We start from the raw sequence: 113,927 nt of genomic DNA on the forward strand, positions 1-113,927 counted from the left end.
ATTGGCGATTTTGGTCCGTGAATGTAGACCAAATTAAATAAGGACATGCTGTATTATTTATTTATTTTTTTTTTTACACACAATATTGGCCTGCATTAAAAAAAAAAGCGTATGTCTGAATACACCAACATACTTTAATGGGTCTGTGTGCTGTTCATATTCAGTCAGTAAGAGCAAAGGCTTCTTGCTCTCAGCGCTCCCCGACTTCTGGTTCCTAGTAGCCTGGTCAGGTGCGACCACTGCAGGCCACTGCAAACCATTAGCAAGGGTGCGCTGACAGCGGGAAGCCTTTGGAGGAGGTGAGGGGGAGTGCCACATAGTATGAAATCAGCTGCAGATACCCAGCTGATTCCCAGTCATAATCTGCACCAATCATCCAGATTTTGACTGTTTTTGCATGCGGAAATGCTGCAGAATTTGCAGCTGAAATTTTCACTGTGGGTATTCTGCAGCATTTTCATTACATATAAACATACCATAAGTTAGCTTGAGGTATGCTGCCACATGCAGAGTGGCCTCAATTGTAATAGTATCCCACTAGTAATAGTGTCCCTAATATTGACCCCAATAGTAATAGTGACCCCACAGTGGCCTCAGTACTAATAGTAACCCCCACAGTGGCCTCAGTAGTAATAGTAAGCCCCACAGTGGCCTCAGTAGCAATAGTGACTCCCATAGTGGCTTCAGAAGCAATAGTGACCCCCAAAGTGGCCTCTGTAGAAATAGTGATCCCCACAGTGGCCTCAGTAGTAGTAGTGATCCCCATAGTGGCCTCAGTAGCAATACTGATCCCCTACAGTGGCCTCAGTAGCAATAGTGACCCCCACAGTGGCTCCAGTAGTAATACTATTACTACTGGGGCTGATATAGGGGACACGATTACTAATAGTGTCCCCTATATCAACCCCAGTAGTAATAGTGACCTCACAGTTGCTGCAGTACTAATAGAGCCAACCCTGAAACCCACATACTCACCCTCTCCCTGGTCTTCAGAACGCCGCTGCTCCTCTCCACAGTGCTGCTGCAGGCGGAAGCATGTGCGCCCACAGCAGTGTCTCCTCCATTCTCCTCTCCGCTTGTGGAACCAAAGAGGAGAGGTCAGGGAAGGAGGGTTTCATAGATCCCCGATGCGCACACTGCCCGCAGTGTGTGCATCCAGCCCATTAGTAGCCAACTAGCTTCATTTGCATGTATTTAGAGAACAGCGGGTGGTCTGTTCTCTAAATACATCAGGCTGTGGCAAGTTTATTTGCGCATATAGTTCGAAGCAATGGTGCTAGCTTTGGATAGGATTCCAGGTAAAAGCTGACATGGAAAGTTCAGATTAGCAACAGTTTCCTTTAGCAGAATAATGTAATGGACTCTGAATCCCATAAAGCACATGCCCGCTCGGGTTAAATCCGTCACCCCACGTCATTTAATGTGGCCTGCGATGAGGTATGGACGTAGAAAAACTGGCTCTGACTTTTGCCAAAGGATGCACCTAGTTTTTGGCAGAGGGGGCAGAATCAGCACAGTGGTGTCATCTTGAATTCTGAGCCCCAGCGCACCTCCACACTGCACTGTTCAGCAGCTCACTGGTGGCACAGCTCTGACAGCCCTACCCCGGCACCCTAGCCACCCTCCAAGGTGGAAGCCATGTTAAAGAGTAGTTAAATTTAGGAATCATTCACACAGGCGTATGCAGCTTTGGTCCGTGAAAACGCTGCGTATGGCCGCCTGCAGACGGGCGGGTCGGATCCGGCGGCAAGAATTCTCGCCGCGGGACCCGACCCGAGGGCCTGCAGGGATGAGCGCGTACTCACCCGCGCCCGGCGGCCCCGGCTCTTTCATGTGCCGGCTGCCGGGCAGCCGGCGCATGCGCGGACCGGAGCCGGCGGCCGGGTGAGTGACGTTTCTGTGCGAGGCTCTGCGAGCCCCGCATAAACATAGGACATGCTGCGGTTTGTTTGCCGCGCGAGATTTTGCACGGCCAAACCGCGGCCGTCTGCATAGGAGTGCGTGTTGTAATGCACTCCTATGCAGGCTTTCAGTGGCGGAAATCCCGCGGGAAATCCCGCCGCGGGATTTCCGCCCGTGTGCAGGCGGCCTATTTCATGGACCAAAACTGCACATATTCACTGTGTATTTGTAACTTCTTGCATTTTTTTTGATGGGGGGGGGGGGGGGGGGAATTCACTGTGTTTTTCATGTGTGCAAAAAAACTCCACAAGATCCAATCGCTTTCTACTGCCTTCATGCGTAAATATGCATGTATCCTGCATATTCACTGTACATTTAGGTGATCCCATTGACTTTAATGGGCAATAATATGGGCCAAAATAAGACATGCTGCGATTTATTTTTTTAAAATGCGCATAAAATACACGCATGCAAAATGCATGCCTGAGTACCCCCATGCAAATAATTGTGTTCAAGCTGTCTTTATTATTCGCGTAAAAATCATGCTCATAAAACAGGGCACAAATACGCATATAAGAATGAGCCTTTATAAACGGGCCTTTGAAGACAACCATAAGAGTGAATGCACACAGCTGGGTCAGATCTCACTGTGAGAATTCTTGGAGTGGGATGCGACCCGTGCCCCTGCAGTGTCCCGCGGCTCACCTCCTCCGGCGTCTTCTCTCTGCTCTGTGATGTGCCGGCTGGCGCACAGCTGCACATGCGCAGAGCAGAGCCGGTGCGTCAGTGGTGACGTTTTTGTGCGGGCCTCTGCGAGGCTCGCACAGAAATAGGACATGCCGCAATTTGTTCACCTCGCAGGTTTTCACGAGGTCAAATTGCGGCTGTTTGCATAGGATTGCATAAACCAATGGAATCTTATGGCAGCGTACACAGGAGGAAATTCTTTCAAAATGTATTTATTGGGATTTTCTTGTGCAAATCACATACAATAACTGAACACGACTTGCTTAACAAGGTTATAAAGAGATACATTGCGTTGTAAATTATGATCTATTGACATAACAAAGGAGGAGAGAGACAAGAATTTTGTATATAGCAATGAAAATACTGACCCTGAATTCAGACCTTGTTCAGATTATAACCTTGGCAAGTCGATAATTAGATTCTGACTAAAATAACAGGACAAAGATTAATAAACATGTACTTGTACTATGCGACCTGTGGGCCTGTTTCTCCCTCAAAGACAAAATGTGGGCCTTACTAGAACTAAGTTGTGAGGCCATGAAGAATATTTAGAACATAAACCCCACGACTAATCTGTCTAGGGGGACAAAAGGAGATACAAATACACATGTATGTATATAAATCCCACCTGTCGCATACCACTAAACTCTTTTTAACAGATACCAAATACAATTTAAGGACAAAAGGGAGGAAAAATAAAAGAGGAAAAAAGAGAAAAAGGTAGAAAAAGAGAGGAGGGAAAAGGAAGAAATGAAACTTAGGCAAAAAGAAGACTATACAAAGGGAGGGAAAGGCAGGAATCGATGCTCTCTATCTCGGCCACCACACATATCAAATTGAAATAGGACATTGCCCACTGGGGTCATTGGAGTGCAATGTGTCATCTCCTACATTGAGCCATCGGCAAGCCATTTAAAGAACGTTGCGGATCCCCTAAAGTCTATCCACGCTGTCCAAGTGTTGGAAAAATTGTCGATTGCCTGGTCGACCACCAAGTCGGAGCTCCCAAGCTCTTCCATGTACCTGATAAAGTCTAGGGCTTCTACCCACATAACCCTCGTCAACGCTCCCCTCTGCTTCCAATATTTGGGGAATAGTATGACGCATAGCCATAATAAAATGTCTCTGGAGTTCCTTCTTGGCTTGTAAGATAGAGCCTGGAAACAGAGAGGAGAGCAATCTCGGGGGTGAGGACCAGGGAAGATCTGCACACTGCTCCATATAGCCTGGCGATGTCACCCCAGAGAGGAGCAATTAACGAGCAACTCCACCAGATATGATATATATAGTTCCCACCTCAGAGCGGCACTTCCAACATTCGTTTGGGGTCGTAGGAAAAATTCTGTGGAGTTTATCCAGAGTCCTGTACTATTGCATCACTATTTTGTAGTTTAGTTCCTGTGCTTTGATTGAGATAGACATCTTATGGGAAAGGATGTAGGACTTATTCCAGAGCTCTCCGGGGAAACGTCTCCCGAGCGTCTCCTTCCACTCCGCCTCCCATCTTAAGCGGTCTCCTCCCGTCTCAACATCAATCAGCAACTCGTACAGCAGAGAGATCACATGGGGGGGGGGAGCCGAGGCCACACATAACTATTCGAAAGGCGTAATTTCCGCCTTTAATAGTTTAGGGGCTTTAAGTGACCCTAAGTAGTCTCTCACCTGAAAGTACTGCATCCATGCTCCTGGTTTTAATTCATGTCCTTCGGCCAGGTCCCCCAGAGAGCGCATACCTTGCCAACCCAAAGCATTATGAACACGTGGCGAGGGGCAGTTTGGTAAAAAAGATAGTACCTCTGTTGTCATTGTGGCCGGAATCTGAGGATTTCCGGTCAGAGGGGTCAAGGGTCCAGGACTCATATCACCCGCCTACTCCCAACCAGACGGGCCCAAGCTCGAAGCAGATTCAGGGAAAGGGGTGAAGCTCCCACCCCTCTCCAATCCACCCTGCCTGGGACCCAAAAAGCTCCTCCCAAATTGAACTGATTCTGACTTGTTTCCAATGCCACCCAGGCCTTCTCATTAGCGCAGTGCAAGATATCTAATATACAACTCCCTATTGCTGCTTCATGATAAAGTTCAAGATCCAGTAGGCCTGTACTGCCCGAGTTTTTTGGCCTAGTTAGTGTTTTATAGCTTATTCTGGGGGAGACACCTCTCCAAACAAATCTCACCAAAGTCTTCCGCAATTGAGTGAAGAAGCATCTGGGAAGGTCACAGGGGACTGTCTAAAAAACATATAATATTCTAGGGAGGATATTCATCTTTAGGACATTAATTCTTCCAAACCATGAAAAGTTTATCTTCGACCATCCCTCCAGTTCCTTCTCAAACACGGACAGCAAAGGTCTGAAGTTTAGTTCATAGGACTCGGCTAAGTCTGCTGGGATATGTATACCTAGATATTTTAGGGATTTCTCCCTCCAAAGGAAGGGGAAGGTTTCTCTCAATATATTGACTTCAGGAGTTGGAAGGGAAATATTGAGGATTTCCAATTTTTGAGTATTCATTTTAAAATTACTGAACTTCCCGTATCTGGTCATTTCTGATATAATCCCAGGTAAGGAAATACAGGGATTTGTGACATAGATCAGGAAATCATCCGCAAAGATAAATAACTTATGGTCTCTGCCTCGATCCTCCACCCCGCATACATCCAAGTTCCTTCTCAGGGCCACAGCCATAGGTTCCATTGCCAGAATATATAATATTGGAAAAAGCGGGCAGCCCTGTCTGGTACAGTAAGGCCTCATGTCCACGGGGAAAATCAGATCCGCTGCAGATTCTACATGTAGAATCTGCAGCGGGTCCCTCCTGCCCCGCGGACATGAGGGCTGAAAATAGGAATTTAAAAGCATTTACCTTTCCGTAGCGGACGGCGAAGATCAGCTGTTCCTCACGGCCGGATCTTCATTTTCGGCCGGCGGATGAATTCCTGACGCCGGCGGCACATCGCCGGCACGTCGTCGACGTGCCGCGCGCATGCGCCGGGCACATCCGCCGAGCCGAAGCAAGGGAGATGCGGCCGTGAGGAAGAGCAGAGCTTCGCGGCCCGCTGCGGGTGAGTAAATACTTTTAATTCCTATTTTAGGTCTCCCGCGGATCCGGGACGGCTTCCATAGGCTTCAATAGAAGCCCGCGGGAGCCGTCCCCGCGGGAGACCCGCATGAAAATGGAGCATGGTCCAGATTTTTTCATGCTCCATTTTTTTTTAAATGCCTTTTATTGACGATCCGCGGGTATTTATCTACCCGCTGGTGGTCAATGCATCCCTATGGGGTGCGGATCCGCACGCGGGAGATCCGCTGCGGATTTTAAATCACATTTTGCCCGTGGACATGAGCCCTTATGGATCTCAAATGGGTCTGATAGGAGACCATTGACTCTAATCCGTGCAGACAGGGAACTTTACAAGGCCATTATCCGAGAGACCGCGTTAAACGCTTCCAACAAAAGTTCTGACAGTTGCCCGCCAAGCTTCTTGTAAAACCTCGGCGTGAACCCATCCGGCCCAGGACTCTTCCCTATTTTCAGGTCTTTCAAAACTTGGGATAGCTCCGAGGAAGTGATATCTTCTTCGAGGGTTGCCACCTCGTCCGTCGGGACAGTTTTGACGATGTTTTGCCGCAAATATTGTGCAATATTGTTTTTCAGGTTGGACTCGCTCGATGCCACCGGGCGAGGGATGTTATACAATCTAGTATAGTATGTCCTAAATGCCTCCAGTATTCCTTCTGGGGCATGGGCGACTGTCCCCGTCGGGGGAGTTAATAGAAAGAATATTTGCTTGGGAACGCCGAGGATGTAAGGCTCTCGCCAACCAACTCCCGCTTTTGTTGCTGTACTCATAGCATACTGCCCGAAATCCGTCTCTTATATGTAAAGTATTTTGATCAAGTATAGAGAATATCTCATGTCTAATATTAGTGATTTCTATTGGTAGGGCAACTGACCTTTTTTTTTCTTATTGGCCACCTCTCGCATCTCCAAGGAATGTAAAAGTTGGTTGATCTTAAATGACCGTTATTTCTTGAGTCTCGCGCCATCAGCTATGAACACCCCTTTCAGGACACATTTTAGTGCTTCCACCTTGATTGGCACAGGGGTGGTGTCAGACCCATGAACTTCAAGAAAAACATTGATAGTTTCAGACAGATCGGCCATTCAAGTTGGGTCCCTAAGTAGGTTATCGTTTAGCTTTCAGTTAAAGCCCCTGAATTGACCATATGAAATTGCCCAATGAGCATTTGGGGGAGCCATCTAGCAGTTTATGTGAAACAGAGATGTAGTCTATTCTGCTGTACGAATTGTGGACCTGCGAGTTGTAGGTGTAGTCTTTGGTGGAAGGATGTAAGGTCCTCCATAGATCAACAAGATGAAGACTCACCAACATTTTCCTAAGGGCGCCCACCCACTGGCGATTTTTTTCCCTGCGAAATTCGCAGCATTTTTTTCTCTGCAGGGGTCTATGGGACTTGTAATGTTAAAATCGCGATCGCGCAAAATCGCAATTTACCGCGAAATCGCGATTTTGCGCGATCGCGATTTTAACATTACAAGTCCCATAGACCCCTGCAGAGAAAAAAATGCTGCGAATTTCGCAGGGAAAAAAAATCGCCAGTGGGTGGGCGCCCTTAGCCTACAGACAGCTGAGCGGGATATGGAGGAGCGCCCGAAAGAGGCATCTAGACATGGGTCCAACGCTAGGTTGAAATCGCCTACAGGCGGAAATTCTGCGGGAAATCTTGCCCTGAAATTTCCGCCCGTGTGCATTCACGCTTAATGCTTATATGGCCCTTGGTGAAAATGAGTTTGACCCCCCTGTGATAGATTCTCTTTCAAGATGTTGTAAAGCAAGTGGATTCTAAAGTAGCAAGGAGATTCTTATCCAGACTGTAAAAAAGCAGAGCTAAATCAACTCACCCGAGCAGATGGTCTCTTACACAATCCCAGGCGTCTCACAAGATGGGAGAATTCCTGGAAACTGGAATCTCTGTTCTGCGCTGTACAGCTTTCCAGGAATCCTAAATGACCTTAACTGGAAACCGAGGGATACAGAGTTACAGACCGCTCTCTATCCCAGTGCGACCCAAGTGTCAGTGAGCTGTGATACAACAGTCATAACTTCTGTGTTCAGGATATCAGTGCTTATTGTAGAAGGATTTATATAAGATGAAGTTTGATATTTTTTATAGCATAAGCTTATAAACTTGCAAAAAACTTGAAAAAGTGTAGAACTGATGTATCTAAACATATCGCTGTTTGCTGAGACAATTTATCTAATCATACCTTGTACGATATTGTCCGCTGAGCAGCTGTACTAAGGACTCATTCACACAGGCGTATGTGTACAACGCTGTGAGTCTCCCGCAGCACTGTACGCACTACAGCCCATACGCTCTACCGACAGAGACAGTGTTCGGGTTATGATTAGTACTGCGCATGCCTGGGAATATGGCAGCGTGATTTTTTTTTTATAATTGCTTGCATATGGACAGAGTTTTATACACAGCCCATTCAAGCCTGCATTTGATACGCAGAGGAATAGAGCATGCTGCAATTTATTTCTCCTGCGTATTGATACTCAGTGCCCACATGCAGGTGTAAATAGAAGAATGAAAGTTCATAGACTTTCATTGCCTCCATTCACGGTATGTTATACCCAGGAAATATGCTTGCGTAATATGCGGTGACAATACGTCCGTGTGAATGAGCCCCAAGCCTTTCATGTATGATACTGTCTGCTAAGACAATTTATCTAATCATGGCGTGTACGATATTGTCTGCTGAGCTGCTGTAACTAAGTATGGTTTAAAGGGGTTGTCCCGAGGCAGCAAGTGGGTCTATACACTTCTGCATGGCCATAATAATGCACTTTGTAATGTACATTGTGCATTAATTATGAGCCATACAGAAGTTATAAAAAGTTTTATACTTACCTGCTCCGTTGCTGGCGTCCTCGTCTCCATGGTGCCGACTAATTTTCGCCCTCCGATGGCCAAATTAGCCGCGCTTGCGCAGTCCGGGTCTTCTCCTCTTCTCTATGGGGCTCCGTGTAGCTCCGTGTAGCTCCGCCCCGTCACGTGCCGATTCCAGCCAATCAGGAGGCTGGAATCGGCAATGGACCGCACAGAAGCCCTGCGGTCCATGAAGACAGAGGACCCCGGCGGCCATCTTCAGCAGGTGAGTATGAAGACGCCGGACCGCCGGGATTCAGGTAAGCGCTGTGCGGGTGGTTTTTTTAACCCCTGCATCGGGGTTGTCTCGCGCCGAACGGGGGGGGGGGGGTTTAAAAAAAAAAAAAACCCGTTTCGGCGCGGGACAACCCCTTTAACATCTTTGTTAGAAGCTCTTGTCGGAGGTTCCGCCGCAGATCAGGCTCAAAATACTGGAGGTCTATGGGAAGTGCGTAAATGCGCACTCAATACCCATACAATTGCGCAATATGCTTTGCAATTCTTTGGGGAAAAAATAACACATCTGGAGCTCATTAGGCTAAAGATCATGGCCCTACCTGCACAAAATATGCAAAAAAGCGCATTGTTCACAGCGCAAATGTGCTGCACTTACAGAAGTGTTTTTGCACATACGCCTAAGCCTATCGATAATGTGACACTGCTAAACTGCTGCATCTAATTTGATTACATGTAATACTCTGATAAGTGATACCGTTGTATCTCAGCCTCCCATGTGTCAAAGTATGTGAAATAATGTATACCCAGAAAATTAGTACAAAAATATGAATTGCCCTCTGCTGGTAACTCGTAAATGAAGCATACCTCTGAGAAGGATACATATATATCCTTGTAGGTAGAAAAGAAAACACTGGAATATATACATTTATATAGATATAGTTATGTGCCTTTCTTTTTATATGTATACTAACTTTATTCTCATATGTACTAACTCTATGAAAAACTTAATACTTTGCCTTATACTAGATATTCCAAAGGCCTTGCCAGGCGAAGACAAAATGTATTTTAAACACAGCAAAGAAGAACCAGACACAAGGCCGTGTGCTTGGCTGTTTTTCCAGAGGCGCCGTAGCAAGATAACGACTGTTCAACTACGTACATAACTTTCACTGTCTCAGGCCGGAAATCCGGACTTCCCATATATGGTTATGCGGTGAATTTGAGCCAATGAGCCCATCACCCATTTCTAGTGATGAGACCAAAGGGTATAAGATCTCATGTAATCTGTAATAAAGCGCGCAGCGCAGTCATGTCCCCGTGTGAGGAGCTATACCAGACCTCCGTGTGGTGTCTCTTCTTTACCGCTGGCAGCGGGGCAAGTGGGGTGGGCCTGATTGGTGCTGTACTTAGAAATTTTCCCTGACAATTGGCGCAACCAACTGGGGCGACAAAACCGGAGCCGTGCAGCCCTGTCCACCCGGATCCACGCCACGGGGAAGCCGTCCTGCTGCAAACCGAGCCTGATCAACTCACAGAACTCCAGGTAAGACCAGCACATATTTATGTTGTGTTTTACACTGCGAGTCTTGCAGCAGGAGGGACTATCTGTGTTTTGTGACCGGATGGGTTAAGAGTTCTACACGGTAACTCGTGGGCTTCGGGTTTGCCATCACGGACCACTGACCGTGATATGCGCACCAATCGCTCACCCAGGAACTAGTCTGTAGTCTATTTGTACTTTGAAGTCCGTAGCGTTTTAACGATAGTGAAGGTTGTTTGTTGTATCTGCAGAATTTTTTTTCTCTTTCTTTTCATTTAGTCTCACAAGAGAAGGGACCCTCGGTTGTTTTTCCAGTATATAAGGGGCTAACAATTTGAATTTAAGAGGGATGCATTTTGTGAGACAGGCTTCATAGGAGAAGGGACTCTCGGTTGTTTTGCCTTATATATGGGGCTAACGATTTGATTTCAGAGAGATGCATTCTGTGAGGCTGGTTCCATAGGAGAAGGGACCCTCGGTTGTTTTGCCGGTATATAAGGGGCTGACAATTTGGAAATTAAGAGGGATGCATTCTATGGAGCGTGTTATTATTATCATTGTTGTTCTAATATGCGTAAGACCTTATTAAAGAAGACAGAGCCCCTCAAGGGCTGCCGCCGTGCGGATCAATTGGTGGAGGAGAGACGAGTTCCAATCTGTAAAATGTAAGAAAACTTATGAAAATGTGTGACATCGACCCGCACGGTAGATTACAGCATGGTGACTGGGAGGACGTCTTTAGGACCAACAAGGGCGCCTTGAAAGACCAAGGTTTGCTAGAAAGTGCTGGAGTGAGAAGCAGAGAGACAGTCAGAGAAAGTTAAGTATGTACACATTATTTGTTTAAGAAAGTATCCGTAAGTGAAATATTGGAAAGTACAGTAAGTGATCAAGAGGGTGTCGGGAGAGTGTCTATTGAAGGTTACATTGGCAGTTAGGTAGGGAGAGAAATATGGGGAACAAGCAAAGTCGAGAGGAAAGTTACAAAGCATGTGATTTGTTGGCAGAGAGAGAGGAAAAGGTGTATAATATGTATAATCCATACTAGGTGGATATATATGTGTGTATATATGTATATACTGTATGTGCAAACGGTTAACTGAGCTTGCTTTTAGAGGAGAAGGTTTGTTTACTTAAAGGGGTGGTCTCGCGAAACCAAGTGGGGTTATACACTTCCGTATGGCCATATTAATGCACTTTGTAATGTACATTGTGCATTAAATATGAGCCATACAGAAGTTATTCCACTTACCTGCTCCGTTGCTAGCGTCCTCGTCTCCATGGTTCCGTCTAAATTCGCTGGCAGCTTGCTTTTTTAGACGCGCTTGCGCAGTCCGGTCTTCTGCTCAGCGCGAGCCGCTTCAGTGTGCTCCCCGCTACAGCTCTTCTGCGCATGCGCAGACGAGCTGTCACTGCTCGGGAGCGCGCTGAAGCGGCCATTCTGCACCATCCTCTGTTAGAGGAAGGTGCAGAAACTGGAGCTGCCCAGCGGAGAAGCCCAGCCCAGCCCAGCAGCCCCGAGAAGCGTCCCAGGTAAGTGATGGGTCGGGGGGGGGGCTGCCGCTGCGCCGGGCTGCGCCGGGGGGGGCTGTCGCTGCGCCGGGGGGGCTGTCGCTGCGCCGGGGGGGGCTGCTGCTGTGATGGGGGGGCTGTCGCTAGGCCGGGGGGGCTGTCGCTAGGCCGGGGGGGGCTGCCGCTGTGATGGGGGGGCTGTCGCTAGGCCGGGGGGGGGCTGCCGCTGCGCCGGGCTGCGCCGGGGGGGCTGTCGCTGCGCCGGGGGGGCTGTCGCTAGGCCGGGGGGGGCTGCCGCTGTGATGGGGGGGCTGCCGCTAGGCTCCGGAACCTAGCGCTGGGCTCCGGGGCCTTCACCTGGGCTGAGGGTCTAGCGCTGGGGAGCCGGGGGCTAGCGCCGGTTACCTGCTGTCTGGTCGGCGGCTGCGGGGCGTCTGGTCGGCGGCTGCGATGCGTCCGGTTGCCATGGAGACACAGCTGGCGGCGTCTCGGGAGCGCGCACGTCGGGCTGCAGCGAGCGACGGGGAAAGAGCCGGCGGCCATCTTGAGGAAACTTTTATAAGTTGCTGAAACGCTGGAACGGTAAGTACGAACCAGCTAGAAATGTCATTTACAGGGGGGCTTTGTAATGTATGTTTAATGGGGGGGACTGGGCAAAAAAAAAATTAACTGCTTCCTCGAGACATCTCCTTTAAAGCTGCAGCTTGTGTCTAGTTTTCAAGGTCGGGCGATAGCAAAGCAGAGAGAATGAAGTGCTGACCCTGGAGAATGTCTTTGCTTGCTTAAAATGAATTGAAATGAATTTAATTAATTATACTGTCTTAGTAGGCAGGAAATATAGCAATTTCTAAGGTATATTCTTACTTATACAGGGGTTGAAAATGAAAAACATGTTGCAAGGTCCCAGCATATGTGTTAATTATGAGTTCAAATGCAGGGAATAGTTAAACTAAAACAACTCTATTCAGTCTGTGTTTCATATTCGTAGAGAGATAACAGTTATTTTTGCAAAGGTGGGGGCTTTCAGACTTCACTTTTTGTTCAGGGTCAAATACAGAGAAAGAAAGGCAGGGGGGCTGAAGGATACCCACGCATTCTAAAATACTTCAGCGTTTAATACAGCATATAATAGTTTCAGTAAATAAGAAAGATAGAATGTCTCAGTCACTCAGCAAATTTTTTTTTTCACATAATTTGTCAAAAATAGCGTTCATTCACAATCTCATCTCAATAGAATCATGTACTTTATAACATTATAGCACTCACCTCAATGTTTTTCAACTGATGTATGTTTGTTTGTCAAACTTTTTTTGTCTGTGCATCTGTATGTACTGGGACACCTTCAATGGGGGGTGACAGGGCAGGCTTGAGCGCATGGATGGATGAGAGTTAGTGCCCAGTGTTCAGGCTGTGGTAAATGTAACATGTGTGATGCAGGTATTGACTGGGGATAAAAGTCCCCCCCCCCATGCATAAGACTTTACTTGGTTGAGATGTGGATGCTTAGACTGTTAAGCTTAAATGAAGGTGAAAAAAAGACGCAAGCGACCAGTATAGAAGGGGTGGAGCTAGATGATGTAACGGACGTAATGTTCATCCCTCTTGTCCATAAGGGAGGGGGTGAGAATCTTGAGCAGCTAGTAAAAGTTTTTTTGGTTTTTTTTTCTCTCTCTCAAATTTGATAAGACATTGCAGGCAGGATCAGATTAATAATGAATTTGCTTAAAGGGATATCACATTTCCAATATTAATAGATGTTTGTAGATTATTCTGCCCTGATGTAACTCATGTCTCTGTTATTGGTGCTAACATCTTACAGGCCTTATCTGCATCCATCAAATCTTTTTACAATGTTGTACTAACTTGAACCCGGCTACTATTCTTCCAATTGAGTACCCTGGTTCAAAGGGGGGGGGGGGGGGGGGGAGAAGGCATAGGTGATCTAGGTATTGCAAATCAGCAATTTTTAAAATTTTTTGCAACAAGGTTCTAATCTTTTTGAAATAGAATATCAGCATGATTGTCTAGCATTGATGCAACAAGAAAATTTAAGTTTTAAAAAGTTACTGAAAGCCCTTATTAACAATACATATTTTGAGTTGTTTTTTATAGATGGTACCAGGGGTGATTGACGACTCCACACTGGATATGCAGTGGTCACACAACAAGATGTCCTAAAAGCAGAATGCCTCCACATGTCGCAGTACAAGAAGCGGAACTAAAGGCCCTCGCTGAGGCGTGTAGAGTGGTAGAAGGTAAGACGGCAAACATTTACACTGACTCCCGGTATGCATTTGGCATAGCTCATGATTACGGCCCAACATGGAAGGCCAGACAGTTTTTTACCTTAGCAGGACAGCCAATTAAGAATGATGCAGCGGTGCAGAGCCTCATGGAGGCTCTACTTCTACCTAACAAAGTGGAAAGCTCACACCAATTCCTACACCGGAGAAACAAGAGGCAACGCCATTACAGGCCACACAGCAAAGGCAGCGGCCCTCAAGCCGTGGAAGAAAAGAAGAAGAAGAATTTGACAAAACTTTGGACTTTGATAAAAACTTTGGACTTTGATAATAACTTTGAACTTTGATATGCTAAAGACTTTACAGTTACAAGCCAGCAAGGAAGAAAAGGAAAAATGGACTAAAAAGGGACGGTGTATGGCGAACAGTCAACAGCACTTGCCCACCACGATCCCTGTGCCCCATGATGGCCCAGCTGATGCACGGAAAGACGCACCTCTCAAAGCAGCAATGATGTCGATGCTTGAACGAGGACAGGTGGCTCCTGGGTTTCTGTAGCTGCTGCATCATTTGTCCAATTTTGCATGATCTTTGCCGTAAAGCAACAGGGCAGAAGTAAATTTGCCACATAACACTTGCCTAGGCCACTCTACCCATTTCAGGGATTGCAAATTGGCTACACTCAGCTCCCACTTGTTGGGAAGTATGAATATGTGCTTGTTGTTGTTGATTTCTTTTCAGGTTGGAGACCTACTCTGTTACCAAAGTAAATAAGCAGGTAACCGCACAGAAGCTCATGAATGAGGTAATCCGCAGATACGGGGTACCGGAAGTGATTGAGTCAAACAAAGGTACACACTTCACAGATGAAATAATGCAACACATCATGTCTGTTTAGGTACATTCCAGACTTTTCAGACACCCTACCATCCGCGGAGTAGTAGGAAAGTAGATCCAAAAGCCAATAGAGGAAATGGGCAAATCTTGAATTGAGTGTCTTCTATTAGTTTTTCTTTTTCTCTGGAGGGTACATGCCACAGTAGCTGAGTTTGGGGAATGATTTTCTTGTTAATGTTGTCATAGGTCTCTCCAAGGAATTGTCAATAATGCATTCTGTAGTCTCTGCTTTTCTCCCAGGTCCTACAGATGAGTGTCACAATCTGAAACCAGGTGACAGGGTCTATGTAAAAAAGTTTGAGCGAGAAACCCTGTTTGAATGTCCCTACCAGATGTTGCTCACCACCCCAACTGCAGTCAAGCTCAAAGGAAAGCCCACTTGGATCCACACTTCGCACTGCAAAAACTAATGATCCTGCATATCCTTTACATGCTATAATTTGGTACAATTCCTCTAACACACACCTTTGACTACTGTACACTAGCCCCCTGTTTCAGGGATCAGAACAAATTAATACAATCAAATGTGCAATATGAAGCCTACACTGAGGGTGAGAATCCAACACCGCATCGTGCTAAGAGAGAAGTTGACGCTCCAGGTGGTAACTTTGATCCATATATATATACATAGATGCAATAGGAGTGCCAAGGGGGGTGCCAGATGAATTTAATTCTAGAGATCAGGTTAAAGCAGGTTTTGAGTCCTTATTTGCTATTGTCACTGTTAATAATAATGTAGATTGGATGAATTATATCTATTATAATCAGCAGAGGTTTGTAAACTACATCAGGGATGCTTTACAAGGGTTAGCTGACCAGTTAGGGCCCACTGCATCCATGGCGTTCCAAAATAGAGTGGCCGTGGATATGATTTTAGCAGAAAGAGGTTGGGTATGTAACTTCCTGTACGTGTATTATGTGTATTATCCCTTTGATCAAAAAGAGTATAAGTAAGGGACTGGACAATGTGACACCAACATTTCCCTTGTTTGAAAAAGATGAAGAGCCAGTTCCGATAATGCCAACCACGTACGTTACCAGAAGAATGGAGAAATGTACTAGTACCGCGCCTGCCCCGATCTCCTAAGATGAACTGTCAGTGGACTTCCCATTTGCCTAGGGTTAGTGCAGAAGACCTTAGGTTCGAGTGAGGGCACACCCTGTGGGGTGTTAACTTGTACAGATAGAGGGTATGGATGCCCGGAAATGAGCCCAGGGAATCCATGGCCTCCTTCTGAGGTGAGGTAGGGATCCCCCCTCCTAGGAGTAGGGACTTACGGGCAGTGGGGAAACCCTGACGCAAGGGAGAGGTGACCGAGGGAGAGTGCGAGGCCTGGTGCTTGATCTCCGTATTAAGTTTTTAGGGGGGTTTGAGAAGGATACATATATATCCTTGTAGGTAGAAAAGAAAACACTGGAATATATACATTTATATAGATATAGTTATGTGCCTTTCTTTTTATATGTATACTAACTTTATTCTCATATGTACTAACTCTATGAAAAACTTAATACTTCGCCTTATACCAGATATTCCAAAGGCCTTGCCAGGTGAAGACAAAATGTATTTTAAACACAGCAAAGAAGAACCAGACACAAGGCCGTGTGCTTGGCTGTTTTTCCAGAGGCGCCGTAGCAAGATAACGACTGTTCAACTACGTACATAACTTTCACTGTCTCAGGCCGGAAATCCGGACTTCCCATATATGGTTATGCGGTGAATTTGAGCCAATGAGCCCATCACCCATTTCTAGTGATGAGACCAAAGGGTATAAGATCTCATGTAATCTGTAATAAAGCGTGCAGCGCAGTCATGTCCCCGTGTGAGGAGCTATACCAGACCTCCGTGTGGTGTCTCTTCTTTACCGCCGGCAGCGGGGCAAGTGGGGTGGGCCTGATTGGTGCTGTACTTAGAAATTTTCCCTGACACCTCCCTGAAAAGGAACTTGCTCATCGCTCCAATTATCTACGCTTTGAAAACATCTCTAAAATTACTGTACAACTATTAGTCCCCAGTAGCCATGATTATCTTAGAGAGAGAAGTTTGAAAAACTCCTGTTTCTTATACAAATTATTTGCTAAGTGTATATTGGGCATATCTGCGTCTTGCAGATGTTCTAGTGAATTTGGCACTAAAACAGTCACATGATTCTTATGGTTGACAAGACGATGTCGCATAGGTCATCCAAAAGTGAAATCTTGAGCCTGCATGGTGCAGAACAAAATTAATTCCCTCTGCCCAGAACAGAGCAAACAGACTCTGTATACCAATTCTCTACTATACAAGAGCAAGATTTAGAGTGACCTATGGATGACATATTCAGCATCATCAATGTCAATAAAAGAATGAGGGGCTGCCTCTATACCAATTCACCATGACACTTGCAAGGTCCGGATACATCCAGTGCACGCTTGAGCGTTATTCTGTATATTGCACAGGAGTGTTTCAAACTTCTTTTTCTAAGGTGTGCAGAGCTATTGGAAAATAATAACTTTAGAAAGGGGTTTGCAAAACAAACAGCATGGTGGGAACAATTCACAAGGGCAAAACCTGGTGACATGTTCCCTTGAACATGCCACAGAACAGTGTGGCCTTAGGTTTTATTCAGGGGCACAACAGAGCAAAATGTGAAACATTAAACATTGACCATACAGTGGTAGATAACATCTCTACACTGCAGAAAGTATAAATGAGTACCGCTGCATCCTATAATCACAGGTGACGGTCTCTCTAATAGGAGTCATTCACTTTTACCATCTTTTCCATCTAGCCTAGACCACCATGACAACTTCTCCTAGCCACAAACTGTCTCTGTTAAATTTGAAATGCAGATATATTTGGCTCCTTGCTTTTTCGGTACCTTCCCTACATTTTTCACATTTCTACACAATCTTCCCATCCGTAGTGCCTTAAACGGTAATAGTATCGCCCCTTTTGTGCCCCCTTTATTCCCCACACAGTAAGTACTGCTTTTAGTACCCTATACACAGTAAAAGTGACTCCTTGTCCCCCTGGTTGGTAATAATGCTGTTACGTCCATGTGGCACGCTAAGGCGTTACACCTCCATGTGGACACAAGATTGTGTCCTTTTTAAAACCACAATCACACACATAGTATTGCAAGGACCAATTGCACCTCTCCAGGCTAAGATGGAGAGACTCCTGTTCCTTAATAATCAGGGGAAGTGGGGCACCCCTGCCTAAATATGTGGGGTAATCATCCTGATAAGGTCGGCCCCACTGTCTTCATCTGGAACCTGGCTATCACTGATTAGGAACCGGAGAAGATGCACTAAACACACAGGACACGACACTGTTTACACACACTGAACACAGAACAGGACTGCACATAGAGCACATGTCTGGCCACTTTCCACAGACATACCACACATGTAGCTGTTCACACCTACATACCAGATTGTGCATAGAACAGGTACACCACCCAGAGCTCACATGCATACAGATAGAATACCACAGCCAGTCCAAGTTTCCTCACACCAGGGGAATATAAAGTCAGCCACCATGCTGACATAGGGAACAGTGTCAGGCATCATGTATATGACACACACACATAGGACATCAGACATCTGGGAGCCACACCTGCCCAGGGATAGGGAGAAACCTGCGGGTTGCCTGCACCTGTGTGATCACCGTTCCACACACTACACAATGCATGCACACTAGAACGCAAGGAAAGGAGGGACAGCAGGTGTCCAGACTGTCTTCAGGGAAGGAGAGAGAGAAACACTACAGACAAGCATGCAAACGCCAGTTCTGAGTGGGATTAACAGTGAAGAACTAAAATGACCAGCAATCTCTCACAAGAGTTTGCTGGTATTTATCTGCCGCAGACCAGAGGGATTGGCTGGTGGAGAATACCACACCCAGCCAGCTCAATTAACCCCTACTTGTGAAGCTGTGCCCAAGGTGACCTGGAAAACCACAGGTCCCGAAAGCACAACCTTAACAAATACCCTCTTATGCCCCAGCTCAGTAATAATGTAACAATTCCCCCTTAAGCTGCTCAGTATTTATGGCCCCTTCTATGCCCCTACTCAGTATTTATAGCCCAGTTTATGCCCACTCAGTATTTAAACCCCTCCCTCCTTTTTAGCATAATGATTTTATCCAAGGAAAAGGTTTAGTTACTCCAGCACCATAAAATAAAAAAACCTTTATTGTAGCCTCATAAAGAAGAGGAAAATGTACACAACATTAAATAAAACAAACACATTTCAGCTTAATAAAGCTTTGCAAAATAAGATTATTTACGCCTACTAAGAGCGCCTCTTTCTGGATGCATTATGTCCATTTATTTAACTATCTGCCATTTCATTTTATTATGGTTTTTAATGCTGTGCACATACCAATATAGTTTTTGTATTTATGGTGCTGGACTTCCTAAACCTTTTCTTTCAACTGTACTCTGGATCTGGCTTGGCGTTCCTATCTGTGCACCTTGCTTGGACACTGAATTTTTCCCTTTAGATGGGTAAAATTGGCTTCTACCTCTTTAGGGTTTTTTGCCTTCCTCTGGATCAACATTGGGGGGGTCTTTTTTCGGCCTTACATACTATGTTACTAGGATCACATGTACATTCACTTTGCAGGAAAGCGGTGAGTAGTTACTATGTTTCTTCCCTGTAAACATAATGGCATTATGATGATGATTTGTCCGTTAAGTCATTGCCGACTTCCGGTCACCTTGTGGATCAGCATACGCATGCATTATACTGTAATGGCATCATACTGCAAAATAAAAAAAAAAATACTGCAGAATAAAGGGTTACTTAGAGGACTCCTGGGCTTGATCAGATTGATGTCTATTTTCTCCTCTTCATCCAGGTATTTGCCTAGATTGGACCAACTGCTCTCCAAGCTGGAGAAAGACAGACTGGAAACTGGACCGCAGAGAAACTAGCGGCGCTCTCCTCAATAATGGGATGTTCAGAGGGGAGTAAGAAATCTTACGCTGAAAATCACAGCGCTTGGTTGAAATTTCCTGTTCAGGGACCTGCTAAGTATAGTCAGGGAGCATTGTAATAATGTTATAATAGCAGGTAGGTTCTCCAGTTTTATAGACTTCTTCACCATTGGCATCAGTTTTGGAGGATTAGCCAGACGCTGGAGGATCTTCCTGCCGTACATCCCATCATCATAATTCCATGTAAAATGAACAACTTTTTCAAGGTCTGTAGAAGTATATGAGACATGAAGATACTGATATGATATTGACTTACTTCTATGGCTCTGTCTGTCTTTGGAGAATCTTGGTGACAACCAATTTGGTCACCAGTGTATTTGCCTCACGGTTTGTCACAGTTTCTAAGACTTGTGAATATGACCGTTGACTAATAAAAAACTGCAGCTCTGACATCTTCTCAAGTCTGAAGGATGTTCACTAAGAACCTAAATCAGCCGCTAACCAGAGCTATGATGAATGAGTTGAAGAAGTTGTTGATGTTCTGCACAGCTGTCTAATTTTTTTACTGGTCATTAATATGGCCGTTAAAAACTAATTACGGGCACTGACCTTTAGGTGGAATTACCGGCTGGACCAGTGGTTTACTGGACAGGTGGCAACTCTGTATGTGATGTAATAGACATTATGGAGCACTGTTGTTTCTGTAACATACAATAGGAACCCTTGTAGTATCCCTGTGCAAGTGTATTGTTTGCCATAGCTGTTCCTTCCAATCTTCTTGTTTTTCACACAATTGTCTAATAAAAGGAACCTTGATGGTAATGCAGCGTATCAAAATGTGCTTCAAAGTGGCATTTTTTGGGTGTTTTGTGAGCTTTACCAGAGACAAAACTTGAAACTGGTGGATCCCAATGCCAAATCTGTAACAGGGCCCCCAACGATAATCCATCATTAATAGTACTGGTTTCCTCATATGGAGAAGAGAGACCTTATGATGGCTCCAAGGTCTGTTTGCAACTGTACCCACTGTAGTTAGACCCCTAACCTTCATATTTTGGATGCCAATGGTACGCACTACCCCCAAATAGGAAAAACATTTTCCTACAGCTACATGAACATGAAATGTATTTCTACAGATACCATCAATGAAGCAATTCAAAAGGATGATAATTATAAACATTTCTTTTCCTATATGAGATACCTGTCATCTAGATTCTCATCCAGCTAACAGTAATCTCCCCCAACTCCCCCATAAACATGCACATACGTCCGAGTCTGCTTGTTTGTTTCAGCAGGGAAATAAGCTTCTGCAAAACATTTCTGTCAGCGAGCGACTTATTTCCCATGGGAAGAACAAACATGTTATATTTCAGATTCTTTATCCTCCGGACATCTGCTCTTTAGGGACATGTTGGAGACCCTTATATATGTCTGATCACTGACAGATCCTGCGAAACTCACAGAGTTCAGTTCATCCAACTATAATCTATATATGTCCGGCTTTATGAACTCTGACGTGGGGGTGGGGGCTGGAAGTGACAATGCCAAACAAAACGGTGTCCAGTAGTTGTCAAGATTCCAGATGGACCCTACGTTGGCCATATCTTGCACCAGTTCTATTCTCGGAGCAACAAGATGTGTCACCCCTTGATTCTGTAGCAAGACTTGCAAATATTAGCTATGTGCATATGCTCTACATATACAGAAATGAATCTCAATAAACTGTCAGCTTTAACCGCAGGTTGCAAACCGATGAGATGGGAATCCAGCAGCTTCATTCAGATATTCATAACTATTGCTATCATATAACAAGTAGGGAGCCTTGCAATAAAAACATAAATACAGTTAGAGCTACTAACAATCCAGAGCTATAACTTTTCTCCCTCATCCCTATAAGGTCTTATTCAGACGACTGTATGTTGAATGAATTTGATTTGCAACATGTGGATTTGATGCACATTTCACCCCCTTGTTTGAAAAGGTTACATTTGCACTGAAATTGACATACTACAGATTTACAATTAGCACTACTGATTTTTTTTTACTGCGTGGATGAGATTTCTTGAGATCCATCCTTACTACTGGTACTGGAAAATGCTGTAGATTTTCTGTAGCCAATTTGGCTACAAAAAATTTGCAGCTCGTACAGATGTAGTAAAGTTTACCTTGAGTGATAACTTTCTACAACAAGTTATCTTTTCTTAAGCCATTGAAAAGCTATTGTCATCTTTATCTGAAAGGGGTTTTCCAGGCAATCTCTGTATTGATAATCTAGCCTCCTGTAGCCAGAACTTTAAAGCCAGTTCTATCCTCCATGCCTCACCAAAGGCTGCCTCACCTGATGTCTCCAGCACTAAGTGTCCAGCTACAAGTCTTTAATGCTGTCGAATGATGCAGGTATACAGCGCAGTTCGACAGAGCAGGAGACAGGTAATATCCACAACTGTCCAAAGCCTGGAGGAAAATACTCTCCTCTTTGCACTAATCTCCTTCACTATCCTCTTTTCAAGCCTTAACACTTTCTTCCAACGCCCAGCCCCAACACACTCCATCCACATCAGCCCCTCCCTCCTCTCCTCACCTATGTATGGCTCCCATGCACTGTTCAACTTTCTAAGACGCCTTCAACCCCCCAATACTGCAAAGAAACACCTCAGCCACACACACAAATCCCCTAGCCATGCGCTCACCCTTGCTACCCTGCTACTCCTAGCTGCAGGGGACATATCCCCCAACCCAGGCCCACCCCGTACTGTTCTCTACCAAAATGCCCCCCCTGCCCCATTCAAATGCGCCCTATGGAACTCCCAATCTGTGTGTAACAAACTCCCAACTATCCATGACTTTTTCACCAGTAAACGCTTGAACTTACTTGCCCTCACAGAAACGCGGCGGAGGAGTAGGCATCATCCTCTCCCCAAACTGTACCTTCCAGGTCATTCCCTCAGCTCCCTCGCTTACCTTCCACTCTTTCGAAGTCCACACCCTGCGACTCTTCCACCCACTGCCTCTGCGTGTCACAGTTATTTACTGCCCCCCAGGTCCCGCCCGCCTGTTCCTAGACCACTTTGCTGCCTGGCTCCCCCACTTCCTATCCTGTGAAATCCCAACCCTTATCCTTGGTGACTTCAACATCCCTACTAACGACTCTAGCTCCTCATCTGCCTCCTGGCTTTTAACACTTACCTCCTCCCTTGGCTTATCGCTAATCTCTGACTCCCCCACTCATAGAGATGGTAACACTCTTGATTTAGTTTTCCTCCATCTCTGCTCTGCTTCTCACTTTATCAACTCCCCACTTCCACTCTCAGTTCACAACCTGCTCTCTTTCTCCATCAGGCACCCTAGCATCTCTCCTGACCCTCCTATCTATCGCACCTCTAGGAACCTCCAGTCTGTCCGCACTAAACAGTTTGCCGAAACTATTCAGTCCTCCCTATCGCCTATCTCTCGCCTCCCCTGCCCTAACCTGGCAGCCGAATACTACCACACCACCCTCAGCCGTGCCCTGGATGAAGTGGCACCGCCCGTGACGCGAGCCGTCAAACGCAGACCACGGCAACCCTGGCTCACATCCCAAACGTGCTTCATCCGGCGGTGCTCTAGGTGCGCCGAGCGGCTATGGAGAAAGTCAAAGCTGCCGGCAGACTTCAAATTCATGCTTAAAACTTATAACCTAGCCCTTCACCATGCCAAACAAGTTTATTTCACCTCCCTTGTCTCCTCACTATCCCACAAGCCCAAACAACTCTTTGAGACCTTTCACTCCCTCCTCAGCCCCAAAGAACAGGCCCCTGTGACAGACCTGACTGCTGGAGAACTAGCTGCCTATTTCAAAGAAAAAAAATCGACAACATTCGAAAAGAAATCTCTGAAAGCTGCATGGTTAGCCCAGATCCCAGTTTCATCAGCACTGCACCCAGCACCTACTCACTATCTACTCTAGAACCAACGACAGAGGAAGAAGTCTCCAGGCTCCTTTCCGCTGCCCGCCCCACCACCTGCGCTAGCGACCCTCTCCCCTCTCACCTCCTCTGGTCCCTTTCCCCAGCTCTCATTACTCACCTCACTACAATCTGCAACCTCTCCCTAACCTCTGGCACTTTTCCCTCCTCATTCAAACACTCCATTATATCCCCTCTGCTTAAAAAAACCAACCCTGGACCCAATTGATGCTGCCAACTACTGACCTGTCTCAAAACTCCCTTTCATCTCCAAACTACTGGAACACCTGGTCTACTCCCGCCTTACTCGCTTTCTCTCTGACAACTCACTCCTCGACTCCCTCCAGTCTGGTTTCCGCTCTCTACACTCGACCGAAACTGCCCTTACAAAAGTAACAAATGACCTGATGACTGCAAAGTCGAGAGGTGATTACTCCCTACTAATCCTCCTTGACCTGTCTGCTGCATTTGACACTGTCGACCATAATCTCCTTCTCACTATGCTCGACTCTATTGATCTAAAGGACACTGCTCTCTGCTGGTTCTCCTCCTACCTCTCTGACCGCTCTTTCAGTGTCTCCTTTGCTGGTTCTATCTCTGCTCCACTTCCTCTTGCTGTTGGGGTACCCCAGGGCTCGGTCCTTGGTCCCCTTCTCTACTCTATCTATACTGCCCCAATTGGACAAACCATCCACAAATTTGGCCTCCAATACCATCTCTACGCTGATGACACCCAACTATACACCTCCTCTCGTGAGATCTCTGGACCATTCCTCCAAAATATCACAGACTGTCTGTCCGCTGTCTCTAACACTATGTCCTCCCTTTTTCTCAAACTAAACCTCTCTAAAACTGACCTCCTTGTCTTTCCACCTTCTAACCGACCTCCCCTCAACATCTCCATTCCAGTGTCTGGCACCATCATAAGCCCCAGACGGCATGCCCGATGCCTTGGGGTCACACTGGACTCTGACCTCTCCTTTGCCCCCCATATCCAATCTCTGGCCCAAACATGCCACATGCACCTCAGAAATATTGCTAAAATACGTCCGTTCCTAACCACGGACACGCTAAAGACGCTCGTGGTTGCCCTCATCCACTCCGGGCTTGACTACTGTAACTCGCTACTCATCAGCCTCCCCCGCACTAGACTCGCTCCACTCCAATCCATACTAAATGCAGCAGCTAGACTCATTTTTCTATCCAGTCATTATTTAGACGCCTCTGCATTATGCCAGTCGCTGCATTGGCTGCCCATCCACTGCAGAACTAAATTTAAACTCCTCTACCTCACTCACAAAGCTTTGCATGGCGCTGCACCACCATACATCGCCTCCCTACTGTCAGTACACCACCCAGCCCGCTCACTCCGATCGGCTAACACACTCAGACTAAACACCCCTGTAATACGAACCTCTCATGCTCGCCTACAGGACTTCACCAGAGCAGCACCCATCCTCTGGAATGCTCTACCCCAAGACATCCGGACAATTCCCGATGCACGAAATTTCAGACGTGCCTTAAAAACGCACCTCTTCAGGGAAGCATACCAAATCTCCTGACCTAGTCCCTCGCCCCTCCCTATGGTGCTCCACCCTGTTTGCCTTCTAATAAATGATCTGTACGCGAAATTTCCTATTGCCTGTGTTCCCCAACCCCTGCACCTCCTGTACCACCCCAACCCATTTGTGTCTAACCCAATGTATCTCACATTGTAATTGTTGTATTGTTTTGCATTTATCCATGCCTGAAAGCGCTGCGGAATAAGTTGGCGCTATACAAATAAAGATTATTATTATTATATTATTAGCCTCAAGATAGACCATCAATAATTGATCAACTGGGATCCGCAGCTTGACCTCCTGGCTGATCAGTTGTTCAGGCGCCCACTGACACAGTGTATGGAGTGAAAATGGATAGCTTTAACCCCTGTGAAGTTTCGAGTGCTTGTAATTGCAGGCGCAGATCCTGTTAATGGTAGCCTGTACTGTGTCTATGAAGCAGTAGGCATGAGCTTCCATAAGACAACCTGTATCGTCTGAAGTCCTGGCAAAATGTGACCAGCGTCGCTTTGTGAAGTTATTGTTCCAGCAGTATAATGCAGGATTTGTTCTTTTTTTCAGCTTTGTATGTATGTTTGTGGTGTGTATTTAGGTTTATCAAACGTATTTTTACTTCAGGACTATATGAATACACATCTCAAGACCCAATTATATTATTGCATAAACTTAATGGATTACAAAAAGCCCTCAACATCCTTGTACCTATCAAAATAACTGACATTTCGCAAACCAAATATTGACTCCCTATTCACTAATGCTTGTGTGAGATGAATTAATTAAAATCCTTGACCCAAAAAACGAGTCACTGCTTTTTTTTAATGCACGACGCAGAGAAAAGCTTTGAAGCAAATTGCAAGTCCTGACGAATGAGTCTGAACACACTGGAAATCAGGTCAATAGAAATAAGGACACTCGTGTATTATTAATAGTGCAGCCGGCTGTGAGGGAGCCTGCACAAAGTCTGCAGCGGGGCCGGGGACGGATCAATAATAAGCACAGACTGCCCCCTAGAAGCAGGTTTCACCAATTAAAGGGAACCTGTCACCAGTATTTAGCAAGCTGCAGATTTATATTTCGCTCAGCATATCAATTTCCGCCCAGGTTTTGTGTGGAATTCTTCTGCAGCGTGGGGATGAGATTTTGGAACGCTCATCCACTTTGCTACTACTGTAAATGCTGTGGATTTTCAGTGCGGAGGAACTGCATGGAAAATCTGCCCCAAGTGAACATGCCCCAAGTCTTTCCAACACAATAGCTTTTGCTATTGGTAAGAGCATACCTGAATAATTGCAATTTGAAAATTTCCTGCACCGTACATAAAATAAGCAGAGCGGTCCAGTGGGCATGCCGGTCCGACTCTGCTAGCTGCCTGGTTTTCACAAAAGCCTGCCCGTCTCATCTCCTCTGACATGGATGGCACCGAATGCGCCATCCACACATCGCTGAGAAGTCTTGCGGTAGTCATGAGCTTAGCTACTGGCAAATTCACAGATAAACTTTTCCATTTGTGGGCAAAATCGAAGCCCTTATCTGTGCATGTGCTGGTAACTGAGTTTACGGCGTAGGTGCGAGACTTTGCAGTGGTACATGAACGATGCATAGGGTGTCATTCATGTCAGAGGTGGCGAAAGGGGCAGACTTTTCTGAAAACCAGTTTGCTAGCAGAGTCGGACTGACGCCCAATGGACTGCTCTGTCTATTCTACATACAGCGGCGGAAATTTTAAAAGTGCAATTCAGGTATGCTTTCACCAACAGCAACAGCAGTGTGGGAAAGACTTCTATTTCATAATGGCAGTGCTGTCATTGGGTAAAGACCCATTTACACGCAACGATTATCGCTTAAAATGTGTTCAAATGAACACAAATGTGCGATAATCATTGTGTGTAAACGCGGCCATCGTGCGCTTTTCGTCTGAACGATGATTTTAAGGTGAGTTTAAAATCCATCGTTCAGCCGCAGAGAGATAAAGTATCTTAACAGACCGCATGCTGTGTTCTCTGTGGGAGTCGGTAGATTACATTGTATTCTGAAAAATGCAGCTGTGCAGAGCCCAGCCCACATGCTAGCTCTGCAAACAGCTCCCGGAGGCTCATTTACATGCTAATGAAGATGATAAAATGTTAATGGACATTAGTGTCCATTAACACTTTATGCAAAATGATCGTTAAAACTTTCAATTGTTTGAAAGATTATCTTTGCGTGTAAAAAGGCCTTTACTTTTCTGCGGACAGATTCACTTTAAATTTACATGCAAATTGAGGGAGTATTATTCATGGTGGTAAATTAAGATTAGTTTTTCTGGCATAAGCGAATTGTAATACAATTATAAAAATGCGAGGGTACAAGCTCCTACTTGCAATGTTGTTGAATGCTGGAATAACCCGTATGCTTGCGATCTTTACAAAAAATAAAAGTGCGAGGGACGAAATCGGTCATAAAAAAATAAAAAAAATCACATAATTTGGCACTGACATATTCCACAGTGCCGTATAGTCTCATCACTCACATCAGTCTCCCTCCGTCCATAATTTACAATATAAGGGCTCCTTCAGATCAGTGTAAGTGCAAAAACACTCACGATGGCACGACTTTTTGCGATGCGAAGGTGGCGCTATTGCGTACGTATAGGCGCTTTTTTGCTGTACTTTCTATGTTGCTGGGAACCATTGACATCAGCGTGGGACACACGGGCCGTGATTTAAAAGGTTGTGCAGCCTAGTTAATCCCCAGCGTTTTCGACTTCCCCATGAAATTGTACAGTTCATTGTGGAATTGCGCAGAGATTGGTGCCTATGGTGTGCAAATGAGCACCAAAATAGAGCATGTCGTCTTTTTTTTGCATGAGCGAAATGCACGCGCAAAAGTGAAATTGAACCCATTGAAAACAAGAGATCCCTGCACATACCCAGTGGAGCAAAGAGCAAGCAAGTGTGACCATCTTAGAACATTTACTGAGGTGGACTGAGTATAGAAACAGCAGGTGGCGCTATCTAGCATTAGTCCTGGAATATCTGGGAATAGAAAAATTTTTCTACAGTATCTTCCCTGCAGGATGAACAGAACATGCCTGATTCTTCTCCCATAAAATGCATGGCTATCATCATGCAGCAATGCTACATCGATAGCTGCAGTCTGTAGGTTTCCAGTAAGACATCTGTCAACTCAATAACAGATGTCAGATTAAAGTAACTTCACTGTATATTGCCCAGTAGCATGAAAAAAAAACACATTTTAAAGAATTCCTTGTCTCAGTGGGGCAGAATTTCGATGCATTTCATGTTGTGGTTTGCACAATCTCCACACAATATCTTTGCATACTGTGGCAGAACATTAACATTTCCTCTGATGTTTCAAATTGAAACCTATTTCTCTTCCCCTTTTTTCAAATGATTCAAAGATAATCTGAGTGGTTTCAAAAACATTTACTGTGACACAAAATATAAACCTGAATGTTTACCAATCTGTGCAGAATTCTCCAAATGAAGATGTAACAGAGTTGTTTGTCAGTGCAGCAGAACTGGGTATTTAAAGTGTACTTCTGCCGAAAGAGTAAGTAGTAACTGTAGACTCCCATAACAAAACTTGCTGTAGGACCCCAACCTACCATGACCAGCCTCAGCAGAAAAAGTTCTACCTAAAACACAGGCATGATTGCACACAATGATTTCACAGTACAGGAATAATGCACACAGTGATGTCATAGTACAGTCGGATTCCGACTGCGAGATTTATGCAGCGGGATGCAACCTGTGCCCAGCATTGACCTCCCTCTTACCTGTCCGTTGTCTTCTCTCTCCGCTCTGTGATGTGCCGGATGGCGCACAGCCGTACATACACAGAGCTGAGCCGGCGCGCCAGCGGTGACGTTTCTGTGGGAGCCTCTGCGAGGCCCGCACAGAGATAGGACATGCCGAGATTGTAATACTGCGCGAGTTTTCACGCGGTCTAATCGCAGCTGTCAGCATAGGATTGCATAAACTAATATCCGTCACATGACCAATAACTATGGCAGTCATAGCATGTGCATGACAGTGCCTGACATAAGACACCGAAAACAGATTCAGACACAGTTCCTTCATATCAGTAGGGACACATATATAGGTTTACTCTGGCTGCCATTTATAGGAACACTATGGTTGTCATTTACAGAGGAAAGTGACCCTCATGGCTGGCCTTAACTATGTGCTACCTGTATGATCGTACAGGGCGCCGACCACCAGCTGCTGGGGGGGGGGGGGGAACAAAAGAGGGCTGACCATCCTCTCCTCTTAGGCCGCCTGCAGACAACCGGGTCGGATCCAGCTGTGAAAATTCTCGCAGCGGGACCTAACCCGAACCCCTTCAGAGAGCAGCGCGTACTCACCTCTCCAGCGGCTCTGGCTGCTTGATGTGCCGGCTGCTGGCACATGCGTAGACCGGAGGCGGTGGCCCGGGAGTGAGATTTCTGTGCGGGGCTCTGTGCACAGTAATAGAGCATGCCGCGTTTCGCTTGCCGTGCGAGATTTTGCGCGGAAAAATCGCGGCCGTCTGCCTAGGATTGCATTTGTTAACGCAATCCTATGGCAGCTTCCACAGCCGGAAATTCCGCGGGAAATCCCGCCGCGGAATTTCCGGCCGTCTGCAGGCGGCCGTAGAAGGCAGCTTTCTCTCGTCTCAGCAGTCGGCACCGCAGGACTTGGTTTTCAGTTGAGCTTCCTTCCCCAGGACTCTACAAGGCCTCGTGTCATATACAGCCCTATGATGATAACTGAGTCCTGCTGTGTGAGTGTGCGCAGAGAGGAGAGAGGGCCGATTGAAGGGTAAAGCCCCATTTAGATGGGACGAATGACTATGTAATAGCTGAGATGGCAAGAGCTCCAGCTAGACAAATCAAGATGGCGGCTGAAGCACAGAGGACCTGGCTGCACTGCTCACCCGCTAGATGGGTTATAAAGGGATGTAAGCAGGATGAAATAGAAGCAAGCTGATAGAAATGCCAAGTAAACAAAGACAAGTGGAAAGGTCCAGATTGGCGGTACTTATCTGTCAGGGATCGGTATGGTGTTTAGAACTCCCACTGTGCCCCATCATTTTAACAGATCCCCCTCTGTACTGCCTCATATTAATGGGCCCCCTCTGTTTCCCCTTATATTAAGAGTCCTCCCTCTGTGCCCCCTCATATTAATAGAACCCCACCGTGTCACCTTGTATTAATAAAGCACCTACCCCGCACCTTGTCAAATCAAACTTCCTGATCATCACTAACACTCCTGCATGGCAGCACATAGAGCATAGTCTGACTCCTCCCCCATCTCTGGCACTTTATATAGCATGCGATCTAAGTGTCGGAGATGGGGGAGGAGTCAGAATATACTGTACATGCTACCATGCAATGTGGCTTTCAGGCAGGAATTTTGGAAGTTTCATCTGTTAAAGTGCAAAAGCGACAGTGATGACGGGAAGTGGTGGGATGTTCTGGGAGCGAAGAAGCAGTCAAGACAAACATTGTAGTGTGAGAGTCCTCCCTCGCCCTCGGGGTCCCTATGCAGATGAGCAGACCACTTAGGTGGAATGTCCAGCCCTTCTTGCAAGGTTCTACAATAACCTAAATGGTCACCCTGGAAGATCCAGGAAAACTTACACAAACCATAAACTGCGATAGAACTGGGTCCTTGTCATGGCGGACGGTTACGGTTCCAGACAAATGTCTATATTAAGTTGTCTGCGCAAGTAGGCACAGGGCACATTATGTGATGTCTGCTCCGGCTGTAAAACCACACAACGCCTACATGAGTGCTTTATTTAAGCACCAGTGTCCCTTTTTTTAAATCTTATTTCTGCAGTAAATAACCACTGCTGTGACCTGAACTTCCTTCTATCCAAGAATCGGGGAGTATATTCAGCACACAAGGAGCCGTTCAGATGGAAACAACCTTCCGCCAGTCTCCTGTACGCTGCTTGAATTATCTCTTTCTCAAAGGCAGCTAAATTTACTCCTCAAAGTCACCCCGAAACCACAATGATGCCGATGTATGCTTATGATATCAATGCATGCCCAGGAAATGTAAAACCTATAACCGGCCTGTTCTTCAAGCTAGAATTCTGTTTAGCTGTTATATCTGTGTATGGGAGAGCTGGGTGACTATATGATCACCAAGCTTTCCCAGACTCATGAACAGTAGTTTTGTTAGCCTCTTGGTTATGCCTTCCATGGCAGTGTAGAACAAATTTTGTTTCAAAGTAGTTGTCTAGAAATAGAAAAATTTGGCTATTTCCAATTCTTTTGAAAGATCCTTTATGATTTTGAGAACTAAATAAACAGTTTGTAGCAAAGCTAATAAACCTAATTAAGGTAATACATATAGTTATGGAGGATACTCATGTGGGTGGGTGCACACCTGGGTATGATACAGGATCAGAGTCTCTGGTTAACAACAGAATACCAAATATGTTCAGTCTTTGGGGTTACATAAAGCTACGCAAGTAGTGATCTTTGCCCCTAAAGGTCATAAGCGAAGGCAAGTAGGCCGCACTAGCCATCAAGGCTAAGGCCTTCAATCTAGATCAAATCATAGGTGGCCCAAATAGGTATACAGATGGAGGGGTACGTAGGGTTGATGCACAGCCAGGGGTGTAACTATAGGGGATGCAGCAGATGTGGTTGTGTAGTGGCCTGAAGTGAATGGAAGTTTCCAGAGTGTGTCTGAATGATCTTTGTCTGTATTGTGCCTTTGTAATGTCTTTGTTTTGCTTGTAGCATGAATCAGTATTATATATATTGCATGTCTGCAGCACCACAATGGTTAACTCTCTGGGTATGTCTGGAAATTGTGTCGGTTTGTGTGTATCATTTGTTAGTCACATGACCGTGCTATATAGATGTGTTTGCAATGCTTATGTAAGAGAGTTGAGTTGCAAGGGAGCAGGAGAGAAAGAGTTAGGCCGCCTGTCCACGAGCGGGGCCGATTCTTGCGAGCGGATTCCTGTTGCAGGAGATCATTTAAAGTCACTGCGAGGAACCTATCATTATGATAGGCTCATCGTGGCATGCTGCGATTTTTAGACGCGAGTGGAAAATCGTGATGGATTTCCCGCCTGTATACATCGGGCTGCACTTCCCATGGTTCTCCCATGGAAAGTATTTCAAGCGTGATACGTGTGCGATTTATTGCTATGAACTATCGCCCGTGGACAGCCAGCCTTTAGAGAGCGTGATGGGGAGTTAGAGAGAATTTGCCTGCACACAGACACCATCAGTCTGTGTGTGGAGAAGATGGAGGAGGCCGAGAGATTGCTGGATGTTCTGCCTCCGCGGATAATCTAAGACGTCCTCAGTGCTGATATCGGGTACTGGAAGAGAAGGAGTCGTTTGTATGCAAATGGTCAGTGAGTTCTTGTACGCAAGCCAGTGTTCAGAGCATTGATTCAGGGAGATCAAGCAAAAGACAGAAACTAGTATGTATGCCCCGTATACCCCCACTGCTGCTTTGTCTATTCTACCATTGGATTGTATTCTATGTTGGATTTACTACGTTCAGTAAAGCGGACATCAATGACTCTTCCTGGTGTGTCCAGAAAAGTACTAGTTTGTGTGGGCTCTATTTATTCCAAGGAGGAGCCGCATCAAAGGAAAGGAACGGTGGCATCACCTGTGACAACTAAAGTCTTTCAGGTAACTTTGCCCGGTTACCGTCCCCTTTAATTTCCCGTGACCTCCCCCTGTGGCGGCGTGGACTGGTCCTATGCTACTCAGAACTGGGGAGGGGACGGTAGAGCCACTGTGACAAGTGATCATCTCTACCCACGCGGTCTCCTGGGCTTGGGAATTTGAGCATGGATTTGCTGCTACTATAAATGCAGTGGATTTTCCATGTGGAAAATCTGCATGGAAAATTAGGTGCAAATTCGTTCCACTTGAACATGCCCTGACAAATCAGCTACACGCTGGACACCAGTGTCTCCAGCACGAAGGCCAGGAGTTTGTTGGTCAGTTTACTAAGACTGCCAATTAACAGGCTAATGCTACTCATACCCAGGCATTTTTTACAGCGGGTTCACTTCAGTGAAGCTGATCTGCAATATAAGACACAAGCCATGGACAAGTGTGGCACTGTTTATGGAAGAAGGATTCTGGAAAAGCTGGGAGGAAAGATTAGGCAGCACGTTTTTTAGAGAATGCTGCATTTATGTTCAAACTGCCCTATACCCGTTGCATTTTTCCATTGAAATCCATGGGAGAAAATGCATTTGGAAAGTAAATGATTGCAGTTCTACAAGCAATTTGAGTAATATATATCCCAGACCTGCTGAAGCTGGTATAGCCAATTCTGACAAGGTCATGGAAAAACATGTTATTTCCTTCTGCTTTTTCAGATATGTTAAAAGGATTGTCCAAAATGTCACGGATGGGAGAGGGTAGACCCTGATTGATCCAGCCTCTATCACCGATTTGCCACAGATCGACTATTCTGAGCACTCTCACCGCTATCACCGCTTTTCACAGCAGAGCCTCGATCGATCACTCTAGCAGGATTGCAAGTGTGAAGTCTGTACCCAGCTTTCCAGACTTCTGCACGCATGCAGACTGAAAGCTCAGATCACCCCCTGCTCCATTTTAACGGCCCAGCGCCCTGCAATACACATGCATACTACCACCACCAGCTGTTGAGGGAAGCTGGGACCTAGACTATGAATTGTAAACACTATCTTTGGAGTTTATGGTTCATTTTAAAATGGACAAGGCCTAACTAATTAATTGCAGATTTATTCTAAACAGACTAGCAGAGCAAATATACATTTATACACAAAGGATATACAAAAAGATTGTTCCACGGGAGTATAAGGGTATAAAGTAAAACAAGTAGAAAGATACCAGATTTCGGATATCGGTATCAAGGTTCTGATTGGCAGAGTTCCTGGAAACAAAACAGGATAGTCCATATGCCGCAGCATAACTCCGTGGTCTGACAATCGGGGTCTGTGGAGCCCCAAATTATAAAAGATCCCTCAGAACACTCCATTCCCTCTGAGGTCATTCAGGAGGGTTGGGATGGGGCCATGCATCCGTTGCAGAAAAATTATAATTCCCAATATCTCAGCGGGAGACCCTCCGATTGGGAATATAGACCCGGTATATTTCTGGTCATGATTTTATGTATTCAGCGACATCAAGCATGACGTGTAAATTATAACCAGGTACGGATACGCCATTCGGTGTGTTCTGGTCTTCGGACCTCATTGTGTCAAGATGCGTTTCATTCTGCTGGCATGCCCAATTCCAAAAATATGACTCCTACTGGGATAGGACCTTTGGACGACTAATAACCCTTATTAAAAGATTCTCCATTAATCTGGCTTTGAGTGACATGTAGTCTACGGCAACTACCCAAAGTGTTAAGCCTCACTGCCAGGGGGGGTCAATTAACATCCTTCTGTCACTAGTTAACCTTATTGCCATCGTGATCAAAAGACTTCCTGAGGAAGAACGCATATCAGAGGCCTCTCAGATATGAAAGAGGAAGGGGAGTTTAAAACATTGAATTCATCATTCCCAGTTTCATGAGCGGCAAGTTGTTATAGATAGTTGGGGGAAATTTTTAATCAATATCTCTATATCACACAGAACTTTGTTTTTTTTTTCTCATACTGATGACCTTTCTTCATGATAGGTCATCAATAGATGATTCCCTGTGGTCTGCCGCATGGGGTTCCTAATAATCATTTGATTCCCATCGCCGATGGCAGTATGGACAGTGCAGGAAGTAGAGCTTGCTGTCCATAGTGCAGCAGCCAGGGTTGATATTGCATGGGAAGCTCTAATTGAATTGAATGTGAGCTTCATCTACAATACCAACTTGGGACACTTCACTAAGGACAGCACAATCTGCGTCCTGTGCCTCCTTACTGACTTTGTTGCCAGGAACCCCACTGATCAATTTAAAAAATCTTAAAACTCTTTTAAAGATCCTCTTCCCATATGAATGATCCCAATGCAGCTGAATAGACCCCATTGACTTATAATGTGGTCTGCCAAGACTCAGTTATGCATGCTGTGCCTTCAACAGTGTTAGCAGAGCCTTATGCAGGGCCATAGCTATAGGGGGATGAAAAGAGCAATCACACCTAGCTCATGGCACCCTGCAGTGCAATTGGAAAGTACTAATGGGTACCGATGGCAACTGGAAGCCTGACAAAGACCTCCATGTTTGCCACGTAACTCAGCCTATTAGACCCCACCTCCGGCAGAGTCCAATAGGCTGCTGTCATAGTTTTAGTAGAATACACTACATAAGTAATGCAGTGTACTGTCATAGCGATTGAACGACCACATCTTCAAGTTCCCTTGAAGGACTAAAAAGTAGTCTCAAAAAAGTGCAAAAAAGTTTACATTTAAAAAATAAAAAAAGGCAGTTAAAAAAAAAGTACATTTTTCCCCACAAAAACTCTCTTTAAATAGATAAAATATGAAAAAATAAAAAGCAACATATACGAGTAGGTATTACCGCGTTCGTAACGACGCAGACAATGAAACCATTTAGATATTTATCACGCACGGGGAATACTATTAAAATAATTTTAAAAAGTAATGCCGGAATTGCTATTTTTCTTTTACCTCCCATTAAAAAGCAATAAAAAGCAATCCAAAAGTCACATGTACTTCAAACTGGTACCAATGAAAGTATATAACTGCCTGCAAACAACAAAGCCTCATATAGCTCCACTGCCAGAAGAAATGTCATTGTTCTGGGTCTTACAATGTGGCCAACAGATTCAATGGTTTTACTTTAGAAATGTGTTTTTGTGAAAAAAAATAAATCTATATAAATTTGGTATTGCAGTAATTGTGCCAAATAAGCAACATCAACAGTCTCCATTACGCAAATGACACAACTCTGCTTCCAGAAACAGAAGCTGGTCTGAAACAGCTGATATGTAAGATTAAAACTGAAGGTGAGAAAGTGGCCTCTACCTGAATTTACATTAGAAAAAATTATGACAACTGCAAAAATGCCCAAATTAACCCCTTCCCTCTCCAGGACGTATATTTACGTCCTGGAGCATCAGGGTATGTATGAAGAGAGGTCGCAGGGCGACCTCTCTTCATGCAGTGCGGGCGTCAGCTGTTCGGGGGTCCCGTATGCCCCCACACGCAGTGAGATCGGGGGAGCCGTACAGGTGTCATGGCAGCCAGGGGCCTTCTGAAAGGCCCCAGGGCTGCCTTAGGAGACTGCCTATCAAACCATTCCCTTGGGGTGGCTTGATAGGCTGCCTGTCAAATTGCAGTATGACGTAATGCTATAGCATTTTGTCATACTGCAGGAGCGATCAAAGTATCACATGTTGTAGTCCCCCAGGGGGGCGTAAAGGAAAAGTGAAAAAAAGATCAATAAAGTTTTTTTAATTGTAAAAAAAAAAAAGTTATAAAAGTTTAAATCACCCCCCTTTTGCCATATCTATAAATAAAAAAATCTAAATCATAAAATAAAAATACATATTTGGTATCGCCGCGTCCCTAAAAGTCCGATCTCTTAAAGTAGCGCTTTATTTACCCCACATGGTGAATGTCGTCTGAAAAACAAAAAAAGAACGCCAGAAATGCACTTTCAGTCATCCTGTCTCCCAGAAAAAAAACACAATAAAAAGTGATCAAAAAGTCGTAGGTATTCCGAATTAGTACTAAAGGAAACTTCAGGACATCCTGCAAAAAATGAGCCCTCACTCACCTACGTTGACAAAAAAATTAAAAAGTTATTGCGCGCAGAAGATGACCGCAGAAAATAATTGAAAAAAATTAAATGTCTTTGAAAATAAAATAGTATAGTAAAAAAAAAACTATACAAGTTTGGTATCGTAGTAATCGTACCGACCCATAGAATAAAGTGATCATGTGAAAAACAAGCCCTCACAGAGCTCTGTCCATGGAAAAATAAAAAACTTATAGGACTTTTTTTTTCCAAAAAAAGGGTTTTTATTACGGAAAAGTGGAAAAACCTAGAAAAATATAAAAATTTTGTTATCGTTGTACCGACCCGCAGAAAAAAAATAAATGTATAGCGTCATTTATGCTGCATGATTAACGCTGTAAAAAAAAAAATCTATGGCAGAGATGATGCTTTTTCTCTCCCTGCGATCATAAAAATAATTATAAAAGTTTTAAAATATAGTCTATCTACCCAAAAATGGCACCAATAAAACATACAGTGCACCACGCAAAAAACAAGCCCTTATACGGCCGCGTTGACGGAAAAATAAAAAAAGTTATGGCTTTTAAAAAATGGAGATGAAAATCCGCCAAAAATCGCTGCCTCCTTATGCTCAAAATAGGCCATGTCAGTAAGGGGTTAAACTCCTAATTGTCCTCACTGCTGTATAAGGAGCACGTCACAGGCTCCAGCAATGAAAGGGTTACAGCCACTTCCATCAGCCTTTCCCGCTCTCAGATGGGAGCCGGCTCGCACACAACCATCACTATCGCTTGCACAACCCGACGAGGCCCAGTTGCTATTACGCCCCCTATTGCTACGCCACTGTGTGTCACCTCAGGACCAACACAACCGCGTCAACAAGATTCTGCCTCAACTGCACTGAAGGCAGAAGAAAGGCGGGAACTCATCTCATGAAGAGACAACTCCTGCCAGCCAATCACGTCCCCTTCAACCAGTCAGTCATCCAATCACAAACAAGCGAACTGTAGCTAGCGGAGGGACATACTGGCTTATGATTGGTTGTTGGTTTTGTTGACGTCCTCGATGCTCCGCCCAATGTGTCAGTCAACTTTGAGGGTGTAAGGAAGGGAATCTCCGGGGTGCGACGGGCTCCGCCTCCTTCTTCTGGGCGCCATCCAATGAGCGTGCTGTTAGCTGCCCAGGTTAGGTAGCACTGGTTGGCAGGAGGATGAGTTGCACTGTGCCGTAGTGGTCCGGGGCGGGGGGCTAAGCGGCGCCCGGGGTGAGTGAGGGAGGGAGCGGGCAACGCTGCAGGGCAAACAGTGCAAGATTCCTGGCACGTCCAGTCCCCGTGTGGTTAGTATCTGTACGTCTGACAGGTCATGGAGGGGCCCTCCCGGGAAGGTGACCTGCTCACCGTGACCCATGAGCTCCGGAGCGGTGAGTGCCTCACTCCTATCTAGTGTCCATTGTGAGCAGAGCTGCGGGTACTGAAGTCTTCTGTACACTGTCCCTCTGCAGCACCCCTAGCCCACCCCGACCATGTCAGTTATGTGCAGAACTCCTGACCCCCCCTCAGTGTCACCCTGTGCACCCTTCTCCTGTCACCCTGTGCACCCTACTCCTGTAATCCCCCTCACTGTCACCCTGTGCACCCTACTCCTGTCACCCCCTCACTGTCACCCCATGCACCTTACTCCTGACCCTCCTCCTGTCACCCTGAGCACCCTCCTCCTGTCACCCCCTCAGTGTCACCTCATGCACCTTACTCCTGACACTCCTTCTGTCACCTCGTGCACCCTACTCCTGTCACCCCCTCACTGTCACCCCATGCACCTTACTCCTGACCCTCCTCCTGTCATCCCCTCAGTGTCACCCTGTGCACCCTACTCCTGTCACCACAGGCACCTTACTCCTGACCCTCCTCCTGTCACCCCGTGCACCCTCCTCCTGTCATCCCCTCAGTGTCACCCTGTGCACCCTACTCCTGACCCCCTTCACTTTTAGTGTCACCTGCTGCATAATACTTATGACACCCCGTCTCGGAATGTAACTTAGTTTGCAGTACTCCTGGCCCCCTCTCTGTGTCACCCCCGTGCACAATGCACTTGACACCCCCCCCCTTCAAGTGTCACATGGTGCACAATACATCTGACCCCACCATCGGTGCCTCCTGGTGCACAGTATTCCAGATTCCCTTTCCCACCCCATCTGCATTGTTACCCAGTGCACAGGACCACTGATCCCCATTCTGGCAGTGTCTCCCTGTGCACATTACTCCTGACCTTCCTCCTTAGTGTCACCCCGTGCACAATGCACTACTTTACCCCCCACACACCCCCTTCCTTTTAGTATCACCTGGTGCAAAATACATCTGACACCCCGTCCCAGAGTGTCATCCAGTGCACAGTACCCCTGCCCCTTATGGTGCCACCTGGTGCACAGTATTCCAGATCTTTCTGCAATGTTACCTGGTGCACAGTATTACTAACCCCCACCTGTCACTGTATCACCTCATGCACACTACTTTTGACCCTCCCCTCTTAGTGACACCCTATCAGTCCTCCTGTGCCCCCACCCAGCATTACCCAGTGCGCAGCAACGCTCCTCGGTGTCACCTGCTGCACAGTGATTTTCCCCCTAGTGTCACCCAGTGTACAGTACTCCTCACATTACTCAGTATCACCTGGTGCACAGTACTTGTGTCATCCGGGGCACAGTGCTCCCTTATCCCATGTAAGTGTCACCCCATGTCATCTGATGCCCAGTACTCCTGATTACCTATCTGTGCCCCTCCCCCCATGTCATCTGATGCACAGTGCTCCTGATTCCCTATCTGTGTCACCCCATGCACACATCTGAACCCCCCATGAGTGTCACCCTGCGCACATTACTCCTTACCTTTCTCCTTAGTGTCATACAGTGCACAGTGCTCCTGACCCACCGTCAGTGTCACCTGGTGCACATTGCTCCTGACACCTTTCTCACTGTATCACCCCATGCACACTTCTCCTGCCCCCTAGGGTCACGTAGTGCACTGTGCTCTTAAATTCCCCACTCTCTATCACCGGATGCACAGTGCTCCCGATCCCCCTCAGTGTCACCGGATGCACAGTCCTCCCGATCCCCCTCAGTGTCACCGGATGCACAGTCCTCCCGATCCCCCTCAGTATCACCGGATGCACAGTCCTCCCGATCCCCCTCAGTATCACCGGATGCACAGTCCTCCCGATCCCCCTCAGTATCACCGGATGCACAGTCCTCCCGATCCCCCTCAGTATCACCGGATGCACAGTCCTCCCGATCCCCCTCAGTATCACCGGATGCACAGTCCTCCCGATCCCGCTCAGTATCACCGGATGCACAGTCCTCCCGATCCCCGTCAGTATCACCGGATGCAGAGTACTCCCGATCCCCGTCAGTATCACCGGATGCACAGTCCTCCCGATCCCCGTCAGTATCACCGGATGCACAGTCCTCCCGATCCCCGTCAGTATCACCGGATGCACAGTCCTCCCGATCCCCGTCAGTATCACCGGATGCACAGTCCTCCCGATCCCCGTCAGTATCACCGGATGCACAGTCCTCCCGATCCCCGTCAGTATCACCGGATGCACAGTCCTCCCGATCCCCGTCAGTATCACCGGATGCACAGTACTCCCGATCCCCCTCAGTGTCGCCCGCTGCGCAGTACTCCCGATCCCCCTCAGTGTCGCCCGCTGCGCAGTACTCCAGGTCCCCCTCAGTGTCGCCCGCTGCGCAGTACTCCAGGTCCCCCTCAGTGTCGCCCGCTGCGCAGTACTCCAGGTCCCCCTCAGTGTCGCCCGCTGCACAGTACTCCCGCTTCCCCCCTCAGTGTCGCCCGCTGCACAGTACTCCCGCTTCCCCCCTCAGTGTCGCCCGCTGCACAGTACTCCCGCTTCCCCCCTCAGTGTCGCCCGCTGCACAGTACTCCCGCTTCCCCCCTCAGTGTCGCCCGCTGCACAGTACTCCCGCTTCCCCCCTCAGTGTCGCCCGCTGCACAGTACTCCCGCTTCCCCCCTCAGTGTCGCCCGCTGCACAGTACTCCCGCTTCCCCCCTCAGTGTCGCCCGCTGGACTGTACTCCCGCTTCCCCCCTCAGTGTCGCCCGCTGGACTGTACTCCCGCTTCCCCCCTCAGTGTCGCCCGCTGCACAGTACTCCCGCTTCCCCCCTCAGTGTCGCCCGCTGGACTGTACTCCCGCTTCCCCCCTCAGTGTCGCCCGCTGGACTGTACTCCCGCTTCCCCCCTCAGTGTCGCCCGCTGGACTGTACTCCCGCTTCCCCCCTCAGTGTCGCCCGCTGGACTGTACTCCCGCTTCCCCCCTCAGTGTCGCCCGCTGGACTGTACTCCCGCTTCCCCCCTCAGTGTCGCCCGCTGGACTGTACTCCCGCTTCCCCCCTCAGTGTCGCCCGCTGGACTGTACTCCCGCTTCCCCCCCTCAGTGTCGCCCGCTGGACTGTACTCCCGCTTCCCCCCCTCAGTGTCGCCCGCTGCACAGTACTCCCGCTTCCCCCCTCAGTGTCGCCCGCTGCACAGTACTCCCGCTTCCCCCCTCAGTGTCGCCCGCTGCACAGTACTCCCGCTTCCCCCCTCAGTGTCGCCCGCTGCACAGTACTCCCGCTTCCCCCCTCAGTGTCGCCCGCTGCACAGTACTCCCGCTTCCCCCCTCAGTGTCGCCCGCTGGACTGTACTCCCGCTTCCCCCCTCAGTGTCGCCCGCTGGACTGTACTCCCGCTTCCCCCCTCAGTGTCGCCCGCTGCACAGTACTCCCGCTTCCCCCCTCAGCGTCGCCCGCTGCACAGTACTCCCGCTTCCCCCCTCAGTCTCGCCCGCTGCACAGTACTCCCGGTTCCCCCCTCAGTCTCGCCCGCTGCACAGTACTCCCGGTTCCCCCCCTCTCTCTGTGTCATCCGGTGTCATTCTGACCCCCCTTTCCTGTGAGTATCATCTGATGCATATTTTCTTGCACAATGCCCCCTCCGTACACAGTGTTCCTAACATCTGTCAGACTGTCTTCATGGTACCCAGGTACTCCGGAAATGCCTCTTACCACCTACAATTTCACTACCTTGGGCAGTTCTCCTGACATACTGCTGACCCTCTTGACTGTTACCCATGCACAACACTTGCACACCCCTAACCCCTCACAATACAGGCTGCGTCAGAATGAGTGATGCTAACGTAAAGCGGATTTCTTCATACATGAAGTGATGTACAACAGCCAGAGTGACATGAAAAGATAAAACTCTTCCAGCTGGTCATCCACCTAGGGCTACTTCACACGGGCGAGCGCCATATCGGGCCGCGCTCACCAACATATGATTTTGCTGCGGATGAGATGCGTTTTTCTAACAAAATCACTTTGGTGAAGTAGCGATCATCAGCCGCGGCGGAGAATCACCGAGTTTCTCCCATTGTTTTCAATGGGGAAACCTCGCATCGCACCGTTTGGACGTAGCGCAATGCTGCCGCTGACCCCGTTGAGAAATATCGGCAATGCAATGCGAGAGCACACCCAAAGATGGGACGTGTCATGATTTTGGTCATATAGATGATGATGTGGGAAAACATCGCTCACGCATATGACCCTGTTCAATTCCCCTGCAGCGGAGATGTGTTGCTTTAGGTCGTCTAGGTTCTGCGGCATTGGACATCTGTAAGGTGCAATAAAAACTGGAAGAGTTCCACCTTTTATGTCATTCTGGCTGTTGTATGACCATTTATGTATTAGGAAGTCGGATTTACGTTTGCACCCTTCTGTCTGAATTACCCTGTATATCCTATGCGTAGTACCAGCGATCTCCTCCTGAACATGCTTGTTGTAACCATGTGCAGAGAAACAACCCAGTGGCTGCATGCTCCATACTACTGACATATACATGACTTACCTCTTTGTTACGATCTCGTCATCATTCTGATGGCATGATTGGCAGCTTTCTGACTACCTCTGTACTATCTATCTACGGGTCCTCTAGTATCCCACATAAATTGTACAATGTTTCCCAAACGTCTAGTGCCATCCCAGTGCCCGGTACTGCTGGCATCTCACTGGCCATCCTCTCTATCTCGTACTGTTTTGTATTGCAGCTCAGCAGCGCTGGCATAGTGTAACTTTTGACAACCCCTGCACAATACTACTGACCTCCTGCTACTCTCCTCAGTATCACCATGTATACCACGCAGTAGCACTGCCCGCCACCCTTCAGTGTCATCCTGTGCCCACTTCCTGTACTCTTCTCTCAACTTCTGTGATTCCCCTCCTGCTTCCTCAGTGTCTCCATCCATGCACCGTACTCCTAACTAAGCTCTACTTGCACTTCAATCTTATTGTTTTGCCTCTTACTCTCGCTGTTCACATTATACCCCTGCTGATACACAGTATCACTATATCTTACAGTGGTGTGACTGATCCCTTCCTTACTTATTTACTCTTGATAAAGGCCCCATGTCTTTGTATCTGCAGTGTTGGTCCAGAACATGTCACGCTGACCTGTTCTCTGCACAGTGTCACCCTACACGCCTGCACTCGCCCAGGAGTTACTGATTCCTTATGCACGGTACTACTGTACTGTTAACCTCTTGCATACTCTTATGGCTATTCTATCATTTTGGAATCCCCATCTTCTAGTTCGGCTGCGGCCTCATTACATACAGCAGTCAGTTCAATGTATAACTCTATATTGCAATGCTCCCTCGCCCTCATGGAATACATTTGATGCAGCTCTCCTGGTTGCCTGCCTGCTTCACAGCTCACCTGTGGCGCAGTTTCGCTGATGGCTGAAGTTGATGCCCGATTCGCATTCAGGGCCGCTCTCACCAATGCTGTTTTCACTCTGTGACTTTGTGCGCAGTATTGAGATTTTAGTGGCTCCGAAATGCGTTGTGCATCACCAGTAAAATGATGCTTATTGAGCCTTTTTTTTTTTTGCGCTAGCAGATGCCATCACATATATGGGCACATTAACCCATGATGCAACAAGTGTTGAAATGCTGTTTTCTTCATGAACTGCACCGTTTTGAAGGGGCAGGCATGGCCGTCGACCTCAATATTGATCATATTCTTTATAACCTCAAATGTAGTTTTGATTTTAATCAGTGACATCCTCATTAATCCCTACCTACTTGCGGTTTGGGGATGGGTACAAATTCACCCTGAGCTAATGCATCCCCATTGACCTCAGTGAGAGTGTGCGGTCGCGGTGAGGCCAGTTTCAGACCAGCGTTGAAGCACGTCCTAAGGGCTCAGTCAGACGAGCGGAGGTCCGCATAGAAAAAAACGCACCACACGTGCAGGAAAAAATCCGCATGACCATGTCCATACCCATATGTTTTATCTTTGGCAGGTGCGGATTTTCGCCCGCACACGTGGTGCGGTTTTTTTCCGCATGGAAATACGCACGGTTCTCTGCTCGTCTGACTGAGCCCTTAGTATAGATTTGTATTACGGACATGTTACAGATGCCATTGCCACCATATGTCAGTATTTCATCACTATTTCATCAGTATTTGCCACCATATATTTTCTATTGGGCAAATGCTGCTCTGTAACAAATATAGCCGTGTGACTAGATATATAAATTAATATTAACTTCGTATTACGGGTCGTTTTTACAAAATCGTTTGGTTTTGGTGTGAATTAAAAAATCAAAGCAAGATCTAAAACCGCAAAAAAAGACTTGTAAATCTTGCCTTCATACAAGGACCTATAACAGATGGTAGCTTGTGTTCCTATGTTATGTTAAAAGGAAAACAAAAAACATAATCTTGTATAATGACCCGTTCTGTAACTTTCTAATATGTTTCGTGCTTCAATTTCTCACCATTTTCAAGACCCCCTCTTGCTGTCAGTGAATGGAAGCACATCTATTTCAATCCAAAGGCTGCCTCAACCTATTACTGCTTACCCAGCTGACAGGATGGTTACACTTTAGGAGTCCTGACAACTCTGTGGGAGCTAAACACAGCAGCTGAAATCTTCCTTGGCCCAGACTCGAAGTTGATTCCTGCATTAACACTTAGTAAACTTTTTTTTGTTGGATACACTTGTAATAAACCCACAGCGGAGATCTGTACAAGTTTTCAGTCTCAACATATAAAGGGAGATGTTCCATTCTTTGACAGCAAGCAGTGATTTTGAAAATGCTGAAGAATTGGAAATTTCTACCAGCGCATCAAGTATCGTATGTGCAAGGTACCACAACATTCTCCCGGTGTGGTCTGCCTCCTCTGCGTTGCATGGCATCTGCGGAGGTCCCTGCTGCTCTGTTCACTATGTCCACATATGTCGCCGCAGAGTAATGGGAGATTAAAGCAGCATTTGTTGTCTAAACAGGATCTGTTTTCCTTTTCGAGTCTGTGACTGTCTGGTCTTTTGGAGCATTTCCAGCACCTCACTTAGCGCTATGCTGTAAAGCGAACACATTGACGGCAGGCACGCCGCGTGTGTACACTCAGACGTGTCCCATCTGCCCATCATTTTATCCTCATGTACAGCGGGATCAATAGTTTCTACTAGCCTGCTATATTTTTGTAGGCAGTGGTGGACACCATTGGAAGTCCCCCCCCCCCCCCCCCTCTCCCTACACCCCCCTCATCCCAATAACATTGTCTGCGCTGCATTATGTAGGGTGTGGAAAATGAATACCCATAGTGTTTATAAATAGGGATTGTGTTTTCTCATCTTGAAGAAGGTTTATAATTAGCAGCTTTTGCTCTGTCTTCTTGCAGAAGTGTTGGTTTTCGGAACACAGTGTTTGTGGAGGATTAGGAGTTGGGAATGCTTAGTATTGACATCTGGTGGTCCAACGCTGAGCGATGACTGCACAGCTATGAGTGTTCTGCAACGTTAATACGCAGCCCAATGTCTGCTGCACCTGTCTAGCTTTGGGGGCCGGAATTTAGGTCCTAGAATGCTCCAAAATCCACAGCGGCAAAATTCCACGCCAAAATCCGCAGGTCTAATTGCAGATTTTGATGCGGAATTGCAGGCAGAAATTTTCAATTCCACATCAAAATCCGCAGGTAGCCTGTGGATTTTAGTTTGCCGTCCGTCTTGCATGCCAGTTCCGGCCCCTGTTAAAGGTCCCTTAAAGGGCTCTTTCAGGAGGCACCATGGATCACAGCATTGCTGACTAATGTTTGATTGATTCATCTTAGCAGTTGCATTAAATTTTTTTTTTAAGTCTGTGTCCTCCCCTGTGCCCTCTCCTCTATTAGTTGGACCTTTTGCCTTGTCCATCCTGACTAGGAGTTACTGTTTCGTACTTGGTTAATGAATAGAATTAGAGGGCTTAAGTAAAAACTGACACTTTGGCAGCAATGCTTATATAGCACGGAACTATTCCATAGTGCTGTAGATATCAGAATCTAGTGAAACTTGAGTGACCCCTCTTACCTAAAGGAAAGGAAATCTCCTTATTTACATCTTGAAATTGGAAAACCTGTAGAGAGCTACAGTAATACTTCACACACCTGAGGGTTTGCTACAATAATAATAATAATCTTTATTTGTATAGCGCCAACATATTCCGCAGCGCTTACATAGACAGGGGGGATACAGAAAGACAAAATACAAACATTACAGAACCACGGTTACATATAGTAATCAGTTGATGGAAACAATAGGGGTGAGGGTCCTGCTCCAACGAGCTTACATACTACAAGTAATGGGGTGATACAGAAGGTAAAGGGGCTGGAGATGTGCACGGTATGGCGAGGTGGAGAGTGAGGGATGCCATACACAGACAATGGTCAGACATTTAGCCGTGTGACGGCAGAGACGGTGTGACTGCAGGAGCGGTTTATGATGGCTTGCAGGGATTGCAGTCAGTAGGTCAGGGAGCATGTTATCAGGCGGAGTACAGAGAGGTTTGTTTAGGGAATGCGGTATGCCTCCCTGAAGAGGTACGTTTTTAGAGCACGCCTGAAGTTCTGCGAGTCCTGGATTGCTCGGGTAGCCTTTGGTAGTGCGTTCCAGAGGACCGGTGCTGCTCTAGAGAAGTCTTGGAGGCGGGAATGAGAAGTTCGAATGAAAGGGGCGCTCAGTCTGGTTTCATTAGCAGAGCGGAGAGCCCGGGCTGGTTGATGGATTGAGATGAGGGAGGCGATATAGGGTGGCGCTGCACTGTGGAGGGCTTTGTGGATGAGGGTAGTGAGTTTAAATTGTATTCTGTATTTAACGGGCAGCCAGTGCAGTGACTGGCACAGGGCAGAGGCGTCCGAGTAGCGGCTGGACAGGAAGATGAGCCTGGCTGCCGCATTCAGGATGGACTGGAGAGGGTAGAGTCTGGTGCAGGGGAAGCCGATCAGCAACGAGTTGCAATAATCGAGCCGGGAGTGGATGAGGGCGACATATTGTAGCTAGGGCTCTGATACAACAGAAAATCTATGTCTGTCGGACTTAGTGACTTATAACTGGGCTTGTTGCAGTTCTATTGGGGTTTTCCTTGATTATACAGAAAGGACAGTGCTGTATGCTGAATTCTCTCCATTAAATCTGCCAGAATCTGCAACTAAGGGCCCTTTTACACAGAACGATTCATTCAGATTCTTGCTGGATCACGGGAATCTGAACAATCATTCAGTGTAAATGCTGCCAACCACTGATAATTCGTTTCCTTATCATTCGTCATTCAGTTTCATAAAAATCTAACGATGATTGGCCTTTGTAAACAGGCAGTTGTTCATCAATGAGCGACTGCCTGTTTACTGTGAATGGAGGCGGCAGCCATAGCGATCTCCATCCTGCTCTGCCCCCATTCACTGAGTGATCATCGCACTTGTGTGCAAGCATGGAACGACTGTTGGGTGCTTAAGTGCCCAACAATCATCCCATGTAACAGTACCCTAAGATACCTTTCTCATCTTTGCTGAAGGCTCAGTTTGGAGCCTTCAGCACAAAATCCTTACTACAGCATACTGCGCTATTTTGGCTGTTTTGTCTAAAGCTGGATGGACCCCTTAATAGTCAAAGGGGTCCATCTGGCATCGCTCAGGTCTGGTATTTGTGGTGTTCGGCTCCAAGGACAGAACTAAAACCAGAAATAGAGCTGATGCTGGAGCAGAAGTGTGAATGCGTGCCCTAGGGCTGCAGATGTGCACAAAGCATTGGCTACATATGTCAGCAGCTACTGTGTATCCTTGGAGTTGAAATGTATCAGTCTAGTGTCCAGGCTGTTCAGCTCACAGAGGATCGACTAGATGGGATACAAATGCAACAAACACTCATCTATTAGATTTCTGTCGTTGAATGTAAACAAGATTGTTCCCAGTCATTGACAGTAAGCAGAGATGTTGAGCTGTTGCTATATATACACCTAGAACATGTTATTGAAGCACCTTGTTATTCAGGAATGTCACACTGTAAATATGAACAAGTCCGAACACACAGGAACATGTTTAGAAAGTGCTAAAACCTTGTTGTTGTGCTGAAAGGTATCATAGCCTGTATTTACACACATGAATACAAAGTCTACTGCATTATTACTGTACCTATATAGACATACAAAATATACCGTCCCATTAATTTTGCACCTTGTGGAAATCCTACTAACCCAATTTGCAACAAAAACAACATGCATGCTGTAGCAGCAATTAGCCTAACCTCCGTGGATCTGTTCCCTAGGGCAGGTCCTTATCAGCCTATGCATATTGATGCGCTGGAAACTAGATGCCCTGTCGCTAGGTAGTAAGCGGCGAACATAAAGGGTGAATCCAATAATCATGTGCAGGGAAGGAAATGGAAGACTCCTTTATTTAAAAATTGAATCAAAAGAGGTTTCACGCATTTTCTTTTTTTCTTTTTACACTCCACGGCCAGATATTAGCTGTAGCTCAATAGGAAGTTATGAAATACAGTACAGACTTACTTTTTTTTTCTCCAAAGTGTAGCAGGCTCTTGGTCTTGCATTTGTTTTTCATCCATTGACTTCTCTATAGGGGTAAAAAGCCTGAAAAAATGCATGCATGTATAAAAAGAAAAAATGCTTGGAAAAATGCACAGAATTCATGGTATTTTTTTGCAAAAAAAATCCATAAAAAATCAGTGTGAGGAAAGTCTTCCAGGAGGCTTTTCAACATTACCCATCCTTATGACCTGCTATATGTGTGCTGTGTGTGGGGATGTGCCTATAACATTGTAGTCCATTCATTCTGAGATATTGGGGGTCCACAGTGATCACACATTGAGGCTGTATTTATACGGGCAACTTTCATGAGCGAGTTCTGTCTGATTGTGTTTATATGCGTTTATATACACAAGCAATTTTTTCTTTGACCAATGATATGGCAAATAATGGGCAATTTTTCTATGCAGTGTATTGCACTTGCATGCCATGCGATTTGCATGGGAGTGTGATGCATTTTTTTTTACCTTTTAACTACAGGAACCACATTCGATTATTTTTATATATATATATATATATATATATATATATATAAATAATATTTTTTTTATTTTTTTTTTTACTAGGCACGTAAAAAAAGCATGTACTTTTTTAAAATGCCAAAACGCATGTTAACTAGTGCAATGTGAGTCAGATTTTCACTGACCTATATCTCACGCTCCCCATGGAAATACACTCTTAACAGAAACTGATATTGTGCTCTGACAGCAGTGAAGAGCTAGAAGTGTAATAGGAGGCATTGCTCCCATCTATTGCACTTCCAGCCCTGACCGCCGATGGCGATGTCTGATTCCGCTGCACTGCCAGCAGCCTGGAGGATCAGCTGATTGTCAGGGATCCCGAATGGCTGACCCCCACGATCAACAATTGGGTTATCAATAGTGGAAGCCAGAAATACCCCTTTAAACTTTTTGCAATATTTCTAATAATATTCCAGTAATCCAGAATTTTTTATAGCTGAGCACCAACCCGCCCTCTTTATTGAAACTGTGGCGATCAATTGATCACCATGGATCCAGATTCCAAAACCCCAGAAAATGGCCTTTTTCGCCAGGAAATTATTCAGCTTGCAGTGCTCTATCCGGTGAGTGGCAGCCGTGTAATACATAGACAGATGGAGCCTGCTGTGAGTGCGGACCCCCCCTCCATAACCAGCCCCTTTAATTCTTCTGTATATATCAGTAGATGTGCGTATAATATATACAGTACACACAGAGAGTCTGTATTGCAGCAGATGCAGAGAAGTTATATGGACTGAAGCTTTTTTTATCTAATCTGCTGTTTATCTGCCTGCAAAGCCCCAAGCCAAGATTGAATGTGTTCAGGAATTAATCCAGCAGATGTCCCGGAACGTGGATGCTATATTTCACATCATCGCATGTGAACCTTGGCTATGAGGGGCCATGGTTTGTGATTGGGAGGAGGTAGCCACTGCAGGTAATCTATGGCATGCTGTAGTGTTCCCACACGGTGCAGCTCTGGAGCCTTGTCTTGTTCTTGAATCCCACAAACAGGGGCAGAAAATGATGTGTTTTACCAGATGGAGAGGAAGTTTTCATTAGAAAGGATTCTGGTTGAGAACAAATGTATAAAAAGAAGAGGAAACATAAGCGCGTGGCAAGAACCCGGGATGTTCTTTGGTGTACAACAGTAAGAGCTTCTCTTCCTCCTACTTCAGTTCTGAGGCCGTGTAGGCGACACAGTAAATTATCGAGATGTTTGGAGGCAGAAGGAACTATTCAGCAATATTCTGGAGCGAGGGGGAATGTCTGTGCCACTTATCTTCATGACACAGCTGTCATTATGAAGGGGTTTAATGGTGGGACAGAAGGAAGTCACTGCTAGACACAGCTGGAAGCTCCTGGAGCGCAGTGCAAAATCCTGCACCAAGGTCACTCCAACTGTTGTGCTCCTGCGTTGGAGACCCATCAGTGTCAAGGCCCTTTGCAACCCCCTATGGCTATACACTAGTTGTGTCTAAACTACTACCCCCACCATCACCCTACAAAGTAATTCGCTATCTGAGATGGGGATTTTTCATATGTAAATGCTTCATTACTGCACACAGTTTAATTGTTGATTTTGTGCTTTTTTAATCTCACTGTGGTTGTGATGCACATTACATGTACACTTACACCTTGTAATTGGGCCAAAATCACACATGCACTCTATGCTAATGAGCATCCTTTAAAATGATCGCTCTAATCAGACACTAAATGGACCTACATGACAATGCTCACACTTGGGCTGCTTTCACCCAGCCGGGAAAATCATGCAAGATTTGTGCGTTGCGAGAGGCACAAATATGAACCCCATTCTTTTGACTGGAGGTATATATAGGGGAGGGGGGAGGGCGATTCTTTTATATTGCGGCATGTACTATCTTTGCTCATTCCTTGGAACGCATCACCCATTGTTTTTAATAGGGGAGGAAAACACATTGCACTGCATGCGATGCAAGATTTTTGATTGAAAACAATGGGAAATGCTTACCAATCCTCTTATGCGACTGAAACCTGCGCCGGAGGCTTACAGAAGTGATGGAAGGCGTTTTTGACAGAAAAACGCCTCGCATCCACCAGTACATCACACGCGCACAAGCGCAATATTGGGCCGAGTTTCATGGCCCGGTATCGCTCTCGGCCATGTGTAGGTTGCCTAATGGGTTTAGGGAAGCCTGGAATACACCAAGATGGGAACCTTGTGGGCTCTGACTGACTTCGGCCTCATTGAGATGTTAAGAATTTCTTCTGCACGTATTTAGTATGTCTTTTTGAAGTTCCAAGCTGTGTGAACGCAATTTAACAAATCGGAACCATGGGTGCGGATAAAATCAGCTAAGAATTGACATACCGTGCAGATTTTAAACAATATTTTCTTACAGATTTCACTGTGGAGTTCATCCTCTGCAATGCAAAGGGTAAAATTTGCAGCAAATCTCTACAAAAATCCATGGAAAGATCCGGACCACTTGGTGTTGCTAGAGATTTTCTGGAAAATCTACAGTGGTCCTTACCCATCTGCACATACCCATAACCTTCGTTTGGTACAATGGGGTCTGTTTGAACCAGGCACTCTGGAACTGGTAACACACAAGGGTCAACAGTGGAGATCTGGAGTGTAATCTAGAATGTAACTCAAGATCATACAGGATAAGTAATGTAATGTATGTACACAGTGACTCCACCAGCAGAATAGTGAGTGCAGCTCTGGAGTATAATACAGAATGTAACTCAGGATCAGTACAGGATAAGTAATGTAATGTATGTACATAGTGACTCCACCAGCAGAATAGTGAGTACAGCTCTGGAGTATAATACAGGATGTAACTCAGGACCAGTGCAGGATAAGTAATGTAATGTATGTACACAGTGACTCCACCAGCAGAATAGTGAGTGCAGCTCTGGAGTATAATACAGGATGTAACTCGTGATCAGTTCAGGATAAGTAATGTAATGTATGTACACAGTGACTCCACCAGCAGAATAGTGAGTGCAGCTCTCGAGTATAAGGCCTCATGCCCACAGCCGTGGCGGACTCCACTAGCGGAATATCGCAGCGGAGTCCGCTACGGCACCCCCCAAAACCCTCATATTCACGTCCTGGATCCGCCGCGCTGTTCCCGACCCTCGAGACGATGCACATGCGCAGTACAGCGCGTGGCATGCCGTCAGTGCCAGATAACGTGGGCAGGGACGCATTTTCACGCGAAACTTCCGCTGTGCTACAGCGGAAGTATAGCACGACGGCCAGCTTCCATTGACTACAATAGAACCTAATAGCCCTAGGGTAATGCCGCAGATTTCTGCTGCGTAAAACGCGGCAGAAATCCGGCTGTGGGCATTAGCTCTAATACAGGATACAACTTGGGATAAGTAATATATGCACACAGTGGCTCAATGTTTAATGCAGAATAAACTATAAATGGTTTATGATACTCTGAAAAGGCTTACTATGTAGTTTTGCACTATAAGAGGATGAAAGAAATAAAAAATCCTTCATGACATTGTATCACTGCAGCATCCAATTAATGATTAGGACATCATCTATTACTTTAATAGAATTGTGGATCACTTTCTGCTAATTGCTTATTATCCTGTGCTAGAACATACTGTGCTCTTCCCATAATGAAATAGTTACGATGTGGAGAGGTTCTAAAGGGTTTAACCATGTTATGCCCTGAACGCCTTTCTGCTAATGAACATGAAGCAACTATTCTGGTCCTGATCACTGCTTGTCCTAGTAGACGGTAAATAGCCGAATGTAATGAAGTACAATGTATACTTTCAGTCATAACACTGGTTGAAGGGCATAAAGCTGCTTTCACATCTGTGTTGGGGCTTGGTTCAGGGATTCCATCTCTGTGCTCTGTTTTTGGAGGAGAAAAACTGAAATAAAAAGAGAAAAAAATTATTTTTCTTTTTATTTCAATGGGGTCTAAAAAAAAATAAAAAGTAACAAATGGAAAGGCTTCAGTTTGCTTCCATTCCATCAGTTTTCCTTTTTTTACAAAAAAATAATGCTGTAAACTGTGATATTCTCAAAAAAAAGGAAACCTAACGGAATGGAAGCAAACAGCTTAATGCGAAAAGGATTAAATGAGATTTCTAAATCATTATATTCTTCTTTTCTTTTTTTCTTTAACATTTCTTTACATATTACACAGACTTCCAACTGGTTTGGAGTTGGGGCTGTACACTCATTGTTAAACACAGCAAGGAGACGTTGTTAGAATTGAATGAAACTTTCTCTGTGTGATTGTAATATTGATACTGTATAAGTAAGTGATTGCAATATCAGAGCAAGAGGATAACTTATTGTGGAAAACTGAACACTTGAAGGGAAGGTCTAGCTTGGATGCAAGATGCCATACGGACAGTCAAAGACACATATCGCTGTATATTTGCTGTAACTGAGGCTCTAGATCGTGCAAACTCATAGGTTGTCGAAGTTGGCGTCCCAGATGGTCCCATACAGAAGTCAGGCAATGTTGTGGAGGCTCCTGTGACCCCCTTGCTGTGTGCGGCCGAGCATCATCCTGCTGGAAAATGCCTCTGGAAGCCGCCATGAGAGGAACACATGTAGGATGTCTGAACATATTGCTGAGCTGTCATTGTTGCTCGTACCGCTACTATTGCGTCATAGAGGGGTCTAGTGGTCAACAAGCTCTACGCAAGTGGAAAAAGAGGTCCCCTATACACAAGGAGCCTCTGAGAGCCTTTTTATAGGCCTGGAACCACTTTTAGTGTCTCAGGTGGCAAGACCATTCATCTAATCACACCACAACTCTCATCATTTACATATCTATCTAAGATGTAACTGCATGCTGAGTTTTGCAGCAAAATGACAACTTTTTTTTTTTTTTTTTTTGGACAGAGTGTATATATTAATGCAGTCAAACCTCTACTTTTGTTGTCTGCTCCTTTCGCCGATTTTTCTAGCCAGGATTTCACCTCCAGTTTGGCTGGCTGCTTCTAGTTTTGCCAGCGGCCGCTGGTCTATTTAACCTCGCAGGCGGTGTCCCCGTCCCTCTCGCGGCTTTCCAGGTACTCCGGCAGGCTTACGTGTCGGCTTCAGCATTGAAACACCATTCTCTTCTTGATAACGTGGGTTGAACACTCCGCCTCCAGGAAGAGAATGCTGTCACTAGCTCAGGAGCGCCGTGGCTCAGCCAATCACAGTCGGCGCTTGATGAGCCAATCACAGCCATTCAATGATACCATTCTCTACCTGACATCGCTTGAATACCCCGCCTGCAGGATGATGTTTCAGCGCTAAAGCGCCTGGAGATCAGTAAGAGGGACGGGGACGCTGCCTGCAAGGTGAGTAATTTTTTTTCCCAAGTAGTATAAGTAGCTTATATTTTAAGCCCCCCTCCCTGTCTCTCCGAAAATTGGAATGTCTAGAACAAGTTCATTAGATTTACATTGTTTTCCATGGAAAGAATTGCGTCTAGTTTTCATTAGTTTCAAGTTTTGACGATTGCTTTCAGACAGATTGTCAACGAAACTAGAGGTTTGACCATACATGGGTTGTTATGTAACCATTCAGTTACAGACTGGTGTATATGTTACGAAGGTGACTACTATAATGCAGATTGATGAGTTTAGTGTTTGGGTTGTTAGGTGAGTAACAGGTTACATGTTGATGTATAGATTAGTTGACTCTTGGGATATACTTTAATGGGGTTAGTGTTTGGATTCTTAGGTGTCTATTGGAGTACATGTTAAAACTGTACAGCTGCCTATACACATGACGTTGGCTACATCTGATGATTCTGGGTGGAATTGGCCAACTATCTAATGTATATGGGGATGTCCTGACTCTTCCCTGATGGCAGATGTAGAGGAACAAAGGATCAGGCCTAATTGTACTGTTAAGATGTTGCATCTTTTTAATACCTTTTTTTTAAAGTAATCTCTTTGCATTAACATCGGGCTCCATTCCATAACTAATTATCCGTCCTGTTGACTCAGACTCTTAGACTTCAGTAATTACATTTTATTTTAATTAATCCAGTGGTGATTGAACGAGATCAATCTGTTTGATTAGATGTGAGCCTCAGATGGACATATTCTATAGTTTCAGAATCAATATTGGGAGATAAAGATAATATACAGCCACTCTGATGCTTCATTAATTAACTTGGCTCTATTATGACTAATGAATTTTTTGTCATTGTTTCCCCCTTTCCCCATAGCAAATTTGACTGGACATGCGGAGAAGGTTGGAATTGAGAACTTTGAGCTCCTGAAGGTCCTGGGCACAGGAGGTAGGTCACTTTAAGAAAGACCTACTTGGGTTTAAGACATTAAAGAGTACCTGAGTTTTCAACAAAATTTCTAAAATACACCTGATTTTCCTTACCCACTCATTTGCTGCTGTTTCATGTCTATAACTTCTGGTTTTCAGGTGGTCTCCCCCATTTTTCTGCTGTTTGAAATCCACTTTCAAGGACGATGCATGTCACAAGCCTAGAGTTATACCAGTAGTTCACTGCCCTCTACTTCCTTGCCCTTTCTTCCCATGCTTCCTCTTAGTTTGTGGTCCAATCAGTAGTATGGCAGTATGTGAATGCTCGCCCCTCTGCTTTCCTAGTATGATTCAAACATTCAGAGACAGACATATACAGCAGGAGAGGCAGAGACTGTGGAGATCATTATCATAGGGCTTAGCGATTTGGCCTGAAATGACTTTTTTTTTTTTTCCAAAAATGTTTATTTTTATTATTATTATTATTATTATTATTATTTTTATTTTTTTTTTAATCTCAATTTTCTTGTTTATTTACTAAACAAGCTAAAAGATTTCCAACACACATTTCTTTCCATAGAGGAATGGCATACACAGCTATTCCCTAATATATATACTCATTATGGTTTGTTCACATCAGCGTCAGCGGTTCTGTTCTCAAACCTCCTTCACTGATTTCTGCTAGGAAACTGGATGAAATAGCGCAGTAAGCAGCACTATTTTGTTCTGTAAATTCTAGCAAAATGCCGGACTGCTGGCCGGAAAATGAATGGACTCTATTACAGTCAATGGGTGCCCGCTCGGCACCATTCAGTTCCGCTATAGGACAAAACTGTTTAGCAGGTGATTCTGCTTTTCTTCACCCTGACAGGAGCAGGAAAATAGAACTGCCTAATGCGGATGTGAACAGAACTTTATTGGAATTGCATGGGAAGGGTTCTGTAATTGGTACTTAAACCTATCAGCACCTTTTGTTGGGGCTTAAAATAATATGAAATGAATGCTCTCTTTTTTTGGCAGCCCCCGTGCCCACCGCATGGAACCCGGAAGAAGCAGCCGGTAGTCAAGTGCTGTTCATTGTGCCTGTGACTGCTCAGCCAGTCACAGGCTTCAGCGGGATTGTCTCACAGCCAGTGAAGCCTGTGACTTGCTGAGCGGCCACATGCACCAATGAATGGCATGTGACCGCCCACTGCTTATTCTGGGTGGTACCATGTGGCAGGCACCAAGGCTGTGGTACTGGATGGAAAGCTGCTGGAATAGCCACGTCAAATGTGATTTACACTAGTAAAGCAACAGCATTTTTAATGGAAGTATATTACAGAAATGATGAGACTAACACAAGCTAGTAGATAAGCATAAGTTGTCTGAAAAGTTAGTGCCCCTTTTAATTTTTGTGTCATTTGCATGTTTTTTTTGTCTCCAGTTTTCTAGGAAACCATGACCTATGAATGCTTCCTTAGGCCTCATGCATGTGGTTATTTTCTGACACTTTCGTATCAAATTATAAAAGAGCACCTATAGAAGTGCCTGTCACACTTGTGTGGAACCTTATCATGCTTCATCAGCTGCCATATGTATGGAGGTATAGGGAAGATTTCATGGTATGGTGGAAAGTGCCACAGGGGACTCATTGTGCCACCAGGCATTTGTCCTAACATTGGTCAGATTGTAGCTAGAATTTCAAGGTGACCATCTTCTTTATCAAGTAATGTGTAGCGCTAAGTCTTTCCCCCGGCTCTCATCATGACATTTTCGTATAGTTCACACCTCCATATATTGAGTTGGCTTCTTAAGTTCTCTGTGTGGGCGGCACATTCGATTGTTCCTTCAATCAATGACACAGAATATTTATCTGTAAAAATACACCAATGATTTCCCAAAGCTAATATCTATCAAACTGATCAACAGGTTTATGGATTGCAAACCGTTCTGCACTGGAAGGGCTTTTATGTAAATGACCATTTGTCATTATTTAAAGGGACTCTGTCATGAGGTTCATGCTACCTGAACCATGGGCAGCATGACCCTAGGGCAGGTATGCCAATTACCCCCTGTAGCAATTCAGAAAAAACATAAAGTGGTCACCGAAGCTGGTCAGATTACATGCAAGTGGGGAGAGGCAATCATGGCCCGCCTCTGTGACTTGAAGCTTTGATATCGAGTCAAAGTTCAAAGTAAGTTTTTTTCTGAAATGCTGCAGTGTTTCAGAATAAAACCTACATGGGTACAATGGGTATACATGATCTGGGATCATACTGCCTGTGGTTCAGGCACCATGAACCTGATGAAAAATTCTTCAACGTTCTAATAGACTTTGTGTTTCAATTCCTCACCGTTTTCAAGATCACTGCTTGCTGTTAATGAGTCGGGGCATTCTGGTTTATACTTGTAAAAATCCATATAGGGCCTCCTGTCCACGGGCGATATGTCGCAGCGATAATCTGGCCACGGGTAAGGCAGTGAACGCTTCCCATAGACTTAATGGAAAGTGCAGCCCGACGTTCACGAGCAGAGAATCATAGCGATTCTCCGCTCGTAGGATTCAAATCGCGGCATGCTGCGATTTTCCGCGGTGAACCTGTCTATCAGATAGGCTCATCGCGGAGACCTGTCAGTTCTCCCCCGCGGCGGAATATTACTAGCGATATTCCGTAACAGCCGTGGACAGGCAGCCTAGCCCAGATACTACTTACAGGTGTGGTATTACTACATTTGTTTGTCTTCTCTACAACTTCTCAGTCTCACTGTAAATGTTTATATTTACTGATAGTAAACAGATATCTTGAAGATGGTAAGAAATTGAAGCATAAGGTATGAAACCTTACATACAAACTAGTGGTAAAAGCTTTTGTAGTCGAGCACCAATTTTAAAAGGCTGGCCATTCATAGGCTAAATTAATAATGTATTTGCAATGCTCTAATATGTATGCACCAAGAAAGCTACCAGTACATATGCCAAGGGCTCAAAGGTCTTTATTCACCCAACAGAGGCCAAAAGAGTGTCCTATTGGCCTCTGTTGGGCTGGTATACTTTGGCATAGCAGTCTGCTGCGCTATTCCATACTGGGATATTGTGCAAAAAAAAAAGTTTATAGCATGCAGTGTAATTTTTTTTCTTTATTCTAAATGTGGGAGGCTATTGGCGACAGATATCTATTTAGTGGCATCTGTTGGAGGCATCATAATTAGAGATGAGCGAGCCTACTCGGTAAGCAGTTACTCGAGCGAGCATCGCTCTTCTCGAGTAACTGCTTGGTGATCCGAGCAGGCTCGGGTGGGCTGTGGGGGGGACAGGGGGGAGCGGAGCTGAGCGGGGGGAAGAGAGAGAGAGATCTCTCTCACCTCCCCCCCACCCCCCTCTCACCCCCTGCAGCCCACCCGAGCCTGCTCGGATCACTAAGCAATTACTCGAGAAGAGCGATGCTCGCTCGAGTAACTGCCTTACCGAGTAGGCTCGCTAGACAAAAGTTGTGTGAACCTGCAGATTTTGCCGGCACTGCATGACTTTTGTATGTGTAATGGGGTCTCCTGACTTTCTCCTGACAGATGATGAAGGGGAAAGAAGGATTAGGGACATTGATTTTGAACACCCAATCTTTTTGTCGTTTCCCCCCCCCCCCCCTTAAATATAAGCCACCGCCAGAGCTGTCTGGCTGCTTCTTTTTTTCACTGTCTCATGTAAAAACACATAAAAGTGCAGACAAACTGAACTATCATGTGTTGGGGAGAAATTGGAAATGGCTGTCAGCCTAAGGCCACCTGCACATGAATGGATTTGCATTGCGGAATCCACGGTCGGCGTCCGCACTGCGGAATCCACGGGCAGCGTCCGCACTGCGGTTTCACAGCAAATACCGTTTATGGCATATTATGGGAAATCACTTCTTCCTGCACACTCGCAGAAACAAATTGCGATTTGTGCAAGTGGAGAAAAAAAAATCACAGCATGCTCTATTTTCTGTGGTGTCCACTCAGATGGCTTCCATTGGCATTGCAAACAGGTTCTGCATTCTGCGTCATTGCCTAGCAATATCCCACAGAAAATAAACATTTGAAAAAAAAAATCGAGTGCGCATGTCTGACGGTGAGCCGCCGGGTCCATCTGTAGTACAGATGAAGACAACAAAAGACAGGTACGCAGGATCGCCAGTTGGGCACTGCATGGCGCCAGATTCCGCTGCGGTCACCCGCATGAGGAATTCCTCCCGTTTGCGTGTGGGCGTAATGTTCATTTGTCCAATGGCTGTCTGCTATTGAATGGGTATGGGCATTTTCACTAATGTAGCAAAGTTTAACTTGGCTGTAATGATTTTTGCGACACAGCAAAAGCCATAGTAAAGGGGTAAGTAAGTTACCTTATTTGCCTTTTCTATTGGTTTTCAATTGCTGTTGTTGTGCTGAAAATACAGTGGATTTTCAATGGCTTCAGATAAGACAATTTGAGGCAGAAACTATTTTTCAAGTTAAATCTTGCTACATCTGTATATTTGCAGCTTGCATACTAAATTTCATGTAACCTTTAGTGATGGGTGGCTGTTACTTTGAGGCATGTGAAAAAACAGAGCAAACCCCTATATAATAAAAGCTTCCTCTTCTCTTCCCTACACCATGCCTAGCTTATACCTCTGCACTATAGGCATGTGCAATATCAAGAGATGTGCACTGTGTGGCATGTGCAATATAAAAGAGTAAAACAATAAAAGTATGTACGGCAAATGTTCATGAAGTCTTTTGTAGTCCCTAGCCTCTGTAGACATGGATCATGGTGTAAACCGTGTATTATCTGTGCAACACAAAACTAGATGTGTCATTGTGGCTTAGAGTAGAGTAATATGGTGTTACTCAAGTCAACGGGAAGCGGGGGTTGGGGGGGGGGGGGAAATCTTTCCTAAACCGTTAGCAGATTGCCTTGTCATGTAGATCTTTCTTCATCTATTTGTGGCTTTGTTACAGATCTTGTCCAACTAAACACAGGAGCGAGAGTCGTTCAGTGAATGGAGGCGGAGTGCGCCGAGAGCTCTTCTGGACATCCGTTTCCATTTACAGTTTACAGGCAATCATTCAAAGGTTGAACGACTCCTCTTTACACTGAGTGAGAAGTCTCTCGTTATTCGCTTCGTTTCAGTGAGCTGAAACAAAGGGATTAATGACTACAGAGAGATTTCGGCAAATACAGCGCTCCTCCTGCCTCCTGATTCTTTGTGCTATCAGTGTAACCTTTCACCTCGGTACCTGATGCTCTCCAGTGAGTGCAGCACAACTGGTCAGGTGATGCGTTAGTGGTATCACCTGACCAGTGGCGCTGCACTAGCTATAGGCCACCAGCTGTGCTGACAGAGCGAAGTATTGGGAGGTAAGGGGAGCGCTGTATCTGCCGAAATCAGTAGTGGATACACAGCTGATTTGGTGTCAAAACCCGCACCGCTGATGCAGAAATGTTGCAGAATTTTCCAATGCAGAAATTCCGCAGTATTTCCACCCCGTGGGAACAGACCCTTAGATAGGAAGGACAAAAAGATGAAGATCTAGTGAATATTATTATACTTTACAGTTAACTCATTGAAAAACTCTGTATGATTTCCTCTGATGTGGGGCATTGCAGGCTCTATTAGTAGCCTACCATCATGTATCTGTCCCATATGCCTTGCCTCCATCTCTTTGATATCCTGATGGAGCCACTCGCCTTGTTCCTCATTAATGTCACCAAGAATATCTGGAAGTGTCTACGGAGAAAGCGTACTTTTATGCTTATGTTTTGAAGGTTTGTGAGCATGTTTTGCACAGATTCTTTATAATTGACCGCGTTGTGGTTTACCCAAGAAGTTCTTGATAACCATGACATAATTGCATCACAGAGGAGCTTCGGCTCCATCAATTACTTTTGTGAAACTCAAATCGTTTATTGAGTTTACAATTTGAGGACCATCATAGACTCCCGCTGATAGTTTCTTGTAACTCAGTCCAGGGAACAATCTACAAATGTATTTTAAGCAATCACACTCTGTTGAAAGCCTTTGTTCAAAAATCGTAGGTTACACAGAATGCTCTCGTCATTGTGACTGGTAATGAAAAATAATATGACCTCCCCCCCACCTGCTTTTTCTTTGTAGCTTATGGCAAAGTTTTCCTGGTACGCAAAATAAGTGGCCATGACTCCGGGAAGCTTTACGCAATGAAAGTTTTAAAGAAGGCAACTATTATCCAGAAAGCCAAGACGGCAGAACACACACGGACAGAACGTCAGGTGCTGGAACACATACGGCAGTCTCCATTTCTTGTAACGCTGCATTATGCTTTCCAGACGGACACAAAGCTTCATCTCATTTTGGGTAAGAATCATTTATTTATTTATTTTTAATTGGAAAAGGACATAATTGTTTGGTACATTCACATCAGGTGTCTGACCTTTACAGTGTTAAGGATAAAAACCATGTACAAAGCCTTTTACAAGGGCAAATAATCAAGAATTGGTACATTCACCCAATTATCTGCCAGTATGAAGGTGTCGCCAATCACCCAACAAATGAGCAAAAGCTCATTTGTTGAGTGATCGCATTTTTGATGTGGCGCCAAAAATCAGCAGCAGCACATATTCCCATGAACATGATTTACGATCATCCCCCATGCTGTCTGAATCTGCCTTTGTGAAGGCCAGTTAATTGAACGCCGATCCGTTATTTGGCATTTGTTATTATCAAGCCATGTAAAAGAATCTTAAGTGCCTGAATTGTATAACGGATAACACATGGTTCACTGTGCAAGAGGCAAAAATGTTCTTCCTATCTGAAAAATTATGTACAAGATGTTTGGGAACAGTGTGGGCTGTAGTTGTTGTCGCTGAAGAACAGTGAGTGAATTGATAGCATATATAAAGGACATTGACCTGGATAGAAGCTTGTGTCTATACCAGTGAACGCTTGTTGGCAGCCAATATAGCCACCATTGCAGGTGTTGTCACCCAGCTTTCCTGGGGCTTCTACTCCTGGTTATGCCTAGCACAAGGCCTCGGGGATTTTATCATTGCTGTCTTTCGCATTATATCATGTCACTCCCTCAGGTCAGGAACGCTATATTTTCTCCTTAAGGAGAGCACCTAGAAGGTGAGTGAGTGAGGAGGCTTATAAGGCCATGCATGCTCTTCTGGGTAATATGCAAATAAGGGAGATGGAACAATACCTCTGCAGCGCCACCTATTGGAAGGCAGCATTCCTGTAAGTCAATGTTAGACTCTTTATACAAGCCTTGTAACAATAACTGGGAATTGCTAGCCAAGCCAGAAGCCTACTGCATACTAATGAGGGACAAACGCCCTGAAACAGCTTTCTGTGTATGAACTCTGGCTTGGTTTTCAATTCCCAGTCATTGTTACAAGGCTTGTATAATGAGTCTAACATTGACTTGCAGGAATGCTGCCTTCCAATAGGTGGTGCTGCAGAGGTATTGTTGCATCTCCCTTATTTGCATACTCCCTCAGGTATAACATTAGTTAAGTTGTGTTTCCTTGAGGAATCAAGAAATATTTTTAAGAGTTTCCTTATTTGCCTGAGTGAATGACAGTGTTAGGAGGCAGGGTGTGTGGTATCTAGCCATGCTGCTTCTGTATAGCAGATTCATATTGCATACTGAGCACTATTAATATCTCTAATATATACCCTAAGAAGCACAAACTTTTAGCCATTCCAACCACGGAAAAAGTCAAAGATATGGTAGATTCATAAAAGTGTTCCCTGTCCGTGCATCTGACTGTGAGGGCAGTCTTTTGCATACCATAGGAGAGATGAACCTAAAGCGGCAGCTTGTTGGTAAGAGACTTAAGGCCCATTTACACAGAAAGATGATTGCTCAAAATTCGTTCAAAAGATAACTTGAACGGCAGTTTTGAGCGATCATTTTGCATGAAATACTAAGTAGCTACTCAGCTACTTAGTAGCTTATTAGCGTGCAAATAAAGCCTTTTACTGAATGCAGATAACAGCTGGAGGTCTGTTATCTGCATTCAGCTCCATTGTTCTCCAGTGGGATAGTAGCTGAAAGAATACTATGAGCGCTATCCCGCAGAGAACTCAGCATCTGGTCTCCTAAGACCGCACTACGATTTTCAAGCTGGTTTGAAGTCCGTGATTAACGAATAGTGCATGATGGACGTGCGTTTAGATACAGGTAAATTTGCTAATTAGGGCCAGATAAAAATACACAATTGACAAGAGGGGAGCCCAAATATGGACTCGTCCCTCCAATAGATATCTCCTTAAAACAGGGATTCTTTAACACCAAAAATGATACTACACATAGAAGAAGCCCCTTCATCAAAAGGCAGTCACCAGGAATAGTGTCTCCTCAGGGGTACCCAAGCGAAAATCAATTAAGGTGAAAAGGTTGGAGAAAATCTATTATAACCGTAGAGATATCAGATTTTGTATCTCCCAAAGGCCACTGTACTAGATTTCTCTAGATTCTTGGTGGATACCTATGGTGGCTTTTGTTCACTCAGCAGATATAGGGGCATGAAGAATGACGTATTAGGCTTTGGTGCATCCTGCTGCTAGTTATCAGGGCAGTTAGAATTTATCTTACCTTCGATGACCTCTCAGGAAGATAGGCCATTAGATTACTGCATATTTGCTGACTGACAGTAGATTACAGCATATTTGCTGACCGGGACCCCCACAATCAGCTATTTGCCTGGCAAGTGGGCTTGTAAACTTAGCTGATTTCTGCAGGAGGCAGACAGCTCCGTTGTCACTGCAGTGTTAAGGCTTGGTACTACAGGCAAACTTTCCACTAAAAGGAATGGGAAATTTGCCTGCAATACCAAGCCTGGCTATTTCAGTGAGAACAAAGCTATCTGCTTACTCCAGAAACAGCTCAGTGCATGAGCACAATGGCCTGGCAAACAGCTAGTCTGTGGGGATCCCGGGTAGTCAACCTCTGCCAATCTATTATTGATGACCTATCTTAAGGATAGGCGATCAATAGTTTACAACTGGACAAACCCTTTAATTGAATCTGAAAAATACATTATCCCAAATGGTAGTGAATCAAAGTGAACCTTTATAATCCTCTTTTCTTTTTTTATAAGACCACATTAGCTGGAGCTGCTGTTCCTTCAAACCAATTTAACTTTGGGATAGATCCAGGGGCTACACCTTGGGTTCCCTGGTTTTTAGCCTTTAACCCCACCAATTGGGATCTGGTCTTCTCTGCAGGGGATCATAAACCATTACCCCAGAAATAGCCATGGTTAAGGTTTGCCATAATGCTTTACTAGAGGATGCAGACAAAGATGTGGTTGTGTAACAGAGCTGAGGTTAAGACAGGCAGAATAATAAATCTGGCCAAGGGTTGGGGCCAGCAGCAGATAGAATAAATGGGTCAATAAGCAAACCAAGGTCAGGAGCGAAGAAGTCAGGAAAGCTGAGTTGAACAGGCACAGATCAAAACTAGGACAACAGACAGAACACTATAACACCTTGGCATACTAGGAGACTAATTGCTCAGGCAACATTGGGAGATGATAAGCTGAACTGGATGGACATATGTCTTACATACTATGTTACCTGCTAGTGGGGGAGGGTGCCTTAAACAGCCAGTGGCATATCCGCATTGGCTGTGGACAGAAAGGCTGGTTGCATGTGCTGACCCTTTCAGAACCTGACCAGCCACGTATGCACCCTGTGAGGACCAGGGAACTGACAGGATATGTGGCTTGTTCTGCAGACCACATGGGGAAACGCTGCTCTGGGCCCAACGGATGGCAGGTACAGGTAGGGAAAATGATCAGCTATCACCAGCAGCCATAACAACCTTATTATAGGGATATTTTATGTATTTATTTTTTGTATAAAAGTAATTGCAAAGTCTTTTTAGAATGTTGCTCTGGTAGGATGATAGGAAGGAGAGATGTAGGAAGGTGCAATGTGGTGGATATCTTTGTTGGGGGAGTAACAACATAGATTTTAAATGTTATTCTAGGCCTGGACTTGATGCCATCCTATAAATATTTAGCAGCTTGAAAGAACGTAGCAGAGGAGAGAAGTGAAGGCAACCTGGGGCCATATATTCTATTATGGCATATGAATATTAAAGAACAGTATACCGCTCTATGAGCTAGTAAGAAAGTCCAACCTCATGCTCCAGGCCCGTCCATATTTTACACGGTGGGATATTCGTTAAAATCGGTTTTGCAGGACTAAAAAAGATTGTATTGCTGTGAAATAGTGTAAAATAAAAAAAATAAACAGTACTCTCCTATTAAATGACCTGCAGATCCAGCATAGCTGCCCCAATCTTAGAAGCTGCTGCAATCTGACCACAGAAGCCTAAAATAGGCTGTAGCGGTCATGTGAACGAAGAACAGCACATGACCACTCCAGCAGCTTCCAGGATTGGCCATTTAAGAGTTGAGTACCGCTTATGTTTTTATTTTGCACTATTCCCTGCTCATAATTTTTTCTGTAGAGGCCATTCTAGTAGAAAAGTTAGAGTTAAGGTGGGCTTACATGGGACGAATATCGGGAATATCGATACTTGTCCCTGTGTGTCCTCGCTCCCATGCTCCTGCCCAGGAGCTAGTAGTTCTGGCTCCCTAACAGAGCGGCCAGCAGGGGGCGGGGTGGCTACAGGAGATTTTTCTCCTCTCACTCCTCCGCCCGTCTCTATTGAGATAACATAGCGGCTGTTCAGTACTGAACATCTGCTATCTACACTGAACGATGAGCGATCAGCTCATCGTCAATTGTTTACGCAGCATAAATATAAGCCCTACCCCGAAAATAAGCTGTAGCTAAAGGGAAAAAAAAAGTATACATCACCTCTCCCACGCTGTCCGGGGCGCCGCCGCAGCTTCTCCCCAGGTGTCGGTACTGTTTCTTTTCTTCATCTTCTCACCGGAGAATGAAAAATCCCTGCCTCCTGGAAGCGCTGGCTGTGATTGGCTGACGCTTAGCCAATCACAGCCAGTGCTTGAATAGGAACCAGTCACAGCCATTCATAGAGCACTGACTATGATTGGCTAAGCGTCAGCCAATCACAGCCAGCACTTCCAGGAGGCGTGGATTTTTCAATTCCTGGCCAGAAGATGAAGAAGAGAAACAGTGTCGGGACCTGGGGAGAAGTTGCGGCGGAGAGCACTTCTAAGGTGATGTATGTGTTTTTTTTGGGGGGGGGTGGGGGGTTGCTGCAGCTACGGCTTAGATTTGGCTTTGACAGTAGGATTTCCTACTGTCAGAGTTGCATCACACCGCACGAAAATCGTGTTTTCGTGCGATGCATCAGAGAGGAAGGCTCTATAGGGAAACATGGTCTACAAAACCTCACGAGTCGCGGACATATCGCCGGACCCACGAGGTTTTTGTGTCGGGTTCTTGCATTCTACAAAACATCGCATGTGTGAGGGAAGCCATAGGAAAGCATGGGCTTCACATACATGCCATTTGTAGCATTGTAGCAACGTGACTTTGTCGCCCGTGTGAAAGAGGCCTTACACTGATGCATTGTAACAAGCCCTTAGCTGTGTAACTGTTTTCAAAGTCTATATGTAGACAAGTATGTTCCCATTCACTGACAGCAAGCTTAGATTTTGATACTGGTGAGAAATTTAAATACAAGTCTATTAGAAAGTTGCATAGTTTATTGCTCTATAAATAATAATAATAATAATAATAAAGCTTAGTCTACAGAAGTCTTGAATGTCCCTGTTTAATAATCCATGTGGCGGTTTTCCTTTTTTTTTTTTTTTTAGATTACATCAATGGAGGCGAGCTCTTTACCCATTTATCCCAGCGGGAAAAATTCACAGAAAGTGAAGTGCAAATTTATATCGGGGAGATTGTACTAGCTCTTGAGCACCTGCACAAGGTTTGTTTTGCTGCTTTTTCATTCATTAGCACGTTTTGGCACTTGTAAGAGCTGTAGGTGGCTCAGGAGGGAATAGTTGGCTTGGTTGATAAGGTCGCCATAAATTGGCTATGAGAAGGAGCACTCTGATGGGGAGCCTAGTTATAAGTGACTAACAACTGTTTTTATTTTATCAGCTGTTTGTATGACTCTTAGGCCTCCTTCCCACGAACGGATTTCCGCCGCGTAATTCGCGGCGAAAATCCGCTGCGTTGCCCGCAGCTATTAGGTTCTATTGAACCTAATAGCACAATGCTCACGATGCGTAATTCCACCGCGGAATTACGCACCGCGATTTCTCCCGTCCTCACCCGCAGCATGCTCTATTTTCTGCGGGTGAGGACGGGCTGTACGCACTGACGGCTTCCATTGCAGTCAATGGAAGCCGTCCATTCACGCTATCTCCCGCTGTAACCAGCGGGAGATAGCGTGAAAAAACGCTTTCCCGCCCACCGCCGAGCGTCATATGACGCCAAATGACGCGGTCCGGCCGCGTCACGTGACACGGCCGGCCGTGCACGTGACACGGCTGGTGACGCGAGGCGGTGGGCGGTGACGGGCGGTGACGCGGCGGCGGTGGGCGGGGAAGCGATTTCACGCTATCTCCCGCAGGTGAGTATGGGGTCTCTGGGGGGCGCCGTGACGGGCTTCACAGCGTAATATTACGCGGCGGAGCCCGTCACGCTCGTGGGAAGGAGGCCTTAGGCTAGCTAAGAGCTCATAAATAAAAGCACTTTTAAGGGTAATGCCATTTGTAAAATCTCTTGAATGCATTTCAAATAAAACATTAATATTTGCTCATATGGCACATGTCATAGTTGATCACCAGATAAAGAGCTTTTCAGGCAGTTGTTACTGATGACCTAGCCTCGAAATAGGTCATTGATAGCTGATCGGCTTGGGGTCCTCCGCTCGGGACCATGATCAATCTGTTATTTGGATTCATGGTACACAGCCGAAGCAGATAATGGCTGGCACTGGTAATTGCAGGTGCAGCTCTCATTAAAGTCAATGACCACTGCGCCTGCATTTATGAGCCTCTGCCACAGGGATTGCAGGGGTTGGAGCTATCTTCTTCTACTCCATACCCTGTGTGTTGTGAATAACAACTGCATTGAAAACCCCTTTAGGCTGGGTTCACACAGGGCGGATTTGCCGCGGTTTTGCCGCAGCAGATCCGCCCGCGGCCGCTAATCTCGGGATTAGCCAGCCATGTGGACGAGATTTCTCAGAAATCTCGTCCACACGAGACGGCTAATCCGCTGCGGTAAATGCGGTTGAAACCGCGGCTGCGACCGCCGCAGTCGCGGTTTCAAAAGATGCAGCATGTCTATTTACCTTTCCTTTTTTGTTTATTTACGTCGCGGCCGCACTCTACTCTATGGGAGCGCCGGCCGCAACGGAAAAGCATGCGGCCGAGCTGTGGCTTAAACCGCGGCGGTTCTCCCGGTGGAAATCTCGCGGTTTTTGCTGCGGCCAAACCGCGAGATTTCCGACGGGAATTCGCCCTGTGTGAACCCAGCACCTGACTGGATCATTATCCCTGCATCTTGTGGAACCAGAATATGTTCAAAAGAGCGCGTGGAATCGGCACCACAATCCGCACCACAACCCCGATTTCATGCTGTTCATTTCCTGCAGATATTTCACAGCAAATCTGCCCCGAGTGGAGCAATTCATAAAGTCTTCAAATGTGAATGTTTCGGATTCTGCAGCAACATGGGTGTAGAGTAAACAGTTACACTACAGTGATTGGTAGATCTAAACAGGCTGGACTCCAAACTGATACATTTTATGTGCACGGATACAGTGTGACAAACTATCAGAACAGGGGGGAGATTTGTGCTGCTGATGGGTTCTGTTCAAAGAGCATTGTCTAGACTGGATAGAAATGTAATCAACCCTCAGCTGTGGGCGGTTTTATGTATCTGGATGTAAACCAGAATATTTCCATTCAGTGACCATAAGCAGAAATCTTGAAAATGGTAATGAATTGAAACAAAGTATGTTAGAAAGCCGCAGAACTTCTTATTATACAGCTAATAAACCCGAAAGCAGGAGGCAGATTCTGAGCATTGCAAACCAGGGGACCTTTAGAGGCTTACCATGATTAAATATCTTGAATAGAGCTGCTAGAGTTTGGGCAAACTCAGATTTTAATTTTGCCCACATTCATGAAGGATTGGAAATTAGTATATATTTTTTGAACTAAGGTGAGATGCACAGTTTAAATGCAGACTGTACGAAAGTCTCACAGTGTAACACACTAGGGGCGTAGCAGGACAGCTAAGTTATTATCTTTCCTCCTGCAGCCTTTGACACAGTTACATACAAAAGCTTGATTGTGGTTGCCTGCAGAAAGAGAAATTAATATTTACATTGATGTAGTCAGCTCTGAGAGTCTGATATCACAGGCATAGTTGGATACAAGGAGCAGCAAACTGCTGGTGGGTTTTGAGACCCCTTTCTTCCTCCCCAGGATATTTTATCTCATTGCATTTCTTCCTTATGCTGGTTGGATGTATTTTAAGTAATGCACAAAATTAGAGGAATGAAATGTGAAGGAAAGACTCTGCAGGGATGATGAAGGCAGAATTCAGGTCTCATTACAGCTGTAAGGTGCAGCTCAATGTGATGCAAGCTTCCAAAAACATTAAATGTATCTAAATAAGGTTTAAGGTGTACAAGTCCTTTCAGGTGACTTTTTAGAGTAAGCTTTTTATGTGTACATGAGAAATAGCATTATTTCTGGCCACTTTATGACTTGTAGTCTGCATATTTAATTAGTTTCCCCGTTTGCCGTTTGCATCTGTAATTCTGTAAATAAGTTTCCTACATGCTAGCAGGAGGAGACCAGCTGGACTGATATCTTCTATGCACTACACTCAGAAGATTCTACTTCTTTCACTCAAACTTTTTCAAAAGCAGCAGCATAAGAATATTCTACAGCAGTACTGAGCAGTGTAGCTGTGAATACATCACAGGCATAAGATGAAGCATTAGAGTCTTTAGCATCAGCGGCTGTGTGTCTCTTTGCCTCTTTCTTATGCTGCAACTGCTTCCTACTCTTCCCCCTCTCCATAGAACTCTATGGGCAGCATGTAACCTGATCTCTCAGTGAACAGATAGGTTTTTGCCTGTCTCTAGATGGATTTTGTGGTAAATTCAGAAAGATTGATCAGGAAAGGATTTTCTATAATAAGATATTACAAAGCTTCTTGTGTTTGCTTTTAGTATTGCTTTATGCAGAGTTTGTTAATGCAATAATTAAACTGGCAACGTACTTTCATAAGTTCTTCAACTTTCTTGTTCACTTTGGGGTCACATTTGGGGCACATTTACGAATACTGTCTAATAGACCGCTTTTAACCCCTTAAGGACATGACCTATTTTGGACTTAAGGACGCAACGATTTTTGTTGGATTTTAATCTCCATTTTTCAAAAGCCATAACTTTTTTATTTTTCTGTCGACACGGCCGTATGAGGTCTTGTTTTTTGTGTGGCGAACTGTAGTTTTTATCGGTGCCATTTTTGGGTACATAAACGATATTGTAAAAACAAAATTTTTTTTTTTTATGATCCCAAGGAGAGAAAACGCTTAAGTTCTGCTATAGATTTTTGGGGGTTTATTTTAAACCGGTAATTATACAGCATAAATGACACAATTATTTTTTTTCTGCGGGTCGGTACAATCACAAGGATACCAAAATTGTTATATTTTGGGGGGGGAATTTCCACCAAGATGAGCTGTAGTGTTTATTGGTACCATTTTGGGGTACATACGGCTTTTTTGATCACTTTTAATGGTTTTTGGGGAGTAAAATGCTAAAAATTAGCATTTTGCCTCAGTTTTAATCTTTTTACACCTAAAAGCATGTTCATCTTATTGTATGTGTCGTTATGGACACGACGATGCCAAATCTGAGCGGTTTTTTTTTTATCCCCCAAACTTTTTTATGCTAACATGAGAAAAAGCCAAAAAAAGGGTAATTTTACAATTTTATTTTTTGCACATTATTTTGATTTTTTTTTTTTACACCATTTGTGTGCCTCTGGGGGACTTATATCATAGCATGTGAAAGACATTACAGGACCTCTCTCCTGCAATGTCTTATCGCTTATTACAGCAATCATAGGCAATGGTAATACAGGACGCTGGTATCTGGCATCCTGTTGCCATGGCAACCAGCCGGGCTCTCTGCGGTTATATCGCGAGAGCCCAGTAACATCAGAGGGAGCGTGCCCCTTCTGTGAACCTTTCCCATGCCGCGATCTACATAGATCGCGGCAGAGAAGGTGTTAACAGCAGGGGGTGCATCTCCAATGCACCCCTGCTTTTGCAGCTTGAAGCTGGCTATGAGTGAGAGCCGGCTCCTGCTGCCGGATACCGCGAGATCACTTATGATCTCGTGCTATCCACATGACGTAAGGGTACGTCCAGTTACGGGAAGTACCTCGCTTACATGACATACCCTTACTTCATATGGAGGGAAGGGGTTAAATGTGTCAGATTTATCACAGTGACTGCGGAATAATAAATCTGGTATATCTTTAGACTGTCTAGTCTAACCTTATACCACCTATATTTTGGCTTAGTTTGCATCAAAAACTGGGCCAAAAACGGCACCAATTTTTGGCACATAATGTTGTATTTAGGGCACTTCCCCTTTTTATAAAGTGATGCCTTTTTTTTTGGAATCGTAAAGTATCTTAAAAAAAGACATGATCGATGTGGCGCAAAGCATGTAAGGCAGTTTTTTGTCACAATTTGTGCCAGGAAGTTGCAGAATTTCCAATAGTAAATCTGACCCTTTTGCTTTTCATTTTCTTACTGTTGTTGAGATCTATGCTTGCTGTTAGTGAATTGGAAAATTTTTGTTTACATCTAGAGGTTGAAAACTAATAGGCGTGCTATTGCTCAACGCTGAGGGTTTGCTTCAATAGTAACTAGTCTAGATAATAATATGTGAGTTAAACAGCCTGGAATACAGAATGATACAGCTTATGTGCGCTAGTACATTGTAGCAAATGATCAACATAGGAGACGATCTTAATGTAACGTGCATTCTTTTCAAAACTGAGATTCAGCATTCCTTTTAAAGCTTTTCTCTCGATCTCATGAAGACGTGGCATTCCAAATCGTTTTGTTTTTTTTTTCAATTCCTGGAGGACTTATTGCTGTTTACATTCTCGATGCCTGACTTATCCCCAGTTTCTCTCATTCGCTTCCATACAGCTCTCTGTTGTAAACAGTTCTTTCATAGGAATGAAAAATTCTTTTACTTTCTTTGCAGCTGGGGATAATTTATCGAGATATCAAACTTGAAAATATCCTCCTGGACTCCAGCGGCCATGTGGTCCTAACAGACTTTGGCCTTAGTAAAGAGTTTCTGTCGGATGAGGTAAGTAATTTGCACCAACACAAAGGATGGTTAACGAATGTAAAAAAATAAATTGCTGAATGAATTCCCTATTCCCTGCCTGCATGCTCTCGGTATACTTGCATAAACCTATACAGTCATGCACTCCCTCTATCTCCCCCACCAAGTGAATAGAACACAGGGAGTAGGGGCGGGGTTCCAACTTCAGCTTCCCTACTTCTTTCTCTGTCTTTCTGCGACACTGCATGCTGGGAGAGGGAGAAAAAGTGAGGAGACATCTAATTGACTCAAAAACTATGGGCAGACATCACACCGAGAAGAGCCCGCCCATTCAAAGTATACAAGGAAATGTAACACTGCTAGAAGGAAAGAAACCAACCCAAAATACTCAGATTTGGAATATTCTTCCATGTATCTGTTACTACATTGTTAGCAGTTGATGAATCGATACAAAAAAGTTCAGGTTGTTTAATCCTCTGAATCGTAACTGGGATTGTAATAGTTGGTGGTAACCCTTTAAACAGTCAATAGAAATAAATCATAAGTTAGACTAATCAGAATTTAGTGTTGTCTGTTCAACGACAGCCAGAGCCAGTATTGCCAATGGTTTTAAATACAATGGCTAGTATTGCCTTATGCCACAGTATTATGTGAGGTGATGTAAACATAGCAGACAGAAGTCCTGCATTGTACATGATGTATGGAATGAAACTATACCAGTCCTGCATGTTCTGATACAGAGATGCATATGTTGTAATTTACTTCACTGCAGCTAGTCTATGCCAATTACATGCAGGCACAATCTGATAAATATTCTCAGCTTGTGTATGTCTTATATTAGATTGAATGAACCATTTCTTCACTTTTAGAATGAAAGAACCTATTCCTTTTGTGGCACCATAGAATATATGGCACCAGAGATTGTCAGAGGCGGGGATTCTGGACACGACAAGGTATTGAGATCTATACTTTTTTGTATATTGACGTCCTACAAGTCATTCTCAGTAAAGACACTGCTGTTCTCTAGTGACTGGATAGGCTACATTGACAGTGATGTCACTGCTTCTCTCTACTGAATGCATAGCCTGCATTCTTAGTGTAGGATTCACAGCTACACTGCTCAGTACTGCTGTATAAAGTCCTCTAAACTGCTGCTGCTACTGAGAGTGTGCTACAAAGAGATAGGGGAGGAGGATATCTTCTTTTCTGTGTGTGCTGTAAATGGGAGATGATATAACATCTAGTCTCTACACCCATCTAAAAAAATGACTATTAGGGATAGAATCTGCAGAGGGAAGAATTAGTGAAAATCCCATATACAAATTTTGTATAACTGCCAAAAAGAGTGTTATTCCTCATGTATGCACACAATAGTTTATTCTGAAAAGTCACCCGAAAAATTAGGTACACTTTTAGATTTAGTTACGTGAAAACGGAACTAAATATTATTGCTCTCAGTAGGAGAAATCCAATCTTGTAGATATACCGGTCAATGGCTAACAAAAAGAAATAATGTTACAGCAAGCTTTCCAAACTGCTTAGGTTTCTTCATTGGTCTGATGAGGAAACCTAAGTAGTTTTAAAAGCTTCTATAACATTTCTTTTTGTTAGCCATTAAAAAGGCATTTTAATCCTATTTACAAGATTTCGTATTGCTTTACTGAGAGCAACAACGTTTTGTTCTACTGTCTAAATCACGACCATTTTAACTTTTTAAATGTAAAAGCATTATTTTTAAAATACTCAATATTTTCTAAAAAAAAAAATATATAATTTTTTTTGTTCCAGGCTGTCGACTGGTGGAGTTTGGGGGTCTTGATGTATGAACTGCTGACAGGAGCGTCACCATTCACTGTAGATGGAGAGAAAAATTCACAAACTGAAATTTCTAAGTATGTCCCACTATAGTATGGCAAATATGTAAGGAAACAGTAACTATCATAAAAGTAATGACAGATTTGGCCTCTTGTATCTGTTGTTTGTGACATATAGCTCAGTCATCACTAGCATCATCCCTCTCTGACATGCTCTATGCTGCTGGAGAACCCTGCTCCTCTCGCTATGGAAGGTCTGTTTCAGACTACCATATTGTAACACGTCTATAATACACATCTTAGATATGGATGTGTTGCCGATGTGTTGGTTTTATTTCCTACTGATCCATATTTACCCAATAGAAAATAATAGCAATGAGTACAAAAAGTGACAAAAATAGGTCATGCTGTGCTTTTAAAATACTCCCATGAAAAACACAGCCATGTGAATATATATATATTTACACTAGCTCCATATTATGGTCCGCAAAACACAGGCCAAATATGGAGTTACAATACGCTTGTCTGAAACTGGCCTAACTCGTAAGTCTGTTCCATCCCACAAGATCGGCACAGTTGTCTCCTGATATACCTTCTGTGGCCGGAGGACACTGCTCCTTCCATTGTGTCTGTGACTTATAAGATCTGCACTCTCTTGTCTTGAAATGCTCTGAGCTGCTGCAGGCTTCTGTGCAGCAGTCTGTGACCTTCACAATATCTATACACCCTTCTCCAGAAATAATCTGTGCTACTCCTTAACTGTCTTCCATTAGAGAAAAAATGCATGCATAGACAAATCGCCCCACTCATAGAACAGACGTTGTGTTTATACAGGAGAATATTAAAAAGTGACCCGCCCTATCCTCAAGAAATGAGTGAGCTAGTGAAAGATCTTATTAGAAGCCTATTAATGAAAGATCCTAAAAAGCGGCTTGGCTGTGGTCCAGCTGGTTCTGATGAAATAAAGAAGCATCCTTTCTTCCAAGTGAGTAAAGTTTGATATAATGTGTCTATTCTTTGAATGTATATGCCTTTAGTTGCAGTGCAGTCGGAGATTGCCAACCTATATGTTTATACTTTCTCTCTGCATGCCTGCTGCTGTGTGGACTGGTTCTTCTTGGGTGATGTTTTGCCCTTCCTTTGGTGCAGTGTCCTGCTGCCCACTGATACCAGTGCTGTGCTGAATCAGATGTCTCTCACTTTGCTCTGCCTCCCCTCTTACAGCTTGCAGATGAAGGGCGCCTGCACACGAGCGGGAAATAACTAACGCAATCCTATGCAGACGGCCGCGGTTTGGCTGCGCGAAATCTCGCTCCATTTAAGTTTATTGTGAACTAAAATCCAAGTCCTTTTTCATGTCAATTTTAACTTGGTGCTTCCCATTTAGCGTGTAATGGTGACATGTAGTGTTCCTTGCCATGTGCAGAACCTTAAATTTATTAGTGTTAACCCCTTAAGACCACAATCTAGTTTTGTACTTAATGATGCAGTTCCATTTTTTAAATGTGAGGCGTCCCTTTATGTGGGATAAATTTTCAAAATTTTAACTTTTCTGCTTGTAAGACCGTCCTACCACACACAATGGTTAACCCATTAGTGACCACCCCATAGACTTTTTACGTCTTGGTTTGCTGGGCTTTAATCCACAGGGCCGTAAAAACACGCTTCCTCTGGGGATTTAAGCCCTGAGGGCTGTGGACGTGACCGCTCCATGCTGTCGGTTACCAGAGGTAGCCAACAACCTGTAGCTGTCGTGGTAAGCCCCCCTGGTGATGCGTTGCCGGTATCCATTGGATCGCATTAAAGTGAATTCATTAAACTCACAAATCGGATCTGTGAGGGGAGCTGAGAGTACTCACTCCTGTCCTGCGCAATGTTCCGCGGTATTCTGGTCTTCTAGGACCTGACGCTGAGATCTGCGCATGTGCGCCAGACGTCATTACGTCACGCGCAGAAGGCTAGGAGGCCCGGGAAATCTAGAAACGTCCTGCTCCCGGCTAGTAGGAGTAACCGAGAGCAGAGAGATGTCACCGGGAACCACTGTATGCAGTTCCCAGTCACATGATCACTGTTATCCAATGGATAGCAGCGATCATGTAAAAGTTAAAAAAAAGTGTAAGAAAAAAAAAGTTTCTTTCATCTCCCCTCACGGATCATATCCATGATGGGAGAAACTACGTACCTAAGGGCCCCCAGATTTATCTGCGGACCTTACCCCGACTTCTGCGCATGTGCCTATCACCAAAATGGCAGTCACATGCGCAAAAGCTGTGGATTGCCGGGGGAATTTAACCCCTTAGTGACGGAGCTTTTTTGCTTTTTTCCATTTTTGTTTTTTCCTACTCCCTTTTAAAAAATCGTAGCTCCTTAATTTATCCATCGACGTCGCTGTATGTGGGCTTCTTTTTTGCGGGATGAGTTGTATTTTTCTATGGCACTATTTATTGTACCATATAATTTACTGAAAAACTTTTAAAAAATTCTTAGCGGAGAGAAATGGAAAAAAAACGACATTCCACCATCTTTCGGTGCGTCCTGTTTCTACAGCACACAAATTGCAACAAAAACGACCTGATATTTTTATTCTATGGGTCAGTACGATTGCTACGATACCAAACTTGTATAGTATTTTTTTTGCTGTACTACTTTTATTTTATTTTTTTTAAGATATTTAATTTTTTTTCAATTATTTTCTGCGGTCATTTTGTACGCGCAATACCTTTTTTATTTTTCCGTCGACGTAGTTGAGCAAGGGCTCATTTTTTGCGGGATGTCCTGAAGTTTCCGATAGTATCAATTTGGAATATATACGACTTTTTGATCGCTTTTTATTGCGTTTTTTCTGGGAGACAGGGTAACTAAAAAAGTATATTTCTGGCGTTCTTTATTTTTTTTTTCAGACGACGTTCACCGTGCGGGAAAAATAATGCACTACTTTGATAGATCGGACTTTTACGGACGCGACGATATCAAATACATATTTTTATTTTATGACTTTGATTTTTTAATAATGGATATGGCAAAACGGGGGTGATTTAAACTTTTATAACTTTTTTTTTTTTAAAACAATTAAAAAAAACTTTATTGATTATTTTTTTTACATTACTTTGAAGTCCCCCTGGGGGACTTTAACATGCGATGCTTTGATCGCTCCTGCAGTATGACGTCATACTGCTTTTTTACAGGCAGTCTTTCAAGCCACCCTGTGTGGATGGCTTGATAGGCAGTCTGCTAAGGCAGCCCTGGGGCCATTCATTAGGCCCCCGGCTGCCATGACACCTGCACGGCTCCCCCGATCTCACCGCGGGGGGGCCGTGCGGGACCCCCGAACAGCATTCGGGGCATTTAAAGGGTTAGTAGCCGCGATCGGCCGAATGGCCGAGCGCAGCTATTGCTCGCAGGTGTCAGCTGTAATAAACAGCTGACGCCCGCGCTGTATGGAGGGAAATAGCGCCGCTACCTCCCTCCATACACGTCCTGCAACAGCAGGACGTAGTTTTACGATAGGGCCGTCACTAAGGGGTTAAAATCCTTCTGCTCCTGGCTACCAAACGTAGCCGAGAACCTGAAGAGTGTTTATGTAAAAGTTAAAAAAAAGTTAGTTTCAACTCCTGTCACAGATCCGATCAATGAGGGGAGGTGAAATTACTTACCTAAGGCCTCTGGCAATGTCCCCCGATGGTATCTTTATCCTCTGACCTTCCCCCAGCTTCGACAGATGCGCCCGTTGCCAAAATGGCGAGCGCAAGCACCGCAGCTGGGGAGGGCCCAGGAAATTTAAAAACTTCTTGCTCCTGGCTACTAAAGGTAGTAGAGAGCCTGTAGCAGTGAGCGATCTCTGGTCTTGTGATTGCCGTTATCCAATGGATAATGGTGATCCTGTAAAAGTTAAGACAGTTGAAGTTTGATGCTCCATTTGGTCTGGGCCCCGTTGTGCATACAGACAGAAGATTATGGCTACAATGGGTATGTTTCTGAACATGGGACAAACAGGGGTATCCAATTTGGGGTGCAAATTCTCATTTTCATGTGCACTATAGAAAAAAACCGTTTTTAAAATGACATTTGCAAAAATATGAATTTTTTTTTCTCCTCCAAAACTGCATTAACTCCTGAAAAGAAACTGTGGGGCAAAATACTCCTGACACCCATCACTGAATACATTAAGATGTGTATTTTTTTAAATGGGGTCATTTGTGGAAGTATCCATCATTCTGATGCCTATGAGCCTTTGCAATCTTGGCTTGGTGTAGAAAAAAAAAAGTTCCTCAAAATGTTAATTAATTAATGTTAAATTTGTACGTCTCCTAAATGGTTAAAAAAAACTAAATTTCTTTTAAATGTGTGTCAAGAAAAAGTAAACAGATGGAAATCTATATATCGCATCAAAAATTTGCACAGTATGTTTGAGATATTGCAGTTGAAAATGTGAAAAAAAATGATAATTTTCTTTTTTCTTTCAAAATTTTCCCAATTTTGGCACTTTTAATAAATGTACACAAATTCTATTGGTCTATTTGTACCACCTAAATGAAATACAATACGTGGCGAAAAAACATTGTCAGAATCACTTGGATATGCAAAACCTTTACGGAGTTATTCTATGTTAAAGTGACACATGTCAGATTTCCAAAATTTGGCTCCGTCACTAAGGCGCAAACAGGCTTGGTCACTAAGGGGTTAATGCATAATATTTACCATATGTCTACTCTATGTTGGCATAGGCTTCTAAGTATAGTAGTAAGTTTTTTGAGTTTTGAAAAAATCTTTACATTTTTTTGCAAATTTTCAATTTTAATTCATTTTTCTAGTAACACAGCAGGAGTTAAAAGAGAAACAAATTTCAATATTACCCTGAAACTGCAGTTTTTAGAAATCTCCAATATGTGGAGCTATTTTCCAACATGCCGCAAACCCAGGCCATGGAGATGAGGGAGCACTTTGTGGATTTGGAAGCCGTCCTTTTATTCCGATATTTTTTTTTATTTCTTTAGGCGACATTTCAGGTTTGCCTGGTGGAAAGACATAAACTTCCACCAGAGGATCCTATTTTGGAAACTAAACCTCTCAAGAAATTTACCGGTATTTAGAAATGTTGTGACCATTTTGACCTCCACAGGTGTTTTGTGCAATTTATTAGAATTGGGCCGTGAAAGTGAAAATTTACATCTTTTACAGTAATACGTTTTAGCCCCAGATTTTTCACGAGGGGCAACTTTATAAAAACCAACCCACTATTTTCTATATGATTTTTTTCTAAATATGGAAATGTGGTTTTGAGGTGCTGTTTGAGCGCACAACAGGACTCCGAAAGGAAGGAGTGCAGAACCCCAGAGCAACGGAAGCCCCCCAAAAGTGACCTAATTTTAGAAACTACACCTCTCAAGTAATTTATCTGGGGATGTAGTGAGCATTAGGACCTAATGGGGATTTATAGAATTTGTTAACATTTGGGCAATACAGATGAAAAATTTCAGTTTCTCCAATCTCATGCTGCCAAAGTCCCAAATTTCGTAATATCCTCAAAGAGCAATAGGAGAAAAAGCACCCACAATTTGCTATGCAGTTTTCCCTGAGTAAGGTAATACTCCATATGTGGTAGTAAACCACTGTCTGGAAGAATGACAGGGCTGAGGGTTTAGGAGCTAAGCTTTTGAATTATTTCAGATGCCATATCACATTTGCAAAGCCCATGACATGACAGTACAGCTTCACCCCACCCCACCCACTAAAAAACTAAAATAAAAATAAAACATTTTTCAAACTACCCCTTGCCCCTCCCCCCACCCCCAAAGAATTCATCCAGGTGTGTAGTGAACATTTTGGTCCAACCCTTGCTTTGCAGAAATGAATGCACAGCAGGTGGTGCAAAATGAAAACTGCAATGTTGCACACAATGTACGTGCACATTATGTTGTGCCACTGCGAAGAGACAGCTTTCTAATTATTATGCTGTGTTTCCTGATTTTAGACACTCCCTATATGTGACCCTAATCTTTTGCATGGACATATGACAGGACTCAGTTGTGAAAGAGCACCATGCGATTCTTACGTCTAATTTGGTTAATTGCACAGCATTGACCAACAAGTGTAGCAGCTTTAAAGTGACATTATATATACCAACCTGTGTCAAGGGTTTAGGAAAAATCAAGCTATTTGACATCTATCAACTCTTACCACGCCAATCTAGAATTTACCTTCTCATAGAAGCTAGTCCGATTATTCTGGCAGGATTGATTTCTCTTAAACCCATTCTGATATGAAATAATAAGTTTATTTTCCTTGAGGTTCTCCAGGATGGCATCTCTTAGAAAACCTTCAAACCTTTTACCACAATAGAGGTTCACATCACCGGCCTCTAATTTTCAGTATCAATCCCTTTTGAATATTGGCACAAGATTCCTGAAGTGCAAATCCTGTGGAACAGACCCCGTCCCTAAAGAGTCCTTAAATTAGAAATAAGGGTCTATCACATTACTTAATTGCTGCAGCACTTGGGGTTGTATGTATTCTGCACATGATGATTTGACTATTTTTAATCTTTTTAAAGACAGGATTGCCCTTCTTCTTTTATTATACAGTTTTCTTTTACACAATGTGGTCACTCTCAGTTTTTACTCTGCATTGACTGCTTCTGTGTAAATCGAATTTTGTATTTTTCTGACTAAATTAAAGGCGTATTCCCACCTCATACATTTATGATATATACAGGACATGCCATAAATGTCTAAAAGATGCAAGTCCTACCTCTGGGACCCATCCATATCACCGCATATGGGGTCTACAACCCCATCTTGGCTCACAGCCACCGTTGGCTAGGATTACAGAAACAGCCAAACTGTTTGTTGTATGATGTTTGCGTAACTCGTATAAAAGTGATTAGGGCAACACCAAAGAACAGACAATTCAGCTACTTCTGTAACCCCAGCCACCGGTGGCCACAGCATTAGGACCTCTATTACCAATTAGGCAATTATTTATTTGCTGTCCAATATGTTTCAGGCCCTGAATTGGGAGGATTTAGCAGCAAAGAAAGTCCTTGCTCCATTTAAACCCGTCATCAAGGATGAGCTTGATGTGAGGAATTTTGCAGAAGAGTTTACAGAAATGGATCCCACTTACTCTCCAGCGGCTCTCCCCATGAATGCTGACCGAATATTTCAGGTAACGAGCTGCAGAATAAGATGTCTTACACCAGACAATGAGCTAATATCCAGCAGTGCATCTAGGGTTAATATTTTTGATTTGTAGACAAAAAAAGGCTGAAGGATGACATTTATATTTCTTTGGTGCGATTCAGTGTATTATTACAATAGGATTGTAATACAATGTAAATCTGCCGGCTGCACTGATTGCTTCCTAATATGATATCTGCAGATTTTGAAGCCCTTTAATTTTTAGCACTTATATTTAGAATTATCACATGATCTTAGGATGTCCAACGCGCAAGACATCCAGCACCTGGATATAGTTAAATGATGATATAGTAAGTACACAGTAACTCCACCAGCAGAATGGTGAGTGCAGATCTGGAGTAAAATGCAGCATGTAACGCAGGATCAGTACAGGATAAGTAATGTAATGTATGTGCACAGTGACTCCACCAGCAGAATAGTGAGTGCAGCTCTGGGGTATAATACTAGATGTAACTCAGGATCAGTACAGGATAAGTAATGTAATGTATGTACACAGTGACTCCACCAGCAGAATAGTGAGTGCAGATCTGGAGTATAATACAGGATGTAACTCAGGATCAGTATAGGATAAGTAATGTAATGTATGTTCATAGTGACTCCACCAGCAGAATAGTGAGTACAGCTCTGGAGTATAATACAGGATATAACTCAGGATCAGTACAGGATAAGTAATGGTATGTGTGTACACAGTGACTCCACCATCAGAATAGTGAGTGCAGCTCTGCTGATCCTGAGTTACATCCTGTATTATACTTCAGAGCTGCACTCACTATTCTGCAGGTGGAGTCACTGTGTACATACATTACATTACGTATCCTGTGCTGATCCTGAGTTATATCCTGTATTATACTCCACAGGATACTAATGTAATGTATGTACACAGTGAATCCACCTGCAGAATAATGAGTGCAGCTCTGAAGTATAATGCAGGATGTAACTCAGGATCAGTACCAGGATCCGTACAGGATAAGTAATGTAATGTATGTACATAGTGACTCCACCAGCAGAATAGTGAGTGCAGCTCTGGAGTATAATACAGGGTATAACTCGGCATAAGTACAAGTAATGTACGTACAGCAGAATAGGGATTGAAGTTCTAGAGTAGACTGCTGGATAAGTAATGTAATTATTTACAAAGCCCCTCAAGCTGTTATGTAGATTCACTGTGTACATGGACGGTAAAGCTGTGATCGGAAATTATGCTCTGTTTTACCACGTCTGAATGAGGTCCTTATAAATGCTTCCCATGGAGCTCTGATGTCTCTCGGCACTGAGCAATAAAAAGAAGCTCTGCTTCATCTTAATAAGTGTGAGTTATCACTCCAGACACTTCTTTGCTGTGTTATAGTGCAGTTGACAACGACACATTTTGGAATCTTGCACCTTGGCATAGGAACACCAAAGATACCTCGTTTAATTAAACTAAAGCGACATGTTTTTTGCTTTGGATTTCTGCATTTTTAGTGTCTCTGAAGATATCTGAATGTTTTCAAGAGTGCAGGAACAGCTGCAATGTATTTTTATCCTTTTTATTTTTAACGTCTATGCCGTATTTACACATGTGATGATTACATATTCCATTACATGTGATGATTACATATTCCATCTTTATTATGGTCACATTCCCCATATTGTACATGCACTTTATTAATACATAACAGTTACTGCAGTCTCAATATTCTGGCTATAAAGGATTGAATAGAGGTATTTTTTCTTGTTATACGCAGGGTTACTCCTTTGTTGCTCCTTCCATCCTGTTCAAGCCCAATGCTGCCATTGCAGACACTGTTCAGTATCACCTGGGATCGGAGCGTCCAGGAGTCACAAACATAGCAAGGAGTGCTATGATGAAGGTACAAGTGCAGACATCTTTCCACTATCATGCACTTCATCTGCAGGAAAACCTCTTTCTTAAGAGGACCCTTTCACAGAATAGACTAATGAATTAAGAACAATTTTATTAGAAATCTTCCTAAAAACACACACGCATCTATCAGGCACAGTTGCTGCGTGAATAGCGCTCTATTGCCCGAAGCTAGAAGCGCTCCCACAAGGGCCGAACATAAACAAACCTAACACTCAGACATATAGAAGAGAGTATCTCTCATTGGGTCTGTATTGTTTCATGATTAGAACCCAAAACAGATAGTCTTACTCAAAAAAGTGTTTCAGTGCCAGAAACAGTCATTCAATGGTCATGTTTCAGGCTCAGGTTAATAGACTCTAACGAATGATCTTCATGGTCTCCAGATAATAAGCGTATAATTGCTGCAGTTCTGGGAGCCAGAATTAGCTAGTGTAAACAACAGGTATTCATAGGTAGTGTTACAGCATCTAATCTAAGAGTCTCAAGCTCAAATCATAAAAACGCAACGCGTTTCACCGCGATTGGTGCAGATCTTCAAGAGATTAAACAGCTTCTTGGTCTCAGTGGTCTTATGTGGCCACTCTAGCCAAGCTACAGTTTTGATAGTTCCGACTATCAAGAGGAAGTCTGAGAGCATTGCTGCAAGGGATATACCAGTCAGGGAATGGGTTATAAAACCCTTTTATCCCAACTGACTCCTAGGGTGACGTCAAATCGTTATGTTTTCTTGGCAGACTGTTTTTGCAGGGTGGTTTACCACTGCCTTCCCCAGTCATCTTTTACCCCCCAGCTTGCTGGGTAATCATTTTACCGACCTCGGAAGAATGGAAGGCTGAGTCTACCTTGAGCCGGCTACCTGAACCAAGCGGGGATTGAACCTGCAACCTTCAGGTCATGAGTGAGAGCTTAGGACTGCATTTCTGCTGCCCTAAGACTGCGCCATGCACATATACATATGGGCAAATATGCTATTTAGGAGTCTTGGAAACCTATATGACAAGCCCTGCGAAAAGCACCTGGTTTTCCTGGAAGCAGACATAACTAAGTGATGATTGCATTTTAATTCCCTCATCTATCCTATAAGTTTCACACAATCAGTCTACCTCCTTAGGGCATCAGGATGTGCTACTTTGCTCCAGTGTTTCCCCCTACAAATTGTCTTGACTCGTATCTCTTTTTTTTTTTTTTGTGTGGAATAAACCTTCCAATATTTTTTCCTGTTAAGTGCTAACTTGTGAACTGCATGCCGTTCATTTCCTGGCAGGACTCTCCCTTTTATCAGCACTATGAGCTCGATCTCAAGGAGAAGCCATTGGGCGAGGGCAGTTTCTCCATCTGCCGAAAATGTTTGCACAAAAAAACCAACCAGGAGTATGCTGTGAAAATAATCAGTAAACGGTACGTTGCCCAAGTGCTGCAAAGGTCTGTGTGACCAAGGGACATCATAATGGGACTTACAGCCAGGGGTGGGCTACTCAGGGCAGTCTTACTGGCACAATAACTGAGTTTACACAAGGGGGGGGCATAAATCCAATAAACAGTTTATGTGGGTAAAAGAAAATGTGTCCCCAACTGTAAACCTGGCGGGGAAACAAGCATTTAGCATAAAGTACTAAAATACATTGCTACATGAATTACCTTGTACCACTCACCTTATGCTACAGTAACAGCTATTCTGTTTCTGCTGACAACCAGCTTGTACGGTATATCACGATTGAGAGGTTGTTACTGACCTCACTGTATAAGATAATAGTAATGTAATTAATTTGTCATCAGACACACAATACCTTGTAAAAAGAAGGAAATCATTGGCTCACCATACTTCAGCATTATGTGTGGAGTTTTGTGTAGATAATGGGCTTTGCTGGTTGCACAGAGGTTAAACTACGGTATGTGCTCTCAGAGGAAGGTTTGTCTAATTAATAGACAAGTATATAATCTTTCTAGCACTTGTTCTATAGCTACAGATAAAATTAAAATAATTCAGCCCCCATTGCAAACTAGACTTGTCAAATTTTCAAACTTTCAGCTGTTTACAAAAACATTCAAACAAGAACTATTTAAATACCTCAAAATAATATAACAAGTGTTTAATCCAAATTCAACACAAAATGCCACTTTAAGGCCATATCAGTGGGGGTTCTCGTACGAGTGGGGCTTCTGATATCAGTGGGGCTTCTCAGACGAGCGTTTCTAACGCCATGCTAATCGAACGCTGTCTGTTCCATTTTAGTGCGTTTTTAACACACCACATCACCCAGTACTATGATGGGGTGCGCTAAAAATGCAGTTGAATGCATTTACAAACACTGTTTGTAAAAACTTGACATTTTACAGTGTTTTCAAAGACCTGTGTGAGACTGTCCTAAGGCCGAATGCGCACAGATGGATTATCACTGCAGAATTCTCGGTCGGACACCCGCCGCGAATTCCGCAGCAACGTCCCTCCATAGACATGCCATGGTAAACGATTCTCCCCTGCTCGCGAGCCGAAATCAACTGCGATTTTCCGCTCGCGGGGGACAATCGCAACATGTTCTATTTTGTTTGGAAAATCGCACGGATTGCTTCCATTGCAGTTAATGGAAGCCGCCTGTCCCGCAATACTTCCACTGTGAGTGTCATGCGCTGCACTGCGCATGCGAGCTGTCTCACCGCAGATCCAGACAGGCGAGTATAAGGTCTCTGGGGGGCGTCGGGTTTGATTCCGCAGCGAGATTTTGCAGTCGGAATCTGACCCGGCCGTGGGCATCAGGCCTAAGGGTGCATTCCAGCATACCGGTGCCAGCTTGTAACTGATACACCTTTTAGCAGCAGCTGCCAATGAAAGTGCGATCTTGCCAATGAGCTCTTGCTGCTGCTGCTGCCAATGAGCGGAGTCTCAGCTGCAAGCCGTTACCTGTATGTGGGAAGGTAGCCTTGATGGCTACTGCAGTCTCAGAGTTATTCAACACCCTGAATAGAATCAAAGAAAGCATTTTTGGGTATCGCATCAGGCACCTCTGATGCAACTAATAAAAGCCTTCATTAACTACAATGTTGCAGTAAACTGTAATTTACTATGGTGCTTTTGAACTTTTGTGGATTTTCAAAAGTTTTCAGCAGACCAACACACCTTCTCCTACAGTAACAGCTATTACTGTAGACAACCAGCCTCTATACATTTCTAAGGCTGCCTGTCCACGGGCGTTTTTGCAATGCGTTCCCCTGTGACGATAATTCGGCCCCCGAGGAATGCAGTGCATGCTTTCCATAGCGTTGCTATGGAAAGCGCAGCCCCCCTGTCCACGAGCGCAGAATCATAGCGATTCTCCGCGGTGAGCCTATGTGTTAGATAGGCTCACCACGGAGATCCGTAGGCTGGCTCCTGCTCCCAAGCAGCGGCTCTCATGGCAGATCTCCACCGCGGGATATCGCAACTCCCGTGGACAGGCAGCTTAAGAGGTTGTCACAGCCCAAACCCCTCATGAATTTATTTTACAATTTGTCTAGAATTGTATACATTAAAAGTTTAGCCAGTTTGTAAATAAGACATTTCTTATCTTGAATTGGTCTTTACTTACAGTTTATAATCTAATGCATGTACACCGTGACCCCACCCGCAGAATAGTGAGTGCAGCTCTGAAATATGATACGTGCTGCAACTCGGGTGATGGGGTGCATTCACACGAGTGAATTGCGGGCTTTGGTCGTGTACATATGCTGTGCAAGAATACAGTTTTTGTGCGCCATATTTACACGCACCATATACTTAATGCAATATTTTGGCCCAGAAATATGCACAAAGATAGGACGTGCTGAGTTTTTTTGTTTTTGTTTTTTTTTGTTTTTTAATGCAGACTAAATACACTGCGAAAATACACAAATGTGAATTAACCCATTAAAGTCAATAGGTTCTATTCATGGGAATCACACTTGCAAAAAAGTGTGTAAATATGCGATGCATATACACTCATGTGAATGAGCCCTTAGCCTAAGTAATGTCATATATTCATTGGGACTCCAGCAACAGCAGAATTAATAAGACCCTGGTAGAAGATAGAGAAAGCCTTAGGCCTTCTGTCTTTTTACACCTCCGCTAAAAACTCTGCATAAGCCTCCACTTATTTCATTGGGGCTTCTCAGACAAGCGCTTTAGCGCAATGTTTATAACAAACACTGAAACGAGCGCTGTACTATTTTTGGGCGTTCAGTGCGTTTTTGATGCCCTGCACCGCCCATTAAAATGAATGGATGAATGGGGTGCATTACAAACGCTGTATACAGCGTTTTGAATGCTGCTTGCTATACTACCAGAAAGGGGGAAAAATAGTAACATCTTCAGCTTGCTTTGCCTTGGTTGTTACTGCACAAAATATGCAGTAAAATGCAGGCAAACGCCCCAAAAAACGCTACTTTGAAAAATGCAGCATTTTTATAAGCGCTTGTGTGAGCTTGTTACAGCGTTTTTTAATGTACCCATCACTGTTCTGGGTTATTAGGTGCCCTAAAAATGTCCTAAAATGCTTGAAAATAGAGCAGATAGTGCTCAAAAATCCCAGCATTAGAAACGCCATGTTCGAGCACTGGTCTGCAAGGCCCATTGAAATCAATAGCGACATTGTACCGCGGTTAGCATGGCGTTTGGGATGCTGCGCTAATCGCTGTAAAAAGCGGTAAGTGTGAGAGCGGCCATTACTGCTATGACAGCATCCTGGGTTTATTTTTTAGCTCCTCTGTTAAATAGGACAGAGGAGATCTATATTTTCACTTTTATGTCTTTCTGTATTTAGAATGGAGACTAATACCCAGAAAGAAATAACCGCAATGAAGTTGTGTGAGGGGCACCCAAATATAGTGAAGCTGCATGATGTTCACCATGACCAGGTAAGTGAACATTGCCACGTATTGCTACAAAAACCGGAGTAGAAAGAACCATGTTAAATATATAATGAGGAAAACTTCGCCATTCAGTGGAACATAAGCATAAAATTAGTGTCAGATTTTCAGACCTGCACTTCTAGTTGTATCCAAACTGGACAATCCTCTGTGAGCGAAACTCATCAGTAGCACAAATTTCTCCCTGTCCTGATAGTTTGTTACTATGTATCAGTCTAGGGTCCAGTCCATCCATATAGCTTCCAAAAGACTCATATACGGTAACTATATTAAAGCTAGCCAAACTCTCAGCTGTGTAACTTACCATGTCTGCATGGATTTCAAGCTCCTTATTACTTTCACTGATGGGGTTTCTTTTATTTTTCATCTCTGATAACCTGGACAGCTTTTCCCCCCCCCCCCACATTTTTAACATTTTACAAATAAAACCTAAAATACAAAATGAAAAAAAAAATCGTACTAAATCACCCATAGTCGTGTATTTACTGAATGTTGACCCCTGGCACATTGTCAAGAAAAGTTGTATTTTTTATGGAACCGTTTATTTTACTATTTAATGTATTGAATAACTTTTAAAAACATAAGTGCATTAAAACAGAGGCTTACAATCAATAACAATGTAAAAAAAGGATGCACAACTGACCCCCACCTGCATCAGCCAGGATAAGAGCTGGTTCTGAATCTGGGCATTTAATTCCTTAGATGCCACAGGCATCTGAGTGGTTGAACTCCCTCTGCCCGATGATTGCGCCCCATAATTGGCCAAGACAGCTACAATGACCAAGTTGTCTGCTTTCAAGAAATATATAGGGTTTATGAGTGATCTTATATTTAAAAGTGTGTAATACCTGGATTATATACTTTTTTTTTTTTTATTTCCAGCTTAACTCCTTCCCAAGTCGGAAGGAAAAGTATGGAATAGGCTCAGAGGCTGAACCCGCTGTCTTATTCACTTTCATGTAACTTTGTGACAAAACGGAAATATTTTTTTAAAAAATGCCTTAAAACAGAGGTTTGCACTCAAAAGCAATGTAAAAAATTATGCATCCAGGTGTGCAAAGATCATATGTGCCGAAGTCCTCTATTTTAGCACAGAAACCAAAGCCGTGCAATGTTTAGTTGTCATCCACAGTTATGTTAATAACATAAACTGCACAATGGCTACTAAGATACCACATTTTGTGAGTGCACAGCATAATGTGTATAAACCTACAAGTTTATAATTTATACACATAATCATTATAAGGGAAAAATTGTATAAAAGTTAAAATTTGCAACTAAAATGCATACTCATGTATAAGCCCCTTATGGGAAAAAAATATATGCTGTCCAAAACTGCAGGAATGAGCCAACTAATTTATGCATGTAAATGAATTTGGAGTTTATATGATGACTTATACAAACTGTAACACTGTACATTCCTAAACCTGATATGTAATGTGTTAATCTAAGGCCGCTTTCACATGGCTGAAAAAATCGGGCGAGATTTGTGCATTCCGATACAAATCTTGCATACATATGAACCCTATTCTTTTGAATGGAGTCCTGTAGAAAAACTCCTCACATCCGCGTGTGTAGGAAGCCTAAGACTGCATTCTAGCCACTAGGCTTGGCTATCTCTGGCAATTTCATTGAGATGAATGATGCCGAAGCACTCATGCATGACTGCCATTTCATTCATAGGTGGAGACTTGAGACCCCTGCCCCTTCTCATGATCAGAGAGGGATCACACCAATTAGGCCCCCTCTTTCCATCAGACATTTGTCAAGTATTCTGTGGATAACTGATAAATTGCAGTGGTTTGTATGGATTTTCTCATCCCTTCTCTTCTGTACATTTTCTTAGCTTCACACATTTCTTGTGATGGAATTATTGAAAGGAGGAGAATTGTTTGAGCGTATCAAGAAGAAGAAATCTTTCAGCGAGTCTGAAGCCAGCCACATCATGCGCAAACTGGTTTCAGCAGTGAGCCATATGCACGATGTGGGTGTTGTACACAGGGACCTGAAACCAGAGGTACCAGTTTATATACGGAATGACCTGTATGGGACCGAATGTCTCTGCTGATTACTTTTATGTATATCGTTATAGGAGTTGGATCTGTGTTTTGTGATACCGAGCTCCAAGTCTCCTCCAAGATGCGTAATGAAATTCAGTCTGTAGTCAAAGCTAGAGGAATCTCTACCTGACTATATGGGGAGAAGTTGTATATTTGGAGCTGTGTATCAGAAAAAGCGCTTCAGTCACTATTAACCACATTGTGGGGTATTAATGGGTGATAGAAGGAATCACATCCTCCCGTCATCTGCTTACATGCTTCAGTTACTATTCATTGTGGCATGTAAGGGATTAACCTGCCAGAATTTGAGGTTTCTCCTCTCCTGGTGGTTAGAGCAGGAGCCCGGCTGTTAGTAGTTAGCAAAACCACGACCTTAAAAAGATGTATATGCCATTTTAAAGCGCATTAGAGAGGTCAGTAAAAGGTGTATTGTGGTCACTAAAGGGTTAAGATATGTTAATGAACTTAATAATCAACACAGAATTTTGATTCTATTTATAATATGCAGAAAAGCACAAATTTTAAAGTTCTCCAGTTGTATTAAAACTAGAAACTACAACTCCCCAGTGTGCTCTGACAGATTTATAATGTACCACTATTGAACTTTTCATGTTTCCTATTGTTTGATTTGTCTTTTTTTTTAATTTGCCCCCAGAATTTCCTATTCACAGATGAAAGCGACAATTCAGAAATAAAAATAATAGATTTCGGGTTTGCACGGTTAAAACCACCAGATAACCAGCCGCTTAAAACCCCCTGCTTCACTCTACATTACGCCGCACCAGAGCTCTTGAACGCCAATGGTTACGATGAATCATGTGACCTGTGGAGTCTTGGAGTCATTTTAGTAAGTTGAGGGGGGTAGACTGTGATAAACTTGCACGCCAAGTTCATATTAAGGTACAGACTTCTCTGAGCTCTTGAGTTAAACTGTAAAGTTTGATAAAATGCAGCATAAAGCTCTAAGTTTGTAATGTACTCCTTTGTTGAAACTTTATGGTGGGTCCCGTCCAGCAGCACAGTTTTACATTATGGCCGTCAGACTAAATAAGTATGTACTCCCCTTATGTATAGCCGTTTTGAACTCCTTTTTTCCTAAAAAAAAAAAAAAAAAAAAAAGGCCTGACAAATCTGAAGTTTTTGTTAGATAATTTAATTGTAACTTATTCTCAGTATCCGTAAGAGAAACCAAGTAATCTTGTAGATATGATACCTTTTAATGGCTAACAAAAAGTTATGATGTTATAGTGAGCTTTCAAACCTATTTAGGCTTTTTCCTCAGGCTAACTTTAAGTAGTTTTGAAAGCTCGCTATAACATCATGTCTTTTTGTTAGCCATTTAAAGGCATCATATCTACAAGATTACTTGGTTTATCTTACGGAGGACAATCGCATCTTGCTCTTGCTCTACTGGCTAACACGATACCAAACTTTTTTCTTTCTCAGTATACAATGCTGTCGGGTCAGGTGCCTTTCCAGTGTCATGAGAAGACCCTAATGTGCACCAGCGCTGAGGAAATCATGAAGAAAATTAAGCATGGTGACTTCTCTTTTGAAGGAGAAAGCTGGAAAAATGTGTCCCAGGAAGCAAAGGATTTAATACAAGGTACATATCCACCTACATTGTGACCTAGAAGTCAAAGATGCAGAGCTGAACCAGGTATGAATATACATTTAATCAGGATACTGCAGCCTTGATTAAGTAAAGAGCCCCGTCCATTACAGATAGAGCACAGTCCTTGTACCATCTCATTAAGGGCTGCAAGCTGATTGGTCAGACTTTGCTATTACTAACCCTGATCCATTCGTCAAGCGCAAGTCAAAAGGGTGTCCTTTTGGCTTCATTAGACATGTATACTTTGGTATATTGCAACAAAAGTTATGGAATAGCATAGTAGACTATGCTATTCCATAGAATGGTATACAGTAAAAAACACAGTATATATTGCTTATGCACTTGCCAAGCATATGACGTTAGATTAAATTCTTAAATGACATACAAATACAAGCAAAACTGTTATAACTAGAGATGAGCTAGCGTACTCGCTAAGGCAAATTACTCGAGCGAGTATTGCCATTTTCGAGTACAGCGGGGAGGAACACGGGGGAGATCTCTCTCTTCCCCCCCCCCCCCCCCCTCCCCCATGCTCACTCCCGCAACTCACCGCTCACCCCTCCGGCCCCCGAATCCTTTGGCACGAGCCGGCATGTACTCGAAAATGGCAATACTCACTTGCGTAATTTGCCTTAGCGAGTACACTCGCTCATCTCTAGTTATAACATAAAAGGGAGAAAAACAGTAGACCTCATACTTACAATAGTCTTAGTCTTTTTTTTGCTTTCTTGAATTTAGGAGGAACAAGCCAGCCCTTAAAATGTGAACAACTTTCTGTTGTCCAAAACATGTTTTATAGCTCCAGTCTTGAGAGAGACACACATGCATACTGCATGCAAATGTAATTTTTCCCTCGCATCACTTCTGGGATGCAGGGATCCTCCGGCGCGGCTGTCACAGCTGCAGCAGAGGATCGCTGAGTTCTCCCATTTTCACCATATCACATTTGTTACACTCATGTCCAGCAGACATTTGCCATTAGCAATTCTATTGGTTTCACAGGAAACTGGACTGGAAACGCCACTCTTTTAGATTGCCTTTAACCATAGTACACGTATCGCATGTGATCCTTTTGCTATTATTAACGATGACCTATAGGCGCACACACGAGAACTAATGCCCTCATGTGTTTTGGCTGCAGTTTCTGTAGCAGCCTGTTTACACACTGCATTCATCTTTACAGACTGTGTAACTTTACCACAGATTATAGGTATTTCATGCACAGAACAAGACATAACATCATTCCCATCATTTAACTGTTGTGTGTCATTTTCATCAGAATGCAAATCCACAATCAATTTTCAATATTTAGTCCAGAAGACTTTTTAAGTCCATGCTGCACAACCTCAACAGATTTGAGTGGTCTCACCACTCCTAGGACTCTTCTCCTTGTTTGGCAGCATCTCCGGACATACTAACATCGCATCTTGGTCGCAGTTCAGATGACCACACAGCAAGTCTCTGCCCACCATCACCATAAAGACTTTATCAATTTTTCTGGTTTACAACAATTTGCATTTTGGCACCTCCAACACATCTCTCACACTCACCTTTTTAGTAAGCCCCTGCAGGTGAAGCCCAATCAGTCAGCACTAGAGATGAGCGAACGTACTTGTTTAGGGCGTTTGTGCACCGCTTTTTCCGAGTAACCGACTACTCGGGCGAAAAGATTCGGGAGGCGCCGGGGGTGAGTGGGGGGGTTGCAGTGTGGGGGGGGGGGGACAGCTCCCCCCTGTTCCCCACTGCTACCCCCGCTCCACCACGCCGCCCCCCCGAATTTTTTCGGTCGAGTAGTCAGTTACTCAGAAAAAGCGGTGCTCGAGTGCAAAAACGCCCTAAACGAGTAAGATCGCTCATCTCTAGTCAGCACCAAAGTAGAGAACACTGTGCCAACCATTCTGATGAAATGTGACCCCCTAGGATTATATATGGAAGGTCATGTAGGCAGCCTGGTTAGATACGGCAGTGGAGAAGGAGCCATAAGTAGAGGACAGGACTTGTTCTTCCCCTGACCGGAGAGTCCCTCCCCTGCTAGTCAGCATCTATGAGTTGCTGCCCGTATCAGGCCAGCCAAAGTAAAGGCAGGATAGGGAAGGGGAAAGCGGGATCGAGAACAGTAAAAGAAGAGCAGGTGGAGGAATACAGTGGAGAGGGAGCTGAATGTAAGTTTTCTTCGTCTTGTACCCCTTTATATTATTATTTATCTTTGCACCCGGGGCACATCCCCAGATACTGCTCTGCATATTTTAACTTTTTTTTTCTTCTCCCCAGGGCTTCTTACTGTAGATCCAAATAAAAGAATCAAGATGTCTACCCTGAGGTATAACGAATGGCTTCAGAATGGCAGCCAGTTATCCTCCAACCCACTCATGACCCCTGATGTCCTGGGCTCAGCCGGAGCATCGGTGCACACTCATGTGAAAGCCACATTTCATGTAAGATTACATCTAAGGTTACATTATATAGCTAGATGACGGCCATTGTGGATGACAAAATGTTTACAACACAATGTCCTACATCCCATTATGATATGTTGTCTTGTCTGCTCTTTACAACCAGCGTCCTAGTATCAGAACATTGGTGGTATCAAGGGGCAGGTTACGGCAGCTATGGCAGGGCTTAGGATACAGTGGGATTGCAGTATAATAACTAGTACTGTGCAGAAGGCACGGGTCTGGAGGTTTTACTCCAATAATGGTCTCCATTGTTGCTTGCGCTGTGACGGGAGGAAGCGGCAGGTTTGTTGAGCTCTACAGGCCCCTGCCTGCTTATCTCATAAAGCTGCTAAACTTATTTCTCTCCGCAGGCCTTCAACAAGTACAAGCGGGAAGGTTTCCTCCTCCAGAACGTTGATAAGGCCCCCCTGGCCAAGCGCAGGATGATGAAAAAGACCAGCACAAGCACAGAGACCCGAAGCAGCTCCAGCGAGAGTTCCCACTCCTCCCACTCCCATGGTAAAACCTCTCCATCAAAGACTGTGCAGCCAGCCAGCCACAGTGACAGCAATAATCCCGACACTATCTTCCAGTTCACAGACTAGAGATAGCCCAGAAGAGACCAGAACGCGTGGGTTCTGTGCTACAGAACGCCACTTGTGGGCTTGCAAGCAATTAGCCATTCTCTATTCATACGAACCATTTGGTGCTGCAAGGGCTTATGGGAGTGGGGTGGGGGGTGTGGTAACTTTGGCATGGAAGCACTAACTAGTGATGCTGTGAATACCCCCCTTTCCTTTTCTCTCCTGCTCAGGAGTGAGAAGTTTTAAGATCTTGTAAGGGCTGCTGCGGACAATCGCATATCTCGCCTTAATTAACCCCTTGGCTGCTTGGAAGGAAAGCATTTAACTTGAAAGGTTTGACCTGCCCACCAGGAACGTGCTGTCACAGCATTGTGGCTTTTATTTGCGTATGTAATACGGCAGGCCTATGCAACCTTTGGCTCTCCAGCAGTCACCGAGGGCATGCTGAGACTTGTGGTTCTATTACTCACCCTTCCTTAGAGATTTTAGTATGTTGTACTGTGAAAGGTGGTACTCTTTAAATCCTTTGTGCTCAGCCTATCATAGTCCTTGATTTCAAGTAGAGCCCAAACTAACGAGTTTCCAGCACATACCGCTCGTTATCCCGCTCTCCTATTTTAATCAGTTTTCTCTCTTTTTTAATGATTACGAGACTGCACTTGGACATGGTTTAGGTGACTCCTGCAGGCATTAGCTGGGGAGCAATTATTTTTTTAATTGCTTTCTGTGAACTTGCAAGTGAAATTTGAGTTTGGTTTAAGAATCAGGAGTAATGGACGTGAGAAACCCAAATGTTTAGAGGTTTCTGGAAAGGTTCAATTGTTTTTAATGTTCGGAGTGTTTTCCACTGTGAGTTTACTGCACTAGATATGGAAAATCTTATTGTAGGGGTACAGGACGTCGCTCCATCCTGCCTCATTTTTATACATAAATCTGACTTGAAGCTTTTATACTGTAGCGGATGAGGAATTCAGAGTATCGGCTATTCATATATATCGAGCGTTCGGCTCGTGTCCTGTGACCCTCTTTTTGTGTAATTTGTCCCATCGGTATCATGTTTTATGCAATAGATCATGTATTTAAGTCCACCCTTTAGGCTTAGCCTAGAGTTTGCTGTCCTTTCTGTGAGTCCTGGCTTTTTCAGATCCCAGTTGTAGCTTTCTTTGGAAATGCGCTTTTGTAACTCCTACTATAGGGTCTACCCTGCTCTGTTTATTGTAACTTCAGTCTGATTTTGGATATGTTATATTTTAGAAGAAGGAAATGGATTTGGCATACTACCACTTAAGACTTTTTTTATTCTGCTTCTTTATCAAGGCCTTCCTTGAATCACAAAGTAAAACGGGCAAGGTAATTTTAGTTGGCGGTATTGCCACCATTATTGCAAGGGACATAAATGAACAATATGGGCATGTGGCTTGCCGCTTAGAGCTGTTCTCCCATTGAAACCTTTTGGATCATGTGACTGGGAGCACTGGAATCTCTATTCATTTAAAGGCATCTGTTAATATAAGGAACCCGTCAAAAGGCCAGTCTTCTGTAAACAAAGCTCAATCCTTGTATAATGAAAACTTCTGCAACTTTCTAATAGACTCTAGGGCTAATTAACCCTTCCCAATCCAATTTTGGATTCAGGGTTTTCTAAAAGGCTCTCTCTTTTTGCTGTTATACAACGGTGCCATCTGCTGGATAAAGCCAGTGTTTGTGCGCCAGAGAGGCTCCGACAGAGGAGTGGATGGCAATAGACGGTAAGAATACCCAGTCGGACGTCTTCTGACATTGGAGCTGTACAAGCTTCAATCAGAATGTAGGAAGACGTCAGACAGGGGAATGGAATGGGTTAATCATTTGTTTTGTGACTATTTTTGGCATTATTTGTGCCTTTTTAATTCTTTTGCAAGTTTGTGCCTGATTTTTTTTTCCGTATTCTGGCACCTGATTTTGACTCTTTTATGTAATGTCCAGTATTATATTGTTTGTCAGGGAAACATCAATGGTTTAGTTGGAGTATGTTTTTAGGGTATATTTATCATTTGTGACTTTAAAAACACATATATTTTTTGTGCAGGCCCACTTCAGTGCTGTACTTTTTGTGTGCTGATTTATGAAAGACCTAATTGAAGTCTGTTTTTATATAGCAACATAGTATATAAGGCAGAAGAAAGACCATCCAGTTCCCTACAATGTTAATCCAGAAGAAGGCCAAAAACAGCAGTTTTTTTTTCCCTTCGCCACATCAAAATGTGACAAATGTATAAAACTGTTGCATGATATTTGATACATTTGTTGCAGTTGTGTAAAGAAGTGGTGCACAACAAAAATTATTCCTCTTATGAAAAATCAGCCTTGTTGTGTTTCACTTCCTCACCAATGTCAAGAGCTCTGTCTGCTGTCAGTAAATGTGGACATTTTTTCAGACACCTAGGCGTGCTCATACATCTGCAGCTTGAGTCTAGGCAAACTACTGTAGCATTGACCTATAGACTGATTGGTCTTGCGCATGTTGATGTATTGTAAAAAAAATAGCAGTTGCATGAACAAGAAAGCCAGGATGTGTTTTTATTCACTGACCGCAAGTTGAGAAAATAGTAAAGTCAAATTATGTAAGAGTTGCACAACTTTTCACTATGCAAAGATTAAGCATACATTACTGAAGACTAGGCAACCCCTGTAAAGAGTAACTACACTTTCAGCAAACTTTTGATATGTCATAGAAATATGTCAAAAGTCTTGATCAGTGGAGGTCCAGCTGCTGAGATCTCAACTCTGATGGCTGGAATGAGGGGGCTGCAGTGCCGTGCCCCCCTCAGCTGTCTTTGTTGGTTTTTGGCTGAAGACTGCCCGCATATAGGTGCATAGAAAGCTCTATACACCTCTATGAGGCTGCCTGAAGCAGACGAAAATCAGCAAAGATCAATTGAGGGGGCACAGCGCTCAAGTGACTGTTGCAGCCCGCTCATTCCAGTGATCAGTGGGGCATATTGCCAGAATAGACCTGATCCATTGAGTTCTTTGTTACTCCTAAAGTGCTGGTGGCTAGGGTCTTAAAATCTAGCTTGCCCTATATGCAACTAGTGTGCTTTGCTTGTCACTAACCTATCTTGGCAAGTCCGAAAATCCAAGAAGACTCATAAGTCAGCATCTCTGCACCAAGAAAACAGAGTATGCCATGCAGAAGTTCCTTGGGCTTTTTCTGCTTTGGACTGGGTAAATGGACTTGGTGAAGGCTACACCTGCTATTTCATTACACCACACCCTTGTGGGGTATGTAGTAGTTGCACACACCCCAGTGAGCTCTCGTCTCCTGCCGATGACCTAATTTCAAGTCCACTGTCCTAGTAACAGATGCACAGCATGGTAACACTATATGTGCTGGTACCTCCCTTTACTTTATAGAGGGCATCTCATGCAGCAAATCCTAATTCTGCTCAGACGATCGGACCCTCTATAACCCAGTTACAGCGTGATACGAGACTCCTGCTCCATTCCAGCAGTAATTTATATGTGCGATTTTTAACCTTTGTAGTTTTATAAAGATGTGTACAGCAAGAGAACACAAAGAAGATGGGAAGAAAAATCTACTGAACTCTCCTGTTTCTTAGCAAAAGAGTCATCTATTTTTATAGAGCAAAATTTGTAGCTGAGAAATAAGGAATTAAAATATATATAATATATACAATATATGTATTTTACCAGGGTACAAACGATAGGTGGTAGAAAGAGGGTATTCCCTGGGGAACACTGTTTTTGTTAGGACCCCATTCCAGGCATCATGCAGGTCTTTGAGAGGAGTAGGAGGTTCGCTCTGTATTCCATACACTACTTGGAAACTGGATGAGACCTGGAAGTGTATGACAAGTAATGTATTGGACTCTCATTTGCAGACATTGACTTACCTGCAGCCTCTAGGGAACCAAACAGCTGCTTGAAGTGCAGAATAGGTCCTGGCAGGCGTCTTGGAGTTGCATTCAGTTGAGTTGTGCTTTGCCGTTTGACCTTTTTGTCCTGTTTTTACCTTCGGGCTCTTTATTAAAGTTACAGGTTGTCAAACTGCGGCATTGTATGTGATGATTTGCCGCTTCAGCTCAGGGTGTCCCTTATATTGATGATGTATGTTATTAGGGGAAAGGACAGTCAGGCTTATGATGGATCTATAAAGTGATATTCTGTTACCAGCCTTTCGGATGTGAAGAAAAGTGACTTTTTCGTGTTGAGTGAGAATGCAAACTGGAACTCTGCTCCAAAACGTCTTCCTCCTTCCCTCCTCAGGATTAGCGTTTATATTCTATTCTGGTGAAGAGTTGGAATCTATAGAGTTACTTTGTAAATATTTAGCTTCCCTTACCATTCTGGAGTTCCATTACATCTTCTGCTCCAGTCACACTCAGAGCTGGGTTCACTAGTCTGCTACTTACCCTGTCCAGCAAGAACAACTCCTTATTATAATATTGGCTGTGAATGCAGTTTTGAATGTGACTGGAGGATGTTCTTAAAAATATTTAAAGCAAAGCATTTGCAAAGAGACTCATTTTATGTTGAATTATACTGAGAAAAATTGTAACTTATTTGGATTCTTTTTGAAGAATCTGTGTTCTATTTATACAACTTTGGCGTAACGCTCAATGTCTTTTAAAATCTTGCGTCTTGCATTAATAATAGCGTTCGGTACGTTTTTACTCTGATGAATAACCCCTACATCAAAGGGTGTACATGGGGTGCTACTTACAAAAATCTAAAGGGAAGGGCCTCATTATGATGGTTTACAGCACCCTCATGCCAGGACTGCAGGGCTTAGAGCGTCCCACCGCTTAAGGGGAGCATTTTTGATCGCCAAGAAGAGAAGATAGCCACTGATCCCCAGTGCTAGAGCAATGATTTCTGAGTAATCAGCCACTTATTTATGGTGGAGAGAGGGAAGGGGGTGCAGTTAGTGAGCGTTCCTTTTATCTCCGGCTTTACAGAACAGGTTTACCTTGTATCTTACATCTCAATTGTTACATTTTGTCTTATAAGGGACACTTAACACTACTTGAAACAGTCAGTGGATCATTGGTGGTCAAAAGATAGGGAAAGAAAGAGTTTACTGCCTTGGAATTCTTGCGACATTCTTAGAGATACCTTGCTAAATATTTTCAAGGATTGATTAGGATTCTAGGTTTATCAAAGGGACTTTATCATCAGAAAGCAACATATTATATTCACTGTTTTTATATGCAAATTTTTTTTATTTTTTTTTTTGCAACTTGACTGTGAAAAACAATAGTAATGAAATATTGAAGTTCTCATATCAGACAGTAGATGTAAGCAGATGAGATTTTGCTTTAGGTCAGTTTCAGACAAGCATATTGTTACATGACTGTAATATGTATCCTTAATAAGGACGTGGGACAGATGACAGCAACCACATTTTATTGCTATCTGATCTGTATTTGCAGTCATGGCTTTTATTTTCTACTGAGCAAATACTGATCTGTATTTGCCCAGTAGACAATAATATGAATGAATGCAAATATAGAGGCAAAAACAGACAAAAATAGCGAATGCTGTGTTTTTAAAACGTGGTCCTGAAAAACACGGCCGTGTGAGTATAGACCTAAATTTTATATTTGCTCCATATTCTGGTCTGTAAAACATAGACCAAATATGGAGTAAACAATAATCTTATCGGGAAGCTGCCTTAAGAAAAAAACGTTTTCAGCTGCTGTGAAGACTGAATTATCATGATTAGGTGATTAACAGTGACAAGATGGTAGCTCTTAATTGCTTGTACCTAGATCAGTGTATTCCAACCTTTCAGCCCAGTGAAAGAGGCACGAAGACTTCGGAGGTGAGAGGGAGCATGGTATGTTTTAAGTCAGCTGTGGAAGCGCAGCTGATTTCAGAGTCCATATCCACACCAATGGTGCATATTTTGACTCTGTGTCTTTTGCAGAAATGTTGCAGATTTTGCCACGCAAAACATACAGTAAGGGCGCATTCAGTGATCTGAGCTCCTGCCCCCTCTCTGCCGACTCTCCGCCCCTCTGCACTATTTTCAATGAGAGGAGGTGAGACGGAGGCGGGCCTAAGTCCCATGAATTAGCCCCGCCCCCTTCCCACCTCTCCTCATTGAAAATAGTGCAGGGGGGTAGAGAGGGGGCGGGAGCTCAGAGCACTGCTCCCGGCTCTTCCAGCCTCCACCCCCTGCAGAGAGAGACGCCGTATATCGGCCGGTATACGGTCGTCTGAATGCGTCCTAAGGCTGGGTCCCCATGGGGCTGATTTGCTGCGGAATGTCTACCTTTTCTTGTGGGTTTTATCACATATTTTTGTGCGGAATTCATCCCCTCATTGAGAACAGGTGAATTCTGTAGCAGAAGCGGCGATAAAATTGATACACTGAATTAAATTCTGCACTGCGTGTAAAATCCCGCACAGGTTTATGTAGATTTTTTTCACAGCTTGTAGATGAGATTTTCAAAATCTCATCCACTTTAATGTCCACTGTATCTGCCCTGTATGGACCCAGCCTAAAGGGTTCTCCAGGCAGCGTCCGCCAGGATACAGCGGGGTTGGTGAGAAAGCCCTGTGTAGTGTCTGGCACTCGTAATTGCAGGCGCAGCTCTTATTGAAATCAATGGGAGCTGTGCTTGTAATTACAGGCTGGGGTCCTATTGATTCCAATGAGAGCTGCGCCTGCAATTACAAGCAATGGCCACTACATGGGTCAGAGCAGCGCTTTCCCTCTAACCCTGGTTGGTGGTGCCTGGAGAACCCATTTAAAGTTGGCTGAGTTATTCCAAGCCTGGGGGCCACAGTGCCCCAATTGGGAATCACTGACCTAGAAAGTTGCAATATCAGCCGACATATACTGTTAGCCCCAGTCTATTGCTCCCTGTTATCAGACATGTCCGTTATTAGTTATGAGGAGTTGAAATGCAAAGTCAATTAGAAAGTTGCAGAGTTTTATTTACAAAACACAGTTGCAGAATTGTAATATCTTGGGATGGGATGTGGACATGTGTTTTTATTTTGTAGCAGACAGAGGCCTTTTTTTCCTGCAGAAGTGCATGCAGGCATTACAGTCTGTCCCACCATCTACCCCTCCTGTAGCTGTGGCTCCCTGAACTGTTTTTGAGGGCCCTGTCATGACACTATGTATATAATCACTGACCACCCTCTTTACAGTAGAAGAGGCAGCTGGCAACTTCACACTTAACCTTTTCCAATCCACTGTCTGACCTCCTGAAGACATTATAATTTAAGGCTGTACAGCTCCGATGTTGGAGGACATCCGTCGGGGTTCTCTTACTGTATATTGCCAGCCTCCCTGCTGTCGGAGCCTATTTAACGTGTCACCTCATGCAGTACTGGCTTTAGCCAGCAGATAGCGCCATTGTATAACGGCAGAAAAAGAGTAAAATAGTTCGTAAGGCTGAATGAAGACAATGTCCATCTAGTCCAGCCTGTCTAGCCTCCTGTTTTGTTGATCCAGAGGAAGGCAAAAAACCCCAAGAGCAGAAGCAGAGTAAGCCCCTTAGGACAACAAATTTGATTGGAAAGGGTTAATGGTTCATATCGTGGAAGCACTGAGTGACACCACTTCTTATTAGCTTGTGATTTGTCATAAAAACATGGAATCTAAAAACAATGGCTGCGCGTCTGTAAGCTTAAACCCCCAACAGCTCCTATACCAATTCATTTTCAAATGGAGGTCCCCAGAGAGAAATTTAGATAAATTGAGATTTGAGACCTCTGCATTCTTGAGATTGTCATTGTTCATTGTCCCGGCTCATGGACCGCTCTCGTAGTATATCTTTCATGTCTCTATGGCAAGACATAGGGCAAAAAAAGAAGGAAAAAAAATGTTGAAATTCTCTTTAAGGTGCACTCGCATGTCACTGATCTGCTGCAGATTTTGGTGTAGATCTACAGCAGATTCCATCTAGGTTTTTATTTTAATTCAATTGAAAGGGGAAAACCTGCTGCAGATCCACAGCAAATAAGCAACATGTGAACACACCCTTAGGCCCCCTGTCTACGGGCGTTGCGGTAACCGCCGCCCGGGAGCTGGAGCCGCAGACGAATCTCCACCGGTCAGCCTAATCTGATAGATAGGCTGACTGCGGAGAATTGGGGCAATTCGCAGCATGTTGCAAATTGCTGGCCGCGAGCGGAGAATCACAGTAGTTCTCCGCTCGTGGACACGGGCTGGCGCTTTCCATAGCAATGCTATGGAAAGCTTCAGACGGCGTGATTCGCCGGCGATTTACCGCCGGTGAAATCGCTGCTGTGGACAGGGGGCCTTAACCATTCAGCAGAGACCGCCAGCTCATGAACATCTCTAGTAAGATACTCCACACAAAATAGCTGTCTTTGTCGAAAAGTAGCCGTCTGCTATATTCCAGGAGTGGTCATTTAGTGCAAATACAGAAGTATGGTCACACTTTTCAAGTAATCGCTGCCAGGCCTGAGCTCAGCAAGCAATACAATGAATCCTTAGTCTCTGCATCTTCTGTCCGTTGCCTCTTGTCCGTTACTATATTGGTATCTAGGACTCTTCTATTCTTTTGTATGTTTGCTTTGCCGCATGTATGAGATCTGCGTCACCCAGAAAGGGAGGTCATTATTGTTGCAATTTTTTTAATAAGGGAATTTATATGGGGATATTTATTGAGAATGTAAAGATTTTTGGTAAATGATTAACAGATAAAGAGCATTATATGTGAGATGTTTATTCTGTATTTTACACGTGTTCATGTCCCTTTAAGTGAAGGGATTTCTTGAATGAGTTGCATCAACTTGTAAAACCAGAGATTTTAAGAAAAAAAAAAAAGGTGAAGACGACGGCTATTTTAATGATGCATGTTGACTGAAGGGATAGTGGCGGGGAGATCTATGGTACAAACGGATTATATTGTGCAAGGCTTTGTGTGAGCAAATATAATACACATATTAAATCATTGTCATATTGCAAATAAATGTCTTCACGTCTCTTTAGTCTTTACTTTCATATATTTCACAAAAAAAAATATTGCATTACTGCTTTTTTACTGATTTGAGTAATTTTGTTTTCTCTTGATGTGACTGTATTAGCTGTCCTTTGGGAGCAAACAGTGGTTTTGTTCCATTCGACTGTCAGACATCTTTCCACTAACCTAACAGCTAGACTCTAAGTGTGTCACTGTCATACTATGCTAACAGGAAAACCACAATCATTATGAATGCAGCTCTCGCTGTGACTAGAGTATAAAGTGTTACCTCAAGGTCAGTAACTCAAAAGGCTTTTTCGTTGCATCATACCTTATCCAGGTTATGCCCCTTTACCCACAAACATCTTGATAGTAAAATATTGCAAGGTTGGGAAGATCAGGGGAACCTGTGTATGGCCAAAATAAAGGGGAATTGCATAATTTGGTTACCTTTTATGAAGGCAGCATGCAGATCAAAAACAGTCCAGAGATGATGGACACTTGAATGAATGGCTGTGCGAGGTTGGTAGGAGTCTTTACCATCAGCTACCTTCCATTAGATAAAGGAGGGGTTCCATGCAGTGTACTGAGAAGTCTGAGATGAACTGCAGAGATTCTGACCTGCTCTACATGTTGTTACTGGATATTTTTGATAGGGGTGGGGGGCATTGCTGAGACCCCCCTTTGAGTCTGAGAATGGGGATTCTTTGTCCCTCTCTTCTCATTGCACAACCCACACACATAGTGAGGAAAAGCTTGACTGAGTGGAGGCTGAGCATGTGTAAGGGGTTGACAACCAAGGTATGTATAGATGTTTTTGCTGTGTGTACTGAACTGACAGGACCTTCAGAAATCAAGTCACATTACTTTGTTCCCACTGATTTTTGTTGCTATGGACCTGACAGGACCTGAGCTGCACACTGATTGGCTGAAGGGCTTGGTATAAAAGAGAGGTCCTGTCCCTAGGCTCAGTGTGAATCAGCAGTTTCAGAAACAGTGGGAAAGAGAGACCTACAGCTGGACTTCATGAGTGTCCAAGAAGGGAGAGCATTGGGTGATTGACACTGTAGCCTATAGCTGAGCAAGAGGGACCTCTACAGGTGAGAGTTGGCAGTGCAGACTACAGATGGCTGTATATGGACACAAACTGATTTTGTAGGCAAAGCGCACCGTAAAGAAAGACCTGAAGAGTGGAATCCTGGACCCGATCCTGCATAAAGCACAGAGTGACTTACCATAGGTGCATCCGGGTACCTAGTTTTGGCAGCTCCTGGTTGTGAGTAAAATCATTCTGCAATCCCCCAACCTCCTGGATAAAGAGTGACCCCTAAAGAACATTGTTCAATCTCCAGTATTGTGCCTGCATGTTAGTGTGTGGATAAGGACTATCCATAAGGAGATTGTACGAGCTAGGAGATGGGAAGCTCCAGCGGCTACAGAGTGTACCGACAGTTATACTAAAGGAGCTACCCTTCAGTGTGAGTTTGGATTCAGCATGTGTTACTACTCCTGGCCTGGGTGGACTTTATATTTTTCATCATCACTTGATGGTGTGATGTTTGATATATCTTTTATATGTACGGTGATTTCAGCTATAGAAAACTGTTCACATAACTTGTACACTCACAATTACAAACTATTATTGATATTTCTTTGTTAAATTTTCAGTAAAGTACAGTTTTATTATAAACTTGTGTGAAGCCTTTCCATAAAGTGCTTCATATTCCGTACCTGTTACACATGCATTGTGCTGCTTCATTCGTTTCAATGGGACTGCTGGGGATAGCCGAGATCAAGCGCTCTGCGATTTCCAGCAGCCCTATTGGAATAATTGAGCATGCTCATCCACCTCTCCATTTAAGCTTCTCCTCACTGCAGGGGGTGCAGTGAGAAAAGGAAATGGGGACACAAGACCCCCGTTCACAGAATCTGATACCCCAGCGATAAGACCCCCGATCAAAGTTTTGTCACCTGTCCTGTGAATAGGTGATAAAACTTGATGTGGTATATCTGAGTCAGACGCTGGTCCCACAAAATTAGAGATAAGCGAGCATACTCGCTAAGGGCAATTGCTTGATCGAGCATTGCCCTTAGCGAGCACCTGCCCGCTCGGGAGCAAAGATTCAGCTGCCGGCGGCGGGGGAGAGCGAGGAGGAACAGAGGGGAGATCTTTCTCTCCCACTCCCCCCCCCCCCCCCCCGCCCCCGCTCCCCTCTGCTCACTGCCGCAACTCACCTGTCACCCGCATCGGCAGCCAAGCATTTTCTCTCGAGCGGGCAGGTACTCGCTAAGGACAATGCTCGCTCGAGCAATTGCCCTTAGCGAGTATGCTCGCTCATCTCTAATGTTTATAAATGGACCTAGCCACTGTTTTGTGCCTTGCAGGTTTTGGCTTAGGTAGGCTACAGCTTAGAAAGGGTTAAACAGCCCAGTATTCTATTTACACATACCACAGCCAATCAGCATCAGGCTAGTAGGGGAGTCAAATCTATAGAAGTCTAGAAACTCGTCAGCTAGTTGCTGGTTTAGGACCCCATTTACTCACTGCAACAGCCTGCTTTGATTCCTAGCCAAAGGAAAGGGTTTTTGGAGGTCCACTATTGAGTGGTTACTGTACTTGGCCTTGTTAACCTGTCCATGGATCACTCTATGGAGGACTCCAGCTAACACAGGATTAGTAATTGATGGATAAAATGTGCCCAGGAAAAGCTACAGACTCTTAACCCTTTCCAGTCCACTGTCTGATGTCTTAAGACATTATGATTTAAGGCTGTACAGCTCTGATGTTGGAAGACATCCGTTGGGGTTCTCTTACTGTATACTGCCAGCCTCTCTGCTGTTGGAGCCTATCCAACATGTCACCTCATGCAGTATTGGCTTTAGCCAGCATATAGCGCCGTTGTATAACGGGCAGAAAAAGAGTAAGCCCCCCTAGGAAAACCAGGATACAAATTGGATTGGAAAGGGTTAAAGCCATGATGAAACATTCACAATAGGGTTAAAGCCACCGCCATCAGGATGAAAATTGATTGTAAAGAATTGTGCCTCCATCTTAATGGATGCTGTACCATCGAGCTTGCAGAACAAATAAAGATGATTTTAAATTGTTTCCTCCAGTCTCTCCGAACTGATTCTGTTGTACGCACTGCACTACACCATCTACACACCAGGTGGCAGCAGAGACCAGCAGCCCCAGTGCGCCTCGCCATCAGTCCTACATACTCTTTTTATAAAGCTGTGTGTTACTGACTTGGCGAGTGACACACCGTGACAAGTTTAAGGCATACCATCCCTCACGCAGTCAACCCTCCTACTAATCGCTGCAGTCTCCGCGTTGTATATGAGACAACCCCTTTAAGTGGGTATTTCTGATAACTTCATGTTCATAGTAAATAAGCTTTGGACCTATTTTGTGGCAATTACATAAATGGCAATGATGATACATTTTATAATATTTCTTTATAGAAATATAGGGATTGGACCTGTTTTTTTTTCTAATGCAGTGCCATATTGTCTGCTTACCTTTACAGGACTATAGACTTGCCTGACTAGAGGGAGCTCCAGCAGTAATATATAGGGGTCATAGGTCTAACCGGGCCCATAAGCCAGAGGGGCCCAGATGCCCCCCTTGCCACTGTAGCATGATACCCATGGTTGTCATCTCTGAGAACTCTTACCTCCCTACTCCCACTGCAACTTGGGCCATTATCTGGATTCTGGTCATTACATCATCCTGTCTCATGCTGCTAATTTCCGTTCATGTGCAGGAAAAAGTGCTTTTTCATAGCATGCTATGGAAGGTACTTGCTGTAAAATCCAGAGACAGACGCCTGTGCTGGATTCCGCAATGCAAATCTGGTCGTGTGCAGCCACTGTGGTTCAATAAAGATGTAAAGGGGGCAATAAACAAAAAAAGATAGCATTTAAACTAGGGATGAGCGAGTATACTCGCTCGAGTAATGTGCCTTAGCCGAGGATCTCCCTGCTCGTCCCTAAAGATTCAGGGGCCGCCACAGCTGACAGGTGAGTTGCGGGGGAGAGCGGGCAGGAGAGAGGGAGAGAGAGATCTCCCCTCCGTTTCCTCCCTGCTCTCCCCCGCAGCTTCCCTGCCCCGCGACGGCACCCGAATCTTTCGGGACGAGCGGGGAGATACTCGGCTAAGGCACATTACTCGAGCGAGTAGTGCCTTAGCGAGTATACTCGCTCATCCCTAATTTAAACTACTACTAGTAAAACAAGATGGCAGTGAAAAAGCACTACAAACATAAAGAAAAAAATAAATCATGTTAAAAGCAGCGAAGGTGGAGACCGAGACTCACTGCCAGACAGAGCAAAACTACTAATACTTAGAGTTGGCCACTTAATAAATAATGTAGGAAAAATAGTGGAGGGTGATGAGCCAAAAACAAATCTATTAGTTTTTTTGCCAGTGTATTCACTCAGGAAAATAAAATGTCAGGTGAAATGCAGGATAAAGGAAGCTCTCCATTAAATGTCACTAGTCTAACCAGGAGGAAGTGCCAAAGCCGCCTTCAAAAGATATTAAAATAAGCTAATTGCGGGGCCCGATGGCATACACCCCTGAGTTCTAAGGGAATTAAGTAATGTGAGAGACAAACCATGATTTCTTATATTTAGGGACTCTATTGTGATAGGGTCTGTAACACTAGATTTGCACATAGAAAATGTGGTGTCGATATTAAAAAATGGGTCCAAAGTGAACCTGGAAACTACAGACCAGTAAGTCTGACTCCTATTGTGGGTAAAATTTTGGGGGATTTCTAAGAGATGCTATCCTGGAGAGCCTCAATATAATAGCTGTATAACTCCATATCACCATGGGTCTATGAGAGATCGCTCCTGTCAAACCAACCTGATCAGCTTCTACGAGGAGGTAAGCTCTAGACTGGACCGGGGAGAGTCACTGGATCTTATGTATCTGGACTTTTTCAAAGCGTGTGATACTGTGCCACATAAAAGGTTGGTATATAAAATGAGAATGCTTAATCTGGGGGAGAATGTGTGTAAGTGGGTGAGTAACTGGCTCAGTGATAGAAAGCAGATGGGGGTTATAAATGGCACATACTCTGATTGGGTCACTGTTACTAGTGGGCTAGTATAGGGGTCAGTTTTGGGCCCTTTTCTTATTAATATATTTATTAATGACCTGGTAGAAGGATTGTACAGTAAAATATCAATATTTAGAGATGATCTAAAGGCCCATTTAGACCCAAAGATTCAAGCTCAAAAATCGCTCAAAGCCATCTTTTGAGTGAGAATCGTTGGGTCTAACAGCACGGACATCGTGCAGTATTCGTTAACGAGTTGTTCATCATTGTCTTTCAGCAAGCTGCAAGAGAACAATGAGCCTTATCAGTGCCGCACGCTGAGTTTAAGGCGAGATACTGCTGATATTGTTTCAGCTGGTATCCCGTTCAGAGAACACAGCCGGAGTATGAAGAACACAGCGCTCCAGCTGTGTTCTGCAACCCTTGCTCAGAGCGCTCAGCTGCATAATAGCTGAGCACTCCGAGAAGAGAACAGCTGGATACAGAAGACACGGGGTCCAGCTGTGTTCTGCATGCCCGTACGGAGCGCACAGTTGTATACCAGCTGTGTGCTCTGTGAAGACAGCAGGAGTATACAGAAGACAAGTGGCCCCGCTTGTCTTCTATATACCTCGCTCAGAGCGCAAAGTGATCGCTCAAAACTGTCAATCAAACTGCCTTTTGAGCGATCCCCTAGCCCTGTAAAGGCACACAACGATTATCGCTCAAAAGATGTCAAGGGTGGGGCAACTAAAGTAATAAATGGAATGGGTGGACTACAATACCCAGAGAGGTTCTCAAAATTGGGGTTATTTAGTTTAGCAAAGACAGCTGAGGGGCGACCTAATAACTATGTATAAATATATCAGGGGACAATACAGAGATCTCTTCTATCATCTATTATACCCAGGACTGTGCCAAGGGGGTGCTCTATTAACCATGTATAAATACATCCAGGGTCAATACAGCGATCTCTCCCATCATCTGTTTATACCCAGGACTGTGACTGTAACAAGGGGGCGCCCTCTACATCTACAGGAAAGAAGGTTTCTACACTAACGTAAAAGGGGGTTCTTTACTGTAAGAGCAGTGAAGCTGTGGAACTCTGCCTGAGGACGTGGTGATGGCAAACAATAAAAAAAATTAAGAGGGGTCTGGACGTCTTTCTTAAGTGATACAATATTGCAACTCGCTGATCGGCCTCCACTGCTCCAGATTCTACCCCCTCCAATCCATCCTGAATGCGTCATCCAGACTCCTCTTCCTGTCCAGCCGCTACTCGGATGCCTCTGCCCTGTGCCAGTCACTACATTGGCTGCCTGTCAAATACAGAATAAAATTTAAACTCACCACCCTCATCCACAAAGCCCTCCACAGCACCGCCCCGCCCTACATTATTACCCTCATCTCAATTCACCACCCAGCCTGCACCCTCCGCTCTGCTAACGGAATCAGACTCTTTCGAACCCCTCTTTCTCACCTCCAAGACTTCTCTAGAACAGCACCGGTCCTCTGGAATGTGCTACTAAAAAATATCCAGGCAATCACTGACTCACTAAATTTCAGGCATGCTCTAAAAACGTACCTCTTCAGGGAGGCACACCATATTCCCTAAACCAAACCTCACTGTACTCTGCCTGATGACATGCTCCCTGTCCTACTGACTGCAATCCCTGCTATCCGTAATCAACCAGCACCTCCAGTCATCCTGATTCTGCCACTATACTGCCTGACCATTGTCTGTGTGTATAGCATCCCTCACTCTCCACCTCGCCATACCTTGCACATCTCCAGCTCCTTTACCTTCTGTATCACCCCATTACTTGCAGTATATAAGCTCATTGGAGCAGGACCCTCACCCCTATTGTTTCCATCAATTGATTACTTCATGTAACCGTGATCTAGTTTTATTCCTCCTGTATTGTGAGTGCTGCGGAATATGTTGGCGCTATATAAATAAAGATTAATATTATGTTGTAGTCACTGATTACTTCAGAAGGGTTTAATGATCCGGGGATTATTTCAATTGCCAGTTTGGAGTCGAAACGGATCTTTTTACCCTAAAATAAGGAAAATTGGCAGGGGGGTAGTAGGCTGAACTGGATGGACAGACTTTTTTTTTTGTTAGCCTAAAATACTGTTACTATGTGTTATAGATTTGCTTTCTGACAGATATGGTGTCTATGAGATTATATAATCACCGATATCTGCAAAGAAAAAGTGGCAGCATATGGCTCAAAGTTGACGAAGACCGCATAGGTTGAAACGATGTGTATGATGGAAGAATAAAAAAGGACTTTTATATGTTTTTGCATCACTTATGCTGCTTCTTTTTCTTTGGAGATTTTGGTGATTAGATTGAGAGTTTCTGGTTCTGACTCCCTAGTGGCGGTTTTGCATATACGAATGGGCCCCGGCATATTTTGCTGTGATTGCGAGTGTGCCGCTAACTACACTTCTTTAATATGAGATTATATAATGGGGGAGACATGAAAACGCCTCGCATCAGGGGCGTAACTATAGTGGGTGCAGGGGATGCGGTTGCACCCAGGCCCAGGAGCTTTAGGAGGCCCATAAGGCCCCTCTTCTCTATATAGGTAGCCCAGTACTATTAATAAAATATTATAATTAGGGCCCCCCGCTACACATTTTGCATTGGGGCCCAGGAGCTTTAAGTTACGCCTCTGCCTCGCATCCATGGGGATTTCACATGGATGGCGAGCACGATATGGGGGTGGGATTCACAGCTCCATATCGGGCTCGACACTGTGAAGTTAGTCTTAGGCTGCATTTACAAGATTGATTGTCACGTGCATGTTCTGTTTGTTGTGAATCGGACAAACTTGCACTTAATTCAAACCCAATATTTTCAATGTGTTAATTTACATGAGCAAATTCTTGCTTGCCCCAAAAGTGTGAAAAACAAGTACATCTGATGTATATTGTGTTTTTCATGCAGCCTGTTGTCTGCAACCTCCGCTTGTTCTTCTGGCCTCTTCCTCCACAAAAATAAGTGGGGTTTTTAAAAAATGGTTCATACTATTTCCAAAATAAGTAGTATAAACCAGCCATGCCTGGAGATTAGTACCCCGTTCTGAAGGCATGGCTCTCAGAACAGCTCTCACCACAACAGCATATGGCCTCATGTCCACGAACATGCACGGATTCCGTGCATGGGCAATCCTGTACAGAATCCGCCGGTGCCCATGGCCGGCGACCCTGTGTACCTGTCCGTGTCCTGAAGTTCTGTACTGCGGATGTGTGCAGAAGTGCCAGCCGTCGCACATGCGCAGTACAGATTTATTTTTCAAACTCTTGCTTTTCCCGCAGAATCAGCGGCCCATCCGCAGTGTTAATTGCAGATGGGCTGCAGATTGTACGGCTTCCATTGACTTTAATAGAAGCCATGTGTGCGAGAACCGCAGTAAAATGGAGCATTCTGAGATTTTTCACCCGTGAGTGGAAATCGCAATTGGTTTCCGCTTGTGTGCATGAAAAATCATTTTTCCATAGCATGCTATGGCGGGTTATTGCTGCGGAATCCGTAGCGGAACGCCTGCTCTGGATTCCACAGCAAAAATCCGCCTGTGGCCATGAGGGCTTAGAGCGTTAGAAGGGTGACCCATGGAGTTGGGCTACTTTCTGGTGTCATTTCTTGCTTGCGTTCGGTCTTCCGCGTGGACACGGGACGATTTGCATTGCAGAATCCGGAGTGAGCGTCCGCCTCCGGATTCTGCAACATATACCGCCCATAGCATACAATGGCAATATGTTATTTCATGTCCATAAGCGGAAAACTATTTCGATTTTTAGCTTGCGGAAGAGAAATTGCAGCATGCTGTGACTTTGTGCGGCCTCTGCACGGATGGCTTCCGTTGAAGTCAATGGAAGCTGTCCGTCCTGTGGCCCTTCCGCAATCATCATTGCGGAAAGGTTGTGGTATCTGCATCATCGCCTAGTGGCGGCGCGGCGCGGCCTATTCGGTACTGTGCGTGTGCGCCGGCTGGTGTATTTTCAGAACAGAATAGAATACGCCACTGTCACAGGCCGGGCACAGGGTTGGATTCCGCTGCGGGATCTGAAACGGCCATATGCAAGCGGCCAAAATGTACATCTGCACAGAAAACTGGCTTTGGGCTAATGCCCACGGACGGGTTATCGCTGCTGAATTCACAGCCAGCCAGCCGCCCACCTCCAATTCTGCAGCAATGACCGTCCACAGACATGCTGCGCTAAAAGATTCTCTCTTGCCCACGAGCGGAAATCAACTGTGATTTTTCGCTTGCGGGGGAGAATTACAGCATGTTCTATTCACACGGACGGCTTCCATTGCAGTCAATGGAAGCCGTCTATCCTGCGATATTCCATGCAGTGGGCACAGCAGAAGTATCACGGAAATCCGCGTCACAGCCCAGTGCCGCAGCATCCTGCCCTGTACTGCGAATGCATGGTGGCTCGCCTAGCGAGACACTCGCCGCGGTTATGGACAGGTGAGTATGGGGTCTCTGGGGGGCGCCGGGTCTGATTCCGCTGTGATATTTCGCAGGCGGAATCAGACCTGGCCGTGGGCATGTGACCATACGCAATTTGCTTCTGCAATCGTATGCAGGGTTTCCGCTGTATATATCCGCACGCAGAATCCGACCCGTTCGTGTGCGGCTGGCCTCACAAGATTTTCCACTGAA

At 44.4% G+C, this 113,927-nt stretch overlaps 1 protein-coding gene across 1 annotated transcript; it reads left to right on the forward strand.

The window, feature by feature from the left end:
- Positions 1-37,998: 37,998 nt before the first annotated feature.
- On the forward strand, positions 37,999-104,216 carry RPS6KA5 (ribosomal protein S6 kinase A5). Its single transcript, XM_066607562.1, has 17 exons — positions 37,999-38,275; positions 55,462-55,533; positions 61,628-61,846; positions 67,258-67,373; positions 72,708-72,815; positions 73,664-73,747; positions 74,583-74,686; positions 75,443-75,593; positions 81,611-81,772; positions 83,532-83,657; positions 84,936-85,069; positions 88,444-88,537; positions 90,396-90,566; positions 91,265-91,456; positions 92,056-92,215; positions 94,496-94,659; positions 95,031-104,216. Exons 1-17 carry the CDS (start codon positions 38,218-38,220, stop codon positions 95,262-95,264), a joined length of 2,349 nt encoding a protein of 782 aa, XP_066463659.1. The 5' UTR covers positions 37,999-38,217; the 3' UTR covers positions 95,265-104,216.
- The last annotated feature ends 9,711 nt before the right edge of the window (positions 104,217-113,927 follow it).

The sequence above is a fragment of the Eleutherodactylus coqui genome, chromosome 6 (genome assembly GCF_035609145.1).
Source record: "Eleutherodactylus coqui strain aEleCoq1 chromosome 6, aEleCoq1.hap1, whole genome shotgun sequence".
Lineage (NCBI taxonomy): Eukaryota > Metazoa > Chordata > Amphibia > Anura > Eleutherodactylidae > Eleutherodactylus > Eleutherodactylus coqui.

What these genes read in the sequence shown, in the direction of transcription:
- RPS6KA5 (XM_066607562.1), top strand. Translation starts at nt 38,218, where the DNA reads ATGGAGGGGCCCTCCCGGGAAGGTGACCTGCTCACCGTGACCCATGAG. An exon ending in GACCCATGAGCTCCGGAGCG is followed by an intron (nt 38,276 to 55,461) that starts GTGAGTGCCTCA and finishes CTTTCCCCATAG; the next exon opens with CAAATTTGACTGGACATGCG. An exon ending in GGGATTCTGGACACGACAAG is followed by an intron (nt 73,748 to 74,582) that starts GTATTGAGATCT and finishes TTTTTGTTCCAG; the next exon opens with GCTGTCGACTGGTGGAGTTT.